Source organism: Sciurus carolinensis (assembly GCF_902686445.1).
Source record: "Sciurus carolinensis chromosome 14 unlocalized genomic scaffold, mSciCar1.2 SUPER_6_x, whole genome shotgun sequence".
In the NCBI taxonomy this organism is placed as follows: domain Eukaryota; kingdom Metazoa; phylum Chordata; class Mammalia; order Rodentia; family Sciuridae; genus Sciurus; species Sciurus carolinensis.
In genome coordinates, this window is record NW_025920104.1 from 3,514,368 (window position 1) to 3,658,546 (window position 144,179).

Sequence of the window (144,179 nt, forward strand, 5' to 3'; positions counted from 1 at the left end):
AGAATTTCCTATTCTAGAGGCCAAGGGAAAGGGTGGAAAGGGAACACTCTGAAAACATTTATCCAGATTTTTTAAAAAGCAAAGAAAACTGTTATCTCAAAATTCACACCTACTGAAAATGGGGCTGGATGATCTCAAAAAGTAGAACTTTGTTCTCTTAAATTCATTCAAATAATGTCAGACCTCCCTGCTCCAACTAACTATCCACATCTATCACAAGCCTCAGATAACCTCCCCAAAGCAAACCTTGACCACTCATGGTCAAGTTGATCCTGTGACTGTCAGAACCATCAAAAGAAAGATGATGGATGGCCTTTTGATAAAAGTAAACTGAAATGACCAAGTTGATCATATAGTTGCAGAAGACATCTCACTTAAACACAGAAATGGAATTAAGTGGTCATGAACTCCTAGTGGGTGTGAACTTTCAGAAAGTAACAATTCAAAAACTTAACTTATTTTTCTATCCACCATGCCATAGAACCTTGGAATCAGCAGTGGTTTAGATAATAAAAGATCTTAGAGGGCTTTGGTTTCTAAAATGCTATGGACTTACGCACTCTGCCTGTTAGAAATCTGGGGCCCAAGGCAAAAAGACTCACAACCTGCACCCACACGTTGTCCAGAATCAGGTTTGGAGCAGCAGAGCTGTTGGGGCTGTGACTGCTGGCACATAACTGAGCTTGCTCTTCCCTGCCTGCCTGAGCACCACTTGACCATTGTTGCTGAGGAGAGTTCAGCAGTGGCCCTCTCCCAGCCACAGGTGCTGGCACTGAGCAGTACTGGGTCCTGCTTGCTTTCAGAAGCAGAAGGCAGAGGGCCAGACCCATGTAGGTTGCAGAAGTTACTAATTGTTACCCAACTTTCTGTCCCTGCTGGTCTTTTCCATGGTGGTTGGTGGGATAGTGGAGGTGAGGTACTATTAACTTGCTCCCTGTCTTCCCTCTGACTGCAGGTTGCTGGTGGTGGGAAGTTCTCAGTGCTCAAACTGGGCACCATTAACTCATGCTCTGAGAATGTTGCTATGTTGCTGGAGCAAAGGAGTGGGGAGGAAAAGGGAGGAGAAAGGGATGAACCAAGGTCAGCATCATAGCCCTAGTTCAAACAAATACCAGTGTCACACCCTCCTACCAAGGTCCACCCCCAGAGCAGTGGTATTTAGAAAAGAAGGACTAGGTGCTGCTGTGCTCACTGTGGTACAGAGTGTCACTATTTTTTTTTCTTTTTTTTGTGGTGCTGTGGATTGAACTCAGAGTCTTGTGGATGTGAGACAAGCACTTTACCAACTGAGCTTTATCCCCAGCCCTGTCACTATTTATTGATGCTTTCTTAATAGCCATTACTAGAGCACATTTTTTTAAATGGTGATTTTAACCAACTTTCAGAAAAAGTTTCAATTATATGAAAATCCAAATATACATGGCAATTTGTTGTGGATTATTTTGTAATTGTAAAATATTGGAAACAAGATAAATACCCATTTGTAGAAAAGGGATTGAATATTTTATAATATAACCACACAATAGAATGTTACATAGCTGTAAAGATTACTGAAGGGTTTTTTGAACCAGTAAAAGTAATCTCCCTCCTATTAAAATGAGGAGGATCAAATGACTAATAATATAAACTTCCTGCAAAAAATAAAAAAAAATGTGGAAAAAGAAATATCCTGTCAATCTTTATTTTTGCCAAATAAGTGCAATAAGAATAAAAGAGAAAGCAAAGAGATTGTTTTCCTATGAGAGATATGAGAACAGAGTAGAAGCAAATGAAAATGGAAAGCAGGTAGTGGGGATTGGGGTACTGGAACTTCTCAAAATGCAAACATTTTGTATAACTGACTCTCAGAACCATGGTATTATTTCACATTCTCCAAAATAAATAAACATTAAAAGATAACCATGATATTGTGAGAACTAAAACTGGAAGTGCAAGCAGTTAAAAAAAGTGAGACTAACTGTCTCATACATGAATGACTTAACTACACTGAAGGATGTAGGAAGGAAAGAAGTAAGCTGAGGACATTTAGAAAATACTGTAGCATTTATTGTATGCTACAAGTCTAAATACTAAATGAACTATATACAAGGATTGCACTCTAATTTGTAACATTTTTCTCCCAGGTTACAAGAGTTACAAATTCAGAAATTATTTTATTTAAGTCCTAGGAATGAAAAAAATATATGGTGCATAATAAGAGGGACCATTTTGAATGTTGGAGGTAAATTATAATAAGGAGGCAGAAAAGGGGATGGATAGAAGTAAATTTGTGGATTTGCAATGGAAGCTGAGGTGTTAAATAAAATGCAAATAACTTGATTTTTAAAAATGGGCAAAAGATTTAAATAAGCATTCGTTCATACAAGACATACAAATGGCCATGACATGAAAAGAGGCTCAACATCTTTAGTCATTAAGGAAATGCAAATCAAAACCACAGTAAGATACCATTTTATTTCCTAATAGGTTTATTCTGTGCAGAAAGAGACAACAGCAAGTGTTGGTGAGGGTGTTGAGTAATTTATATCCCCACTGGTGGGGATATAAAATGGTGCAGTCACTTAAGAGAACAGTCCCACATTTCTTCATTAAGTTAAACAAGGGATTAACATATGACCTCAGAATCCATATATATACATGGAATTCCATATATATATATATATATATATATATATATGGAATGTATGTATATGTATATATATTTTCATATATATGTATATTTCCCAAGGAATTTACACATGAAACCATGTAGAATAAGTTCATAACAGCATCATTAATATCATTCAAAAGTTAGAAACAACTGAAATGTTAAATAATTAATGAATTGAAAAAGAAAATATGGCATATATTCATGTAGTGTAATATTATTTGGTAATAAAACATGAAGTACAAATATATGCTACAGCATGGATGGACCTGGAAAACATTATTCTTAGTGAAAGAAGACAGCCTCAAAGATCACAAATTATATGATTTCATACATATAAATTTCCTAGAAAAGGAAAAATTAAAAATACAAAAAGAGGCTAATTATAAATTAGAACTGATAGGGAGGGTATGGAATATTGGGGAGAAAGTAGAGCATTACATGAGGTTTCTTTTTGGGGTGATGAAAATATTTCAAAACTGTGAAATAAACTTTATATGATGGAATATACTAAAAACTGTTGAATTTTACAACTTAAATTGTTGAATTGTATGGTATGTGAATTATATCCCATAAAGATTTTTTAAAAGTCAAAGACCAAGTTTATTTTGAATTTAAAATGACATTCCTCCATGAATAGTAAGTACTCTGGATCCTCTTCCTTCATCCTCTAACATGATAAGAACATGATAAGGGGGAGTGTATTCATTACAACCAAAAGTTATGTTCCTATAATGGATAGAGTTTCTTCTCTAAATTTCAGATAGATGCAATCCAAATCACAGCCTAGAATGTGACAGACTGGAAAAAGTGGAGGTTAGCTTTGTTACAGACAGTTGTGACCTCAATGTTCTGACTCACACAACCATGTGACAGGGGAAGAGTTTTTTGGGAAAGAGTCATTCAGGGGATGACAGATGCCTGAAACCTCAGGGGATATTCCCTATTCTTTCATCAATATTTTCTCCAGGTCTCTCTCAAAACCTGTCCCCATGAATTATGTGTGTTGTGGTCATTTATAGATAAGGACACTGACTGAGGAGTAGTAAGCTTTAGAAAAATTAAAATGGGTCAATAATAGGAATATTCTCTCCTTGAATTTGAGATGTACTTAAGTAGAAGGATGTTACCTATTCTGAGAAGACACTTGCAAAGAGCTAGAGCAAAGTGCTCTGTTAGGAAAGGGTGAGCCTAACAGCTCAGTCCATCTTCTACCTGGGTCAGTCTGCCCACCTACAATTATTTAGGGAAGTTTACTACCTTCCCTTGTGGTGGCAAAACACTTCCTCAAAGATCACCACTTAACACCAGATAAACCATACTGGACAGAATCTACAAAGTAGAGAATGTGGCAAAGTTTTAATCAAAAATGAAACCTTTTGTTTCACCAGATAATTCACACTGGAGAGAAACCATACAAATATAAAGAATGTAGCAGATCTTTTAATGAAAAATCAATATTTATTCACCACCAGATAATTCATATTGGAGAGAATCCCTACAGATGCGATGATGTGCCAAAGCTTTTTAACAAAGATTATGCCTTGCTCAGCACCAGACAATTCAGACAAAAGAGAAGTCCTACAAATATAAAAAATGTGGAAAATTTTTAGTCAGAAATCAGCCCTTATTTACCACAGAAGAATTCATAGTGCAGAGAAGCCAGCCCTACAAGTGTAAAGAATGTGGGAAAACTTTTAATAAAAGTATCAAGCCTTATTTGCCACTAGAGAATTCAAACTGAAGAAAAACCGTATAAATATGAAGAATATAAGAAAGCTTAAAAATGTAAAGAATGTTAATATTTTAATGAAAAATGAATACTTACTCACCACCAGATAATTCATACTGGAGAAAATCCCTACAAATGCAAAGAATGTGACAAACATTTTATCAAAGATTATACCTTACCTAACACCAGAGAAATCATACTGCAGAGAAGCCCTACAAATATGGAGAATGTGGCAAACCTCAATAAAAAAATTGTTGTATTCACCACCAGGGAAATCATACTGAAGAGAAGCCCTACTAATGTAAAGATATGGCAAAGCTTTTAGTCAAAAATTGACCCTTATTTACCACAACAGAACTAACACTGGAGAGTATCCATACAAACAAAAAGAATGTAGCAAAACTTTACTGAAAATTCAAACCTTATTAATATATCAACCATTAATTCATAATGGAGAGAATCCCTACACATGAAAAGAGTGTGGTGACACTTTTTTCAAATTTGGTTGCTAACTCAACAGCAGATAATTCATTATGTGAAAAATGTGGCAAAGTTTTAAATTAAAAAAATGCCTTATTCATCACCAGAGAAATCATACTGGGAGAGTTCCTACAAATGTAAAGATTGTGGTAAAGCTTTTTCTTAAAGATGTCTCTTTACTCAACACAGCTTTTAGCCAAACCTTATTTACATCAGCAGACTTCACACTGGAGAGAAGCATTGAGAATGTTAAGAATGTCACAAAAATTTTTTTTTTTTGGGTGCTGGGGATCGAACTCAGGGCCTTAGTGCTTACAAGGCAAGCACTCTATGAACTGAGCTATCCCCCCACCCCCCTCACAAAACTTTTTTTATGAAAGATCACTCCTTACTCAACATCAGACAATTCAGAGTAAAGAGGAGTTTTACCGAAGTAAAAAATGTAGGAGCGCATTTAGTGGAAAATTAAACCTTTTTTACCTAGGCATAATTTGCACTGGAATGAAGTCCTACAAATGTGAAGAATGTAGACAAAGTTTTTAATCAAATTCAAACCTTAATCATCACCAGAGAATTCATACTGGAGCAAAGCCCTACAAGTGTTAGAATGTGGCAAAGCTTTTCATGAAAGATCACTTCTTACTTCAATACCAGATGTTTCAGACTAAAGAGAAGCCCTATGAATGTAAAAAATGTAGCAAAGCTTTTAGTTGACAATTAAACCTTATTTACCTCAGCAGAATTCACACTGGAGAGAAACCCTACAAATGTGAGGAATGTGATAAAGCTCATAAAGAAAAATCAAACCTCATTGACCACAGTAAAATGGGTATGTAAGTTGCAGTCATTGCTCATGATTTTTTCACTCCAGCTACCTCACTCTCCCAGTGGGGACCCCCACATGTTGTGGTCCAGGTAGTCTCCTGGTTTCAGCAGTAATCTGGTGCTGCCACTTTTGTCCTTCTTATTCTGAGCTATTGGGAATGAGGAACTACTGGTTCTTCCATCTTTCTATTGTGAAGAACATTATAGGACTATAAAAATTCCAATCATGTGAACCGAGCTAATACATTGCCTTTTATAAACATATATTGTTGGTTCTTTCCCACCAGAGTACCCTGGTGTATAAAATAAATTGGTAGATTTATAACATTGATTCTTTCTTCTTGGTAAATACACAAAACATAATGCCCTGCAGCACCTATGTGTATGACTTAAAATGATATTCTGTTTAATGAAAGTAGCATTTTGTGACAGATCATGTGCTTTTCTGTCATTATCTTCAAAGTTAAATGTGTGGGACTTGCCATGTGATTTGCTTTTGAAGGAAATTAGACTACAAAGACATTTACAAATTTTTGAAAGAGAAAACTAAATGCAGTTTCACTAGAAAACACTACTGGTTTGTGAGAAAGTATTACATTTCAGTGTTTTTGACTCAGATCTCAAAGAAATGTGTGTGCTGCCAATATAAAGCTAAACTGCATTTCCTTTCACAGAAAAAAAATTGGAAATAACTATTCCTACTCATAACAGAAGTGTCTGTGTTTGGTTCATGGGTTCTTTCCAGTATGAATTATCTTGTGGTGAATAAGGCATGATTTTCATTGAAAACTTTGCTACATTCTTTGTATTTGTAGGGCTTCTCTCTAGTATGAATTCTTTGGAGGTGAATAAGGTTCGATTTTAGATCAAAACCTTTTCCATATTCTTTACATTTGGAGGGCTTCTCTTCAGTATGGATTCTGCTGTGGTAAATAAGGCTTGAGTTTTGACTAAATGCTTTGCCACAAATGTTACATTTGCAGGGCTTCTCTTTTGACTAAATTGTATGGTGTTGATCACAGAGTGATCTTCCAGAAAAAGCTTTACCACATTTTTTACATTTGTAGGGCCTCTCTCCAGTATGAATATACTAGTGTTGTGTAAGTAGTGATTTTTGACAAAAAGCTTTGCCATATTCTTTACATTTATAGAACTTCAAACCAGTATGAATTCTTCTGTGGTTAATAAGGTTTGACCTTCTTTAATTGCTTTATTACATACTTCACATTTACTACACTTCTCCCCAGTGTGAATTCTGCTGTGGTAAATAAGGCCTGATTTTTTACTAAAAATTTTGCTACATTCTTTGCATTTGTAGTGCTTCTCTCCAGTATGAATTCTCTGGTTGTAAGTAAATTTTGATTTTTGTCTAAAAGCTTTGCCACATTCTTTACATTTCTAAGGCTTCTCTCCAGTATGATTTCTCTGGTGGTGGTTATGGCATATTTTTTATGAAAAGATTTGACAAGTTTTTCACATGTGTAGGGCTTCTCACCAGTATGAGTTCTCTGGGGTTGATAAAGTATGAACTTTGATAAAAAGTTTGTCACACTCTTTACATTTGTAGGCATTCTCTCCAGGATGAATTAACTGGTGGTGAATAAGTTGATTTTTCATTAAAAACTCTGCTACACTCTATCCATTTGTTGGACTTCTCTCCAGGATGAATTCCCTGGTATCAAATAAGGTTTGCCACATTCTTTCCATTTGTAGGGCTTTTCTCCAGTATGAATTCTGCTGTGGGTAATAAGATTTGATGTTTGATTAAAAAATTTGTCTCATTCTTCACATTTGTGGGGCTTCTTACCAGTATGAATTCTACTATGGCAAATAATCAATACCTTTATTATACTGAATACAGTTCCCAAATGGGAAATTTGCTACCAATTTTTACATTGTACAGAGTGGTATTTCTCCCTCTGAATACCTCATTAGAGACTGTAACACACGGTAGAAAATAAATCTATGACTTGGTACAGATGGATCCTCATAGCTGAAAGCACCAGAGCCCATCACCTGGACCATGTGAACACACAGAGGTGGCAGGGTAGGTGACAGCATTCTAACACAACCTCAGGCTGTTTTTCACCTCTCAACTTTTTCATTCCAAAGCGTGAACTCCATGGTATCTCACAGAGTAAACTATCAGTTAGTGTGAGGATCAGGTCTAGACCTGCTAGGGCATAGGTAGACTGACCCACAGTGACCAAGCAGGCAGTGTGCAGGGCAAGCAAACTCCTGCTATGGAGCAGGAAGACTGATCAAAAGAGAAATAGGGCAGTGTGAGGGGCCTGTGGAAGTTGTGGTTGTGGGAAGAATGCACCACATTCACAGTGAGACACTGTGAAGAGTATGGGCAAACCTGCTGAGTGCTGAGGTGCAGAGAAAACTGACTCAGATTGAGCAGGCAGGCAGTGTGTCTTGTGGAAGGCTGCATGGTGAATGGAAGACAGACACAAGTGAGGTAACAAGCAATATGATAGGCATGCAGAAACCAAATATACAGTGGTCAGAGGTAAGTACCAGTAGGTGTAATATGGTCACAGGCTTTCCTTCAGACCCTCATGTGGAATTGCAAAAAGAAGACTGGAGTCTCTTCTTCACCTTCCATTTTCAGCTGCATGAAGAGGCCTGCAGAGACATCCAATAGCAGACATCAGGGCATGCAAAACAGATTGAGTTGAATAAGAATTGCCACCCAAGCAGAAAGCCTGGCAACTGCTATATTCAAGGAAGCCACGTTCCCTGTCTCTCTGTTTGAGGTGCAAACAGTGACCCTTTCCTCAGCTGTTGACTATAAGCCAGTTACTTCCCTGAAGTTAAAAATGTGGTCTGTGCAATGCAGCAAAGTGATGTTGAAACTATTGGGGTTCAATATCAACCGATCCCTAGAAAGTCAAAGTGCACACACAGTAATGCAAGTCACACAATGAGGTCTTATTCTAAGCAAGCTCGAGCCTGGACTGCGACCAGCTCTCAGATCACTACAATGGCTGAGTGGGGAGCGGCCCCGAGGGATGAGAAAGCACTCTAAGAAATTTCCAGTCATTTACATACAAAGACCTGTACATTATTGGTTAACATTCGAACAGCTAAACATTTGTTCCCTTTTGGTTGGGTCCTGCCAATTTATTTGAATCTCATTGGGTCCTGCCAAAACTGAATGGTCCTGGAGAAAGAAGGGAGGATGGAGGGGGTGAACTATGCAGAGAAGATGAGTCGGGGCTAGCCCCCCCCATCCTTGATAGATAAGTTTTCTGGGCAGCTGCCCATTTCTCAGAATGATATCCCCTAACAACCTTGATAAACCCCAGGGGCCCATTATGTCCTGTTTGTCCTGTATTGGCTCTTAAGGGTATCACCTGCCTGTGTCCTGGTGGTTAAGATAGTTCCTCATTCCTTAGTGTTTGCGCACCCTTTCCTGGGGTGGGCGGAGGTTAAAGGTCAGTTCCCAAAATGGCTTGTTCATACAACATGGCCACACAGATGTTACCTTTTTCTCAAAAAAAAAAATAAAATAAAAAAAAAAACAAAGAAGAGGCATCACATTCAACCCAAAGGTATCTCTAGAGTTGGGATCAAAGAGATTTGTCATTATTGTATATGTGTTACATTAAATAGAGTTAATTGGTAGAAATAAGTTAGAGAAATTCAGTCATGCCAGCTTGGGAAACTCATTGTTTAATCAATGTGGAAGGTCATAGAAGACTGCACATTAGTGACAAAGACAAAATGAGTGAACTTGAAGACACAGTAAAGTGAGAAGTGTAAATAAGTAGTCAATTGGGGAAATAAAGGGGACATTGCAAAATTCCTCCTTTCTCATACCTGGGATTGAACTCAGAGGTGCTTAACCACTTGAGCAACATCATCAGTCATTTTTATTTGGAGACAGAGTCTCACTAAGTTGCTTAAGACCTTGCTATTTTGAATTTGGTGATCTTTCTGCCTCAGCCTCCCAAGCCACTGGGATTACAGTCAAGCACCACTGCACCCAGCAAAATAACTCTTATAGAAATGATGAAAGCACATTCAGGTCTTGGTTTTCCTGTGTGATACAGGGTTCCTATTGCCAAATGCATGCAAACTTCTATGCATCCAAGCAGAGGAGAAATACACCTGTGCTCCTCAGCCTCTGCCTGTGTTTCTGAGAGGGGCTTGTGAGTTAGGATTCATGACTGAGGTGACTGAGAAATAAGGATGATCATGTTCTCTGGCACCTACTCTCACTTTTTTGCCAAATAGCAATTTCCAGGAGTCAAGGTAAGTTATCACTGATTTACATGGCTTAGTTTAAGTTCTAAGGCACTCTGGAAGTAGGACTCCAACAACCTTCAGTCTTCTGTGTGCTCTTTGGTTCCTGTTGACTACTCTATCCTGGTGACAAGAGCTGCTTGGTGTTGGGCAGGCCCAAACAGGTCTGTAGTTAGACTCTCACCTGGCGATGTCCAGTAGGCTGTTATGTTCTCAGTGGATAGCCAGGGCTGGGAACTAGCTATGTTATGATTGGTCAAGTCCAGAAACACTATGATTCAGCATATAGACTCAAATTCGTGAACATTATCTTGTGAGCACATGCCCCCCATGAAACTTCTTGGCAATGTGCCTTATTCGTTTGAGTTGTTTATCAAAAGGGTCTATGAAAATGGCTTCGCCAGCTTGCTGATGTAATCATCAACTCTGAATAAATGATGGCCAATATTCTCACCGGGTTTCACATATAATTGCTGAACCCTCAAGCCAGTTTCCAGGGTCAGGGCCCCCACATAACTCTTTGCAACAGACATCCATCATAGGGAGTATCTGCTCCAGTTTCTAGGAAATTTTCTTCCTGATGTACTCAAAATCATTCAGAAATAACTTCTTAAATAAATTCATTACTAATTACTAATTTTTTATTCTAATATTTAATGGCATTCTAAAAGGATGACATTTATGTGTGTGTTTTCAGGCCTTACTCATAAAGGGATATTTTTTATAATCCACCTTTGATTTTCAACATTGCAGTTTACACATATACCATTGCTATTAAAGTTAGGCATGAGATTCAGTTTTCTAAATGCTTTAGATTACATTTATTTTCTGATACCCTAATATGTGTTTAGTACTGACTAAAATATTAAAATGACAAGAGAAGTTTATTTTTAGCAAAATTACTGCTTATGTACTTGCTAGGAATAGTGGATTGAGTTTCATTTTAGTTCTTATTACTTTTTTACAAATGTGCATTCAATACTCCCAAATCACAACACAATTGAGCCTTGGTACCATATGCCCATTAAAATTGCAAGTCTTTGGTAAAAATTTGGCTTCTTTACTGAAATGTATCTCAATCATGTTTAGAATTTTACCAGATTCAATTTTCTGACATGAAACTTACATGAAGTTTTTCATATCAGAATCCATGTTCTTTGTGGGGAAGAATATGACATTGTTTTCATTACTAAGGTCTAAGATAACCACTGTCTCTGCAGCAGAGTGACTACATTTTAAACATTAATATTCAATTATCCCTGCATATATTTAATAACCAGCACTGTTCTGAGTGGTGTAAATTGAATAGCAAGAGGTGTGAAGTTGTGGTCATGAGAACTGCATTCTAGCAGGATGAAAAATTACACCAGTCAGAAGTGAACCAGCTTGTTGCTGTGTGATAGTTGTGAGAGATGTGACAGACTCCGAGTTAGGAGTGGGGCATGACCCTACACATCTGTTGAGTGAGTGAGTGAGGGGGATAGAGACCAAGAAGGCTATGACTGATGTCCAACATCACCTCTCTGAAAACAACTTTCTTTGGGATGTGTCCAGGAGGGACCCGTTCACTCATCAATGCAGTTGCATTTGTGAAAATAAGAATTTCTAAAGGACTGTGGAAATTCTGCTTCAGACAGGACTGCATCTCCTGCTTTCTGAGCAAAATGGCCAAGCAGAGCCCTCAGCTTAGGTGTTGTGCCCTGGCCCTCAAGTGCTGACCCATCTGCCTCCCACTCAGTGCAGATCTGGCACCCATGGAGATGCTGGAAGTGATCAAGGACTTGTGTTTCAGTCAGACTTTTCACTTCTGTGACCAAAGAAATGAAAAAAAAAAACCAATTGGAACAGGAGGTTTATTTGGGGGTTATAGTTTCAAAGGTCTCGGTCCATAGGTTGTCAACTACATTGCTCTGGACCTGGGCTGAGACAAATGCCATGACAGAGTGTGTGGAGGAGGAAAGCATCTGGGTACAGAAAGACTAGAAATAACTCCACTAAACAGGTAGAAAATATAAACCTCAAAGGCATGCTTCCATTTAACTACCTCCTTTAGCCACACCCATCTTGCTTGTAGTTACCACCACATTAATCCATATTAGGGGAGTAATTGACTAATTAGGTTAAGACACTCCTAACCCAAACACTTAACCTCTAAAATTTCTTGTTTTGTGTCACACATGAGCTCTTGGGAGACCCCTCATATCTAAACCATAACAATTTGTATACCCTAAATACATCGACCTCATTAACCACAGACTCTCACATGAGGTCTGACATGCATTATCTAGAGGTTCCCAGTGCATTTGCAATCATGCCGTGATCATCACTGTGAGGTACATGTGAGAGAATGTAAGTAAACTCCACCAGTCTCAACTGAATCTGCAGCATCATGCAGGCAAGCAGTATCCATGGTCTTCCACATCCCAGTCACTACTGTTGGAAAATCCTCCTCTGTAGATGGACCTAAGTCTGATCACCTGTGAAATGGTTTAACAATCTCTTATGATCTCCAAAAGAGTCAATATGTTAATGTATACTGGGTCCCCTATCAGACTCTTCTTAAATACAAGTCAGACAAGTATATTTTCAATAAATGACAGAGAATATTCAAGCATTATCCAGGATTCTGCTGACTGAACAGCTTTGTACAGGAGTTGGCATCAGTTTAGCTGCCTCTGACCTCTGCACACAGGTGATCACTAATTACATCAAGTTAATTGTCCAGGCAGCACAAGCCAGGGCTTTAAGTCTGGTGCCACAGAGGACAGAGATTGCCTGGCCCTTCCTGCCTTCATAGGGCCCCCTTTTTCAGGTCTCTGGAAATTCCAGACACCAGTCATCACCATCTCTTCATTTCTTTATCTTTTCTCTGTATTTATGTTAAAAAACAAACAAGGAAATGATTCCTCTATATACTCCCTTTATATATTTCCTCCAGTTATTTTTTCCATTACTGAAGACTGAACCCAGGGCTTCACACATACTAGGCAGTGCTCTATTACTGAGCTATTTCTTCCACACCAGTTACCAAGTTAGAAGAGGGAAAAATTCATGATTGAGGACATGTGCAAAAGTGAAAATTCAGTACCATTTTTTAGAAATTTCAAAAGGCAAACATATATTCTATAAAAATTTAGTAAGTTTGAAATAGGGGAAGATAAATAAATGATTCCTCATAGTCTTCTCTGGCACAAGCTCTTTCCTCTGAACATACATGCCTTCCACAGTACCTGCAGTGCTGGGTCATCTGTGTTCCCTGGTGAAAGATCTTTATTTCCATTGGTACTGACCTCCTGCCTGCTCATCTCAATAGTCTGTGCTCACAGAGTCCTAAGCCCATTAGAGCCAATGACATGGTTATTGAGCAAATTCTACTCTCAAGAGGGCATGGACTGAATGAGTAAAACACGAATGCAGAAAACCACAGAGTAATGTTGGTAGCAGATATATCTCAGTGTGTCCCAAACCCAGCATGACCCATCTGGAGTCCTGGGGAGTCTTAATTGGAGCTCAAGTCCTTAATTGCTTCTGGGTGCACCCAGAACACACATGCACATTTGTGAACCCAGAAGAGATACAAAAGCGGTAGTACCAGGCAAGTCATGCTGCCAGTGTTTGCACTGTCATAGCTCAACTGCCAGCTTTCTCCCTAATGGGAGAATCTTGCAATCCAGGAACTCAGGAGACAGAGCTAGTGATGTGCAAGGAGCTCCCGGTCTTCCTGTATGAAAGTCATCCACCCCTATGAAAACCTAACCCTTGGTCTGGTGATGGCTCCTACCCAAACCCAGAAATACATGTGATATATGAAGGATCAGAACAGGAATAACTCTTCAGTCCCAGGGCAGTGTAAGACCATGACCCTTGCTGCAGAAAGAATATAAGCCCCTTCATTTTGGATAAAGAAATGTAAAAACTAGAGCTTGATATTTTTATTAGCCCAATGTGTTGACAGATTTTCAATTCCCACCTGGATTCCAAAACATGGAGGTCTCTGACTCTGGCCATGGGGGTGTGGCCCTCCACCTTTGACAAGCACAGGACTTCTCATATTTGCTCATTACTGCTTTGTGCATAAGCCATCTTCATCCTCATTCATAAGGGCTCTCTTCAGCCTCTTATGATGTCTAAATGTCCATCTTCCTATCCTCTGTGTACACTTATCCTGGGTCATTTTTGGTCCTTCACAGGGGTCTTCAGGAATGTTACTCCAAAACCTGACTTCCAGGTTTGTCCTCCATGGATACAAGCATCAACTAAGTGACTTGGAAATCATCTCATGATGTGCTTGATGAATTCAGTGAGTTATCCCAATTGAATGGATCAAGAGCTGTGATCTTGTAGATTTTCTCTGTAAACTCTTGCAACAAAAAGTAGAATATGAATCATGTTGACAGTAGTATGAAGGATGAAGGAAATGGGGAAAACAAAAGAAGACATTAATACTTTTAAAGTAATTACTTTGGTAGAAAAATGATTTAGTCACATACAACTGCTCTGAAAATGCACAATTCTGATGCACTGGAGCAAAAGCACAATCTAGTCACATTATACTTACAGACATTGGGGCAAGGTTTTACATATTACATTATGTAGTCCATAAGATTTTTTCATTTTATTTATTTATTTATTTTTGGTACTAGGGATTGAACCCAGGGACACTCTACCATTGAGATACATCCCCAGATTTTTATTTCTTATTTTGAAACAGGGTCTCCCTAATTTGCTGAGGTCAACCTCAAACCTACAGTCCTCCTGCCTTAGCATCCTATGTCACTGGCATTATAATTATGTGCTGTGGCACATGGTCACATGAAATTTAAAATGTCACTTCCTGTACACAAACATCTGTACCATTTACCATCTAGGGGTTTAGATTTGTTGTCCACTAGCAATGTATTGAAGAACAGGAAGAGGAATAGGAAGCTGAAAGATTTAATGCAAGAGCAAAAGTAACAAACTCACAAATTTCTCTGAAGAGAAGAAACCAAGGGAAGGGAAGTAGCTGCTTATTGTTCTTATAGGCTTTGGGATTTCCTCCCAAGTTTTTAAAATGTATCTTTCCATATACAAATATCTGTATCCATTCAGGAATTTTAAGTAATTTGTACTCATGATCATAATTCCTAAACACTAGCTCTTTCCTTTCAGTGACAAAAACATGGAAACTTCCCCCCCCAAAATGGAATTCCCTTGTAGTTGCTCAGGGGACACATGAAGGACCTCTTTAGTCTCACATCTATGCAGTCCTGATGGTACATATGTTTGCATGGCATATGTTGGAGGGAGTTCCTGTGAATAGGGTCTGTCCAGCTGATCACACACTCTGGCCTTTTCACTTTTGATTCATCTACTGCTGGATCATAAACTTCTTTAAGCTGCTCTATGATGCTCATTCTCTGAGCTACTCTAACTTTTTTTTCCTCAGTTCACTGAGTTGCTAGTTGAGGCTACTTAGGGGTGAATGAGTCAAAACTAGAACTTGTTCCTGATGTAACTGTGAGGGCTCCCGCTAGTGCTCCATTGACAGGTAATGCATGGGGATTTGTTCCATGGTGAGGTCCCAAGTGCTCTTCCCCAACTCCTGAGGCTGGTGTGGGTCTGTCTGCACAGATACAGAAGCCCTCTGAGAAGTTGTTCTAACTAGTACCTAGGGTTCAGATAATATAAAAGTTTTTATATAATGTGAACCTCTGCTTGCAGACTTGCATAGACTTATATAGTACTTGCAACAACCTTGCTGGTTCTGATTCCTTAACTGCTTTAATGAGGAAAATGTGGATACAGGAGAAATTAGTAACATGACAAAATTAAATGGTTCAACTTTAAAGTCCAACTATTACTCCTAGCCATACTTCCCCTTGAGGGAATGTATCTCTCCCATGTATTGCCATGAATGTACATTTCTGATAAATGTAATCAGTCTCTTCCAGTAATCACAGCCTTCTCCTCTTCTCCTGTTCATAGAATATCTTCCCTTGTCTATATTGTTTCACACAGAACAGGGTTCACTGGACACACCTTGTGTCCTTCAGTCCCCAAATTTCATCATATTTAACACCAAGATTTATCATTATTTACTCACTTCAAAAGATACCACCCTGGACCAACAATTCACACACACACACACACACACACACACACACACACACACACACTCCTAACCTTCTAGTGTGTATGCTTATCCAGGCAGCTGTACTGGGGACACCAGTCTTCCCTGGTCATTGGTCAAATATGATCAATGACATATAAATTCAGAAATTCCAATTCCACAACCTAACCTAATCTCAAAGGCTCTGCCACCCAGTACATGCAGTAAGATTAAACAGCCAATTTCAAATTAAAATTTATTGGAATTAGTGAAGTTTGTCCACCCAGAAGAAAACGCCTCCTGTTCTCACCAGAATCAAGCTTATGGAAAATCCTGGCAGCCAAGTCTCTGGAGGCCATGTCACTACACCTGGACCTCAGCACTTCATCTCCACAGGACAGCTTTCTTGTTATGTGGTGGATAAACATCCATCCCACAGCCTCATCACACATGATCTCATCAGCCATGTCATCCAAAGTCAACACTCTGTACAATTGGGATGCTGTTAAGGTAAATCTAATCAAGGCTTGCCTCTCCAACACATTTCCCTTGAAGTAAGCTGTAAGATGCAGTTGGGAAAAACTATCCATGTCCCCTCCTTCTTCATGTCTTCCCACCACTTTCAGGATTGCTCCTTGTGGGTTGTCAATCAACATTCTTTCATGCTGTGAACATCAGTGTGACCATTGAATTAGAAATAGTCATGTTGAAAAGATACAATTGAGGAAAAAATATCAGCATTATGGAATGTCCATAATTTATAAAAAGCAAAAGAGTGACCTCTCAGTGACCTTCAGGCTGGGATCAGCTGGTGTCGTTAGGAGTGTGATGCCTACAAATTTTTAAACATTGAGGATCCTCAGTTTTTCTCTAGCCTCATTATTGATTTTAATGAATTTGTCTTTAAAATGACATAGATCAAAAGTAATACAATTTTGAAATTCTTAGAACTTTTTTTAATTTGATACATTCAGTTATACAAGACAGTATATGTATTTTGACATATCATACATACTTGGAGTATACCTTCCCATTTTTGGGGTTGTACAGCATGAGGAGTTATACTGGTTGAAGTCAGACATTTTTTAGATCTCTCAAGTTTTCACATGGGATCCAAACTAAGATGCATCATTTAATTCACCCTCAATGTCTCCTTTGGTTTCATTTGAAAGAGTTTTTTTTTTTTTTTGAGTTTTCATGATCTTCACAATTTTCAGGAATACTTGTTGGATCTTTTGTGAAACAACCCTCAATTTCTTTTTTATTGATTTTTTTCTCATGAATTATAGAATTATATGTTCTGGGAGGAAGAACACAGAATCAAACTTCTCTTGTTATTATATTTTAAATATACAGTATCCACATAGTGCTTATCAAATTAGGTTCATGGGTTGCAATATATGTATTCTTCTGATGGGAGATATTGATAAAGAGGGAGGCTGTACACTTGTACGTAGAGAGAGGATAGAGTACACTTTTATTTTTATTAATATTTCTGTTAATATAAAACTGGGTCAAAATGTTAAGGAAATGGAAGGTAAAGAGAAAGGGCCAACTTTACTGGCTTCACTCAAAACTGAGTCCTTGTCCTGAGTGTGGGAAAGAACTTCCTTTTCCTCATTCCCAGGAATGAGCAATGAATAAATTAGAATTTCTTAGATCAACAGAAAGGTGAAAACTTTAAACTTATAGTCTATAGTGGACAAACACTTTTACCTGATAATTCTTTCTACAAAAGAGTGAAGCATGAATCATACAATCATATAATTTTCTTAATTCACAAAATATGTAAGCAACTGCAGCATATACTGCAGTGGAATACATGGGCTGAAAATTCTTTTATGTGCCACAGAAAGTGATCTCATTAAAAGAAAATTGAGTCAACACAATTTTACATTTCACACAGTCTTTGACACTGTCTTCACATTTAAAAACTGAACAAAATCATATTCAATAAGTCATCTTTTTTGCAGTAGGAATTGAATCAAGTGGTATGCTAACAATAAACAACATTCCCAGTCCATTTTTTTTTTTTAATTTTGAGGCAGGGTATATCTAAGTTGTTCAGGCTTGGCCTCAAACTTAGTTCCTCAATACTCAGCCTCCCAAATTAGTAGAATTCCTGGAATTAATAGGTATGTACTACCATGCTTATTAAATACTTAAAAAACACTAAAATACAGTATTGTTAGCTTCAACTGAGAAGGGCTGCCTGATTTAGAGCCCGCAGACATACAGTTTCCTGACTTACTCTCTGTTCACTTATGGCCAGTATGAACAAAATGCCTGATGGGGAACTTAAAAGAACAACAGGGTACCACCACATAAGGAAACACTTGGCAGTATTCACAGTACTCACACTTCCACAATCAATAAAGGAATACCACAACCTAACCCTGAGTCTTCTCTATGTACTGAGGAAGCACTGGTAGGTAGTCAAAGGCCTGTGGTGATCATCCTCCATCACATATAGGAGGAGAAATACATCTTCAGATTAAATCACTTAGTCACTGTGACATTCTTCATTTTCCAGGAATTCTTACAGGTTGGTAAAGCCCAGTCTCAAGAGTCCTTTACATCCAATTGCCAGTAATATTTTTCAGGGTTGAAATATTGTGTTCCCATTAAGGAAAATAGTTAGAAATATTATAATTCAAAGATGAGTCTGGATAGACATGCCCAAACATCAAGACTTCTCACCTCATCAAATATCCTGTGGTTATGATTGGTTATGGCATTTTTGAAGGAAATATATACTATGAAGAGAATATTCTAGTGAAAATAAATTTTTAAATTCCTGTGAGATGAGAAGCTCTACCTGAGTCTCATTTGAGGGGGGGAGAGAAGTAGAAGGGTAATGCTGACTGGAATATATTTCACTCAAGGGTTTCCAGAATACCTGCAGAAGAAACAAGTGTCCAACTACAATTAAAACATTTCTAATATTTGAACATTGTAAAGAAAAGAAACTTTTTGGAGGTCTGCATTTCCATTAAGTTCAAAGAAATAACTACTTGCTGTGGTTCCTATTTAGGCATACCATGGAAATTGGTATGCTGCCCCATCATCCACCAATTGTTGTATTTCTGATGCTCATGAAGTATTACTCAGTGCATTCAGTTATTGTGGTTGTCATGTACTTTAATATATTAAATTAATGCATTTACTATATTATTTACAATATAATACACATCACAAATTCAATTACAAAGGCATTTTAAGGTAAATTTGTAAATGTTTCCATCACTAATTGCACTTAATTTCAAATGGGAACATCCTGAACTAATTTATAATTCTGTCTGACTTATTGAACTGATTTTGTACCTACATCTTTCACTTATCTTTTCCTTATTTAACCATGATGTCCAGATTATTAAATGTGATAACAAATACCAGTTGACAGGTCATTATCTTTTGTGATATTAAGGCTTAATAAATGGAAATAATTTCCAGAGTATAGCATTATTGAAGGGCACTATACAGTGGTCCCATCAACAAGGTTATACTTTCCTTGGAAGCAGTTGAGCATGTCTATCAGTCCAATGATTGTCTCAGCAGAAAGTGCTGACTTCACAGACTGAAGAATGTGCAGCTGCTCTGACTTACTCCTGTAAGGAGGAAGATGACATGAATTCTCTGGTGCAAAAAATGTCATCACATTCTTTAAGGGACAAGATGAACATTCAACAGAAAATACTTCATGAAACCATATTCTGGTCATAGTGTACCTCTACAATCATGAGGTGGCCCTGTTCCATTCTTAGGACTCTTTCTTACTTTATTTGCTGTGACCAAACCATTTCTTGGCATTACCCATCTCTCTCATTTAGCTGAGAAGTCCAGTAGTGTAATTAGTCTCTTCTGTGCAGCCCTTCCCCAGTGGCTCTTTATGCTCTTCATGCAACATGCCCATCACACAACCCAGAGAATTTTTGATAATGTAACCAAACCCTCCTGTGTGTCCCTACCCAGAGGCACCTGGGATGTGTATGTCACAGGCTCATCAGGCACCCTGTGTATCCTAGCAATGTCACCAGTCCATCCTGTAAAGCCCTCACACATAGGTACCTGGGTGTTGCATTAGACTCCCTGAGAATTCAGGGTAGTGCAGACCATCCTTTCATTGCAGCCCTTACCAAGAGGCTCCTGAGAGCCTCACACCAAATCTCACCACACACCCCTGAAGATTCTGGGTAGTGTAACGCATTGTCCTGTATGGCTGAAACCCGGGAGCTTCTGGTAGCTATAGGCCACATGCTCATAATGCAAACAGAGGATTCTGGTTAGTGCACCCCATCCTTCCTGTTAGGAACTCACAAAGAAGCAACCAGGAGCTGCAGGCAACATAATCACAGGGTCCCCTGAGGATTCTGGGTAGTGCTGACTCTTCTTCCTTTACAGGCCCCACCCAGGGGCTCCTGGCTTCTGAAGTTTGAAAGCTTATCACCCACCCTGAGGTCTCAGAGCACTAGCCCATCCTTCCTGTGAGGTCCTCACCCAAAGTCTCAGGGAAATACATGACATGTGCTCTGTGGCCCTCATGCTGAGGCTCCAGGGAACTGCAGGCAACTTGCTCAAAAGGCACTGGTAAGATTCTTGTAGCAGTCCACAATTCATTTGTAGCCACACCTGAGGATTCTGGGTAGCATAACCCATACTTCCCAGCCAGTCTTCCTGGAGTCTACAGGGTAATGCAGACCACATGCTCACAATGCACACTTGTTTCTGGGTAGTGTAGCCCATACTTCTTTTATCCCCTCACCCACAGGCTCCCAGTAGCTACAGTCCACATATTCACCAGACACCCATAAGATTATGGATAGTGCATCCAATTCTTCCTTTCCATCACTCACCCAGTGGGTCATAAGACTGCAGACCACAAGCACATCCTACACCCTTGTAACCTATCACTCCTGTGGGGACCTCACTCTGATTTTCCTTGGAACTATAGATCACAGGCTAACCAGGTACCCAGTGAGTTTTGGATTGTCTATCCAATATTTCAAAGTGCAGCCTTTACACACATGTTCCTGGGAACTGTAGACCACATGCTCATAAGGCACCCTTAGGATTCTGGATACTGCAATCCATTTCTCCTTTGTAACCTCCAACTAATAACTTCTGGGAACTGCAGCCCATATGCTTACCACACATACCTGAGAATTCTAGGCAGTATAACCCATCATTCTTTTGTGGAAAACACCCAGAAGATCAGGGAGTTGCAGGCCACATGATGATTCTGGGTATTTCATTACATCCTTCCTGTGCAACTCACACAGTTCCCTGGGAGCTGCTTGGCACATGATTACCACATGTATATGAGAATTCTAGCAGTGTAGCACATCCATTGTGCAGTCATCACCCAGGAGCTCCCAGGGGCTGCATGCCACATGCCCACCAGAAACCCTTGAGAATTCTCAGTTTTGCATCTTATCCTTCCTTGGAAGCCCTCACCCAGGACCTCCTGGGAACTGCAGGGCACATGCTCACCAGGCACCCTTTGGAATCCTTTCCCACCAGTTCCTGAAACCTGCACACCACATGCTCACCACATGCCCCTGAGAATTGTGGGTAGTGTAACCATCCCTCCTTGAATCCCTCACTCAGAGATTCCAGGCAGCTACAGTTCCCATGCCCACCACACCACCCTGAGGTTTTGGATAATGTAACTGAATCTTTTTGGGGGGCCCTCATGCAGAGACTCCAGAGAGCTGCAGGCCACACACTCACCAAGCACAATGAGAATTCGGGTAATGTAGCCAATCCTTCCAGTGACCCTCTCAATCAGAGGCTCCCAGTAGCTACAGGCCATATTATCATCAGGCACCTGGGTTTTATGGGTAGTTTACTCAATTCTTTTTTTGTAGGAATAACCTAGATGCTCCTAGTAACTCTTTGCCAAATGCACACCCCACGCACCTGAGAATTCTGGATAGCGTAACATATTCCTCCTGTCCAGATCACACTCTGAGGCTACTGGGATCTGTAATCACAGAGTAATGAGGTACTCTGTGGATTTTGGACAGTGTAATCTACATTTCCTGCACAGTGCTCACACACTCACACACTCACTCCTGGGAGCTGTAGGTCATGTGTCCATAAAGTGCCAGATGATCGTGAGTATTGCAGCCCATACTTCCTGTGCAGCCCTCACCCATCAACTCCCAGGAGCTGTATGTCTCATGCTCAGGACATTACCCTAAGGAATATATCAGTGTAAACCATCCCTCCCATATGACCCTCTTGCATAGTGTCCTAGAAGCTGCATGCTGTATGCACAACACACACCCATGAGGATTCTAAGTAGAGCAAACCAATCTTCCAGTACAGTCCTCACCCATAGGCTTTGGGGAGCTATATGACACATGCCCACCACCCACCCTAAGTATTCTGAGTAGTGTAACCTATTTTTCCTTTGAGACATTTACCAGAGGTTCCTGTGGGCAGCAAACCACAAGTTCTCAAAGGCCCCCTGGGATTCTGGGCAACATAACCCATGCTACCTGTGCAGTACAAACAAACACACAGGTTCCTGGGAGCTTATGGCCACATGCTCATGTGACACCCTAAGGATTCTGGGTAGTGAAGCCCAGTCTTCTTTTGCAGCCCTCACCCATAGGCTCATGAGAGCTGTTGGCAACATGCTACCCATGCACCCTTGGAATTCTGGGTAGCTCAACCTATCTCTCTTGTGCTCTCCTAACACAGAGGCTCCTTGGAATGGCTGGTCACATGCTTATAAGGCACCTGAGGTTTCTGGGTAGTACAGCACATCTTTCCTATGTAGTCCTCACCCATATGCTATTGTGAACTGAATGCCTTATGCTCACCATATACACCTGAGGATTCTAGCTGTGTAATCAAAACTACATGTGCAGTCCTGACCCAGAGTCTCCTAGGAACTTCAGGCAACAGGTTCACAACACACACTGGATTCAGGGAAGTAATCACACTTGTTCCTGGGAGTTGCAGGCCACATGCTTTCCATATACCCCTATGGATCCTGTGTAATATAACCCATCCCTCCTGTGTGACCCTCACCCAGAGTATCTGGGATCTTCAGTCCACATGTTCACCACTCACCTCTGAGAATTCTGGGTAGTACAGCTCATCCTTCCTGTACAGACCTTACTCAGAGTTTCCATGGAACTTCAGGCCACGTGCTCACTACACACTCCTCAGGATTCTGTGTAGTACAGTCCAACCTTGTGCTCCCCTCAGACTGAGGCTCCTGACAACTACTGGCCACATGCTTACCCCTGACCTGAATATTCTGGATAGTGCAGCCCATTCTACTTTTGTGGCCACATACATAGTCTTCAGGGAGTTGCATGTCATCTGCTCATAAGGCACCTCTGAGAATTGTGCATAGTGTAACAAATCCTTCCCAGGCAGCCATCTTCCAGAGGCTCTGAGGAAGTGCCTGCTACATTTTCACCTCTTATCCATCAGGATTCTACCAGTGTAATCCATTCATCCTGTATGGCACCCAAACAGAGGATCTCAGGAGTTTCATGCCCCATGTGCTCCACAAACCCCTGAGGATTATGGGTAGTGTAATCCATCCCAACTTTACATCCTCACACAGAAGATACTGGGAGTTTAAGATCACGTACTTAACAAACATCCTGTGGATTCTGGTAGTGCAGTCTATCCTTTCTATTCAGTGGTCACAAGATGATACTTGGAGCTTCATCCACATACTCATTAAGCACAATGATGATTCTGGATACCACAGCCTGTCCTTCCTTGGTGGCCTTCACCCAGAATATCCAAGGAGCTGCATATCACATGACCATCACAAAACCCTGAGGATTCTGTGTAATGCAACCCATCCCTCCTTTGTGGTCCTCACCTAGGTGCTCCTGGATGCTGCTGGCCACAAGCTCTCATGTGCATTGTGGATTCTTGGTTGTGTAGTCAATCCTTCCTATGCACACCTAACACACATCTTCCCTGAACCCCAGAAGATGACTACTCTCCCCTCACAATGACTGCGTGTTTTAGCAGGTGAGTCTTTTCTACAACCCAGTAGGTTTCCATAGGCCCCTCACACAGCTTGCTTGCTCAACTTGGTCAATCCTGCCAGCACTCTGGAAGGAATCTGCAACCCAATCACAGTGGCAGCGTGTTCACTGTGGATCAGTCTTCCCAGCACCTAAGTATGTTTTGGCACATCCTTCACACTGCCTGGTTGCTCATGTGGATCAACCTCCCTGCATTTCAGGCTGTTGCCACTGGCCCCTAAAACTGACTCCTTGCTCACCTGGGTCAGTCTTTTCTGTATGCTAAAATGAATCCAAACAATCCTCACACTGTCTGCTTGATCCCTGTGGGTCATTCTTGCTGTATAACAGCACGTATCTCCAGACCTGTCAGAATGCCTGTGTGCTCACTGTGGGCCAGTCTTCCATGCAACCCAGAAGGTGTATGCATAGCCTTCATACTGCCTGCTTTTTCACTGTGGTTGAGTATTTTATGCACCCCAGAAGATTCCCACAGGCCTTCTGCTAGAATGCTCATTATGGGTCAGCGTTCTCAATCCCCTCACACTGATTGCTTATCCAGCTCTGTCACTCTTCCTTGAACCCCAGAAGGTTTCTGAAAGCTCCACAAATTACCTTATGGCTCAGCTGAGTAGTCTTCCCTACACCCCAGTAGGTTTTCAAAGACCACTCACACTGCCTGCTCACTATGGCTCATACTTCCCTGTACCTCAGTATTTTTCCACATACTCCTCACTCTGCCTACTTGCACAGTTCACTGAGTGTTCCGTGCACCCCAGAAGAAATGTGCATGTCTCTCACACTGCCTGGTTTCTCACTGTAATTCAATTTTCCCTGAAATGTCAGCAGCTTTCAACACACCCCTCACTGCACATTTGTACACTGTGCATGAGTCTTCATAGCAACAAAATATTTTTCCACAAGTCCCTCATATTGCCTGATTGCTCAGTTGAGTCAATCTTCCCTGAACCACAGCATACTTCCACAGAACCCATACGCTGCCTGCTTGTTCACTGTGTGTTAGTCTTCCATGCATCTTAGTAGGATTTGACACATTCCCAACACTGCCTGTTGCTCACTGTGGATCCATCTTCACTATACCTCATTAGGTGTGGGCAAGTCAGTCATACCGCCAACTTGCTTACATGGGTCAGTCTTCCCTGCACACCCCTTTCTTTCAAAGGCCCCTCACACTGCCTGCTGGCTCACTGTGGTTCAATCTTCCCTGCACACATGCAGGTTAGCACGAACTCTTCACACTGCCTCCTTGCTCACTGTGGGTTATTCTTTGCATCCCAGCTGATTTCCACAAGGCAAATCACACTTCACTTTGCTGAGCTGGCTTAGTCTTTCCTGGACCTCAGTCTTTCCTGCATTTCCCCATACCCCTAAATATTCCTGCTTGCTAACTGTGGTCCATCTTCACTGCACCCCAGCAGATGTACACAAGCCCCTCAAACTGCCTATTTATCCACTGTGGGTCAATCTTCCTGCACTCTGGCATATATCCACAAGCCACATCACAATGTGTGCTTGCACAGCTGTATCAGTCATCCCTGCATTCCAGCAGATTTTCCCATGCCCCTCACAATGCCTCCTCAATCACTGTGCAGTAGTGTTCCCTGTAGTTCAACAAGATTCCAAAGCAGCATAAACCACCTGCTTGTTCAACTGGATCAGTCTTCCCTAAACCCCAGCAGATTTCACTTGCCCCTCACACTGATTACTTGCTTAGATGGGTCACCCTAGAATGAATATACACCCTGCTCCCTCTTCTATATCCTCAATGTGGGTCATTCTTCCAAGAACCTCAATATATTTCAGCACATCCCTCACACTGCCATTGTGCTCACTCTGGGTCACTCTTCCCTGCACCCCAGCAAGATTCAACAGGCCCCTCACTGTCTACTTGCTCAGTTGGGTCATTCATCCCTTGACACCAGGAAAAGTCTGTGTACCACTCACACTGCCTGCTTTCTCACTGTGGTTCAGTCTTCCCTGCACCTGCTGCTTGCCACTAGTCCCTAAAAACTGCATGCATGGTCACCTGGGTTGGTCTTCCCTACACTCAAAAAGGTGTACACACAACTCTCCCACTACCATCCTGCTGACAGTGGTTCAGTCTTCTCTGCACCACAGTTGTCTGGAATCACCTCACATTGCATGAAAGTCCAGCTGTGTCAGTCTGGCCTGCACCCCAGTATTTTGTCTCGAGCTTCACACACAGCCTGCTGGCTCAGCTTAATCAATCTTCCCTACACCCTTGTAGTTTTCCACAGGCCTCTCACACTGCTGTGTGGATCACTGAGGATCAGTTGTCCCTGTGCGCTAGAAGGTTTCCACAGGCCCCTCAAACCGCCTGTTTCTCAGTTGTCTGTCTTCCCTGAAACTGAAAATATGTCCCCACACCACTCACACTGCCTGTATTCTCACACTGCCTGCAATCTCACTGTGGGTCATTCTTCCCTGCACCCAAGAAGTTTTCCACAGGCCCCTTTCACTGCATGCTTGCTCAGTTGAGTTAGTTTTACTGCTCTTGTGCATGTTTCCCATGCACGTCAAATTGCATATTTGCACACTGTGGGCCAGTCTTCTCTGAACTTAAGCATGTTTCCTCAGGCCATCCCATGACCTGGTTCCTCACTTGAGTCAGTATTCCATACACCCCCAACACGTTTCCACAGACCATCACACTACCTGCTTGCTCACAGAAGACTAGTATTCCCACTACTGTAGCAGGAGTCTGCACACCCACACACTTCTTGGTTGCTCACCTTTCCATTATGTCAACTTGTTTCCACAACTTTTACACTGACTGCTCACTGGGGTCAGCCTTCCTTGCATCCAACAGGTGGATTTGCATGCCCAACATATTGCATTTTTCAGCTGAGTCACTCTTCCCTGCACACAAGCAGATTGCCACAGGCCCACATGCTGCCTGCTTGCTCACTATGGGTCAGTCTTCCATGCACCCCAACAGGTGTACACAAGCCTCTCATGCTGCCTGCTTGCTCACTGTTGGTCAGTCATCCCTGCACCACAGCAGGTATATGCAGGCCTCTCAAGCTGCATGACTCTTCACACTTGGTCAGTCCTCTGGACACCCCAGCAGGTGTACATAGGCCCTCTTACTGCCTGACTACTCACTGTGGGTCAGTATTCCCTGCATCCCAGCAGGTATAAACAGGCTCCTGATGCTTCCTACTTGCTCACTCTGGGTCAGTCTTCCTTGTACCCCAGCACATATACACAGGCCCCTCACACTGCCTGAATATTCACTGTGGGTTGGTGGGCTTATGTTCATATACTTGGTTGTAGAGATAACTGACACCCAGTGAGTATTCAGACTATGTAGGGGCCTTTGTACACCTGCTGGGGTGCAGGGAAGATGAACAACAGTGAATAGTCAGGGAGCAAGTGGGAAATTTGTACACCTGCTGTGGTGCAGGTAAGACTGACCCACAGTGAGTAGTCAGGCAGCAGGAGAGGCCTATGTGCAGCTGCTATGGTGTAGGGAAGATTGACCCACAATGAGTAATCAGGCAGTCTGAGGGACATGTGTACACTTGTTGCGATGCAGGGAAGACTGACCCACAGTGAGTACTCTGGCAGTGTGAAGGGCCTATGTATCCCGGCTTACCCAGAATGAGTAGTGAGACAGTGTGAGGGGCCCATGTATATGTGTTGGGGTGCAAGGAAGACCCAGAGGTGAGTAAGGAGGAAGTATCAGGGGCCTGTGTATACCTGCTGGGGTGCAGGGAAGACTGAGGCACAATGAGTAGTCAGGCAGGAAGAGGGGCTTGTGTACCCCTGCTGCGTTTCCTGAAAGACATACCCACAGTGAGTAGTCAGACAGTGTGAGGGACCTGTGTACACCTGCTGGAGCCCAAAAAAGACTGACCAACCACCTGTGGACAGTCATTGTGTTGGGGCTGTGTATACATTTTGGGGCTTAGGGAAGACTGACCCACAGTGAGTAGACAGAAAGTGTGAGGGGCCTGTGTACCCCTGCTGGGGAGCAGGGGAGACTGACTCACAGTGAGTACTCAGGCAATGTGAGAGGACTGTGTATACTTTCTGGGATGTAAAGAAGACAGACCCACAGAAAGTAGTCAGTCAGTGTGAGGGACCTGTGTACATCTGCAGGAGGAAAGGGAAGACTGACCACAGTGTGAAGAGTCAAGCAGCATCAGAGACCTGTTTGCACCTGCTAGGGTGCAGAAAAAACTGACCCACAGTGAGTAGTGAGGCATTGTGTGGGGCCCATATACATCAGCTGGGGTTCAGGGAAGAATGACCCACAGTGAGTGTCAGGAAGTTTGAGGGGTCTGAGTACACCTTCTGGGGTCCAGGGAAGGCTGACCCACAGTGACGAGATTGGCAGTGTGAAGGGCCTTTGTACACCTTGCTGGGGTGCAGGGAAAATTGACCCACATTGAAGTCAGGCAGCAAACAGGGTCTGTGTACACATGATGGTATGCAGAAAGACAGACCCACAGTGAGTAATCAGGCAATGTGAGGGGCCTGTGTACATCTGCTGGGGTGCAAAGAAAACAACCAAAGTAAGCAAGTAGGCAGTGTGATGGTCCTGTGAACACCTACTGGGGTACAGTGAACACAGACCCACAGGGAGTACTGAAGCAGAATGAGGGTCCTGTGTTTACCTTCTCGTGTGCAGGGAAGTCTGACCCAGAGTTAGGTGTTGGGCAGTGTGAGGGCCCTGTGTATACATTTTGGGTTACAGGAAAAACTAACACACAGTAAGTCACCAGGCAGCAAGAGGGTCCTGTATACACCTGCTAGGGTGCACGGAAGACAGAACCACTGTGTGTAGTCAGGCAGCAAAAGGGGCCTGTGTACACCTGCTAGGGTATAGGGATACTGATGCAAAGCAAGTAGTCAGGCAGTATGGGCAACCTGTGTACACCTGTTGTGATGCAGGGAAGATTGACCCACTGTGAGTACTCTGGCAGTTTGAGGGGCCAGTGTACTGCTAGGGTGCAGGGAAGACTCACCCAGAGTAAGTAGGAAGCAATGTGAGGGGCCTGTGTATATGTGCTGGGGTGCAAGGAAGACTGACTCAGAGTGAGCAAGAAGGAAGTATGAGAGGCCTGTGTATACCTGTTGGGGTGCAGGGAAGACTGACCTACAGTGAGTAGTCAGGGAGTGTGAGGGGACTGTGTACACTTGCTGGGGTGCATAGAAGATTAATGCATAGTGAGTAGTCAGGCAGCAAGGGGGGTCTGTATACACTTGCTGGGGTGCAGGGAAGATTGACCCTCAGTGAGTATTCAGGCAGTGTGATGGACCTGTGTATTCATGCTAGGGTTCATGAAACACTAATGCACAGAGAGAAGTCAGCGGATGTGAGGGGCCTGGGTACACCTGCTGGGGTGTAGGGAAGACTGACCCACAGTGAGCAAGCAGGCAGTGTGAAGGGCGTGTGTACACCTGCAGGTGTATAGTGAAGACTGGTCCACAAGGAGTAGTGAGGCAGAATGAGGGTCCTCTGTATACATTCTTGTGTGCCTTGCTGGCTACTCCTCACTGTGTCAGTCTTCCTGGCACCCCAGCAGGCACACACATGCACTGATTGCTGCCTGAGTACTCACTGTGGGTCAGTCTTCCCTAAACCCCAGCCAGTATATGCAAGGCCCTCACAATGTGTGTCAACAAACTCTCTAACAGTCCTCCACATACCCTTGCAGGTGTACACAGGCACCTCACACTGCCTGAACTCACTGTGGGTCAGTATTCTCTGCATCCCAGGAAGTGTATACATGCCTGTGTCACTGCCTGACTACTCACTGTGGGTCAGACTTTCCTGCACCCAAGAAGGTATACACAGGCCCCACTTGCTCCCTCACTACTCACTGTGGGTCAGTCTTCCCTGCACCACAGGAGATGTACATCACCCCCTTATGCTGCCTGACTACTCACTGTGGGTCAGTCTTCCCTCAAGCCCTTCACAATGCCTCACTACTCACTTTGGGTGAGTCTTCTGCACAACCTGGCAGGTGTACACAGACCCCTCTTGCTTTCTGACTACTCACTGTCATCAGTCTTCTATGCACACCAGCATGTATAAACTGCCTGAAGACTCTGTGGGTGTCTTTTTCCTTTACCCCTGAAGTTGTACACAAGCCCCTCACACTGCCTGAATACTCACTGTTGGTAAGTCTTTTCTGCACCCCAGCATGTATACCCAGGCCTCTCATGCTTCCTGCTTACTCACTGTGGGTCAGCCTCTCCAGCATCCCAGGAGGTGGGCAAAGACCCTCATACTGCCTAACCACTCACTCTGGGTCAGCCTTCCCTATACTGTAGCACATATACATAGTGCTCTCACAGTTCCTCACAGTGCACTCACTTAGGACCAGTCTTCTGTGTACCCCAGCAGATGTACACAGTCCCCTCCCATTGCATGAGTCAGTCTTCCCTGCACCCCAGCATGTGTATACAGACCCCTCATTCTGAGGGGCTACACACCCTGGGTCAGTCTTCCCTGCACCCCAGCTGGTGTACACAGGCCCTTCACACTGCCTGACTACTCACTGTGAGTCAGTCTTCCGTCAGCAGAAATTATAGGCCCCAGCACTGCTTGACTAATCAATGTGGTCAATCTTTCCTGTACCCCAGCAGGTAAGCACAGGCCCAAGCTTCCCACTTGCTATCTGTGGGTCAGAGTTTCCTGAATATTAGCAAGTGTACACAAGCCCTCCACACTGCCTGACTGCTTTCTGTGGGTCAGTCTTCCATGCAAAACAGCAGGTACACAGGCCCCTTACACAGCATGACTACTCACTGCAGGTATGTCTTTCAGGAAACCCAACAGGTATACAAAAGCACATTTTGCTGACTGAATACTCACTGTGTGTCACTGAGTGCAGTGTTTCCTGTACCCCAGCATGTATACACAGGCTACTCACATTGCCTGATTACTCACTGTGAGTCAGTCTTCCCTCCATCTCAGCAGGTATACACAGGCTCCTCACACTGCTTGACTACGCAATGTGGGTCAATGTTCCAGGCAACCCAGCAGGTGTACAAAATTGCCTCTTGCTGCCTGACTATTGATTGTTGGCCAGTCTTCCCTGAACCCCAGCAGTTATACACAGGCCTCACATACTGCCTGAATATTCTCTGTGGGTTAGTCATCCCTGCACACAAGAAGGTATACATAGGCCCCGCATGCTGCCTAACTATTCACTGTGGGTCAATCTTCCCTGCACCCCAGTGGGTGTCCACAGGCCCTTAACACTGCCTGACTACTCACTTTGTGTCAGAAATCCCTGCACTCCAGGGTGCAGAGAACTGCTTCTCAGTGCTCACTCTGGGTCAGTCTTCCCTTTGCCCCAGTGGTTTCCACATACCCCTCACAGTGCCATCTTACTCAAATGGGTCAGTCTTACCTGAACCCCAGTAGAAGTTGGCCTGCCCCTCACACTGCATTCTTGTTCTACTGGGTCAGACTTCCTTGCACACAAACAGGTTGCCACAGTTTTCAAACAATGCCTGCATGCTTACTGTGGATCAGTCTTTTTTGCACATTGGCTGATTTCCACCAGCCATTCACAGTGCAAGCTTGCTCAGCTGGGTCATGTTTTCTCAGCAACACAGCATTTCCCCACAAACCTAAGCATTCCTTCATGCTCACTGTATTCCCAATTCCCAGCTCCCATCAAATGTTCTCTTGTGACTCAGACTTCTTGCTTAATCAAGATGGGTCAGTTTTTCAGCACCCAAGCATGTATCCGCAGCCCTCTTGTACAGTTAGGTCAATCTTCTCTGCACCTCAGCAGTTGTCCACATGGCAATCATGATGCCTACTTATTGGGTTGTATCTGTCTTCCTTGCACCCCAGAAATATGTTAAAACCTGCAAAAAATGCCTACAGGCTCAGCCTGCTCAATCTTTCCTACTAAGGTTTCCACAGGTCCTTCACACTGCCTGATTGCTCAATGTGGGTCAATTTTCACTGCACCCAGGTAGGTGTTCACGGATCCCACACACTGCCTACTTGCTCAACTGGGTCAGTTTTCCCTGAACCCCAGTAGGTTTCCAGTGACAAATCACAGTGCTTCCTTGGTCAAATATGTCTTCCTTTCACCCATCCAGATGTCCACACGTCCCCACATTCCCTGATTTTTCAGCTGGTTCAGTATTCTTTACTACCCAGCACATTGTCACATGTCCAACAAATTGTGTGTGTGTGCTTTCTGTGTGTTTGTCTTACCTGCACCTCAGTAGGTTTCTTTAAGTACATCACACTGCTTACTAATTTTGGTCAGTCTTTCCTGCACCACAGTAACTTACCACAGACACTAACACTGCCTGCTTACTCAATTTGGTTCAGTGTTCCAAACATCCCAGCTGATTTCCACAGGCCACTCACACCACCCAATTGCTCAGTAAGGTGAGTATTTCCTCTACCCCAGCATCTTCCCCACCCCTAAACATTCCCCCTTGCTCATTAGTCTGTCTTCACAGAATCTACACAAATATCTACATGACCTTCAAACTGCTTGCTTACTCACTGTGTGCTGATCTTCACTACACCCCTGTACATATCCAAAGGACGCTTCCAATGACTTATTTCTAAATGGGGTCATTCTTCCCCACACCCCAGCAGGAATCTGCATGCCCCTCACATTGCTGGGTTGCTCACTGTGGTCCCTTTCCCTTCCCTCTGGCAAGTTTCCACACCCTGTGCAATCTTCCTTCTTGTTCCCCTGGGTTAGTCTTTCCTACTCGCAAACAGGCTACCCCAGGATCCTCACACTGCCTGCTTGCTCATTGAGGGTCACTAATCTTGAACACCAGCTTATTTCCACTGGCCATTTGTTCAGGTGAGTCAGTCATCCTTGCACTCCAGCAGGTTTTCCCATGCCCCTAACACTGCCTCCTTGCTCACTGTGGTTCAGTTTCCACTCCACCCAGCAGGTGTCCCCACACCCCTCACACTAATTCCTAATTTGTTAGGTGTCCTTTTCGGAACACCCAAGCAGATTCACCCAGGTCTCCCTCAATGTCTGTTTGTTCACCAAAGTCAGTATATCCTGCACCCCTGCATGTTTCTCCATGCCCCTCAAACTGCATTCTTGCTCACTGTGCCAGTCATTCCAGCACTTCACCAGTTGTCTGCAAGGTCATCTCACTGCTGCTTTAACAGCTGCATCATTTTCCCCACACCTCAGGAGGTTGCCACAAACTCCAAAAACTGCCTGCTGGCTCAGGTCAATATTTTCTTCAGCCCATTATGTACCACCAGCCTATCAAAATGCCTGCTAATTCACTCTGGGTCAGTCTTGTACTCCACTCAGAAGTTTTTCAAACTCCCCACATAGCAGTTTCAGTCTTTTCTGGATGTCAGCAGGTGTTGGGATACCCCCCACACTGCCTGCTTACTCACTCTCAGGCTTTCTTCTCTTAATCCCAGCGGGTGTATGACACCTCTTGACTCTATATGCCTCATCAATTTGGTCATTCTTCCTCCACCTCTACCAGGTTTCCCCATTCCTTTCACACTTCGAGCTTGCAAGCTGTGGTTCTGTCTTCACTGCATCACAGCAGGTTGATGCTGGATTTTAATACTGCCTGCTTGCTTAGCTGGGTCCATCTTACATGTACACCAAATGTGTCCACACACCATTCACACTGCCTACTTGCTCCTTGGGGGTATTCCCTGCCTCCTGCAGGTTTCCTCAGACATCACATACTATCTGCTTGCTTGGTTTATATTGCTTTCTGCACCCCAGGAGGAATCTGTGCCCCCCCCACTGCCTGGCTGCTCACTGCAGCCTAGACTTCCCTTGAGCCAGTCAGTTTCCACATATGTTTCACATTGCCCACTTGTTTAAATGGGTCAGACTTATCTGAAACCCCACAGAAACTTGCCTGCCCCTGACACTGCATTCTCCTTCAGATAGGTCAGTATACTCTGCATGCAATCAGGTTGCCACAGGTTCCACACACTGCCTGCTTGCTTACTGTGGGTCACTCTTCCTTGCCCACCAACTGATTTCCACTAGTCATTAACACTGCCTGCTTGTGCAGTTGGGTCAGTCTTTGCTTCACTGCAGTGTTTTCCTTCAAAACTTATTTTTTCCTGCATGCTCACTGTGGTCTGTCTTCCCTATGCCCAAGAGATATTTGCATTACCATCAGACTGCCTGCTTAACAACTGTGGGGAAGTTTTCCTACACTTTAGCATGTATCCCCAGCACTTCCTGCTTGTTGAGCTGCATCAGTCTTCCCTTCACCCCAGGAGGTTGCAATAAACTCCAAAATTTGCCTGCTGGTTCAGCTGGGTCAGTCTTCCCTAAAACCCCAGGAGGTTTCTACAGGCCCCTCACACTGCCTACTTCCTCACATTGGCCAGTTTTTCCTATGCACCAGCAGGTTTCCAGTGGAAACACACACTACTTCTTTGGTCAAATGTTACTCTTCCCTGCACCACTCCAGATGTCCCCACACCTCCACAATGCCTGCTTTTACAGCAGCAGGTGTTCATGTGCCCCACAAACTGCTATCCAGTAGGTGTTCATATGCCCCCAAAACTGACTGCTTGCTCAATGTATGTCAGTCTTCTGTGCAAAGCAGTAGGGTTTCTGTGAGTCAGTTACACTGCCTGCTTACTCACTGTGGGTCAGTTTTTCCTGAACTCCAGCAGCTTCCCACATACCCTAACTCTGCCTGCTTGTTCACTTTGGGTCAGTCTTCAAATCACACCAGCAATTTTCCATAGGTCAGTCACACAGTCCGCTTGCTCAGCTGGGTCATTCTCTCTCCCAAAGTCACACATTTAAACCATGCCCATAAATTTTTCTCCTTGCTCATTGGAGTCTTTCTTCACTGATCTCCAGCAAATGGATGTGCACCCCTAACTCTGTCTGCTTGCTCACTGCTGGTCAGTCTTCCTGCACCACAGCAGGGATCGGCATGCCCCCCACTTTGCCAGCTTGCTCACTCTGGTTCAGTCTTCCCTGCACCTCAGCAGGTTGCACTGGGCCCCTAACAATGAATGCTTGTATGCTGTGGGTTAGTCTTTCCTGTACCCCAGTAGGTGTTCATGTGCCACCCAATGTTCCAGCTTGCTCACTGTGTTCAGTCTTCCAAGCACCCCAACTCAAGTTTGCATGCCCCTCCCTTTCCCTTTTTGTTCAACTAGATCAGTCTTCCCTACATGCAAAGAGGCTGCCCCAGTCTCCTCACACTACCTGCTTGACTCTCTGTGGGTCTATCTTCTCTGTAGCTCAACTGGCTTCCATTTTTTCTAACACTTGCTTGCTTGCTTACCTTGGTTAGTCTTTGCTGTATCCCAATAATGTCTGCAAACCCCACACACTACCAACTTACTTGTGTTTGGTGAGTGGCACTCACATCCCAGTGGGTTTCCATAGGCCCTTTACACTTCAAGTTTTCTCAGTTGAGTCAGTCTTGCCTGAACCCCAAACTGTGTCCCCTCACACATGCAGCTGACTCACTGGGGTTCAGATTTCCCTGCATTCTACAGGATTCCCCAAGCTACTACAGTGCCATCCTGCTCATTGTGGGTCACTCTTCCCTGCACCCAGCAGGTTTCCTCAGACCCCTCACACTGCCTGCTTGCTCACTCTGGGTATGTCTTCCTTCCCCTCAACAGGTATCTGTGTTTGCAGAATGCTCCCTACTAGCTCAGCTGGGTTATTCTTCCTTTTCACACAGCAGGTATCCATAAACTGCACATTTTTCATGCTTGCTCAAGGTGGTTCATTCTTCCCTGCATGCCAGCACATTTCCAATGACAACTCACACTGCCTCCTTGCCCAGCTGTGTCAGGCTTCCCTGCACCATTCCTGATGTCCACAGGCCCCCCGCAAGCCATGCCTAATAAGCTGGGTCAGTATTTCCTGTTACCTAGCAGGTGACTGCATGTTCCACAAATTGCCTACTTGGTCACTGTGATCAGCCTTCCCTGCACCCCAACAATTTCTGCACCCCCTGAAAACTTCTTTCATGCTCCCCTGGATCAGTCTTTCCTACACACAAGCAGATTGCCCCAGGATTCTCACAGTGCCTGCTTCATCAGTGTGCACCACTCTTCCTTGCACACCAGCTGATTTCCACTGGCCACTCACACTGCCCACTTGCTCATCTGGGTCAGCAACCTCATTGCTTCAGACTGGCCTCTAACTAGGAGTCTTCCTGCTTCAGCTTTGTGAGTTGCTAGGATTATAGCTATGTACCACCATACCCAGACAAAATGCATCTTTTTCTACTTTGAGACAATAATTTCACTCCTGGAAGATCCTATTTAAATACTTTGCATTCAATATATAATATTGAGCAAAGGACCAGGATTAGATAATGATCAATAGACAGAATAAAAGATCATCCCACAACATGGGACATCTAGCATTCTCTATACTTGCTAAATGTCAGTAGCAGCTTCCCCTTTCCAATAATTATGACAATAAAGATCCCCTATAAAATTCTAGCCTGCCCTAAGAATAAGCACCATGAGGTGGGGATTTTTTTTTTTTGAATTTAAAGAAAAAATTTATTGAAAATCTGAAAAACAATTCCTAAATGATTGACTTTTCCAGAAAACTGTAGCTACACAATGCATTGTGTCTACCATGTTAAAATGTGCATAAGACACGAATACAAAAAACATGAAAAAAGTCACCATTCTTCAACAATTTGAGCAAAGATGTAATGCCTAAGGAACAATATGGATGACTTCTGAAGGATGGGCTGTTTACTTTAAAGAAAAAAGGAGCACAAATGGACGAGTCTGTTCAGTTATATACACTGAATTGAACCTTTGGCACTAGGAATCAGAGCATTTTGTCAAATAGCATTAACACATATTATAAAAGTGTGTAGTGTCAAAGGAATAGAACCTCCAGCCTTCAAAAGTAGCTTTGTCAACTAGGCAAACACTATACAGCCAATCTCTCTGTTGTCATCATGGAATACACTGGTAGCAACTTTGAAATGAAATTAAAAAAAAAAAAGAAAGATAAAGGGAGCAGTGAACTCTTTTATTTTCTCTGTTAAATTAAAACAGAAAACAAACATCAGTTCTGTTATACACTAACATCTTCAAAGTACATCATTTGTATAAGAGAGGGACTAAGAACAAAAATATTTTTACAGATATCTAAACACAAGTGAGCAAAGAGTGCCTCCTCACACTGCTTTCTGATGATATTCAGGAGGGACCACTTCATAATTGTTGGCACTAAACAAAGTTGCAAAGCTTTTTGCCAGGTATTTGAGGAAATCATGAAGATAATTCAGTAATAAAGCAAGGTTCTTCTCATCCAGAGGAGTATAGGCCAACATTGCTCCAATTTGCACAAATAATCTCAATAGATGTGGTGCTCCATACCCCTGGGACATGGGTGCATCAGGATGATCTGCAAGGATTTCAGCATACTGTGACCTCTCAAATTTGTAGAGAAGTTGAGTGCCCAACATTATGTTGAAGTACTCTTTTATTCCTGCCACAACTTCTGTGTTTCCTCCAGATTTCTTGTAATTTGCATAATCCTCTAGAATAGAATCCACATTCTTCTTGGCAGGAAGATAAAAAAACTGTTTTTGTCTGGTAATTAAGTCCCAGTCATCAACAAGCCATGGTTTTAGTTCTTCAAAAATCTTTACTTTAACTTCAACTCTATTCATAAATGTTTCTTCATTTTCAACTGTAGGATCTACCTGGGTCCTTTTCCTCTGAGGAGGCTGAGGTGTCTCACTGGTACTGCCACCATCTCCATTTCCAGGTATGTTCTGTTTGTTCTTTTTTGTTTTCACTTCAACATTTTTTTGTTGCAGACCAGATGTCTTCTTTCGTTGAGCAGCCCCTCTCATCTTCCCCTCTGCATACTGCTCCTGATTGGCTTTTTGGAGTTCTTGCTGTTTCTGCAGATTGGTGTCCACACACTTGAGTACTCTGCTCTCTGGAAACTATTAAATTTTTATTGCAACCATTGTAATGTATAAAGTATTTCACTTGTTTGTCATTTATGGCAACTTTAACACACTTTGTTTCATAAAGGAGAGGCCCATGAAAGCACAATACTCACTCACTACTCTGAGATTAACATTAGCAGCAGTCTGTGCATAGTCGCCAGCAAGGGGGACATTGCATCTGCACTTAAGTGGCGCCTGCAAATGGAGCCCAGGACCATGATGGCCTAACCCTGAGGTGGGGCTTTATGAGACATAGGGAGGAGTATGGATTTTATTCCAAGATTCCATGGAAAGTCAGAGAAAGATTTTCTTTGGGAAATAACATAAATTATCTTGCATTTTTAAGTTTACCATGTACAATTTTTTTTTGCCATGTACAAATTGATTGTAGTAGGGTCGAGAGTGGTGGCAGGTACATTGCAAGCAGTTCTATGGATCCTAAACGCAAAGAGACTTCCAAAGAGCTAGAAAACTAAAGTCACTCACTCAATCTACCTCACACACACACACACACAGCACAGATCTCAATTGGATCATCTAATCCAAATGTTTTTTTTTTATTGTAAACAAATGGGATACATGTTGTTTCTCTGTTTGTACATGGCGTAAAGGCATACCATTTGTGTGATCATAAATTTACATAGGGTAATGCTATTTGATTCATTCTCTTATTTTTCCCCTTCCCCCCCACCCCTCCCACCCCTCTTTTCCCTCTATACAGTCCTTCCTTCCTCCATTCTTGCTCCCCTCCCTAACACTAACTCTAACCCTAACACTAACCCCTCCCACCCACCATTATGTGTCATCATTCACATATTAGCGATATCATTTGTCCATTTTTTTGACATTTGCTTATCTCACTTAGCATGATAGTCTCCAATTTCATCCATTTGCCTGCAAATGCCATAATTTTATCATTCTTTATGGCTGAGTAATATTCCATTGTATATATATATACCACAATGTCTTTATCCATTCATCAATTGAAGGACATCTAGGTTGGTTCCACAATCTGGCGTTTGTGAACTGAGCAGCTATGAACATTGATGTGGCTGTATCTCTGTAATATGCTGATTTTAAGTCCTTTGGGTATAGGCCAAGAAGTGGGATAGCTGGGTCAAATGGTGGTTCCATTCCAAGATTTCTAAGGAATCTCCACACTGCTTTCCAGAGTGGCTGCACTAATTTGCATCCCCACCAACAACGTATGAGTGTACCTTTCTCCCCACATCTTCGCCAACACCTGTTGTTGCTTGTATTCTTGATAATCACCATTCTAATTGGGGTGAGATGGAATCTTAGGGTGGTTTTGGTTTCCATTTCTCTTATTACTAGAGATGTTGAACATATTTCCATATGTTTGTTGATTGTAGATCTTCTTCTGTGAAGTGTCTATTCATTTCCTTAGCCCATTTGTAGATTGGATTGTTTGCATTCTTGGTGTAGAGTTTTTTGAGTTCTTTATAGATTCTGGAGATTAGTGCTCTATCTGAAGTATGATTGGCAAAGATTTTCTTCCACTCTGTAGGCTCTTTCTTTGCATTGCTGATAGTTTCCTTTGCTGAGAGAAAGCTTTTTAGTTTGAATCTATCCCAGTAATTGATTCTTTCTTTTATTTCTTGTGCTATGGGAGTCCTGTTGAGGAAATCTGGTCCTAAGCCGACATGTTGAAGCTCTGGACCTACTTTTTCTTCTATAAGATGCATGGTCTCTGGTCTGATTCTGAGGTCTTTAATCCATTTTGAGTTTATTTTCATGCATGGTGAGAGATATGGGTTTAGTTTCATTCTGTTGCATATGGCTTTCCAATTCTCCCAGCACCATTTGTTGAAGAGGCTATCTTTTCTACATTGCATATTTTTGGCCCCTTTGTCTAGTATGAGAAAATTGTATTTATTTGGGTTTGTGTCCATGTCCTCTATTCTGTACCATTGATCCACCTTTCTATTTTGGTACCAATACCATGCTGTTTTTGTTACTATTGCTTGTAGTAGAGTTGAAGATCTGGTATTGCGATACCCCCTGCTTCACTCTTTCTAATGAGGATTCCTTTAGCTATTCTGGGTTTTTTATTCTTCCAGATGAATTTCATAATTGCTTGCTCTATTTCTGTAAGGTACATCATTGGGATTTTAATTGGAATTGCATTGAATCTGTATAGCACTTTTGGTAGTATGGCCATTTTGACAATATTCTTCCAATCCAAGAACACGGGAGATCTTTCCATTTTCTAAGGTTTTCTTTAATTTCTTTCTTTAGTGTTCTGTAGTTCTCACTGTAGAGCTCTTTCACCTCTTTTGTGAGATTGATTCCCAAGTATTTTATTTTTTTCAATGCTATTGTGAATGGGGTAATTTTCCTAATTTCTTGTTCTGAAGATTCAACACTTATGTATAAAAATGCCTTAGATTTATGTACACTGATGTTATATCCCACTATTTTACTAAATTCACTTTAGAGATCTAAAAGTTTTCTCATGGAATTTCCTTGTTCCTCTAAGTATATAATCATATCATCAGCAAATAGAGATAGTTTGAGTTCTTCTTTTCCTATTCGTATCCCTTTAATTTCTTTGGTCTGTCTAATTGCTCTGGCTAGAGTTTCAAGGACGATATTGAAATGAAGTGGTGAAAGAGGGCCCCTGCCATGTTCCAGTTTTAAGGGGGAATGTTTTCAGTTTTTCACCATTTAGAATGATATTAGACCTGGGCTTAGCATAGATGGCCTTTACAATGTTAAGGAATGTTCCCACTATCCCTATTTTTTCTAGTGTTTTGACCATGAAGGGGTGCTGTATTTTATCAAATGCTTTTTCTGCATCTATCGAAATAATCATGTGATTCTTGACTTTAAGTCTATTGATATGGTGAATTACATTTATTGATTTCCTGATGTTGAACCAACCTCGCATCCCTGGGATGAAACCCACTTGATCATGGTGCGCTATCTTTTTAATATGTTTTTGTATACGATTTGCTAAAATTTTGTTGAGAATTTTTGCATCGATGTTCATTGAGGATATTGGTCTGAAATTTTCTTTCCTCGATGTGTCTCTGTTTAGTTTAGGTATCAGGGTGATATTAGCTTCATAGAATGAGTTTGGGAGGGTTCCCTCCTCTTCTATTTTATGGAATACTTTGAGAAGTATTGGAATGAGCTCTTCTTTAATGGTTTTGTAGAACTCCGCTGAAAACCCATCTGGTCCTGGACTTTTATTTCTAACTAGGCTTTTGATGACTTCTTCTATTTCATTACTTAAAATTGGTCTATTTAAATTGTGTATGTCCTCCTTGTTCAGTTTAGGCAATTCATATGTGTCTAGAAAACTGTTGATGTCTTCAAAATTTTCTATTTGGTTGGATTATAGATTTTCAAAATAGCTTCTAATTATGTTTTGTATTTCAGTCGTGTCTGTTGTGATATTTCCTTGTTCATTCCGAATTCTAGTGATTTGGGTTTCTCTCATCTTCTCTTTGTTAGTGTGGCTAAAGGTTTATCAATTTTGTTTATTTTTTTGAAGAACCAACTATTTATTTTGTCAATTTTTTGTATTGTTTCTTTTGTTTCAATTACATTGATTTCAGCTCTGAGTTTAACTATTTCCTGTCTTCTACTACTTTTGGCATTGGTCTGTTGTTTTTTTTCTAGGGCTTTGAGCTGTAGTGTTAGGTCGTTTATTTGTTGACCTTTATTTCTTTAATTAAATGCACTCCATGAATTAAATTTTCCTCTAAGTACTGCTTTCATAGTGTCCGAGAGATTTTGATATGATGTTTCTTTGTTCTCATTTACCTCTAAGAATTTTTTTATTTATTCCTAATATCTTCTGTTATCCATTCATCATATAATAGCATATTGTTTAATCTCCAGGTGTTGGAATAGTTTGTTTTTTTACTCTTTCATTTATTTCTAACTTCAACCCATTATGATCTGATAGAATACAAGGTAGTGTCTCTATGTTCTTGTATTTGCTAACATTAGCTTTGTGGCATAATATATGGTCTATTTTAGAGAAGGATCCATGTGCTGCTGAGAAGAAAGTGTATTCGCTCTTGGTTGGATGGTATATTCTATAAATGTCTGTTAAGTCTAAATTATTGATTGTGTTATTGAGATCTATGGTTTGTTTGTTCAAATTTGTTTGGAAGATATGTCCAGTGGTGAGAGAGGCATGTTAAAATCACCTAGTATTATTGTGTTATGGTCTATTTGGTTTCTAAAATTGAGAAGGATTTGTTTGACATACATGGATGAGCCACTGTTTGGGGCATAGATGTTTATGATTGTTATAACTTGCTGATTTATGCTTCCCTTAAGCAGTATGAAATGTCCTTCTTTATCCCTTCTGACTAACTTTGGCTTGAAGTCCACATTATGTGAAATGAGGATGGATACTCCAGCTTTTTTGCTGAGTTCATGTGCATGGTATGTTTTTCACCATCCTTTCACCTTTAGACTATGGGTATCTCTTTCTATGAGGTGAGTCTCTTGCAGGCAACAGAGTGTTGGATCTTTCTTTTTATTCCAATTTGCCAGTCTAAGTCTTTTGATTGATGAATTCAGGTCATTAACATTCAGGGTTATTATTGAGATATGATTTGTATTCCCAGTCATTTGGTTCATGTTTTAAATTTTATTTATTTTTGACATACCTTGGTTTTCCTTTGTTTGACAGTACTTTTAGGATAATTCCTCCCTTTGCTGGTTTGCTTCTTTGTTTTTTATCTCTTCCTCATGGAATATTTTTCTGAGAATGTTCTGTAATGCTGGCTTTCTTTTTGTAAATTCTTTTAGCTTTTGTTTATCATGGGATGATTTTATTTCATCATCAAATTTGAAAGTAAGTTTTGCTGGGTATAGGATTCTTTGTTGGCATCCATTTTCTTTCAGAGCTTGAAAAATGTTGTTCGAGGCCCTTCTAGGTTTTAGGGTCTGGATTGAAAAATCTGCTGATATCTGTATTGGTTTCCTCCTGAATGTAATTTGGTTCTTTTCTCTCACAGCCTTTAAAATTCTGTCTTTATTTTGTGTGTTAGGTATTTTCATTATAATGTGCCTTGGTGTGGGTCTGTTGTAATTTTGTGTATTTGGAGTCCTATAAGCCTCTTGAACTTGATTTTCCATTTCATTCTTCAGATTTGAGAAATTTTCTGATATTTTTTCATTGAATAGATTGTTCATTCCTTTGGTTTGTTTCTCCAAGCCTTCCTCAATCCCAATAATTCTCAAATTTGACCTTTTCATGATATCCCATAGTTCTTGGTGATTTTGTTCATGATTTCTTACCATCTTCTCTCTTTGTTCAACTTTGTATTCAAGGTTAAATATTTTGTCTTCAATATCTGAGGTTCTGTCTTCCAGGTGTTCTATCCTATTGATTGTGCTTTCTATGGAGTTCTTAATTTGGTTTATTGTTTCCTTCATTTCAAGGATTTCTGTGTTTTTTTTTTCAATATCTATCTTTATTGAAATGATCTTTTGCTTCCTGTATTTGCTCTTTTAACTGTTGATTCATGCTATCATTAAATTCCTGCATTTGCTCTTTCATCTCATCATTCAATGCCTGCATTTACTCTTTCATCTCATTGTTTGCTTCCCTGATCATTTTACTTATGTACATTCTGATATCCCTTTCTGTCATTTCTTCTGCCATGCTGTCATTGGATTTTATTGATGTAACAACTAGATTTGTTTGGGGCATTTTCTTCCCTTGTTTTCTCATATTGTTCAGGAATCAGTGGGTCATTATGATATTGCAGATTTCCTCTACTTACTTATAATGTCCCTGAAGATTGCTGGTATATCCCCTCTTATCCTTCAGTAGCCTGCAGTCTTGGAGGAAGTTGATAATGCGGTGCTCCACAAGGAAGCTGCCTCTCTAGGCTTGGTGACCCTCAGGTGGGGTATATTCCCTGATAGTTGGCAGAGGTGCCTCCAATTGTTGACCAATGGTCATTCAAAGGGGAACTAGGCTGCAGCCTAAGGCATGGCCTGTTTGTTCCTGCGTCTCTGGTTTTACCAACCTTGTGGAAAAACCTCACCCAGCGGGGAAGACTCATCCAGTGGGGAGATCTCGCTGGTCAGTTCCCCTCCTAGAGGTTCCCCTCAATCTACAACTACCACCTGGGCTGGGCTGTCTTCCTCGGCAATGTTCGCAGGGGCCCAGGCCTACCTCCTGGGCCTGGGAGCCTCACCCTTCCCAGACGAGTCTCCTTAGGCTGCCTCTCCTCAGAGAATCTGCCTGCAGTCCTGGAACTTCGTTCCACCCCTAGGCGTGTCTCTGTGTGGTTCTTCCACCAAGAAGCCGGTCCTGGGACCCTACTCTGCACCTAATCGCCTGGTTATGCGGCCCCTCCTCTGAGCTGCCACCTGGAGCCCCGTACAATAGTTTCGAGACCCAGAGACCCACCACACACTCCTCCTCTGGACAGCCGCCCGGTTTCTGATGCAGTCACTAGGAGTCCAAGCAACTCACTTCGAGTCTCCTCCTCCCGCCAACTGCCCATAGCCCTAGGCAGTCACTCCAAGTCCAAGTGACCCACCCTGTTCCTCCTCCTCCTTGGGGTAGCCCCCCGGATGTTCAGGAGTGGTCGCTCGGAGACCAAGGGACCCACTGCGCTCCTCCTCCAGGCAGGCCATCGGTGTTCAGGAGTGGTCACTTTGAGTCCAAACAACTCACCACTGGCCTCCTCCTCTGGCAACCGCCTGTGGCTCTGATGCAGTCACTTCTAGACCAAGCGACCCATTGTGCTTCTCCTCTTCCTCCGGGCAACACCCTGGTGTTCAGAAGCGGTCGTTCTGAGTCCAAACAGCTCGCCACGCAGCTCCTCCTCTGGCAACCACCTGTGGCTCTGATGCAGTCACTCCTAGACCAAGCAACCCGCCATGTTCCTCCTCTTCCTCCGGGCAGCCCCCTAGGTGTTCAGAAGCAGTTGTTCTGAGTCCAAACAACTCACCACTCACCTCCTCCTCTGGCAACTGCCTGTGGCTCTGATGCAGTCACTCCTAGACCAAGCGACCCTCCACGCTTCTCCTCTTCCTCCGGGCACCCCCCCCCCGGTGTTCAGAAGCGGTCATTCTGAGTCTAAACAGCTCGCCATGCTGCTCCTCCTCAGGCAGTCGCCCAAAGCCCCAGTGGTTGCTCTGAGTCCAAGCGCTGTGCTGAGCCGCCTCCTCTATGATGATCCCAGTTGTCCGTGTTTACCACTTCAGTGGAGGGAGGGGCATCTCACCGAGCAACTCTACTTCACAAAGTTCCCTGTGTTCTGGGGCTACCGCCCCATCCGGGATGCCTCCCTAATGGGAGAGACTCACCCAGTGGCTTTGAGTTGATCCCAAGTCTCTCACTATCTCCTCTTTTGAATCCTGATTCCTGGTGCAACACGAAATGCATTCGCCCTCTAGTCAGCCATCTTGAAACTCCAATCCAAATGTTTATTGCTAGTTATGTACATCTTTGCATTTTGTACAGTGCTTATTATTCCATTGACATTATTATAGATAAAACATATATATATGTATATATACATAATACATGATGAAACACTGGTTCACAAAGCATTATAGCAATATCTTGTGAAACATGAAGGAACATCAGTTGAGTCTGCAGACATCTGTTTGGAGTAGTGCTGAAGTGGGAAGAATCTATAAATATTCTGTGACACACCAACAATTATTCCTGAAAACATCAGAAATATTTTAATGTAGGTGATCAGTCTAAATTAGAAGAGTTTTTTTGTGGAGTTATGGAAAGAATACTTATAAAAACAGCAAACAAAAATACCAAAAATATAATTATATTTTTAAATTAAATATATTATGTTATACAGATATAATAATCTTGCAATGCAAATGTAGTAATTAATATTTGGATTAAGGGCAGACTACATAAGGAAGTTTTTGGGCTCATGTTCTTAATAAAAATGACAGATCATTTCATTAATCTATTTTTATTGGCCAACTACAGCATAGGCACTTAGATTTTTGTTTAGAAATCATTTTCATGTTTTCTAAGGTAGTTTGATAGACTTCATTTTTTAAATTAAAAAAAACAGGCTTCTTGAAGGATATTTTTATACTCTATATCTTCTAATATTTTTAAATTTGAAGGGGTTTACAGCAAATTTTCAAATATAAATATATTTGTAAGGACTTAAAGTTTCAGGAGAACTTTCCAGAATTTGCCCAGGAAGGAAGGATTTGAACACAGATCCCTTATACTCAAAGCTGTTTCTCTTTCCCTAAATTGAGTGTCTCAAGTGATAGAAGCTGACATCAAGAATAAATGTGGAACCCTTCCCCCTTTCTAAAGCTAGATCCATGTCACAACTCATCAGTATTAGAGTCTTGCTAATGCAAACATACAATGTTTTACTGTCATATGAGGATAGTCTTCAAAGAAATATCTTAGTGGTGTTACATTTATTACCTTATGCTTAAGTAGAATCACACACATTACAAATATTAAATTGGCTTATCTTCTTTCCTTCCTCTGAGAAGGACCTCTGCTAATTTAAGTTTCTAAATATATTTAGGCAAGTGAGGGAGTGGGGTAGGAAAATTGCTAGGGAAGTGAGTTAATTGATTTTATTTGATATCAATCAGTTCTTTAAACACAGTGACTATGGAGGGTGGAATGTTCTGTGTATTTAGGCAGAGACCCAAGGCAAAGTGGCTCCAGTCCACCCAATTGCCAAGCATGCACTTCCAGAAGTAGCATAGACTTCTACATCCTGACCAGTTTAGATAAAAGGACACCTCACAAATAAACCCTTGCCTACAAAGGAATAAACAGGAATGTTGGAAGAGGAATGACACCAAAAGGAAAGGATGTGGGATGGTGAAGGATATCCCAGCTGCAAATTCCCAGTGAGTTGACAGGATTACCTGCATGTCCTTCAGCAGATGATATGGAAAGTGGGTACAGAGCTGAAGAGCAGCTTGAATCCTAGGAGTTGTGGGTGTGAGACCAGGTGTGGTATTCAAGGTAGAATAACCCAGGACCAAAACAGGAATGAAGAAATGACTTTAGGGTTTTCTTTGTCTTTATTTTTGTGTGTGTGAAGCCAGAGGTGGAACTCGGGGCCTGGCACACGCCAGGAAATTGCCACACCACTGAGGTCCACCCTGAAACAAGAAATGATTTTAATATTAGAAACAACAAAGACAAGAGATGTTCTAACAAACTGCTGGTCTATAAGTTAGGGGTGCTGTAGGAGGTAGTGTAAATGAAAATCAGTATTTATTAGCACCCTGAAAGTATACTTACTTAACAAAGCACTGCCTGTTCCCTCCCTCCCTTCACAATAACACTTTTCACTACTGTTGCAATTTAGAAAATTCTATTAGAGGTGTTGAGGGGGCTGTATTCCAAATCCTCTACCATGTCCCACAGATACGGAGAACCCAGCGCCTCCATGTACTGAGTGCTCACTAGGCCTCTAGGTCATTGTCACAACTGCAGCCAAACCAATATTGAGCACACACCATGTGGCTCAGGACCAGGTATTCACTGTACCTCACACCAGTCCAGGTGCACAATGACCTATGAGAGGGTGACTATTATTTTTCAATTTTACAGATGAGGCTGAAGCACAGGCATTAATTCATTTACCTGAGATGGTGCAGCTAGAAAGGGGTAGTTCTGGCACTAAAAAGCTAGTGTGTATAATTGAAGTGCCTTCTCTGAATCATCACATCTGCAACATAATTATAAATCTGTGGGCTGGGGTGGAAGCCAGGTGTAGGCACATATTCTTCAGTCTCTATCTGACCCAAGACCAAGGGAAAGATGAAATGTCCTCATCATGGCTAGCTCTAGAATGACAAGAAGATCCAATGTAACATTCATTTTTTATCTTTTTGATTCCCTTTCTTTTCCATTTTTGAAACTTAGTCTATGGCAATGAAAAGAGTGATGGCACTTTATCTTTTGGATCAAGTTTTTTTTTTTTTTTCTTTTTGTACTGGCCATTGAACTCAGTGGTACTCCACTGCTGAGCCACATCCCCAATCCTTTTTGGTATTTTATTTAGAGACAGGGCCTAACTGAGTTGCTTAGCTCCTCACCTCTGCTGAGGATGGCTTTGAACTTGAGATCCTCCTGCCTCAGCTTCCTGAGCCACTTGGAATCATAGGCATGCACCACCACAACCAGCAAGGTTTTTTCTTTTGCTTTTCCTTTCTTTTTTTTCCTTTCCCCCTCTATTTTTATCTCTCCATTTCTTTCTTTTTTTTTTTCTTTCTTTCTTTCTTTCTTTCTTTCTTTCTTTCTTTCTTTCTTTCTGATTTTTTTTTTACTGATTTTCAGCTTTTCACAAAGTATTCCTTAAAAACATTACTCCCAAACTTTTAAATGTAACAGGCCCCTGTCTTTTAATTATCATACAACACTTAGGCAGAATGGATTATGGCCCTTTATATTCTGTTGCTGACTCTGAGCTTTCAGATCTCCAAAGATATTCTTCAGTTCCAGGGCTTGGAAACTGTAGGCCACAGGTTGCCTTTTGGCAACTGCAGCCTTCAAAGCGACTCAAGCATTACAAAACTGTACATGATACACATTTATCAGACTCAATAAAAATAATCTTTATAGAAAATTGCCTACAGTTCATACAATCCCAGTTGTCCCAGAAGAAAAAGAGGTGGAAATGCAACAAAGGAGCTCATTGCCCTTGTGGTTGGCAGCCCCTCTTCTGTGCTGGGTGACAGGGTGTGGTCATGTGACCCCCAATGTGGTACATTTGCAAGGCACTTGGCAAATTACTTGTTTACTAAGTCCTGCTAGTAGAAGAAAATGCAGGAAATAAATAAAACAATATTTTAGGAAATATCTATGTTTCTAAGGGACTGTACTGGTATTATACCACCCAAGAAACACCAAATATTCCAAGTCCATGGTACCTGGAACTGGCTATGCTTTTCAGAAATTTATGGTTCTCTCAATAACTGCTAGAAACCGAGTGAGCTTTGGAGGATCAGGGGTCTGTCCTTGCACCCCGGAGCTATTGAGCCAAAGAACTCTTGTCTGCTCTCATCATCTGTCTCTCCTGCTATTTTCCTGGAAGCTCTTACTGTCTCCCATTCATCCTTCTTGCTCAGTGAACTGGGCATTGAACTCAGTGGTACTCCACTGCTGAGCCACATCCCAGGGCCTCACATGAGTGTTTTACCACTGAGCTACATTCTTTGCCCCAGCCTGAACAGCATGGAATACTTTTTATTTCTTTTTTTAATCATAGATGGACACAATAACTTTAATTATTTATTTGTTTTTGTGTGGTGCTTAGAATTGAGCCCTGTGCCTTACACATGCCAGGCAAGTGCTCCACCACTGAGCCCCAGCCCCAGCCCCACCCTGTAAATTCTTCATCAGGATGCTTCATCCAACTCATTTTCTTTCCCTGTACCTGTTTCCTTTCTCTTGATTTTCTTCATTTAACAGTATTACAGCCTCACTTAATTGAAAGAGAAATTCTTCATAAATTCTTCCAAATCCTGGGGTATTGAAAATTTTTAAAAGACACAGATGATAGAAGATCAATGAAGGAATTTCCCATTGCTCTCTGTCCAAACCCAGGGTGAATTGATGGCTGTTAATGACTCTTCCTGGTTTTCTTTCCCATTCATCTTCCTTTTCAGACCCAAGTTCTTCTGGATTCTTGGGTGGTTTAATTTTTGTCTCTTCACTACTGTGCTGCTATCTCTCCCTTACCTCAATTCTTCCAAAATCTTCACAGTCTCTTCTCTATTAACCTTAATGGCTTCAGGGTCCATCAGACTAAAATATATCATCCATTCATTCTGCACCTAGTGCCTGGCGCCATCTAGTGGTGCAGAGATGAACATCAACACTTTACCCTCCCAGCTCTCTTCTTGATTCCTTGAGTTTTCTCTCCTTCAGTGACTTTCACAACTCTGCTACATATCTGCACCCCTTGTGAAGGTTCGGCATACAGTCAATTATCTTCAAGGTTCTTGCATTCCCAGATGTCTCTGAGGGAAAATTGCAGTGAACGGCTGTGGCTGCTCACAGTGAATGTGCCCTTTGCTCTCATCCCTTCTTCCTTGGAGACCCTACTTTGACTCTTAGCCTGGACAATGGGTAACCATTGCAATGATCGGCATTTGTCTGACAGTTTCCCTAGGAATAACTTGTCCATCCTCAACCTTAGGGACTTGACCACATTTTCCTCTTGTCTGATCTCCAGTTCCAACCTATGTAACTCTGGGGATTGAATCCACTTCAAGGCCCATCACCCAATCTCAGCTGCATTCACAGATACTGGGCTGTGCTTTGACTTGTTACCAGTGGGCTACAAGGTTTTTCAAAACTCCTGATTCTAATGCAACTTTCCTTCTTCACACATTTCTGCAAGTCACCATGGAGTATCCTCCATCTTCTTCTCACCAATAAACTTCTACATCAAATCACTCTACTTCCATTTCTTCCAGTCCAGAGTTTCAAACCCTTGCCATTTGTCTTAGGAAAATCCCTCAAAAATTTTAGAGATCCTTAAAATATTCCCAGTTACTAAGTAGAAACCTTTTCTACATTCTCATTCTTCTCTGTCCTGTGCTAGTCATGCTGCTGATAAAATCTTCCATTTGAAACTATTCCCTTGGCTTCTGCTTTGACTCTTCCTTACTCTGTCAGATCCTTCCTGCTTCTTCTGTGATGACTTCACAACAGATTCTCTCCTGGGCCCTGGCTGGTTTAGTCTCAACCATCTAGGAGCTAAAATCATAGGGAAAAATTAAAAAATTCCATTCCTTAGTGTAAAAAACCTAATATCCCCAATGACCTGGCTCCTTCCCCACTGCCCTATGCTCCTCCTACACTCATTACTCAACTGGACCCAGGTCTCCTGGTTGGATCTTTGCATTTTCTGCCTGGTAGACATTTCTCCCACAAGTCCTTGGCCTGCATGATACCCAGTGAGCTCTGTGACCAGTTGCTCTTCTTGACTGGGTTGTGCACCCTCATTATCATGGCACTGTGACAACATTCTCTTGCCTGTTTTCCATCAGAATTCAGGCTGCCTGACTGCAGGATGGAGGAATTATTCCATTTTGTCTCCTTTTACCATGGAGGCTCACAGGATCAGTATTTAATGAAGGGAGCAATCACCATCTCTGTGCTAATGAGATCATAGGAACTTGTACCCTGCATTTCCCCCAACACAGTAACCTTGTGCCAGGTCATCATAATAGCTCAGTTCAAGGATAAATAAATTTATATATTGGATAGACAGGCAACATTTAGTGTTTCCTTTTTGTTAATCTGAAACTTTAACAATTTTGTAGGGAACAAGAATTGTTTTAGCTAAAAGAAAATGATCTATTTAAAAGAACCTATTTTGAAAAAAAGTCAAACGTTTCCATACTTTATTACTTAAAACTCATTTGCTTACAGATATCAAAAACCTAAATCAAACTACATTAAGCAACAGGAAATTATCAACAAAGATTCTGGTGTGTATGCATAGTGAAAACAGACATGTGGGAATGCTTTTTAAATCCTAGACCTGGGGACCTGGTTGCCCTAAGACTCCTGTCTCTTCTTTCTTCTGTCCAGGCATAAAAAGAGGTGGCAGAAGACACTTCCCACATTTTATTATATTTTCAGTCATGCAGAGACAAAATTTTCACTTTCATTTTCAATCCCAATTTCCAAAAGAGTCAGTTCCTGCTTTGATCACCCAAAGAGGGGAAATCACATTTCATGGTATGATAAATTTCAGATTGGAGACCTGTTTTTAGAAATTGGAGTGCAGCTACTAAGATGTAACAGACAATAGCAAACAAAATACTGTCTGAGCAAAAGCAAACACTTTTACTCAGATCCAACTCCTGCCCAGAAATTTCTCCCATTATCAAAATGCTTCTCATCCTTCAAAGCTCAGCCATAATGACTCTTTTTCTGTAAAACTTTACTGATCTCCACTCACCCAAGTAAGGACTATTTCTTCTTTTATTTTTATTCTGTCTTATTTTGTGATTTTCTATGGCTGCACATTAAGAAAAGTAGGATATAAAATTAACCCTGGCTTTAAAAGTCAAATCCTACTGATATTCTAATTCCCACACAATAAGTTTGGACAAGTTATTCACCTTCTGAGTTGGTTTTATTAAAAAAAAATAGGCATGGTTACAGTTTGAACCATAACTGTCCCCCTGAAGTTCTATTGTGATGAAAATTGTGGTCCCAGGTTGTGCTTTCATGGATGTGGGATCTTAGAGGTGGGACCTCTGACTGTATGTCACTGGTGGTGGTGTGCACTGGAAGGGGACAGTGGGACATCTATCACTTCCCTTTCTTCTTTGCTGCCTGGCCATATATTGAGTGGTTTTCCTGCACCACACATATATGTTCTTGCATTATGCATGCCCTTCCTCTCATTGGGGGCCCCAAAGCAGAGGGTCTGCCTGATCCTAGACTGCAACCTCCAAAACTGTGAGCCAAAAGGCACATTTCCTCTTTATAAGCTGATCATCTCAATATTTGTTTCAGTAATACAAAGTTGATTAATAGGAGTGGAGGTCAGAGTATTATCTCATGTGTTCCTGTGAGCATGAGAGACATTGCTGGGCAACACTTTGCTCCTGCCTGCAGCCCAGCAGGCACTCAGGAATACCTTGTTTACTTCCTTTCATAAGCTCCTGGGGGGCAAGATTTCCCACTGTGTTCATCAAATACTTTAAAGTGGCCTTCATCAAATGCCTGTTGAAACAAGCTCCTTTGTGTTCTTTCCAGCCAGATATTTTTATTTTTAAATATTTCTTTAGATCTTGATAGGCCTTTTTTTGTTCATTTATGTGGTGCTGAGAATTGAACCCAGTGCCTCACACATGCTAGGAAAGTGCTCTAACATGGAGCCACAATCCAAGCCACCCCAGCCAGATTTAATGAGCTGTACACTCATTTGCTGAGGAATTCAAATTGCTTTGCATTGATGAATGCAGTCTCCATAACATAGGCTTTTTGCCTCCTTTTCACACCTGAGGAAAGAAGTTAAGAAAGATTGAGAAACTTGTTGGAGGTCAAATTCTATGAAAGAACAGATTGAGGCTGTAGTTGTAGGGTCCTCAAATTATTATTATTATTTCTTTTGGTGTCAGGGGATTGAACCCAGTGGTGCTCTGTCACTGAGTTACATCCCCAACCCTTTTAACTTAATTTTATTTTCTGACAGGATCTCTCTAAGTTGCCCAAGCTGTCCTTGAACTTTTGATCCTCCTGCCTCAGTCTCCCAAGATTACAGGTGTGTAACCACTATGCCTGCCTGGCAGTTATATTTCTAACATACTTTTATACATATTTTTATCTGAATGATCCTCACCTCAATTTTGTGATAAGGACATGACTACATTATCTCTGCTTAACGAGTAAGAAAAAACTCCACAGATGTGGCTAGGCAAAGATGGGCATGAGCTTGTTGAAACCCAGGTCTTCAAGCCAGAGCTTCCTCCCACTGTACTGTTAGGATTTGGGAGGCAACAGTAAGTACAAACTTTTGTTTTGTCACAGTGTGGGATGTTGCATTTTCAGGGATGGGGAGGGTGTATTTTTTTCTTTAAGCTGGATTTAAAATGGAAAGAGAAAGAACCTTACAATTTTAGATCTGTTACACCTCAAGGAAAGAAAGAAAATTTGAAGAAGAAAGAGTGGCATCTACCTGGCCAAGAAAGAATGTAAGAGTCTCAAATCTGTGTCCCTCATGGACAAAATAATTCCCTTTTTCCTCTGGGATGGGGTTGGAATCACCTCAAACACACGAGAACTACAAAAGTGGTACTTTCCTCTTCTTGCTCTGAGTTCTCAGCACCTTTTCCCACCCTACCCTCCATAACATCCTCATCACCCTTAGCTTCATCTGAGGTTGGAAATGGTTCCTTCTATTGATCAAATGGCACCAACCAATAACTGTACCTTCTGGATTTCTGCACATTGAGATGTGTACCTTTAGATTCTGCTAGTTTTCTCTCAATTTTTTGTGTTCTACCTATCTTGTCTTTTCTGACTTCAAGGATCTTTGCTCTTTACATGATTCCTCTTTATTAGAAATTTAGTTGATTTGTTTTAATTGGCAGAGAATATCTGAGGAAAGAAAAACCTTTCAAAAGAATAGCAAATCTTACCCTAAAATCTAATATATAATGAATGGAATTCACCAATTTTTACTCAAACTAAGCAATAATGGCAAGTATATTTAAATTTCTATAAGAGAAGGCCCGCTAGTTTTGGAATAAATGTACTCAATGTACAAAAGCATAAGTGAATAAAAATATAACAAAAGAAAATAAAACCATAGTACAAAAAAATTTAAAAAGTTTGAAATGGATTTAAACAGGGATGTTCTTTAAAATCCTCCAAATATTTAACAGTTACTACATTTGACAATTAGTTTGAAAATGAAAGCCTATTTCTGTAGTGTGAACTCCATAAAACTGCCTGTTAAATTCAAACACTTGACATAACTGGTATTGTAATACATAGGCTGTCAGTTTCAGAATGTCAGGAATTGCTCATTTCCTCTCAGAGTTATATGAATTAACCAGCTGCATTATGTTTTTTGGGGAGATGATGGAATTATAAAGAAAAAAAAAACATAAAATCTCTAAAAAATTTGAAACAGCCAAACTCAGACATCAGTTTTTTTAAGGCAACAAACTGAATTTTACAGTATATTCTACATTTGCCATTGTCATTTTCCCTTTCCTCCCTACCTCAAATACTCCTGAATTCACTAGTATAATCAACTCTTCACTATCAAATATTCTGTACAAATATACTTAGCAAACAGCATATACCTAACATCATTCTGACAGTAGTATGGTCAGCATACAATTTTAGAAAGATTACTATGTATATCATAAAGATTTATCTTTACATAAAAACAAACAAAAACCATAACTAAACAAATAGTTTTAAAATTATGAAAACCCATGAAAGAAGATTCGACATGGGCTCTAACCCTGATAAAAACACACTTCAGAAAGACCAACCATTAACGATGAATTTCTGCCAAATGATGACCCTAAAGTGCCAAACACAAAACAAACTCTTAGGACCCCTCTTTTCTGAGAGATAATCTATCCCTGGCTTGGCCATCTCATCTTTATACACAGAATCCTGCTAAAAGTCTGTATTTTAGTTATTTTACAAGAGAATGTTACAATGTAAACTGGACAGATTCTTGATATCAACAGCATGTCATCGAGGGTTTTTGAATTTTTGAGTCCAACAGTTGGTCACAGAGGTCAAGCATTATCAAGGCTCCTTTGTCAGCTCTCCATCAGGTCTGAATCATCCATTCTTCAAGGATATGCAAGGTTCAGTGGTTTTCAGAGGTAGAAGCCTTGGGCCACTTACGACACTGATGAAATAGGATTATGAGGTGAACCCATCTGGGTGAGAACTTGATCCAGCCACCATAGGGGACCAAGCAAATGTATCTCAATCCAGCAGGGTGTGCTAGTGACATCCTAGTGCTGGTATTGTGCTCCCAAGCCCTGAAAAAAATGCAGCAGGGTCATTTAGCTTCATTAACTCAGTGTTCAACTTATGAACTAAAAGGAGTTCACCTAATCAGGGACTGACTGAAGTAACAGACTGTTCCCACAAGAATAATGCATATGCACACACACCATCTGGCAGGTTAACTGCAGAAGATGGTGCTGGTCAACCGAATTCCATCTATGAACTCCAGATTAAGAATTACTAGTCTTGGGGCTGGAGATGTAACTCAGTTGTTAGAGTGCTTGCCTACCTTGCACAAGGCACTGAGTTCAATTACCAGCCCCCACACACACAAAAAAATACTAAAAAAAAAAAAAAAAGAATCACTACTCTTGGGGAATGAAAGTTTTAAAAGACATTATAAAAGCCTAGAAAAAGAACATACCACCACCAAAAGTAGAAGACAGAAAATAATTAAAAGACATTATAAAATTGTCTTAATAAAGATACTTTTTAACTTTCATTTTTATTTCCCATTCCATTCTGATAGTAAGGTAATAGCTTTTTTGGTGGGTGGGGGGTACTGGGGATTGAACTCAGGGCACCCAACCATGAAGCCACATCCCCAGGCTTATTATGTATTTTAATTAGAGAAAGTGTCTCACTGAGTTGCTTAGCACCTCACTTTTGCTGAGGCTGGCTTTGAACTCTCAATCTTCCTGCCTCAACTTCCTGAGTTGCTAGGGTTATAGGCGTTCAACACTGCACCCAGTGATAAAAGCTATTATTAAATTCTCATTTTATTATCAATAAAATAAGGAAAAGTTTTTCTCAGACACTGACATCATTTCTTCCCTGTTCAGCCACTTAAGGTCCACCTATTGACACAGACTTCTTGATCTTTCAATCTCTAAGCAAACAGGCAGGAATGCATGTAAGTATCCCCAAAGTTTTGACTGATACCTAGCCACTAAACAAAATTATTCATTTGTATAAGAAGGCAGATTTCCAGACAGCTTCAAAATCACTGAATCAGGCCCTAAAGTCCATAGAAGATAAATAGAAAAGCAATACTGTCACTTTAGAGCTCAAAAACATGTTGGCATTTGTGGACAATAGGGCTTGAAGTTCTGATAGACCCCTGTTTCCTTAGGTGTACCAGAGAAGACTGGGTTCACCTCTGCTACCTGCCTACTTCTGTAGTTTCATGAAGTACAGATGAGTCTGAGGACTTTTGGGAGCAGTGATAAAATGTGAACTCTATCTGCTATGTGTACATAGACACATGAACTTGAACCTACATCAAGATACACTAAATGTATTGTGTTGCTTTGTCTCCATCAGATGGTAGGTTCTGAGAGGGCAGAGACAGTATCCAGCACAGTCATTGGCAAAGCAGAAGCTTTATAAAAACACACTCAACTGAATGGATCTGGATTTTTCAGATATGAGTTTAAGGTGAAAACAATTTACAAAATATATGCTTTATATTACCATCCTAAAATGGTCAACTTAAAAATGGTGCAAGATTGGCTATTAATGTTGGTTATATTAATGTCCAGAGCATTTCTCCAAGATGCTAAGTGAAAGAAGGTGAAGTATCCAGTCACTGTGATAATAAAGAACAACCACAAAAAAATAATGCTGTGAAAACAATCTGCAGTATTTTTGTTGCTAATATGTAAGGATCCCTTGCAATGTCAGCAAGAGCTTTCAGTAAGATTTGTTTATCCTCAACTCTCTAAATCCAGCTTTCCAGCTATGTCCATCTCATGATGTAAGCCCTTTGGTGCTAGTGCACAGTGCATGTTGTTTTAATAAAATGTGTGAGACCACAGGCATCCTAAAGCTAGAGACTATAGGTTGCCTTCATCTGTGTATTCCTTCTCTGGAACAGTGCTAGAATTTTGGCTGAAAGAATAAGATCTGACAAATTTAGAATGTATATCTGTGCATTATCAATATCTTCTACTAGTGTAAAAGGTTTTTTCTTGTGTAAAAGTACATTATTAAAATGTTAAAAGTGAAATAATTAAAACTGATTGAGTGATTAAGATAAAATGAATCAGAAGAGGAAGATAATTGGAGTATTAGAGTTGTAAATTCTTCCAGAGTGGTCATTCAATAATAATAGACTCATGAGCGATCTGTAGAATAATTACCACAGTCCTGGCTCCATCCACCTTCATTTCACATATAAGGAAAATGAGACCCAGAGAAGAGTCCCTGCAACTTCCCCACATAATTAAAATGGCAGCTAGAGGCCAGGTGGATGGCATATAACTGTAATCCCATGACTTGGGAGGCTGAGGCAGGAGGATCACAGGTTTAGGGCCAGCCTTGACAACTTAGTGAAATCCTTTCTCAAAATTTTTAAAAAAAGCAAAGCAGTAAGAGGGAGAACCTATACCTCTTCACTTGAGTGCTATTCTTTGCTACAAAGTAATAAAAAGAAACAAACAAAAAACACTTTAGGCAAGTCACTGTCATTATTCTAAAAATCACCTGTGGCAAAAATGCCAAGTCAAAAATTAAACACTGAGTGTGAAAAATGAATGAAAAAGGTCTTTGTAGTCTCATATGTACATGGCATATAGGTCATTCTCTGAAAGGGGTAAAACAAAACAAAGCAAAACTCTCTTTATTGTTAAAGAGGTCGGGTTCAGTTGCAAAGAACCACTGAATTGTATTTTGAGCAAAGAAAGAGTAAGAAAGCATATTGAAAATCTGCTAAGATGACTTGAAATAGGAAAATATGGTATTTGGGGACAAACATGTTTGATCTAAAGGATGATGAACAAAGTAAGTTTTCAAAATCATCCACAGTGATAAATACATTACAAAACTGGTTTAACAACTATCTAGGCAAGCTTCTGAAGAGAGGACTCAGAGGGTGACTGCCTCACCCCAGTCTGCATTAGTTGTTTCTAAGAGGCACATGGAATGGAAATTTATCTTTGAGAATTCAGAGGTAAGTCAGTTTCTAGAATAAGTCATGGACTCATGAAACTCAATCAGAAATTAATTTCTTTTTATATTTCTATGGCATTGTAAAAACTTTCATTTCTCAGAGGCAGGAGATGAGGCAGCAGAGCAACCAGTTACTACAAGCATGTCTTTAACCTTCTCCTCAAACTTACAATACGTACTTACAGTTAAGGTACCTATCTATGAGCAAGGGCCTTAATAAATTTTGAACTGTATGAAAATAATGAGATATACTAGAACCACTAAAACAACAAAAACCTGACTAATCAAAAATAATTTCCACTGTGATGAACCCTTATTTTTACAAAAAAGATCATGCACTTATCATTGAACCAAAAGTAATGAGTGTTACAAGTATAAAAGTACTAGAATAATCATAAAAGTAATAAAAAAGAGGATATATTTACTCAATTGCTCTTATAGGACAAACATTTAAATTATATGATTAAATACATATTGTATTATAATAGTATTACAGTAGTAGCTAAAATAGTGCTATCTGCCTAAGGAAGAGGCTATTGAAGGTTACTGCTGTTGACTTTTAACACAAGTACTCCTTTGTCCAAATATTTTCTTAGAAATTCACATTCTGGTTAAGGTTTAAAAGTCCCTAGATCAGTAAGTCTGCTATTACTGACATGTATAAAGAGGGAGGACACAGACATCATGATGTACTCTAACAAGGCACACCAAATGCACTAAACCCAACCTAGGCAATCAGAGCTCACTGACCTTCACAAAGTTCATGCATATAAGACATGCTTTTGTAAACTCATAGACGGTCTTGAAACAATGGTTCACATACTGTGCCAACAACTGAGCAAATTCTTGGTTGTTAAAATTTTTCAAGCTGCACCCACTAGGGATCTTGCAGACAGTCATGGGGTAAAATCTGTGATGGTAGTTGCAGTTCCAACTTTGCACGAAGATACTACTGTCACTGAGGCATTCAGCATACACTTCACCTCCAACATAGTAAAGATGCACTCCTATAGGAAGACAGACCATTAAGTTACTGCCATCTTTTTATAGCTAAAAGGCACCTGTGCAACCTGAACATAAAAGTATACATTTATATGTATTTCAACTTTGGCAGCATAGGCAAATATTCTCTAAGTCCTGCACACCTGACAAAATCTTAGTTAATATAATATCCACAAGTAAATAAGAACATCAAAGAGGTTTCTATAAAGTAAAAGAACAAGTATAAAAATATAACAAAGTATAAAATTTCCATTTGGGGTTTTTTTGGGGTACTGGGGGTTGAACCCAAGTATGCCTTATCACTGATCCATATCCTCCACCCACCAACTTTTCAAATTTTGAGACAGGGTCTTGGTAAGTGGCATAGGGCCTTGCTAAGTTGCTGAAGCTGGCTTTAAATGTTCAGCCTTCATGCTTTAGGCTCCCAAGTTACTGGGGTAACAGGCTGGTGCCACTGTACACAGTTCATTTTGATAAATCATTAATGACCTACTTAGCCATGGCTGAACATGTATGCTCACTCTAAAAATATTGTACAATAACACTTGGGCTTTGTGGTGGTAACTTCTATGTATTCAACATATGCCTCTTGCATTTATTTTGCAGGAAAATATAGAGAAGGGAGACAAAAAAGTAGAACTAGAAAACTAAAGGTAGAAGAAACACTGCTAAGAACTGAGATAGAAAGTATAGTAAATTTTTTTTAACTAAAAAGTGTCATGCTGTGTAAAATGATAGCTTACCAAACTACCACCTACTACAAACTTCTTCCTGTGAGACCCAGAGCACTAGAAGTGTAGAAAATTGACACAATGCAGTCTTTAAAAGAAGAAAGAGGGTGAAAAGACCCCCCCCAACAAAGTCCCATGCCATTAAGGAAGATTACACATGCCACCCAGCAGTCACAGCTTGTGTGGCTTTAAACGAGCCATCTTTCAGGTTGCTGCATGGCTTAGACACTGTACTGTGACTGTCCCATTTGAAATACTAAGTATTGTTTTTACATGTACACTCAAGGCAGAAGACGTATATAACAAAGAGTTGCTGAGGTAGAAACCCATTTTTCACCTGATGCAGTGGAAACTTAAGAGAAATACATTCATTCACAATAAGAAAAATGATAAATTTCATCTTATAAAATTTAGAAAGTAATAAAAATATAAATAAGCAGAAAATGTTACTCCATTAGTGACATGGAGAAATGATTTTTAATAATCTAAAACACCATATTCAGTTCTGGGTATCGTTAAGCTTTCTTTGCAAACATTTATGCATGAATATGATCTAACCATTTAATTTACAGTTCTCCCATGAGCAGACCATTGTTTTTATGCTTATTTTCTGCTGCTATAACAATGCTATGATAAATGTCTCTGGACAATTTGTAATAACATCCTTACTAGAGATTCCTGGATGTTAACACTACTAGATCAAAGGCTTTGACTCACTTTGCCAAATGAATTTCCAGAATGCTTGGATCAGTTTGCACCCTCACCCACAGTGTGTAAGTCCCTTCCTCCTTTGATCCAGGCTGAACTGAACCTGAGCTTCAACAAAAACCAATTTTTTCTAATGGATTGCTGAAACATGGTGTAACTGTTTTAACCTGTGAAAGGCTACATATGTGGCCCTCTATGCTTCTCCCTTAAACTCAATGTCCATGTTCTTACCTATATATCCTACCATGGTTCTAGCTTTCTTATTATTTTTTAAAGAGCTGTGCAAATAGAGGTAGAAAATTAATAATTTATATCTTATTTCTCTATTAATTTTTTGTATTTATTTTGGTTCATAATATATTTTTTACCCTAAGGAAGTTTGAAATACTTTTCAAATCTACTACGTTGCTTTTTATGCTTAGAAAAAATTTTTACCTCTTTGATCAAATACATTTTATTCTCATCTTTTAATTGTTTGCCTTTAAAAAATACTCAGTAATCCATTTGCAAATACGGTACAGGGTCAGCATCCTCCAATTCCCAACATCTCACTGTGTTACCTAGAACTGTCAGAAGACTCTCTTCATTTCATATGCTTCTCAACAACCTTAAATTATGCAGTCTGAGTTTATTCTCCTGTTTTGTTTATGATTTACTTGTTGTTTTGTAACATTTTACTAACCCTGGTGTCAATAATTTCTTTATTTTCCATTAAATCTTTTAGCTACCTACTCTCATTTTTTATTCTTCCAGGTAATACTCAAAACATATCATTCAAATCTCAGAAAGCATCACATTATAGTTTAATTTGCTTTAAACTACAAGTTAAGGTAGGAAAAGCAAATAACCTAAAATGCTTTCACAATATTAAGCCTTCCCATTAAGAAGCACAGACTGCCTGCTTGTTTGAATTTTCTTTCTCTCTTGGTAAAGCTTTACTATCTTTATATAATACTCAGTATAGTTTACATTATTCTCAAGAAATTTATTTTTTCTGTTGCTAGTAGAACTGGGACTTTACCCTTGCTTATATTTTTAACTAGATATTGCCAGATTAAGGGAATCTAACAATTAAAAAAAATAGGTTCTCCATGGGCTTCTAGATAAACATTTTCCTGTGAACTGACACAGTGCCTCATTCATGATATGGGTGCAGGTGAGGGAGAAGGCTAGTGTGCTTTTGGCAGGACTGTGAATTAATATAGACTTTCTGTAATTCATTTGACAAAATATATCAAGAACGTTTTGCCTACCAATTTCACTTCAAGAATGTTTCTCATGAATGTTATCTAAATCAATCATACCATCTGCAAGTCATGATAATCTTGGCAGACTTCCAGCATCTGAAATTCTGAGCACACTGCTCAGGGCTTCTGGAACAACTTTAAGTAATAACATTCCCAGAATTCTTATTTTCTTCCTAATTTTCTAAGAGGAAATTTTACTATGACTTTTTACTACTTTGGGGGAATAGTCACCTTAGAATTTAATGAAAGGTAAGTCCTTCCATACCAAATGCAGAATGATTAAAAATAATCACAAGATTTACACACCATACAAAGTTAACTATGCATGTTATAAACCTAACTTCTAGAATTTCATAATTAAAAGTGTTTAGGAATTTTTCCCCCATTTTAATCATCTTATGGAAATATGGATCAGTTCCTATTTAAGGATTGCTTAGTTCCCCTGCCTCTAGAATGTTAAAGCTCTGCTTCAAATGCCTTTTAAATATCCATTAAATAATCTTAATAATCTTTCTATCTCATCCATTGCTTTAAATTTCACAGATCATTCTTTTTAAAACTTTAGCTCTGAAAACAATTTCAAATTTATAGAAAAGTCTGAAATTTTTTTCTGAAAGAAAAAAATAAAGCAACTGTATAAACATCACCCAGACTAATCCATTGTGACACTCTGCTCCCTTTCCTTTATCATCGGCACCTCCCTCCCCACACACACTGATTCAGGATTGCTTCACCTACAAGCAGATGGAGAGACAACAGGCATCCTCATATGTGCATACTGTCTTTCTGAAATATTGCACCATGGTCCTTTACCCTTAAGTACTTAAATACATACTTAAAATTAGCTTCACATAATTTTTAGCAATGCCAGTGAATTTGACAATGATATGATACTTTCACCTACCCTTTATATTTCAGTTTTGTCTGCTGTTCTCAATACTGTCATTTATAATAATTTCCCACTGTTCAGTACAGGATCATGTCTACTAACAGGTATAATATACAGCTCTCATGTTTTTTAAGTACTTTTAATTTGGAATATTTCTACAATTTTCTTGTTTTTTTCCACAAATATTTTGGGAGAATAAGACTTTATTCTCCTTACTCTTTTAAATATGGAGTGCTCATAACTGTGGGTTTCCCTGATGTTCCTGCAGAAGGGCCCAGGTTTGTTTTGCTTAATGCTATAGCCTTGTCAGGGAATCACATCTAGAGGTATGTGGTATTTCTTGTCATTACTGCTGATGACAATTTTAATCCCCTGGCCAAGACAGAGGATTTATTATGTAATTATAAATACAAATTACTGTTTTTCCACTGTGTAATCACTGCCTTCTAGTGTCTTTGAGACTAGTAGGAAGTTTGTCAGGAGACTTTTGGATGACCATGCAAATATCCTAATTCTCATAAAAATTTCCCTTTATATTTAGCCTTCATTGAGGATTCTTGCTTAGCTCACAATAGGGTGCTTGCCAACTGCTGTTTCTCCACTCTAGCTCTCACTCTACACCAACCAGCCTTCTAAGTCACTAGCTCATCTATTTATCATTGGCAAGAGCACATGTCAGTATTGTTTTTGAGTGGTTTAAAATTCATTAGTGCATCTCATTATATTTGCCCTAGGTATCTGTTGATTCTGAATTCACAGATAGAATTTTTTTTAAAAAAACTGCCTATTCTGAACACTCAGTCATTCACTTAATCTTATCATATGTGTAAAAGTTACAGAACTGTCTCATATCACCACTAGATAATTGAGTCTATTAAAAAGACATTTTAATCTATAGTAAAACAAGATAGCATAGTGCCCTGAAATAGCAAGTCATGATTTCGACTAATTCACATCAACAGGATGGCAGTCAGAAGACCACGTAATCTTTAAATGGAAGATCATCTGGATCATACAAATTTTAGGATTATTTTCAAATTGCAGCAACTGAATATGATCTGGTATTTGATACCTGAACAAATGACCAAGTCTCCTCTGGGAGAACTGTGATAGGAAAGGTACACATATGAAGGGATCAAGCAAAGATTCACCTTTTCCAATGTGCTCCCTTATCTTTTCAATAGTGGAATTCTGCTTAACACTGGAGATCTGTCCAAGGCAGAAACAGTTCTCACTGTGGGAAGGATCAGTGAAACCACCCATCAACACACTTGTGGAGGAGGCATAGAACACTTCACCCACATGATTGCTGAGCTCATAGTAGACAATGGAACACCAGTATTTTGGTTCCTCATAAGCAAGTGACTGAACATTGGTAAAACAGATATGTTCCATCAACCAAAGTTTGTGCCTTGGGCTCTCAAATACTGAAACTGAATAAAAAAACTGTCAGGATTATGGAATAGCGACTGTGCTCATATGTAAGCAGGTTTTCTCTGAGGTCTAAAGCAGGTACTTTTTACTAAATGAGACATTCTCCTTTAAAAGGAAAACAAATTTCCTCCAGAAAGAGACTAGCAACAGCATTTGCTGAATAGTAACAATAAGCTACTTGCTTTTTAACATGCAGTAAAAATATTATTTACAAACAGGGACAGATTCAATTGGATGTGGGCAAAAGTCTGCTGACTTCTGCTCTAGGAAACCCATCAAAGAGGTCAAAAAGAAAAGGCAAACATCCCTTCCTTGTGAAACTATTAGCTGATTGTAGACTTACTCCATAGAGGAAAAATTTTAAAGTTTAAAATTTTTAAAGAAACATTCTTAATTCTGTGTCAACTTCCTGAAATTAGCCACAATTGGCATAGGGGCCACAGGATCCTATTAGTGTGTACTACTACGTCCATTCTTTCCTTCCATCCTATTCTCCATATTCCAAAACCATGTGAGGTTTGTGATTAACAAATCAGAGTTTTTATTTGTTGACATATGTTTGATAAAATGTCCTAGAGAGGATCAAGTGTCATAAAACACAGAATCAGTATAAAAAAGATCCAAAAAATTTACTGCTTAAAAGTTGTACATCCCAATTTATTACATTGCACATTGAAGGTTCACAGAAAAATTCAGTACAAGGTCCAGAGATTTTCTGTAAGTCCCTGACCCTATGAATTGCTTCCCATGCTATCCATGGCCCCCACTGAGGGGTAAATTTGTTATAATGTATGAATCTACATTGCCACACAATTATCACCCAAACCCCAGAGTTAATATTTATATGAGGTGTTTGTGGTACTGGAGATGGAACACAGAGCCTTGAGAAATCTTGACAAGCACTCTACCATTTAGCTACACTCCTAGCTCTTAGAGTTCACTCTTGGTATTGTTCCTTGTATGGGTCTGGACAAATGTAAAGCAACACACAGTTGTCATCATAGTATTACACAGATATCATCAAACTTTAAGTACTTAAAAAATCCATGCAACTCTGACAAAGTCTGAGGCATGTCCTTTTTATTTAAAAATTGCTAATGAAATAAGCAATTGTTGCATTTTGACTTCAATTAAAATCTAGGAATCAAGTTGCACTTTAACTTCAATTTGCATAAATGTTATACAGATTGACCAACCTGTGCATGTGGGAGTGTGTGGGTGTGCCAATAAAGCCCCCCAGGAGAGGCCTTTGGGGAAGGGTTCTTTCTATCCAGCAGTGTGGCTGTGACTTCTGACAGACACTCAGGGTCCTCCCACACTTATTTACCTGAGCTCTGCTCTCTTAAGCCTACTCAACTTGCCACTGTCAACCTGAAAGAAGGATGGCTCCATCCCCTCAGAAACTGCCATGAATAACAAAGAGCTGGAAGTAGAGACCCACACTTCACCAAGGAAGGAAAGAAATGTCCAGTTTCACTTAAGTTTTTCAGGGTGAGAAGAGGAAAAATGTGTGCCTCAATTTCTTTTGGTAATCAAGTTAACAATAAATTCAGCAAGAAAGAAACAAATGCTATTAGTTTTGGTTTCAGTGAGTCATAAATAAGGTCTAGAAAACAGATGGGGTTTATGAATCTAGATTCTAACCGTGAAAGAAATCTTTTGGAAGGCCAATTAGGTGAACTCTCCATTTTGAACACCAACTGTGGAAATCCACTTTGCTGGTGCTGTGCCCATTGTGGCTCAGCTCCCCTCTGCCCATGTAAAAGCATCCTATCACCACCAGTTCTAAACAATGAAGCACTAGAGAGCTGAAGAGATGAGTGAACAGTCACACTCAGGCTTTCATTAATTAAACAGTCAGTGTCTGCCCATTAAATAAGAGGCACATATATTATCCACAGAATGTTTTCCATCAGGTTTCTCTCCCTGTGCTCTACCTTTCTCTAGCAGTTATCTTTTTAAAGATTAATAAAATTTGTGAGAGAAAGCAATGTTTGGACATATCAACTTTAGATCCTACAAAGGCAGTAAGCAGCAACTCAGTTTACCTCCTCTGTTGATTTCTGAACACAATGAAGGTGCTATCATATTTGTGTCCATTGTTTGAGAGCCATGCTGGGTCATGGGGTCATCACAAGGCAAGTCAGCAGGTGGGGGAGTATCAACTACAAAGTTTCAAAGAAATTACATGCTTAAAACCCACATTTTCTTCTGTGCCAAGACAAAGACTTCAAGTTGCCAATTAACCTTCACATCAAAAGACTAGATACTACAGACACCATTCTTGATGTACAATTTTGGAAGATTATTAGCATCTGAGAAACTCCTCCACTTTTAATGACAGTTCAGTAGGAGGAGAAGCAACCACTACATGAATATAACAGGAGTTGTCAGCCCATCCAGGACCATGTCAGTCATTGATTCATTCATTCATACATTCCTTCATTTCTTCCTTAATTTGTCATTTGCAATTCAACATTATATGCAGTTTCTTGTTAACATTTGGAAGTTTCACCCAAGTTTTTAGCACTAATTATAAAGAAGTCTTTTTAAAATATTTTTTAGCTGTAGGTGAACACGGTACCTTTTTATGTGGTGTCAAGGATCAAACCCAGTACCTCTCACATGCTAGGCAATATCCTGCCACTGAGCCACAACCCCAGCCCCCAGAAGTCTTAATAATTAAAAGTCTTATGGAACATGCTTTCCATCACTAATATCTCCTGCAGCCATTTCTGGGAACCATAGTGACTTCAGTGTCCTAAGACTCACAACATGGCATTAGTACTGGCAGTTTTTTCTAAACTTCTGCAGAAACACATTCAGGTAAGTGGAGTCACCAGGTGGCTTGGATCATGCCATTTTAAAAAACAATCATAACAGCACTTTAGCTCAAACCCATACTATCTGTCTGAAGAGGACCTGTGCATTTCAGTTTCAACTACTGAATGAAAAACATCTGAAAGCTAAGAGAATGATTAAAAAGGGGGAGGGTGAGAATCTCTCGCATTAAATCTATGGGCTTTTAGGAATTTGCCAGCCAAGTTTCATTAAAGTCTAAGGATTTAAAACTGTTAATTTTCCATTACTTTCAGTGACCTGTTAGGATTACCTTCTCCCTACTATTTAAATAAGCACTGGTTTTAAAATCCCTAATAAAATAATTAGAAATAAATCAGTTTATCACAGTTTTAATTCTAAAATCTTCTGTTTCAGAATCTACATATGTACTCTCCTGAAGAGCTCATCACTAGCTGGAAAACCAGGGCAAGCAAAGTGATTTCTGAAATGACAATACTATTCCAAGTCTGGTGTTTCCTTACTGTAAAATAAAGGACACTGTGGCTTCCCACCAACAACCCTTTGTGGTCACTGGCTCTGGGAGCCCACCACCTAGCATCATGACAGAGTCTTGGGAATAAACTTTGACCTTAGGGAAGTGCACAAGCTGGGAGAAATCCTTGGGCAACTGTCTAACATGAATAACCATCACTGCTCCTTCATGGTTTCTCAGGGATGCTAACTGATGCTCCAGCTCAATCAGCCCAATGCTTCCAACATCCAGTGGCTGAAAAGCAGTGACTCAGTGTCCCAAGACAGGATTACAGGGGTTGCATCTGGATGCCTTTCCCCATTTCTCCTTCTGCTTTACATTTAGCTTCTTTCCTGCAGCTCTATGGCTTACTGATTTACCTCAAGCTAGGAGTCAAGCCAGCCTCCTCTGAGCCTGAATCCCATGGATTTCCACTGTCAAGTTGGGGACAATTTTATTGGCCACCTACAGCATTAGCATGGCTAAGAGGGAGAAGCTCATTACAATTGGTGGTCTAGGATTCCTCCTTTCTTTTTCCTGCATTTCCTCTACTTGGCCTGTGTTTTATCCCTGACAGTCAAGGACAAAGTATAAACTCAGGCAATAATCTTCAGGTTTTTCTTTCAGGATTACCCCGGTTGCCACTGCTCTAAAATTCTCTGAAATGTATCTCCTTACCACCAACCTGCCCACAAAATCCAACAGGTTTACAAGGGAGTGATGTGGACAGAGAATCACCAGATGGTAGGACTTTGATATTTAAGCTAATATACCACCTTCATCCCAAAAATTTGGGATTGAAAAACCACAATGTAAAATAAACAGGCTTACAAAATAGGGTAGTAACAAGGGCTGGGGTTGTGGCTCAGTGGTAGGTAGAACTACCTTGCACACATGAAGTCCCGGTTCCATCCTCAGCACCACATAAAAATAAAATGAAGGTATTGTGTCCACCTGCAACTAATATATATATATATATATATATATATACATATATATATATATAACTTTACACATTTATATAAATTATATATAATTTATATATAAATAACAAATCTATATTATACATATTTTTATATATATTAAAAATAGGGGAGTAACAACTACATAAAATGAAAACAATATAAAGTATGAAACCCTTTCCTTTTTCTTCAGTACTGGGGATTAAAAGTAGGAGCACTTTATCATGAAGCTACATCCCCAGATCTTTTAATTTTGCTAAGTTGTAGAGGCTGTTTTTGAAATTGTGATTTTGCTCTCTCAGACTCCCAAGTAGCTGGAATTCTGAGTGTGTGCCACCCACATGTTTGCTTTTCAATTTTTAAAGGTCCAGGACTGATGTTGAATTTAAATTTATTTAAAAACATTCTAAGTGGTCCAAAAAACTTTTACCCATTTTCCCTTTTCAAAATGTTAATGAACTTCAAGTCCATCTTTGATTCTCCTTGAGGTCTACTGGCAAGAAATTTGGTACTATTCATTTTCTCAGATTCTTGTATATTAATTTATAATTTGAAAAATACAATGTCCTAATTTATCATTTATTTTGATAACCATTACACCATCAGTTATTGTCTAAAAGGAAAATAATTGTTTTTTGCCTGTGCTAAGTTAAACAAGCAGATGGTTCCTGCACGTCCACTGTAGTCATGCTTTATTTTGTTTTGGGGGAAAATAAACTCTTAATACTTAGATTATCACATATTTATGAGCTGAAAAATATTAACTATTAAATTTCTCATGCTGTATCTTACATTCCTATATAATCCTGTAGCAGATTTGTTCATTTCCCTATTATCTGGCCCTTCAGAAATAAAACTTTTTAGCATATTGGTTTTTTTTTCCCAGCAGTATGATGGAATCTGCCCAAACCAAGCCATTAAAACACTGCCTCTCTTCTCCTTTTACCTTTCAATATCACCTGAAGTTCAAACTACTTTATCTTGTCAAAAAAAATTACTGATAAAGGCTTCTGAAATAACAATAGAAACCTTACAAGCTGTGAAAAAGTCCAATGACTTTAAATTAAATTATCATCTAGCTACAGTTTGTTACAATTTTCACTCCAAATCACTCTAACCCCCTAAATCACCTTCCACAAATGCAAAAACAGGTGGTAACCTTAGCCAATCTCCATCTCCTCTACCTTTCAGAAGACACCCCCTACCAGCCTGTTTTAGCAGCTCTTATTTTGCTCAGGAGTCTTTGAGAACTTCCTTTTCCTACTGCCTGCAGGCAGGGCAGCCAGGGGGAAGAATTAACCTTTGCCACAGCAAAGGAGAATGTTATTTCTGCTCCTGCAGTAACCTGATGTGCAGTGATCTGCTCAGCCACAGATGAGCTCAATCAACTTTTGAAGATGACCTGGAAAGTGAGTCATCAAGGACAGCAAAGCAGCATGCTGTAGATAAAATTGACAAGGAAAGTAACTTTTCCCCTCACCTGTTTTCTTTCGGTATGGTGCTGGCATTTGGACCCAGGGCCTTGCACATGATAAGCACATGCTCAGCCACTGAACACCACTCCCAGGTCCTCACCTGAATGTTGGATGATTGTGTCATTGTTGGTGGAGGCACCTTTTAATAAACTGAATACTGAATTACTAGATATCATAGTGAGATGCACAGATCTTCACATAAACAGAACACACAACCCTCCCTGGCTTCTTTGCTAAAGTTGTGTTCCATTTTCTCACATGTAGTATTGCAATTCATTTGATGATACAATATTCTCTTCTGCCAATTAATTGTTTCCATTTTGGAGTAATTATAATGAAGCTACTAGGACCATTTCTTTATTTAACTTATTTTGAAATAATTTGAAATTTACAGAAAAATTACAAGAATGGTGTAAAGAACCCTTACAGATCCTTTAGATACTCAACAATTTCTAACATCAGTTACTCTACCCTCCTCCCCTCTCCCCATTCACATGCACATGCACATCCACTCTCCTCCTGAGTCATCTCAGAACAGGTAGCCCAGATCCCCTCCATTTCTTTAAAAAAAAAGGTGAAGTTCCACATGTAGCATTAACAAAATAGCTGTTTTCAGTTTGATTCTGCTGACATTTGAGTTGTTTTATAGACTGTCTCTCCATTTGGGTCTCTATTGTATTTCCTGATGATTAAACTCACATTTTTTGACTGAAGGGTGGTGACATTCCTCTCTCCTGTGGGTCAACCTCCAGAAGTCCACCACCTCTGCGTGTGACCAATGCTGTTCGTCTCTCCACTTGGTTAACATGTTGGCCAACTCATCCACTTTCTAGAGTTACAATTCCTTCTTTTTTAATTAATAAAAAATTAGTGGGAAATACCTTAAGACTATGTGAATACCATTTATGATCAACCTTTACCCCATGTGAAGCATCCATTTTTGCTTGAATCAATTTTTGCTACAATGACGGCAAAACAGCGATATTTAATTCTGTTACCACTTGTCAGAATTCTAACATAAGCACTTTCCCTTCTCCTCCATTTATCTGCCAATTTATGACAGTCAGTCATCCATATGGAGTCATGGATTCTTAGTCAATGGGCTATACTATCACTGTTCTTAACTACTTTGATGTTCATGCGGTCTGAGAGTTGGCCATCAAGAGCCCACTCAAGCTATGTACTTTTAACATGCCATAACTTTTTGAGTATTTATTTCATTTCTGGAACAAGATATTCCATGTTTAACTCTTGCCATCTCTCTAGTTCTGGAATTCCCAGTCCCTTTCAGTTAGGAATGAGATTTAGAAACCAAAATCTGGGCTCTGTGCTTTGTAGGTCTACTGAAGTCACACAGATTCTAGGGCTGTGTGTCTTATGAATCCCAAGTTTATCCTGTTAGCTCCAAGTCCAGTTCAACCACTTGGGGATTTTGTTTGTCCTTCCTTAGTTTATATCAGCAGTCATACTTCATTTTAAAGACCCAGGACCACCAATGTCATTGAGGAACATCTTCCTCAATTCTAAAATATACTTGAAAAGTTTTCAGAACCATTATAATTATATTATCTCTTTTTTTTATTTTTGGCAGTGCTGGGGATTGAACCCAGGGCCTTATGTTTGTGAGGCGCACACTCTACCAACTGAGCTACATCCCCATTCCTGCCCTCATTATATTTATACTATCTTATAAATAACCCAAAGATGAACTTAAGGCTTATTTTCTTAATTGTTTTAATACATACAATTCATTCACAGTGTACTCCCCCACTCCCAGTTTTATTTTATTAAATTGAAAAATTCTTTCTCTTCTTTTGATAAGTTTATTTATTTGAATATGTTGGTTGCTGTTTTAGGAGTTTCGCGCTACAATGTAGATTTAATTTTACTTTTTTAAATACATACAATGGTAACATGATTCTGAAAGTCAAAATAATATATTTGCTACCCTGTGTCTTTTACTCAGTCCTCCATTCTAACCTCCTCATAGGATAGTCAACTTTTTTTCAGGTTTTTCTTTCCTGTGTTTCTTCTTTGAGGTAGAGAGAAGCAGATAAATGTTTGATTTTTTTAAATTTCCTCTTTAACAGTAACAAAGAAAGGTAGCCTACTCTGTTTTTCTGCATTTTGCTTTTTCTACACCCTAGTAATTACTTCATGTTATAGAGCTCTTAATCATTTGTTTCTGAAGTCAGCAACATAAGTTGACTGAACCTGTCCATGTCCTGGTGTTGAAGTAGTTCATGTTATCTTGCCATTACCTATATGGCTACACTGACTGTGCATATGTACGTGCTGCTGAATTCCCAAGATGGGGGTGCTGGGTGAAGGGTAAATGCACATGTGATGTGATTGCTGAGCACCCTTACAGGGGCTCTCACATCCCACTGCCACCAGTAATGCATGAGCACCCTTCCCCACCATTCTCCAGAGACTTTGTCAAGCTGTGGATGTTTTTGACAATTTAGTGAGTGAAAAATGTTTTCTAGGAGCATTTTTAATTTACTTTTCCTATTGTAAATAATTATCATCTTCTCATGTATTTCAGTGTGTTAATATCTTCTGTCAAGTGTCTGCTTATGCTTTTTTGCCTGTTTTGATTTTTTCACCCTTCATTTAAAAACATGTATCCATGCACTATAGATTGCCATATTAGCTAGTATCATATGTTCCAGGAATTTCACATGCCTGTCACAGGTCTCTTGACTTTTCTTATATGCCAACATTAATTTTTGCTAACCACATATGGACACTGCATTGCTTGTAGACGCCTGCATCATATATAGTCATGTATACCCATACCATAGGGAGGAATCCATCTATGCATTTTTCAATACACATAAAACCTCAGGCATTTATCTATCTTCTGGTGTGTATGAAGTTTGGTTTTACTTATGAAGAATCTAATTTTACCTTTTTATAAATCATTAGTCAACACCATTTATCCAGGGTTCATCTTTGTCCTACTAATTGCAGATGCCACTTTTCTCATAATCTCCACATGTTTGGGTCCATCTCAAGATACTTCCTTCTGCTTCATTCTTTTTTTTTGTCTGCATCCAGTACCATTGTCTCAATTCAGCAGTTCTGGTCTCTGACAGGGCTAGCCCTCTCATGGTTCCAGTCAGTGTTTTATTTTTATGCTTATTTTTCCACATCACTTTCTTTATCACCTTGTATACTTCCTGAAAAGGAGGTCATTGTGTACTTTTACTGGGATCATATCATGTTCATAATTTGACAGTAAACATCAACATCTTGAGGATAGTAAAGGCCTATTCAAGACCTAGGGAGGTCTGCTGGAGTCTACTGCTGTGCCTTTTGTTTTCTATAGGTACCATCTGTATTAGTTTGCTAAGGCTGCTGTCACAAAAACACCACAGTCTGGAGTCTTCAACAAAAAACTTATTTTCTCACTGTTCTGGAGACTGAAAGCCTAAGATGAAGGTGTTGGCAGGCTGGTCTCACCTGAGAACTCTCTTCTTGTCTTGCTGATGGCCATCTTCTCAGGGTTTACACAAAAGCCCTTTTTCCTGGTATTTCTCTGTGTGTCCTAACCCTCCTTTATAAGGAGACTAGACAGATTGCATTACAACTTTCTCCTCATGTCCTTGATTTCCCTTAATCTTTCTTAAAGATCTATCTCTAAAACCAGTCACCTTACACGGCACTTGGGGTACGGTCTTCAGCTTGGGTTCTGGAGTACTAAACAATTCAGTCTGTCATGTCACACACAAGATATGTTCACTCCTTTTTAAATTCACTAAGCATTTTATATTTTCTGCTCTTTTTGAAAATGTTTCTCCATTATATGTTCTAACTAGTAATTACACATACAAAGGTTACTGACATTTTTATGATACCTTTATAGCCAACTTGGCCTGACTCAGGTCAGACCAAGGAAGGAAGAGAAGGTGTGGGACACCTTCCTCATACTAATCCTTTCTGCTTTGAGGGTACTCTTCTCTTATGGGAAACAGGCATATTAGGGTGATGACTTATCTGGAACCATCTCCAACTTCTTTGAGCACTATTATCTCAGTGCCATGAGGTCACTCCTACCTGGTAAATTCGAAGAATGAGGCTTCCCTTTTAGGTAAAGCTGAGCCACTGGTTAATTTGAATTTTAAGAATCCCCTTTGAAAAAGGAATGGAGTGTTGAAACACCCTACTTCTAAAGGGAAATAAATATCTCCTTGGACTATCCTCATATGTCCTGAATTTCTTCAAGAACTTTATTCCACATTCACAGCTGCCAATCATCCCTCTACTACACATAAGGTCTCCCACTGATTTACATCAGCAGGGTCCTTGGATTCCTGTTCCAGTTACTACTAGTGATCTACTCTGTCCTTAATTATTCTGCTGATAGAACTATCTCAGATTTGGCCAGGGACCTCTCCTTCATGCTGGCCTCAAGGACTGCCCCATCATCTGCCTCTTAAAATCTCACTTTAAAATTAGCTGTTCTTTTTCCTAGTTCATAGCTACAGGGTTTACATTCCAAAAGCATTTATCCCCAGCCATTTTCTAATTTGATTATCTTAAATGAAAAATCTATCCACTACACCATCATCCACTGAGGAAAGTTCCAGGTGCTCACAGAAAAAAAAACATCACTCACTGCTACAACTGGCTGTCTACATATATGACTTGTTTCACTCCCTTGGTGTTTCAAGAAGGCATTAGTATAAATGCCCCCCCACACATATCAATGATGAGATTGAAACAGGACATATATATGGATGTATGTCTGCATATATATGTTTGTGCATACACAGGCACACATCGCATATATAAATATATATATATACGCATATATATACATACGTATATATACACACACACATGCACATATATATATATATATATATATATACATGATATAAATATGGAGTGAGGACATATATCCCTTATGATGATAGAGAAATATAAAGAAAAAACTATACAAGGCCAGTTTCATTGTTATGTATATGTGTGTGTATACCACTATACCACCATCCACACACACACATACATGTACATATGTTTTATACGCATACATCCATGTACATTTATTTTTAATTTACAAGAAGCTGCACAAACACCCCTCATAAAGATGTAGTCTTCTTTTGCCTTATTCCAAGTGCATCTCTAGAGAAGTGGGCAGACAGTAAGCAGCGAAGTTATTGTTGACTATAGGCACCAGGATGCAACCTCCTAAGATATGGGTGGCTTCCTGTGAGAATGAACTAAGAACTGCAGCATCTCCTGCAAAGCTGCCCTAGCCTGAGGCAGTGCTGCTGCAGAAAATAAATGTGAGCTTCCATTCAGAACATTTGCTCAGATTCCAGAGCATAAATGTATAATTTAAAGAAATGGGGGAAAAACTGCCAATCCTTCTTTGACCTAAATCTTTTTATTTAGGCCAGGGAATACATTTCCAGACTCTCTTTTATGGAGCAAGTTTCAGTTACTTCTGGCCCATAGCAGTTTGATGACCTCAGAACTGCACTGGAGCTTCGCAGTCTGGCTTCAGGCTGAGGGTCACAGAATGGAAATCAAGATTATGAGGGAGGAATGGGCAAGCAGCAAGGTTTCTGAGTCTACTCTCCAAATACAGGGATGAGCTGCCAAGCCATGGATTCAGGATCACACTAAGTGAGGGGAGGCAAGCCTGTGGCTTTTCAAACTAGTCAACAACAGGATCTAACAACTGAACTAATCCCCAGCTCCTCCGGCAAACCACCAAACTGGGGATTCTTCAAATCCACTTAGATGTTTAACACAGTGCTCATGGGATCTGTTTATAGCTGCTCAAGTTTCTCAGCTGTGTTTTTTAAAATGAATATCCTCATTTTACTTCCCCATCTCATTCCCAAAAAAAACTCTTTTTTTTTTTTTTTAACTTCCCCATCTCTTCCCCAAACAAATCTCATTTTCCCCCAAATCTGGGCACAGTTCTGCTCATCTGGCTAATTCATGATTACTAGTCATGATTCTGACTTTTTGAAAAGAATATTTTCATTCTGAAGTGAAAAATGTCAAGGGGGTAGAGCATACATTTTGGGGAAAAAGAAATATCCAGTCTTCTCTCTGAGCCTTTCGAAATCCAGTTCCAAGGAGGCTGAAAGTAAAACCAAGACAAGCGGCCTGAGATCATTACATAAGACAATACCTCATCTATGTCTTTCCCTTTGGTAAGGGTCCATCAAGGTCACAGGGCATTCCACACATGAGGCAAGTCACCTGTGACTTCTCTACTACCCTCAGCCACACATAAAATCTCCCCAAACCTGCAAATAAATTAAATTGAATAAATCACTATTGAAATTCAAACGTGGTTAATAAGCCAAAATGCATAACTCACAAAGTCCCAAATACTATTTCTCCCAAATCCAGTCATGAATAAATTAGTTAGGTGATCATGATGATGATGGTGGTGGTGATGATGATCAGTATTGGGGCTGAACCCAGGGGTGCCCCACCACTGAGGTACACTCCAGCCTTTGTTTTCAGACAGCATCTTGTTAAGCTGCCTAGGCTGGTATTGACCTTGTGATGCTCTGGCTTTAGCCTCCTGAGTACCTGGGATTACAGGAGTGTGTCACATCTCCCAGCCAGGTTACTTATTAAAATTAAAAAAAAAAAACTATTTTCATACAATTGCAATCAATATACACACAACTTCTTTCATGTATTATAAAAAATATTTTTCTGTGATTTTCAAAATTTCTCTTTTTCTTCAGCCATATTTTTAATCTTTAGTAGTTGCTAGCTGGCTGGTGGATTTGGCTCTATGAACATCTATGAACAAAATATGGGAGACAATTAACTTACAAAACTAAGGGTTTTTTTTTTTTTTTTTGGCCCATGAATTTCCTCTGGAGTTACAGTCCCTGCTCAGTAGGCCCATCAGGCCTTTGTTGAGGTGGAAGTGCAGAGAAGAACAGAGCACATCTGAGGAGCCAGGGGTCAGAGTGAGTGAGGAGAGAGCCATCCCAGGATCTCCTTCAAGAGCATTGAAGGGGAATGACCTGAGAGACCTGAAGTCATCCCACTAGGCCCACCTCTTAAAGGCTCTAGCACTTCCCAAGAAGAGTGACATGGGGACCTAGTCTTTAACACATGGGCCTTTAGTGTCAGTGTCCCAACCACAGCATACAGTCAGGGAAGGTGCAGCTATTGTTTGCAAAATTTTTCAATCAGCAGTCAATGCAGATGGTCAACTGCACATAGGAATCTACCAATAGCATGTTAACTGTAAGAAGCCCAAATCTTCCTACTTTCCTTAGTCAACCTTTTTATTTCCATTTGTTTTCCATGGTCTACTTTAATAATAACACTTTCCTACCTTCTATCTCCACCTATAAATGGATTTAAATTCTTGGTACAGCAAAATATATACACACGAACACCACCATATAGACTGGAACACAAGTCCAGCTGTGTAAAAATGGAGAGTGTTGTTGGTGCCCTCAGGCTTATAAGTGAGGTGAACCTTTGTTATTCAACTAAGCACACTGCTGGAGACACACACCAGGCTTCCTTAAGCAGGAACTGTTACTGAGGAGTCATCTATGTGGTATGAATGTCTGAATAAAGAGAAATTGTGATATATGTAAACACATACCTTATTTTAATTTTTATAATTAATGCTAATTAATCCCAATATTTCAAAATACTTCTAATGAACACAGGTTGCAATCTCATTTTCAATATCAATGATCAGACCCTGAGCTGCCAGCACTCAAGCTTTAAGGAAAAATTAACATTTTCTATCTACCCTTCAAATGCACACAGATCCCATCAACCCTTGGGTGTGGAAATGCATTTAATATCCAAACTTAACCTAACATACTAGCTCAGCAACACAGACCCTGCAGAGTGTTAGAGTGTGTCCCCCATGACCTTGTGGCTGACTGGAAGCTGAGGCTCTATGCTCTGCCCAGCATGAGGAGTATATCCTACTGCACATCACCAGCAAAGAAAAATATCAAAACCAAAAATTAGAAGTAGTTTTGCTGAATGTGCTCTGCCATTGCACCAACAAAAAGTTACAACCTGTCATAAGGAAAAGCCCAGGCAGCTGAGCAGTGAGTTAAACTAGCTGCCGTTTCATGTAACATCATCTTTTTAAATTGAGTAACCAGACTCATGGGCCACAGCGAGAAGGGAGAAAACCAGTTCACCTTTACACTACAAACTGAATAATGCCACTGAAACAAAGAAGGCCTCCCTCAACCCATCCCTTTCAGCCACACCCACTTCCTTCTCCTACCCGACCAACAACCAATCTGTTCTCCATTTTTATAATTTCTAGACTTTGTCTTAAAGATAAAATCTGCCAAGTCATGAATTATAGGGTGACTGAAGTATCAAAATCAAAACCTGCATTCAGTCAACAGGTGAGGAGGCTGTCAGGTGTAGTAATTTTAAGTAGCTGGAAGCTATCATGTTAAAAAGAAAGGCACCTGCAAGCCAACACTAGGGTGTACTGTAAAGATGGAAACTGAAATTACAGAATGTTAGGCTCAGGCTTAGTACAGTGTTTTGAGCAGATTAAGTTCAAAGTACAAATGACAATGGTCAAGAACCATGTGGAAAACATTAAAAAAGGCCAGTGCTTGGAAGTCTCCAGTAAGGCACTTTAGTAGCAGTAGATAGCAACAGAACAGTTTTCTCAATACAACAGTCAGATTACTGACTTAGCAACCACTGGCATTCACTTTGTCAAAGAAAAAGAAAACCCCTATTTAATTCAACTACTACTAAGTAGCTTTGGTCCCCAAAGCTAGTTAATGCCTAGAGAACAGCCACCTGCCACATGACAGTAGGGTCGGTGTCTTCAGATGCTCCCGGAACGTTCTGTGTCCTCCATGTGTCCACACACACACTAAACAAAATGCCTAACATTTTCTACTTTCCCAAACATTTATTTGTCAGTGATGGACAAAGAGGAACCTTTCCACCACACCACTCCTCATGCTCCACCATTGTTACTAATTGCCATGAATCTAAGCCTCTGCAAAGTGTTTCCATAACTCAGTTTTCCCACATGATTATTTTACACTATTTTATTTGTAACAAAATAAATGGCATAAGTTGAGGAAAAACTAAAATTGCTTAAATCAATATAAAAATTTTTGATTGAAGAAACTGAGGGCAAAATATACCCAAAAGAACAATGACAAAACTTGCATTTGAGACAAATTAAAAAACATATTTTTCTTTCTCCCCCACTTTCGTACCCACATGAAGATACCTTATAACATCAGCACACTAATCTTAATGAATACTGGCAGAAGGAAAAATCTGGAAAGAATAAATCAATTTTATATTTGTCTCCAAACACACAAAATTCAAAATACTGCATGACCAACCCTATAGTATCTCTTTTCAGTACTAGACAACCTCACCCAGGCAGCTGGATCTGACACCTTGCCTGTACACTCAGGCAGGGGACATCAGAGTCACAGCAAGGCATGACTGTACTGCATGATCCACCTGTGCAATTTCAGAAAGTTGAAGGTAAGAGAAAGCAGTGGAGGGTATCAGAGGCTGAAGAGGGGACAGGTGAAGAAGACAGGAAGAACACAGCATAGCAACCACAGTTAATAACATACATTTCAAAATCAATAATAAAGTGGATTTTAAATCTCACTACAAAAAATGACAATGATGGGCAGTGATGGACATGTTAATTAGGGCTTATTTTTTCCACAATGTACACATGTAGAAACATCAAATTGTATAAAAAATATATAATTATTATTTATTGATTTAAAAATTTACATTTTTAACACATTCTGAGATGATGCCACTGCCATCAAATTGTGGTAAGCAGACCACAATTTGAAAATTACTACTCTAAACTTTCTAGATATTCAAGATTTCTGTTGGTTTTTTCTGAAGGACTTCTGGGAACTCTCCAGAAAACAAGTTTGAGAGACTAATAAGCTAAGTACCTTATGCTTAAATTGCTATACTCCTGTTCAAAGTAGGATTTCAAGTAATTGCATTGTAGAGTAGTGCATTTGCAGCTTAGAATGCCACACCCCCTTTTTTCTGTTTTACAAAAACAATACCTAGAGGTGCTCCAGGAGAGGAAGAGATGGATCTAACCTGGCTTCTAACCACCAGGTACAGGGACTATTTCAGAGCAGTCTCTGGGAAAAAAGCCATCTGTTCCAAATTTTATGCCAGGGACTAATATGACAAAGTAAAATCTTGATATGTTCAAATTAAACAGATCTAAGCCTCAGTCTCAAAAACTTTTCTAGAACAGTTTTATGCATGGATCCCAAAACTTTTAGGTAAAGAGAAGCTGAAATTACTTTTGCGGAGTTACAAAATGTTTATTTTAGTAAGTTTCCCACCTCCTCCTTATCAAACCTTTTATTATATCTTGTAAATTACTAAGAGTAATGAAATCATCTCAGTATAAGTTTTACTTTTAATCTTCATCAGCACTGAAATGACTACAGAAGGGCAGTGGATGGTAAGACAATATATATGAACAGTAAATTCATCTCTAAAATGATGGGCAAATGACCATAAACACAAGTCTGAACCAGCATTTTCATTTTACAGAACATATCTATTGAATAATGCAAGTCAATGAAAATGGAGATGTTCTCATGGCCTCCATCCTCATTAGGCTTTAATCACTGTCTTATGGAGAAGCCCATGGGTGATCCCAGAAGTGCAGAGCACTAGGAAATCCATGCTGCTGTGACACAGGCATGACCTATCTGAGTTGCAGAGAAGGTATGAAGAGGCTGCCCAAGAAACTGACATCCATTAAGGTCAGATGCCAGGACAGAGTGAGCTGAACAGACAGGGAGGAGGAGGTGTGAAGGCAGAGGAAAAGAGCACCAGGTGTCCCCACAGAGCACACAGTGCACAGACATGAAAGGCAAGAAAGGAAGCTGGGAGAGAAGGTAGGACACACTGTGCAGAGCTCCAGCAAGACTGGGAAGCAGGAGGGTAACCGGATCCTACCTGTATCCTACAGCACGGGAACCTAAGGGTGACCAGCAGGAGGGAGGCAACCAACTCCTATAGTGCTCACTGGAAGCTGGAGGCTGGGACCAGGTAGTGCATAAGGCACACACCCAGTGCTTTCCAGGAGTGGATCCTGGCTTCAGAACATTTTTCAGGTCAAAACAGCTCTCCTTTCCACATGTCTGACACACAGGTCACTTAATCTATGAGAGTCTCAGTTTCATCACATGTTCATGTCTAAAATCTTCCCTCTGTAGCCTGGAAAGTCACCGTAGAAATCAAAACACCGCTGCCCTAAATATTTGCACATCTTACTTAGACCCTGCTTTTCATTCTCTCAAACTCTTAGCTCTATTTTAACTCCTAACTAAAGAGGACCATGTGATTCTATGTTAATCTTTGTAATTTTTTAAAAAAAAATTCCAGCATATCTGGCATAACGAGCAGTAAAGAACATCTACATTTGAACTAATAGGGAGAATTTGGCAAGGTTGTTTGGAAAAAAGCACCTGCTTTCTTAGTATGGAACAACTGTAACAATGCAACTTCCAAAGATATGATAAAAATGGCCACCTAGAAATACATCTATGAGAAGATGTGAAAAAAAATTAAAGAATATTAAATAATAATATGCTCCATAGCATAATTATGTCAATCCTCCCCAGATGGTACCAATGAAATTTCAATAAATACTCAGAGGGTTCTTCATAGAATTAGACAAGGTAATCCTAAAATGGATCATCTAGAATCACAAAAACATAATGTTGAATGAATATAATAATTTGTTGCAAAAGGAAATGCTAATATTATATAGCATTCTAAAGCTTACAACATAATAGTATATGTTGTCATGGATTTATATATACATCATAACAGTACAAAATATGCACAAGAATGATAAATATCAAATTCAGAGTAGTGGTCAGAGAACAAGGACAAGGGTTTCAGTTGTGTGTAGTCTGTCATCAAACAGGGTGGTGAATACAAAGGAGTTTCTATGTTATTCCCTAGTCTTTAAATACTCTATATACCTTTTATAAAAACTATATTTTGGAATACTTTTTTTATTTGAAAACCATGTTATTACATGATTTGGCTCAGTAGTTTCCAAACACCAATCCAATGTCTATGCCAGCAATACCTGAAATACTTGTTAAAACAAATTACCAGCTCTCCCAGGGTCAGGAATTCTAGAAGGGGAACCCTGTGATTCTACTACACATTCACCTTTAGGAAACCTTCCTGACCATTAGATATTAACAGTCATTCCATAAACAAAACTGACCCCAATCTGACAATGAGATACTTAAATGCTTCAATATCAAATCTCTTTCAATTGACCCAATTGTTCAAAACAAGGATTCTAACTTGAGGGGAAAACTATAATTTAAAAAGATAGTCAGAACTTCTTCAGGACCCTGGCCCACCTACATCACATGTAGATTCTACACCCATTTACCAATGCATTCAGAAGCTGGTACAGCCACCTTGGATTATCCCCAAAGCATAAGCTTCCATCTTTAGGTGGGGAAGCTCCCATCCTGAGACACCTGCTGGAAACTACAATCTCACTGTCAGGTGAGTTATTGAAAACTGCAGGGTCATTATAAGCCTATAGTGGGGAAACTGTAATACCTAAGATCAGAACTGCTAGAGGGGAAGGTACATGAACAACATGAAGAAAGTGTGATGATAAGAAAGCAAATGCAGGCTCCAATAAACAGTTAAAAAAACAAATGCAGGAAGCAAAAATCATTTCAACAAAGAAATAGATATTCTGAAAAAAACTTAAAATGAAGGAAACAATAAACCAAATTAAAAACTCAATAGAAAGCAACACCAACAGACTAGATCACTTGGAAGAAAGAACCTCAGACAATGAAGATAAAATATTTAATCTTGAAAATAAAGTTGACCAGAGACAATGGAAAGAAATCATGAACGGAACCTTCAAGAAGTATGGAATATCATGAAAACTTCAAATTTAACAATTTTTGGAATTGAGGAAGGCACAAAATACAAACCAAAGGAATTAACAACCTATTCAATGAAATAATATCAGAACATTTAACTAACCTGAAGAATGAAAGGAAAAATCATATACAAGAGACTTACAGAACACCAAATATACAAAATTACGACAGATCCCCACCAAGGCACATTATAATGAAAATGCCTAACATCCAAAATAAAGATAGAAATTTAAAGACTGCAAGAGAAATGCACCAGTTTACATAGAGGAGAAAACCAATACAGATATCAGCAGATTGTTCAGCCAGGACCCTAAAAGCTAGAAGAGCCCAGAAACAATGTATTACAAGGTCTGAAAGAACATGGATGCCAACCAAGTATCTTTTACCCAGCAAAACTAAACTTCAGATTTGATGACAAAATGAAATCCTTCCATGATAAATAAAAGTTAGAAGAATTTACAATTACAAAGCCTGCATTCGGAACATTCTCAGCAAAATATTCCAAGAAGAGGAAATGAAGAACAACAATGTCAGTCAGCAAAGGGAGGAACTACCCTAAATGAAAAACTAATCAAAGGAGAAAGAGAGTTGAGTTGAAAACCAAAAATAAGCCAAAATGACCAGGAATAAAAATCATATCTCAATAATAACCCTGAATATTAATGGTCTAAACTCAATAATTAAAAGACATAGACTGGCAGGTTGGATTAAAGAAAAAAAAAAAAAAAGACTCCATAATATGCCACTTTCAAGAAACTCACCTGAGAGGAAAACACATCTGCAGACAAAAGGTGAAAAAGGATGGGGAAAAGCATACCATGCACATGGAATCAGTAAAAAAGTGAAGGTGTCTATCCTTGTATCAGATAAGGTAGACTTCAAGCCAAAGTTAGTCAGAGGGATAAAGAAGGACATTTCTTACTGCTTAAGGGAACCATGAACCTGCAAGACATAACAATTGTAAATATTTATGCCCCAAGCAATGGAGTATCAGTGTATGTTAAACAAATCCTTCTCAATTCCAGGAACTAAAAAGATCACAGCACAATAAAACTAGATGACTTTAACACATTGGTCTCACCACTGGATACATCTTCCAAACAAAGACTGGACAAAGAAACCATAGAACTCAATAACACAATCAATAATTTAGACTTAGCAGACATATAGAATATTCCATCCATCAATGAGCAAAAACACTTTCTTCTCAGCAGCACATGGATCCTTCTCTAAAACAGACAGTATATTATGCTACAAAGCAGCCCGTAGTAAATGCAAAATAACAGAGATACTACCTAATATTGTATCAAATCATAATGGAAAGAAATTAGAAATCAATGATATAATGAAATAACTGGAGACTAAATAATGCAATACTGAATGAAGTCTGCATAACAGAAGACATCAGGGAGGAGATAAAAAAATTCTTAGAGGTAAACAAGAACAATACAACATATCAAAAACTCTGGGACACTGTGAAACCAGTACTAAGCAGAAAATTCACTGCATGGAGCACATTCAATAAAAGAATAAAAGTCAACAAATAAATGACCTAACATTACATCTCAAAGCCCTAGGGGAAAAAAAAAAAAAAAAAAAAAAAAAAAAAAAAAAACACCAAAAGTAGTACAAGACAGGAAATAATTAAAATCAGAGTTGAAATCAATGAAACTGAAACAAAGAAACAATTCAAAAAATTGACAAAACCAAAGGTAGGTTCTTTGAAAAACCAAACAAAATTGATATAAATCCTTCGCCAAACTAATGAGGAAAGAAAACTCAAATTACTAAAATTCAAGATGGAAAAGGAAATAAGACAAACACCACTGAAATGCATGGAAGAATTAGAAGCTATTTTGAAAATCTGTACTCCAACAAAATAGAAAATCTCAAAGACATCAACAAATTTCTAGAGACACATGATCCTCCCAAACTCAAACAAGAGGAGCTACACAATTTAAATCAATCAATTTCAAGCAATGCAATAGAAGCAGCCACCAAAAGCCTAGGAACCAAGAAAAGCCTGGGACCAGCAGGAATCTCAGCCAATTTTTACAAGAACTTCAAAGAAGAAATAATATCAATATTCCTCAAAGTATTCCATGGAATAGAAAAGAAAGAAACCCTTTCAAATTCATTCTACGAAGCTAGTATCTCCCTGATAACAAAACCAGACAAAGACCCATCAAGGAAAGAAAACTTCAGAACAATATTACTGATGAACATAGATGCAAAAACCCTTAAAAAAATTCTGGCAAATCTCATATGAAAACATACTAAGAAATAATGAATGCACCACAACCAAGTACAGTTCATCCAGGGATGCAAGTTTGAATCAACAACCTGAAATAAATAAATGGAATTAATTACATCAGTAGACTTAAATTTAAGAATTATATGATTATTTCAATAGGTGCAGAAAAAGTGTTTAGCAAAATACAGCACTCATTCATGAACAAAATACTAGAAAAAATTTGGATAGTAGGAACATACCTCAACATTGTGAAGGTGATGTATGCTAAGACCATGGCCAACATCATTCTAAATGGAGAAAAACTGAAACTATTCCCTCTAAAAACTGGAACACAACAGTCCTGTTTCACCATTTCTATTCAACATTGTCCTTGAAACACTAGCCAGAGCAATGAAGCAGACCAAAGAAATTAAAAGGAATGAATAGGAAAAGAAGAACTCAAGTTATCACTATTTGCTGATGATGTGATTCTATATTTAGAGGATCCAAAACACCCCACGAGGAAACTTCTAGAACTAATAAATTCAGCAAAGTAGCAGGATATAAAATCAACATGCATAAATCTAATGCATTTTTATTCAAAAGTGATGAATCCTCTGAAAGAGAAATTAGGAAAACTATTCCATTCACAATAGCCTTAAATAAAATGAAATAATTTGGAATCTATCTAACAAAAGAGGTGAGAGAATGTTATTATAAAAATTACAGAACACTAAAGAAAGAAATTAAAGAAAATCTTAAAAGATGGAAAGATCTCCCATGTTATTGAATAGGCAGAACTAATGTTGTCAAATGGCCAAACTACCAAAGGTGCTATGCAGATTCATTGCAATTCCAATTAAAATCCCAATGATGTACCTCATAGAAATAGAAAAAGCAATCATGAAATTCATCTGGAAAAATAAGAGACCTGGAAAAACCGAAGCAATCCTCAGCAGGAAGAGTGATGCAGGAGGTATCACAGTACCTGAGCTTAAACGGTCCCATAGACCAATAGTAACAAAAACAGCATGGTATTGGCATCAAAACAGATGAACAGATCAGTGATACAGAACAGAAGACACAGAGATAAACCAACATAAGTACAATTATCTCATACTAGATAAAGGTGCCAAAAACTACAATGAATAAAATATAAACTCTTCAACAAATGGTGCAGAAATTCCTATGCAGTAAAATAAAAATTAAAACCCTATCTCTCACCCTGCACAAGATTAAACTCAAAATGGATCAAAGACCTGGGTATTAGATTGGAGATCCTTCACCAAATAGAAGAAAAAGTAGGCCCAAATCATCTTCATGTTTGCTTAGGAACAGACTTCCTTAACAAGACCCCCATAGCACAAGAAATGAAAGCAAGAATCAATAAATGGGATGGATTCAAATGAAAAAGCTTTTTCTAAGCAAAGGAAACAATTAATAATGTGAATAGAGGAAATATTTTTCCACGTACACTTCAGACAGGGCGTTAATCTCCAAAATTTATAAAGAACTTAGAAAGTGTTATTCCAAAAATACAAAGAACCCAATCAGTAAATGGACTAAAGACCTGGGCAGACACTTGACAGAAAAAGATATACAAGTGAGCAAAAAATATATGAAAAATTGTCCAATGTCTCTAGTAATTAGATAAATGCAAATCAAAAATACCCTACTAGTTTATCTCAGTTCAATTAGAATAAAATGGTGTAGGATTTGCATATAACTTACATAGATACTCCTCCACACTCTAAATCATCTCTGATTACTTACAAAACCTAATACAATGCAAGTGCTACATAGACAGTTGTTATACTCTATTGTTTAGAGAATAATGGAAATAAAATCATCTATACATGTTCGGGAGAGATGTATTTTTTTCTGAACCTTTTTAATCCTCAGCTGGTTCTACATAAGAATGCAGAATCCACAGGTATGGAAGGTCAGCTGGATATTCTTTACCTCCAAAAAGGGACATATGTATAAAAACTAGGACTATCTTATAATAGTAACAAATGATGTCACAGCCTAATTCCTTCATATCCACCACTAGAGATGATAAGTGCTGTTCTCATAGACAAAGTGGTAAGTCCCAACTGCCACCATGATGTACTTCCCTCATGTACATCGATGCCAAGCAACAGCATGTTACTTCCTAATTTTCTCCTCATGTGATATATTTAAGCTGGATTTTTTCTACAGAAATGTATAGAACCAAAGTGAAACAAAAAATAAATCCAGAAGTGCAACATTTACCAAAAATTAGTGGTACTGGTACTGTAGTGACAATTTTCACAGCCTGTTTCCAACAGAGCTGATTAAAGAGTTCTAAGCTGTTAAAATGTATGGAACAGTCATGGGTTGCTATGATTTGGATTGGGAATGTACCCCAAGGCCACATGTTAAAGGCTGTTCCCCAGAGTGGCATTATTGGTTGGTGGTGAGACCTTTAAAAGGTGGGCCTACTGAATGTCTTCCAGTCCTTGAGGGCATGGCCTTGAGGGGCAGAATGGAACCCCGGCTTCCATACTGGAGAGGGGCTTTGATCTGCCATGCATGCCACACTGTTATGCGCTGCTTTGCCACAGGCCCAAAAGCAAGGAATCCAAATGATCATGAACTGAAACCCCTCAAATTGTGGCCCAACAGGCCTTCTCTCCTTACAGAGAGTTGATTATCTCAGGTGTTTGTTACAGTGAGAGAGCCAGCAGACTAACACATGAGCTCATTTTGTCTTTCTCTCACACAAACACGCACACAAGTTGGTCTGACACTTTGGAATTACAATCAAAGACAGAAATTCTGTTGTTTCAAAAACTATGAATCTGCTGCTTGGCACATAAAGTGATCAACACAGAAAGACACACTCACCATGGCTTTATATGTGCTTATAGTGGTAGGGATTGATGCAGACTTCCTTAGGCTTGAAGCCAAAAGGAAACTTGCAGCACTCCAGGGGCTTCAGCTCATGGTGACTCTGAAGACCTGGCCAGTGCCACATGAGGCAGTAAATGATGTGAGGCAGTGCCTTACAGTTGGAGACCTGCAGCCTGCCACCCAGTGGGCGGGGGATGGTGACACAGTGACTGGGCTTCCCGGGGCAGCTCAGGGCCATCTCCAGCTCCTCCATGGCTCTCTTCTTCAGTTTTTTCACCAATGCAGCAACATCCTTTTCTGACCATTTTTCTTCTTCATCACACTGTTTCCACCTGGGAAGTCTCTTCACAGCTGGACTTGTGAAGGAAAACAAACTCATCACACTCATAATGACAGTGCTGGATATACACTCCTGGATGCAATGAAATACAGGGGTCTCCCCATGTAAAGGGGCAGCAAAGGAGACCACAGTTTATTTACATAGGATTCTCTGTAGCTTCTTATTTAGCTGTCCTGATGGGTAGAAATCACTATTCCTGTTGTTCCAAAACGTAATCCAAAGTCAGTACCTAGAAAAGAAAAAAATAGGGGGAGATGTTTAGAATCATGCAACCATAATTAATTTAATTACTATGTGACAGGTGACTATTTTAAGTACTTTTATGTACAGAAGGTTCCTGGCTTACAGTAATTCAATTTCACCACTTTTCTATTACACAATGGTTTCACTGGGATGAAGCCCTGTCCTAAGTCATGGAGCATCTGTCCCAGTTTGCCAAGGACTAAATGGCATTCCCCTGAAATTTACATACTAAAGCCCCAGCCCCTGGTGGAATTCTGGATGTGGGCCTCTAAGGAAGTATTTAGGGGCAAATAAAGTCATAAAGCTGGCACTGTACTCCAACAGGATTGATGGTCTTATAAGAGGAAGAAGGAGATCCCCAACACCTGTGCCCAAAAACTGCAGAAGGGCTTTGTTAGCAAAAAGCAAGAAGGCAGCCATCTGCAAGCCAGGTAGACAGCCCTCACCAGAAGACTGTCCAGCCCCTCCATCCTGGAATTTCCAGCCTCCAGAAATGAGAGAAAATAAATTTATTTTTAAACCACCCAGTTTAAAGTATAGAGACGAACACAGAACTATATGCAATATTTAACCCTTTTAACAATCCTTTGACATAGGTGATGGAACCACTGCCATTTTACAAATGAGTAAACTAAGGCAATTTAAAAGTACAATGTCATTATTTTATGGAAGCATTGGGATAGAAGCAAATAACACCTTAGTGTAAATAAATATGAATTCTCAACTGATACTGTGATGCCTCTATTGAGATTCATTTGTAACTCCTAAAAATATATACCTCAATCAGTAAAAATTGAACTCAGTAAAAATACATCAACGTTAACACCTCTGATTTATTTCTTAAGCTATATAAACTTAGCCTGTTAGGCTGTTTTCAGTAAACAAGTCTCTGTCTACAGGCAATAGGGCAAGTGACGTAGGAAATTAATCCTTGCTTTCACATTGACATGAAATGGCACTGCCATGAAAAAGAATGAAGTACATGTTGACATGCTACACCAAAATCTTCAGTCATATTGTCTCACTGAACTTTCCATCTAAGTTGCTCCAGATGAAGACAGAAGAGTTGGGGTAGGTTAAGAGACTCACTTTGGCTAAGATAGGGTAGCAGCTAGTACCAGACTCACCACTTCCCAAAACATCACCAAATCAGAAAACATAATGTCCAGCTTTTTAAAGGCACCACAGAGAAACTAAGAAAAATTTTAAAAGAGTTAAGAAATTTTTTTAATTGTAAACAAATGGGATACATGTTCTTTCTCTGTTTGTACATGGAGTAAAGGCATACCATTTGTGTAATCATAAATGTACATAGGGTAATGTTGTTTGATTCATTCTGTTATTTTTTCCCTTCCCCCCACCCCTCCCACCCCTCTTTTCCCTCTATACAGTCCTTCCTTCCTCCATTCTTGCCCCCTCCCTAACCCTAACATTAACTCCTCCCACCCCCCATTATGTGTCATCATCCACTTATCAGTGAGATCATTTGTCCTTTGGTTATTTTGAGATTGGCTTATCTCACTTAGCATGATATTCTCCAGGTTCATCCATTTGCCTGCAAATGCCATAATTTTATCATTCTTTATGGTGGAGTAATATTCCATTATATATGTATGTATGTATGTATGTATGTGTGTATATATATATATATATATATATATATATATATATATATATATATCACAGTTTCTTTATCCATTCATCAACTAAAGGGCATCTAGGTTGGTTCCACAATCTGGCTATTGTGAATTGAGCAGCTATGAACATTGATGTGGCTGTATCTCTGTAGTATGCTGATTTTAAGTCCTTTGGGTATAGACTGAGGAGTGGGATAGCTGGGTCAAATGGTGGTTCCATTCCAAGTTTTCTAAGAATTTTTAAAAAAAATGTAAACAGCTAAGATCATAGAGAGAAAGAATAAGCAAAGAAGTGAGCTGAATATCTTCTCTTCTTTTCCTCTCCAGGCATTTGCCAAAGCCTGTTAGAGAGCTAGCAGGGAAGCAGAAAGCAGCTATAAAGAAGCTAAGAAACTAAGCAGGGCCCCCAACAGTCCAGTAATGCTGAGATTAAAAGAAAACTGCGGGTGAGTGTCCACCAAGAAAGAGGAGTCCTTGTGAATACTCTGGCTTCCAATGGAGTCTCCTGCAGGTAAATGCTCAGTGCAAAGCCAAAACAGAACAGGAGCAGTTTGCACAGCATCAGAAGCTGAGAATGATCCTAATTCCTTACTGGGTCAAGGTGATGAATGTCATCCTCTAGCAATTAGACAAAGAAATGCAATATACCCTCCTGAAGGAGAAGACATCTTCTTCAGTCTCTACAAGGTTTTATTCACAATGTACAGCATCAACAAATAGATACCCAGGCATCCAGGAGGCAGGAACAAAAGATCAAAACAAAACAGAAAAGAAACTGACCTGAAAGGTCAACAAATTTCACAGTGAAAATGCAAAATAAAGACTTGAAAATGTCAAAAATTATTGACTGATAAGCCAAGGGAAAAGAAGAGTGAGAATTTTAATAGAAAATTCCAATTCATTAAAAACAAATCATTTAAAAATTGTAGAACTGAAATATAACCAGTGAAGACTTTAAACAGGAAGTCTTAAGGTTAGTTACCAAAAAAAAAAAAAAAAAAAAAAGAGTAATCTGAGATCAGTAAAAAAGTCTTGAGTTTAAGAGGGAAAATAAGAAAATAAAGAGACACAATGGATGCATTGAAAAGGTCTAGCACTCCAAGAGTTTTCCATAATTGATAGTAGACTCTAGTCATTGATGCATGAAACAAAAATAAAAGTCTATATGTTTCAATGTGTCACCTCACAGTAAAATACCTAAAAATCTAAGATAAAACTCTTTATAAAGACATTATATTTCAAATAAGGTTGACATCATTTCAACAGAAACAATGTAAACAAGACAATGAAATGGCATCTTTAGCATGGCAATTGTAAAAAAATAGTAGGTGACTTAAACTGGTTTCCAGCAGACTACATCTAAAAGAAACACAGAAGTTCTTTGGGCAGAAAGGAAAAGAATTCAGAAAGAAGTAGGGAACTACTGAAAATAATGAGGATCTCCAGAAGGGTACATAAAGGTGAAGTCTAAAAGGAATACTGATATCCCACAACAATAATATAAATATTTTGTTATTTAAATATATGTAGAATTAAGTTGCAAAAAAGCAAAACAAACAAGAAAGCAAAAAGTGTTAAGTGAAGTCAGTGCTATAAGTTTTTTGTATTATCTAGACCATGGTAAAGCATTATTTATTATTGCCACTGAAAGTTATAAATTCATGTCATAATACAACAACTAAAAGAATAAACTAAAACACAAGGTAACAGTAGAAAAAAAACCTAGAATTTTTAAAAATACTGTGATCACTGGATATGCTGGTGCAAACCTGTAATTCCAGCAACTCATGAGGCTGAGGGAGAATCACAGATTAGAGGCCAGACTCAGCAACTTAACATGACCCTAAGCAACTTACACCGTACCTCAAAATAAAAAATAAGAACAGCCAGGATGCTACAGTGATGCAGCCATATTCATATTTATAGCAGCTCAATTCACAACAGGTAAGCTATGGAGACAACCAAGGTGCCCTACAATAGATGGATGAATAAAGAAAATGTGATATACATCTGTTGTACACACACACACACACACACACATACACACAATGGAGTATTACTCAATCATTAAGAAGAATGACTTTATGATGTTTGTCAGATAATGGATCTGGAAGCTATTGTGGGCCCCTTCTGGAAGGAGTCCTATGTGGCATTCTGTCAGGAGACAGACATGCCAAACAGGCCACTTGGCGACTAGGGCTCTGTCCTGCCCCCTGGAAGGAGGTCAACATGGCATGCACCTTTCAGGCCTCTCAGGGACTTGGGTTCCATCACCCTTTTCCTGTGTTCTGAACAAAATGTTCTTCTGTGGGCTGTAAGACAGTTCTTCTGTGGTCTGAGAAACCGTCACCTTCTGCGTTCACATGGCTGTGTTTTACCTTCTGTTACCAATATATAATTTGCCAAAAAATAGACTAGTAACTGCTTACACAAGGCTTAGTCTTTAAGAAATGTGGCTCGCTTAACTGCAAACATATAAAACACAGAGTTATATGCAGTAAAGACAGAAGCAGCTTCCTATGTGACAAGTGTTCCACCTCTCCCGAATAAAGTTCTCCTCAGTTCTTGGCATGTCAATCATTGACTGAGTCCCCCATAGTTGTTAGCATCAGCTGTGGGTCCCCTCCTTAGTTGCAGACCCTGTGCAACAGACTGTCATGCTAAGTCAAATAAGCCAGTCCCAAAAAGGAAAAGGCCTGATATTTTTGCTGATTTGCAGAAGCTAATTTCAAACAAGGAGGGGAGAGAACAGAACAGTTTAAATAGAGGAGAATGAAGGAATGGGAGTGAGGATAGTGAAGGAAAGACAGTGGACTCCATCTGATCTAACTTTACTATATACATATATGAATACACCACAGTGGATCTCACCACTGTGTATATTCAAAAGAATGGTGTCCTAATTAGAATAAGATATATTTCATGCTTGTATAATTATGTCAAAATGGATTCTACTGTCATGTGTAACTAAAAAAAACAATTAAAGAATGGAGGGCTGGAGTTGTGTCTCAGTGGTAGAGCACTTGCCTAATGTGGAAGGCACTAGGTTCAATTCTCAGTGCTGCATATAAATAAATGAATAAAATAAAAGTCCATCAACTAAGAAAAAATTCTTTAAAATAAAAATATATAAAAATGAGGGAGCTAGGGATACAGATTGGTGGCAAATTGTCTCCAAGTTCAATACCCAGTACCAAAACAAAATAATAATAATAATAATAATAATAATAATAATAATAATAATAATCCAAGTGTGTAAGAGAAAAAGGGAACAAATAATAGATGACAAATAGAAAATAATATGATTTAGATCCAATTCCCAAAGTATCAATAATTACTTAATTACAAAACAGACTAAACTACACCAACTAAAAGGTGGAGCTGGGTGGGGAACACCATTTCACGGTGCTGTGCTTACAAGAGACACAGATTAAACATAAGGACAGAGGAAGATTAAAAGCCAAAAGATGGGAAAAGCTACACAATGAATATTCTAACCAAAAAGCTGGCACAGCCAGTTATCTATTCAGAGAAAATAAAACTTTAAGGCATCTCACCCAAGATTGAAAGGGGGAGGGTAGGGCATTTCATATGTTAAGGGTTGATCCACCACTTAGTCATCACAACCTCCAGTTTATATGCAAGTGATAATTGCGTCCATAAACATAAAGCAAAACCTGAAAGATTCAAAATGATGAACAAGCCCACAATACAGGAGGGAGATTAAAATATTAACTGATAAAACAGGCAAACAAAAATTGATACATATAGAAGAGAGACATGATTGAAAACTTGATCAACTTCATGTACAGAGATCACTGTTAGGATTTAGATATCAGATGTTCCCCACAAAAGCTGATGTGTGAGACAATGCAAGAATGTTTAGAGGTGAAATGACTGGGTAATGAGAGCTTTGACCCAATTAGTGCATTAATCTGCTGATGGAGATTAATTTGGTGGTTAACTGTTGGCAGGCAGGTTGTGGCTGGAGGAAGGTGGGTCACTGGGGGTGTGCCTCTGAGGTATATTCTGTTCTTGTTGTGCAAGGTTTGTTCCTCTCTGCCTCCTGGCTGTCACGTTCTGAGCTGCTTTCCTTCTCTACACCTTTCCACCATGATGCTCTGTATCACCTTGGGCCCGAAGCAATAGAATTAGCCATCTATGAACTGAGGTCTCTAAAACCCTGAGCCCCAAATAAGCTTTTCCTCTTCTAATATGGTTTTTGTCAGGTCTTTTGGTCACAATGATAAGAAAGTTGACTAAAACAATCATTTTACCCCACAACTGTAGAATACAAAATATTTTCAAATACACATGGAATACTTACCCAAGTTGACCACATATCAAGCAAATCTCAACATGCATCAAAGAAGTAAAATCATTTAATTACTAAGATTCATTAATTTTTTTCTTTTTCTTTTGGTATCAGGAATTGAACCCAGGGACACTTAACCACAGAGGCACATCCCATCCTTTTTTATATTTTATTTGGAGACAGAGTCTAAGATGCTTAGGGGCTCCCTATGTTGCTGAGGCTTGTTTTGAACTCACAATCCTCCTACCTCAGGCTCCCAAATTACTGGGATTACAGGTGTGCACCACTGCATTAGGCTCCTTTAATCTTAATTTAAGAAATCAACAAGAATATTATCATTGAAAACAACCACACTTTTTAACCTATGAGTCAAGGAAGAAATTACAGTGGAGACAAAATTCTTTTAACTGAATGAGTATAAAAATGACACATCAAAAATTGTAGGATGTGAATTGACCTGTTATTAGAGGGAAATTACAGCTTAAATGCATACATTAGGGGAAAAATATTTTCAGTATTCTATGTATCTTCCACAAGGGGGGAAAAGGGAATACTAAATCAACCCTAAAGAAAGTATAAGTAAATTAGAACAGACTATTCTTCTAAAGTACACTACAAAAAAACCCTGTTAAAATCAAAGTTTGTCCTTTGAAAACACTAATAAAATTGGATAAATCTTTAGCAAGACTAATCAATAAAAGAGAAGACACAGATTGCCAAAAACAGGAATAAAATGGCAGAAAACATTACTGAGTCCCAAATTTAACAAGATGATTATGAACAACTGTAAATTACATAATTGTGTAGGCTTGCAACCCTGTGTCTGTTACAGAGTGACAATCTACACATCCCTTCCTCACTGGAAAAGGTGACTAAGGGACTCTTACAATTCCCCTTTCATTGAAGTTTGGAAGTATACATCAATAAATGTCTGATGAACTATTTTAGCTCTCTAAAGAACTAAGAAAGCAAAATGTGAAGGCTCAACTTTATTCAATAGGTTACAGGAGGCAAGTTTTCTATCTTAAAGAAAAGAGTTTTACCAAATTTATGAATTATTCTGAGACTGGTATTGTTGCTTTTAACAGGAAAAGGGAAAAATTCAGGCTACTATCAAAAGTCACACTTGGTCAGAGTGTACCTACTGGTATGGTAATTTACTTTTTACTATAGATTGGTTTTGCACAAGAACCAGAAAGACAAATTCTCTTTGGACACCAGTAACAATTCATAAAGGAACTATATTTCTTCCTGTACTGTACCTCATCTTTTACTCCCCAAACAATTTTTTTTATTATTGTAAACAAATGGGATACATGTTGTTTCTCTGTTTGTACATGGAATAAAGGCATACCATTTGTGTAATCATAAATTTACATAGGGTAATGTTGTTTGATTCACTCTGTTATTTTTTCCCTTCCCCCCTACCCCTCCCACCCCTCTTTTCCCTCTATACAGTCCTTCCTTCCTCCATTCTTGCCCCCCTCCCTAAACCTAACTCTAACCCTAACACTAACCCCTACCACCCCCCATTATGTGTCATCATCCACTTATTAGCGATATCATTCTTCCTTTGGATTTTGAGATTGACTTATCTCACTTAGCATGATATTCTCCAGTTTCATCCATTTGCCTGCAAATGCCATAATTTTATCATTCTTTATGGCTGATATATATATATATATATATATATATATATATATATATATATATATTCCATTGTATATATATATACCACATTTTCTTTATCCATTCATCAATTGAAGGACATCTAGGTTGGTTCCACAATCTGGCTATTGTGAACTGAGCAGCTATGAACATTGATGTGGCTGTATCTCTGTAATATGCTGATTTTAAGTCCTTTGGGTATAGGCCAAGAAGTGGGATAGCTGGGTCAAATGGTGGTTCCATTCCAAGTTTTCTAAGGAGTCTCCACACTGCTTTCCAGAGTGGCTGTACTAATTTGCAGCCCCACCAGCAGTGTATGAGTGTACCTTTCTCCCTGCATCCTCGCCAACACCTGTTGTTGCTTGTATTCTTGATAATCACCATTCTAATTGGGGTGAGATGGAATCTTAGGGTGGTTTTGATTTGCATTTCTCTTATTACTAGAGATGTTGAACATTTTTCCATATGTTTGTTGATTGCTTGTACTTCTTCTTCTGTGAAGTGTCTATTCATTTCCTTAACCCATTTGTCGATTGGATTATTTGAATTCTTGGTGTAGAGTTTTTTGAGTTCTTTATAGATTGTGGAGATTAGTGCTCTATCTGAAGAATGATTGGCAAAGATTTTCTCCCACTCTGTAGGCTCTTTCTTCGCATTGCTGATAGTTTTCTTTGCTGAGAGAAAGCTTTTTAGTTTGAATCTATCCCAGTTATTGATTCTTGCTTTTAATTCTTGTGCTATGGGAGTCCTGTTGAGGAAGTCTGGTCCTAAGCTGACATGTTGAAGCTCTGGACCTACTTTTTCTTCTATAAGATGCAAGGTCTCTGGTCTGACTCTGAGATCCTTAATCCATTTTGAGTTTAGTTTCGTGCACGGTGAGAGATATGGGTTTAGTTTCATTCTGTTGCATATGGATTTCCAATTCTCCCAGCACCATTTGTTGAAGAGGCTATCTTTTCTCCATTGCATATTTTTGGCCCCTTTATCTAGCATGAGAAAATTGTATTTATTTGGGTTTGTGTCCATGTCCTCTATTCTGTACCATTGATCTACATGTCTATTTTGGTACTAATACCATGCCATTTTTGTTACTATTGCTTTGTAGTAGAGTTGAAGATCTGGTATTGCGATACCCCCTGCCTCACTCTTTCTGCGAAGGATTTCTTTAGCTATTCTGGGTTTTTTATTCTTCCAGATGAACTTCTTAATTTCTTGCTCTATTTCTGTAGGTACATCCTTGGGATTTTAATTGGAATTGCATTGAATCTGAGAGCACTTTTGGTACTATGGCCATTTTGACAATATTAATTCTTCCTATCCAAGAACATGGGAGATCTTTCCATTTTCTAAGGTTTTCTTTAATTTCTTTCTTTAGTGTTCTGTAGTTCTCATTGTAGAGGTCTTTCACCTCTTTTGTGAGATTGATTCCCATGTATTTTATTTTTTTCAAAGCTATTGTGAATGGGGTAGTTTTCCTAATTTCTCTTTCTGAAGATTCATCACTTATGTATAAAAATGCCTTAGATTTATGTGCATTGATCTTAGATCCTGCTACTTTACTGAATTCACTTATGAGATCTAAAAGTTTTCTGGTGGAATTTCCTGGTTCCTCTAAGTATACAATCATATCATCAGCAAATAGGGATAGTTTGAGTTCTTCTTTTCCTATTTGTATCCCTTTAATTTCTTTGGTCTTTCTAATTGCTCTGGCTAGATTTTCAAGGATGATATTGAATAGAAGTGATGAAAGAGGGCATCCCTGCCTTGTTCCAGTTTTTAGAGGGAATGCTTTCAGTTTTTCACCATTTAGAATGATATTAGCTATGGGCTTAGCGTAGATGTCCCTTACAATCCCAAACAACTTTTTAACCAATGATTTTCAAGTAGAGGAGGTGAATTATTAAAATCACTTAGGGCAATGTCCATTTCTGTTGGGAGTTTCTTATTATATGTGGGGAATCTATTGGGGGTGATGTAATAAGAACCAAGATTTCAGTCCCTTGTTTTAAGTATTCTAATTGAGAATCGTAAACCTGTGTTAAGTGCTTGCCAGACACAGAAACAAAGATATCCAATATCCTAAAGTAGCTAACTAATGATTCAGTGGAAGAGCCAGTGTGTGAACAGTTGACTCCCACAAAGGAAACTGCTAACTTACCTGCTAACTCCAAAGCACTGTACTGAAATGTTTTATCAGTATCTAGAACATTGGTCAGAAGACCTTGTTGGTACCAAGGTCAACTGCAGGCACAAAAACAACAAAAAAAGGTCCATATACTATGCATTTGTACACTGCTCACTATGATACAGTGTGATAAACACTGTAAAAAAGTACAAACAATGATGAGGTCTGAGTGTTTTTGCCCCCATCCCCATGATGTCTATGCTGAAATTCTAACTCCTGAGGTGATAGTCTTGGAGGTGGGGCCTCTGGGAGGGATTAGGTTATGAAAGAAGAGTCCTCTTAGATGGGATGACTGACCTTACAAAAGACCCAAGAGATGTCTCTGCTCTTCCACTTGGTGAGGTTGCAATGGGAAGAGGCCATCTGCCTCAACGGAAGGAAGGGTGCCTCACCAGACACTCACTGTGTCAGAGTCTTGATCTTGGACTTCCACTTCAAGAACTGAAAGAAGTAATGTTCTGTTGTTTGTGAGCCACCCAGTCTATGGCATTTTGTTACAGCAGCCCACCTAGACTAAGGAAAATCTAATACAGTGCAGAAAAGAAAAAAACAATTAATTCTAGGAAGTTTTTCCAAAGAGGAAATATAAGGTAGGCCTTAAGGGATGAGCACAATTTTGCAAAAAGTACATAACTCACAGTGTGAGCACGCATTCCACTATGGACAGTTTCATACCTCACGTCTATTGACTACTTTGGCCTCAACAATAAACTCTGAAATAAAGGCTGCTGTTGTCCCTATTTTATAGGTAAATAAAGTGAAATGTTAAAAAGTTAAACATCTGGTTCAAAGTTACCTACAGAGTTGTAAGTGGCAGAGCCAATATCTGAATTATTTTGCCTGACTCTAGAACCTGGGGTTTTAAACAACCTTTCTAACCCACTACCTTCCAGCAAACAGGTGATAACAATGACAGGCTTAATCTCGGTGAAGATGATACAAATAATATGAAGGAAAGGGACATGATCAGAAAGAGTCTGTGATGCAACTCTCCTGTGGACAAATTGAGGTCTTAAATCAGTGTACCAGTGTGATTCAATCTATGTTTCAGGAAGACATGCAAGGTAATTCTTCAATAGGTGGAGACTTCTCCATACAAGGAGGAAAATAAAAAAAAATTAAAATCTTCACCTCACAAAACTGGAGGTGCCAGCTGGACAGTAAATAGCTGAATGCCATCTGCAAAATTTAAGGTGAAAAGATCATAAACTTGCATAAAAACCTGTATATAAATGTGCATAGATAAAACAAAATATAAACTGATGACTTACTTTTACCTACTTGATTTAAGCATGTTCTATAAACAAATCAAACATGTAACCTACCTTGCATAAGGGACTCAAATGAGTCCATGATACTATGGCCTTGGCAGGATAGCCAATATTTTCTGTCCCTTTTTATACATTCTGCCTTAGTTTATGTCAATAGTGAAGTGGCCATATCAGTCCAAAGTGTCAAATAAATACATGAGTCAGCAGAGATTTTCTTACCTCTTGTTCAAATACAAACACTTCACATGGATGGAAAAGAAAGCACCCGTCCAGAAAAGAAGCACCAGCTCCCCACCCCCACAGCCCTGAAAAATATAAGAAACTTTGTTCCAGAATAAATTTACTCTAAAAAACTATTATACAGTGAAAAGGGAAGAATGTTTCACACAATGATTTTCATGAGAGAATTATTTACAACAGAAGAAAAGAGAAATTCTAACAATCAGAAAATAGCTGTCAACTATGTGAATCCACTCAATGGGATACTATGGAGCCCTTAAAATTATGTTCACAAGAACTACATAATAATTTTGAAAAGGGTTTGGTGTGTAGCTCAGTGGTAAAGTGCTTGCCTGGCATGTATGAGACCCTGGCCTCCATCCCTAGCACCATACACAAACAAACAACAAAAAGTCCTTTGTAGCCAAGCTTGGGAGTGCACACTTGTAATCTCCACAACACAGGAGGCTGAGGTAGAAGAATCACAAATTTGAAGTCAGTCTCACAATCAAGTGAGACCTTCTCCTCCATCTCAAAATAAACAAAAATAAAAGGACTAGGTGTATAGCTCAGTGGTAAAGAACCTATGGAGTTCAATCCCCAATACCAAAAAATTAAAATAAATAACTTGGAAAAAACCACAAACAAAATATAAATGGAATATATGACATGAACAATTATGTAAATATACTAAAATAACAGTTGCTGAGTCTGGAAGATCAATTCTCTCTATTTTTCTAAACTTTTCCAAGTATTTAGTGAAAAATTATAATTCCCATTTTAAGTCCTTCTATGCCAACATTCACTAATTATAAAACACACACAAAGCAATTCATGAGCTAAAGCCACATATACAATCTACTCAGTGTGATGGGCTGACAGATCTGGCTCCATGAGAATGTTATAGGCCAGACTGTAATGGAAATGACTAAACAAACTCCATTTTGCTCTGAGACTCCACGTTATGTAGGAAATAAGTTTCTCCCATGAGAACACCCTGCCTCTGTGCCCATCATCAGTTACTTAGTGTGACATATTTAATAATATACAATGGTAACTCCTATGTAGTGAAGAATTGCTCTTTTGATTCCTAAAGTTCCTAAACAATGTACCATGTGAACAGTGATTGTGTGGATGTTAGTAACCATTCTTAATTTGTACCTAGGTAAGGGTCATTTTGACCCACTTCCCCCTCTGTCGATCATCTCATGATGTTAATGTGTAATTTTGAATCATAGCAATGGACACTTATGATTAATATGATTTTTGGTATAAGAACCCCTACAACCCTGTGGTCAGGGCTGTTCTCCCAATAGCCATTTTTTTGGGCATTGTGTGAGACAGTCAGCTGGCCAGCTTAAAAAAGTCTCAAATTTGGACTTCTCAGTGGTGATCAATCTGATCTTAAGTTGCACCCTATAACATTTGGAGGCCCCAGTGAGATCCTCACTGCCTGGTGGGTAACCATCGCTCACCACTGACCTGGAACTCCTGCAGAGGGGATAGGCCACAACATTGCTTCTAGGGGAAGGCCTCTGAGAGATGTTCCTCAACCCCAGGCTGCATGGTCTGTGTAGCCCCGCCCCAGGACTGAACAAAATTCTCTGAGAGTTACCTGTTTCTGCACCCCTGGGGGACTGGTAAGTCTGTTTCTGGTGGATTTGCATCTGGGGACTCTGTGGAAGGCTGGACATAGCATTACTTCCTGAGTCCGGGACTGACAAGACATTGCTCAGTTCCTCTTGTCTGGAATCTGGGGTGGTCACTTGTCTGTGTCTTTGGTGTTTCATCTGTTCTGTGCTTGTTTGTCCTTTTCTGTTTTTTTGTTGCCTTTAAGTGTAAGCATGGGTCAGTCTCCCTCATGTCAGTCATGTACTCCCCTCCAGAGCGTGTTAACTAATTTCCAGGAATTCCAGAAGAGAACCAATGACTATGGAACCCGCTGTGATGTCTTTTCTCTCTCTAAATTCTGTGAGAGAGAATGACCAACTTTTGAGGTCAGATGGCCCCCTCAAGACCACCAAGTTGTCTTCGGGCAGCCTGAACATCCTGATCAAATGTTTTATTCAAATTTGGGTAAAATATAATGGTTAAAAAAGTTTTTAACCCATGTTCGCTGTAATGAACTTTACATTTTAATGTAAACTTCATTAAAGTTTACATTCATGTAAAGTTCCAATAGGAACTTCCAACTTTTGCAGTTGATCCACCAAAATGCCAGGCTAAAATTTTGATTGCTGCTACCCAAGAGACCAGAAAAACAGGTTTAGAACAAGACCCCAACCTGAGGGGGCTCTCCCAAGGGGGCCAATGGAAGCAGCTCCCTTGTTGCCTCTTTGGGAATCTCCTTAGGAAGGGATAGTGCATAACCTTGTCTATATTCTCTTAATTCTTTTTCATCTCAGGATGGAGGCCAAAAAAAAAAAAAAAAACTTTTAAAATTCTATTGTTTTTGAATTCATAATTTTGATCTAGTGCACCTAAGTTAATTTTTAATCAGACCTATTTTATTCAAATATAAAGTTTTGTTAATGCTCTGTTTCATTCAGAGGCCAGTTTACAAAGGTTAACTCTCAATCTAATGGGTTTTAAAAAATAAGCTATAAGGTCTTTGTCCTTCTCTTTATTTTATGTATAAGTATACCAGTGTATTGTCATGTCTACATATATTTGGTACCAAAATTGACAGGTGAGCTCAAATTAAAATTTTAAAAAATATTAAAATTTAAAAAATCAAAAATCAAAAATATTTTTGATTCACATGATTTTAAAGGTTTTTAAATTGGGTAAACAAAAGTATGGCTTTCAAGATACTAACATAGTTTTGTTTCCAGTTGGTCAAAAAATGAATAAATTGTTAATTTTATAAAATGTCTAGTATCCATTGTTTCTAGGTTCTTCTTCAACAGGAAAGAAATGACTGATATGGCTCAATACAATTTTCTGGTATCTTGGTTTTTAAGAAGATAACTAAATTAGATTTAACATATAGTGGATTCATCATGGATGTGTTTGTTAGAGATATCTGATTGTTTTAAAAAGTTAAAATGCTAACTGTACTCTTAACTTGCTAAATTCCACAAGGTGACATACTTAAAACATGTTTGGTGTTTTTCATAAATTGGTAAACAAAAAAAGGGTTTACGTTTACTTTATGTTATCACCAAAAACATGATTACTAAAAGTCTGAACAGGTATTATTCTATATAATGGGTCCAAAAGTTTCAACTATATTTAAATAGAGTTCTATAAGTAACAAAGTATTTCATCTGATTAAAATGGAGTAATTTATCTAAATGTATAAGGGTTGTTTCAGGATGTAAATTTTAAAAAAGGGGGTCAACAGATTAAAACATTAGGTTTTAGATATAAAAATATATTTAATAAAAATGTTTCTAGATAAAATGTCTACATAATAAAATAAGGCTGTAATACATCTAAGTAAACAACAAGAGTGTCTAAGTGATTAAAAATGTTAATTAAGAGTAAATTTTAAAAGGTTTATGTGTATATGTAAGTAACACAACAGTTAAAACTCTTCAAGGTTTTTCCTAAGGTCAAATATTAATGTACTGATATAAACCAAATTTCAGTCTATATGCTAAAATGGCCAATAATTCTAAAAACATTAATTTACTCTTAAAATTATATCTGTTATGTTTTATTCTCTAGAGCAACTAGTCTTAAAAATTGGGGTTTTTTACAACTCTGGTTAAACAGCAACTGTTAGAGTGTTGTACTACATTACAAAGTCTAAATTTTCTTTAAAAGTTAAACATGGTTAATATAAAAAGATCAATGTAATTATGATTCTATTATTCTTATTCATATATTAATTGTGTTCATGTCTTCCAGGTATACAAGTCTTTAAAAGGTTTAAAATAACATTTTATCAAGCTGGTGTTCTCCATCTAAAGTTGTAATGGTAATTTTAAACTTATCAGAATAAGTAATTTTATTGGGGATTTATTTATATCATTTAGTGTTCTGTAACTGGACCTGAACCTTATGTTACCTTCTGCACTGCAATAAAAATGTAAATGTATTTCTAAAAGATAATAAGAGTCTGATCTGTTTTAAAGTTAATATCATGAAACAGGAAAACATTTGCCACTTTATTACACAAAAGAAAAGCTAAAAGCTCTCTCAGGTTTCTTTGAGTTCCATTTGGTATTTTCCTTGTAAACTCTGTAAATTTTGACTGATTAATGTTTTACAGAGGTACTGCTTCAAGAACAAGCTAAATTAATTTGTGATAATAAGCCATCACCTATAGGATAGATAATATAGACCCCAGTTTAATAAAAGTTAGTAAATAACTATAAAGTCATAGACATTAAAGTTAAAACCCAGTACTCTTACTGTATGACTGGTGAAACTGACTTGCTTAGGTTTAAGATCAAAACCTAAAGATTAATATTAAAATAAAGGGGTCAAGAAAATCAATATTTGGCTCTTGCCCTCAGAGTCAGCCTAAACCCAGGGAACAAGAGAACTTCTCTAAGGAGCTTTACAATTCTAGGCCAAACAACCTTCTGATCAGGTAGACTAATGTGACCACTAGAGGATGAGAAGCCAATCAGTGTACCTGCTGCAAAGGAGGGTCCTTGGGAAAGGGAGACATCCCTAATGCTTCCAAAGGAAGCCACCTCATCAAGGAGACCCTATCTAATGAATGACACTAAAGGAGCTAAGAAGCTGCTCTCAGGATCCCCAAGAGTGACCCCTGTGGGAACTCAGCTGACTCTTAACAGCAGATAGGAACAAGGTCAATTTGACAAGCTTGGTCTTAAACACCTAGCAAAACAGTTAAAACCAAAACAGAGTCATTCCTGGACATTTTAAAAACAAAACAATAGTTGTTTTTATGTAACTTAAGATGTACACTTGTGTTAGCCCCCAAAATAAATAAAATTGGAGGTAACAAAAAGATTCTTAGACAAAAATGCCTGATAACTATCAAGAGAAACTGCCAGACTTATAAGTTTTTAGTCAGTTTAATGCCTGCAGATCATCTTAATCTCTGATATAGGTAGACTTAATCATGTTTGCTACTATGATTCTCTAACCCTAAGTAACAAAAATAAAGGGGTCTCTACTAAACAAAGAGATCATGCCAATAGAAGGATATTTTACAAAAATCAGATGACAGTAAGTAACTTAACTAAATGTTGTTTACATTCCTGATAACTCCAACAGTGTTAAGATTTATAATGAAGGCCTTATCCTCGCCAGTCTTGTTAGACTTTGTTAGGCCTTTTTATGTAAACAATGTCTCAGCTCTTCCACCTCCTGGTAAGAGATTATTAATTTCTATCAGCTTCATGATATTCATTGACATGTTCCAGATGCTATTTATTTTGTACTCATGGTTTTTTTGTTTCTTTCATAGAACAAGACTTTTACCCCCAGAAAGATCCAGTTTCTAAAAAGGAACTTTTTACTGCTTGCCCCACCCCACATAGTCCCCTCTCAGCTCGATCGGTCATCACACTTTTTCCTTACAGCAGTAAAAAGTTTCTAAAATTAGAGGAATAATAAATAAAAATTTTAAAAGAGAGTCAATATAGATACATAAATTGGGTTATATCACAAAAATAAGGGCCAGTTTGAGTCCAGAAAGTTGGAAGCAAATGAACTCTGAGAGACTAAAATGTTAATGCTTTCAGAGCCCTTCTTCCACCCTTATCAAGAACCTGCTCCTCTTCTAACCTGTTGTTAAGTCTCTCTAACAGGTTCAACTTATGAGAGAACCAGCCCCAAGAGACCACTGATTTCCAAAACCCATTTCAGTCAGTAGATTATGTCTACATCAAATTGTTCCAGAAAGGACTAACACCTGACTAAAATGGAAGGAAACTTACTCACAACATGGACTCATCACATCTGAAAAATGGACAGCCCTCAGAGATCCCAACCACTGTCTAAAAATAAGACTGAAAAAATATTAATCATGTTTTTTCTCTTACACTACTAATGAATCAATGATTTGATTATATACAAAAAACCAGTGGGGAATGTGATGGGCTGACAGATCTGACTCCATGAGAATGTTATAGGCCATACTCTAAGGGAAATGACTAAACAGACTCCATATTGTTCTGAGACTCCACGTTATGTAGGAAATAAGTTTCTCCCATGGGAACACCCTGCCTCTGTGCCCATCATCAGTTACTTAGTGTGACATGTTTAATAATATACAATGGCAACTCCTATGTAGTGAAGAATTGCTCTCTTTTGATTCCTATAGTTCCTAAACAATGTACCATGTGAACAGTGATTGTGTGGATGTTAGTAACCATTCTTAATTTGTACCTAGGTAAGGGTCATTTTGACCCACTTCCCCCTCTGTCGATCATCTCATGATGTTAATGTGTAATTTTGAATCATAGCAGCAGACACTTATGAATAACGTGATTTTGGTATAAGAACCCCTACAACCCTGTGGTCAGGGCTGCTCTCACAATAGCCATTTTTTGGGGCATTCTGTGAGACAGTCAGCTGGCCAACTTAAAAAAGACTCTCAAATTTGGACTTCTCTGTGGTGATCGGTCTGTTCTTAAGTTGCACCCCATAACACTCAGAAATCAGGTTGACTTCCCCTGTGCTCCAATTCTGGAAGTAATAATGATGTAGTTTAAGGCTGGGTTCTAATTCAGAAGCCTTTCCCATGGAGTCTCACCCAAGAGTAGGATTTCTATTAGATCTGCTAGAAGATGTCCTTATAATACCTAGAAGATGTCCTTATATTGCTCCTTCTTAGATATGATATTCCTTATTGTTAAAAAGAAAAAAAAATCAAGGAATTTTTAAATACTTCTAAGAGCTGTGAAACCAGCTTCATATTTAAAGAGCACATAATTAGCCATGGCATTCTCTCCACCATGACTTCATCAAATAAAGAAGCATATAATTATCCAACTCTGTGTGTCCACACAGTCACTCCACACCTTACAGATCCCAGCTTCCCACAGGAAGTTCTAAAGGACAATTATTCTATCTTGTGTCTGAAGGTACAGTTAGTCCTCAATGCCCATGGGATCTGTACTTGTGGATTCAACCAGCAGTAGATAGAAAAGAAAGAAAATTCTGTACATGTGTTCAACATATATATGCTTCCTAAACAATACAATTATTTGCACAGCACTTACATTGAATGAGGTATTACAGAGATGATTTAAAGCATAGGGAATGAGGAACATGGGATACATGAAAATTCTAGGCCATTTTATGTAGGACTCAGGCATGCATATTTTGGTATCCTTGGGGATCCTGAATCCAACCACTCACAGATGCCAGGGGATGACTGAAGCTTTAAGATAAAGATGAGGGGAGAGGAAGGCAAAAAATGGCCAACACTCTATCAGCTTCAGCGAGAGGCTTTTTTCCGATTCTTGCACTGGTATGGAAACCAGGCAACTACACAGTATGAATGCGTCCATTAAACACTGAGGACACGATTATTCAATAAGATAAAACATGGATCCAAAATATGACTAGGGAACAAAAACCAGACTCCTACCTTTCTAAAAAAGGCAACTGACCATAGATAAGTGGCCTACAGTCACTGAAGCAAGGGGCTCACCTTTCCCCTCTCTTGTTCTTTGGTTCACTACTCTGACTTAAGTAATGGTATATATCATGACATAAAGATAAAAAAAATTAAGAAACAAAAACACATGTTATCGATTAATTTGCTTTGAAACTGTTTAACACCTGGATAAGTTATTCAAGAAAAAAAGATAACTTCATACTAACTCAATAAACCAATTGAACACATATGCCCAGGCTTATGCCAGGGAGCTACCTTCTTAAACAGATATAATTATCTTACAACTACCTATAAAAAGCAAGACCTCAGCTCCTATAGCAGATGAACAAGGTGGCTTCACAGTGCTAATGAGCCAACTATTGAATTTAGTAGTTCAGTGTTTTTACAACATAAAACCATTCTATCGTATGCTTGCTAGATGCCATAGAGATGTAAAATACCTCAGAGGTAGGAGGTAAGTCACATAAAGTGATCAGTGGTGATATTAATTAGCACTGTGTAAAGGTATATATAATCTAGCCTAGCATCCAATTTTAGACAGGGTTCTAGAATTGATGAAGTTAATTCCTGCCTCCTAAGATACTTAAAACATCAAAAAGGTTCAAAAGGGAACATAACAAGGGACCTGTAATGTAACGTCCATTACTGCTTGATTTCACTTAGGTATTGAAGTCAGCTGTGTAATTCAAACAAAAGCAGAATCATCAAAAGAGATTATGATTCCCAAGGTTTCTTCCAGAGACATCCTAAAATTCCTGACACTCACAGAAACTACACACTAACAGAAGAATATGCTAGAATGGGGATACTCACAGGACTGCATCCTGTACTCAACAGTGGAACACGTGACCCAATTCTGGGTGCATGGGATAATGGATGGTAGTGTATTCTTTCATTAAGCAGTTCAGCTACATGATCAAAAACTTCATTTAACAAAAGAGAAAAAAGAAAGTTTCCCCCATTTAGGTCCCCTTTCTGTTAAAATTCAAATGTCCATTGAAATTCTTAACGCATAAATTTCTAAGAAAAAACATTCTGTTTTATTCAAATATTTCCAAGAGTAATTTGATCATGATTCTTTTCTAGTAGACAAATCAGCACTTGGAAAAATAAAATTTTTAGAAATCAACATTTATATAATCACTGGGGGGAGGAGACATTAAGATCAGCCAGACATCACCCTATATGACAATCAGTTACACCCGGTTTCCAACCTGACAAAAATTGGAGTGAACTAAAAATTGTTCACTTGACCACCTCCAAAGCAGCCCTCTTCCTGAGTAGTAAGAGCTCCCTCAAGCTAAGAGCTAAAAGAAGTAAGTTCTCCCCTGCTTTTAGAGAACTAACCCTTCAGATATAGATAAGCACTGTCCACAGAAACAGGTGGACCTGTACCATAAATCTAGGCCTTTGGTGCCTTCAATGTCAAGTTCAGTCCACTCCTATCCCATAACTTCCCTACATGGGCAGACTTACCAATCAGAACTGAAACAGCAATGCACTGCTCTGCAAAGGCCTGAGAATCCAAGTTCTCCTCTTGTATGGCTTCGACATCCAGGACAGCAACTATAACTGAAAATATTATCTAAATATTTACTACCAACATAAAGATGTATAGAATGAAGAGTAGAATGATACAGTTCCCACCACCACCATGCTCACCAAAATAATGTGTGCATGAGATGCATGGGGAAGCATCTAATAGGGTGCCCTGTGGTAAGATCACAGCAGTATGACTGGGCTGCTCATCTATGGAGGAACACATGTTCAGGCATGATTGCCAACAGCCTGGGCCATTTATTTTGTTACCATTGCATCCCATGCATCTCCAGTTTCATGTTGCTCAACTTGCAATGGAAATCTAAATGAGTTCAATTACCTATCAACCAGTCACACTATGGGATATGAAAAATGGAACCGATATTCCCAAGAAGCCTCAGCAAAAATCAATTGCTGCTTGGAATGCATGATTTAACCAAGAAATCTTTTATCTACTTCTATTTGTCTTAGAATGATAATAAAGCTATTATGTAGACAGAATATGATGATAGTAAATTTGACAGAACTGCCTGTTAGAGATTCAAAACTTGTGTTAAATATGTAAGTGGATGAAAGCTAACCCTCAGAGTTTTCTCACATTATGAAAGCTTTAACATGTGATTCACTCTATCATCCTCTTGGAATTTACAGTATCAGCAAGAAACACCTTTTTAGAGAGTATCTGAAAAATTCTGGCTTGAGAAGACACTTCTGTCACTCTTGCCACTAATTTTGAAAGGAAAGAGTGTTTTGCCAATCAATTTATGGGAAACATCACCAGGGCAAGTGCTGGTCCCCATCAATCTTGAACACAGCTCAAGTCTTCAAAAAGAATGAAAATTCCCACATCTTCCCCAACATCACCACCATGCAGGCACTTGACCTGTGCCACCTCTCTCCATCCTGATGAGGTTCCTGTGAGAACTACTTTAGAGATGACAAAAGTCACAGTCAGATATGCTAAGGATTGAGCCTAGGCCCTCTCACCACCGCTCCTTCCTAACAACCACCTCCTTTTCTGATGATAAAGCTGAAGGACCCACAAGCAAAGATTTACTTCTAGTTTTGTTTTCATCCCTCTATTCCTTTGTGTCCCAAATCATTTTTGTCTTTTTGTTTTTGTTTTGTCATTTTCCTCCATGATACCTTCCCACTTTCCTAGAACATGCAAAAATCAAGAATGTTACCAGGGAAGAAATGACAAAATTAAGTTCATTTTCATCTAAAGAGCTTAGAATAAACAAGTTATAATTCAACTAGAGGAAATTGGACCTCGGCTTCACATCAACAGCTCATGCCTGTGTTGAACTCTTAATATCCTTTCCTTATGATGAATCTGTGGAATGTTGAAATTAAACTCTTTTTAAGGAATTAAATTTCTTTACATTATCACGGATTATGTATAAGGTCCTCTATGGAAAACAAACAAAATAATACAAAAAAATTAGTGACTCATTTTTTCCTTCAGGTAATACTTATCAAATATCCCATTTCAATAAATTAAAACACTGCAGTATCAACTGTGATGCCTTGTGTAGTGCTGTAAGTTGCAGTGTTCCTGGAACTCGGGAGGACTGGGGTTGAGGGGTAAGGAGCGCAGGGAGAGATAATGAACATGTAACCTACAGCAACCACACAGTCACCTATGGACCTGCCTCCCGACCCCTTCTCCATCCTCCACCCCAGCTCTGTTGGTTTCAGAATCATGAGGAGACCAGTTAGCCTCACAGGCCCCTTCCTACCAGATGCCAACAGTGAGGCCCCTCCTCCTACCCACTCTCCCCCAGTATGACAGTCAGAACCTTTCCTTGGATCTGCTGGACAAGCACAACTCTATTCCACACTCTCCATCTCCTCTCTCTGTAACCTCAGCAGTTTTGTGTAACTGCACTTCTATACTCAGAATCAAAGAAGTGCTGGCTCCTTCCAGGGAAAAGGGGAACATGTCAAAGACACAGAGCTTTTCTCTCTTCTCAAAGGAAAGAGGGAGCAAAAGTCAGCCTGGCTCTTAAACAGCATGCCTGAGCACCTAGGACAGACTCCTCTGTATCTCAAGTGCTCCTGTGAGAAGAAGACCTGAATGGCTCATACCCATAGCACTCACAGGCACCACAGCATATTTCTGGGCATGTTTTCAAAAACATCAAAATGGAAACATGCAAGCCGTGAGCAACTACTGTAGTTTAGTCCCAGGGGGACTTTTTAAAAGCTTCCCAATATAACCCTGGCAGAGGGTCCCCTTGGGGTGGGGGACTGTTCATGAGGCTCTGACATGCAGATGTGGGCAGCACTGTGCTTCACATGGTACCAACACCGGGATCAGAAGACTCTGCCCATACCCTCAGGGGACTCGGTCCAGATTTAGTGCAATAGCTAGAATCGAGGTATTCCAACAGAAGTCAGACTAGACAAGCAGGTTTGTAGTGTTCCTCAGAGTTACAAAATCCTACATTTACCCTCTATATCTCCACTTTATCAAGCTGTACACATAATATGCTATGAATACAAGTATAAACATACAGACACTCAAAAACTTGCTGAGAATGAACTAAGTAAGAAAAGTAGGCAGGAAGAGAAAGTTCTACCAATTGCATCAAACTTCTTTCTCAATCCCTTGATTGGGAGCCCTATCCCACCTAGAAGTGAAATACCTTCAATCTAAAACCAAGTAACATCACAAAAAAGGCTTGTCATTTAACTTTTTGATATTGCTGTCATCTCTTCTTACCAGTTAAATTGCTTCTTTAAAGTAGATTAGGATTGTGCTGTCTTCTCCTCTACAACCATGGCCCCATGATGGATGCATGGTACTATCATGTGAAGTATTTGCTGAATTGTTTATTGCTAGCTTCAAAAGCAAAACTCCACACTCAAGATGTGCTCTTTTTAAATATTTCCTAGAACACAGCAATATCTGGGCCACACCATTTGACTAATTTCCACTATTTAAATGCAAATAAATGCTATACCATTTTTGTGCCAATCATTTAAATGATAATTGATTCTGTTCAGTTAACAGAAAAATAAAATAAAATCAATCAAATGTTACTTCATGCTTCAACTAACTAATGTCCTGAGTACATAAACTTGAATACAGGGGAAATAAAGAGGTTGTTAATAATTATGCCAGACTGCAAAGCCAGTAATGGGCAAAAAGCAAAACAGTAAGTTATAACCGAGGACATGGTGAGCTATATACCATCAAATGTCCTGAGTTTTAAAAGGATTAAATGTACAATTCCTACAGCAATATTCACTGCACTGTTACTCCCTTTCACACATAGCTACTGTCTATAATAAAACTAAGAGCCTAGCATGTACCCTCCCTCTCCATCTTAGCATAGAGAGTTTGAATGACAGGTTGGACCAGTGCACACCAGTTCAGGGCCTGCACTCCCAGTCACTTATCATTCAGAACACACTTATGGTTGGGTGGCCAGCCAATGATGAACCTGTAGGTGAAATTTTTGAAGCTCCCCATCCACCACCCCCCACAACATTGAAATATTTGCAGGTAATTAAAAGAAAGGTGATGTGGTGAGGCTGAAGATAAATAAAAATTCTGATTCTGTCTAGTAGTGAGCTAAGAGCCCACTTAATGCTGAAGACAATATGACTCAGTAAATAAGGACCCTACTAGTCACCAGCAGACATCTTCCTTATGGGCATCACATGAAAAGACTTTTATACCCATGACCACTGTTACCCATAAGGAAAAAATCTGGAAAATCAAATGCTGATTCCTAACTTACTTTATAAGAGATTTTACTACATAGGGGAATTTTTCTCTTTAATACCTCATAAACCAGTCCATCTCAATAATAAAAACCATATTCTAAGACATCACTGCCTCACATGAATCAGTAAATGCCACTATAAAATCTCATACTGCAATATAGGTAGATGGGAAATAGGCCTGTTTCAAAATGCTCTTGTGAGGACTGGTGTCTTTAAGGCTCATTATTCTTGAGAGTTGATTGATAAATATGCATATAACTGACAGTCCAGAAAGGGTTAGAAATACCTCACATTCTAATAAGGATGGTCCAAGCCCAAAATCATGTCATGAGGGAAGCAGGGTAATATCACAGGAACGGGATGGAAAAGGCCTGCTTTACAGAAGTTATGTAAGTCCAATATGCAAACATACACACAACTACATACACAATGGGTGTGTGTGTGTGTGTGTGTGTGTGTGTGTGTGTATACATACATATGGATACAGACACATGGTTAGATATGTATAGATATAGATACATCCTGTCCCTCCTTGTAATTCCAGAGTCTCTTAGGATTCCTCTTTTCTTCAGTGAGTTAAGTCTAGTGTTCCCAGATTGACACTTTCTGGTCCATACAGAAAAACAAAATAAAAGAGAAGATATCATTCCCATGCCAGTGAGTAGTCTTATGCAGAACACAGCAGAACATTTTATGTTTATTAGTTTGTATTTTATTTATTCTTGAATTACTTGTTCATATCACTTTACTATATTTTTCTATTACAGTAGTATTTACTATTATTTTTTAAAGTTTCTTACAAAGAAAAATAACTAGTTTCAATCTGATATATTTCAGGCCATGTTTGTGTGATTGGTCATATCAAAGCTGTCAAATCTATAAAAATTTTCCTTTACGGTTTCTGCCCTTGGAGCACAGGGAGAAGTGTCGGGGTTTCCAGGACCCCCAGCCTTGGGCACGGTCAAGATGGCGCCTGACGCTGAGCCAAAAGCGGCCAGCTATACAGTAAACAACCAGCAAATTCCAATGATTGGCTAGTTAACGATGTGATTAGAGCATGCCCCCCCTTGTGTACCTATTCTATGCCTGCAGCTGTCCGCCGTTTACCTTGTTTACTCTCCCCTGATTGGTTGAAGTGTATATAAGATTGGTGGGTGGGGGAGTAAGGGGCAGAAGCTGAAGCTGGGAGGGCGGAAGAAGCTGAGAGCGGAAGAAGCTGAGAGTGGAAGAAGCTGAAGGCGGAAGAAGCTGAGGGCGGAAGAAGCTGAGGGCGGAAGAAGCTGAAGGCGGAAGAAGCTGAGAGCGGAAGAAGCTGAGGGCGGAAGAAGCTGAGGGCGGAAGAAGCTGAAGGCGGAAGAAGCTGAGGGTGGAAGAAGCTGAGGGCGGAAGAAGCTGGGGGCGGAAGAAGCTGGGGGCAGAAGAAGCTGGGGGCGGAAGAAGATGGGGCGGAAGAAGCTGAGGGCGGAAGAAGCTGGGAGTGCGCAGAAGCTGAGAGAAGAAGCTGAGAGAAGAAGCTGAGAGAAGAAGCTGAGAGAAGCTGAGAGAAGAGAAGCTGGGAGTGCGCGGACGCTGGGAGTAAGAGAAGTGTAGGAGAGGGACTGTGCATAATAAACTTCCAAAGCTTCAGATGTTTGTCGTGTCTCTCTCTGCGGCCAGAGGGAACGCGATAACTGGTGCCTAGACCCGGGAAGATGAAAACCTTATAAAGAAAACAAGGTAAGATATCTAAAAAAAATTTTTTTTTATATAAGTTAAACCGGTTATAAAAAAGTTGAAGGGTATCGGGATACGCCATCAGCGGTCCTGACACGTGGAACGCGGGTTAAAAGGTATCGGGATATGCCATCAGTGGTCCTGACGCGTGGAACGTGGGTTAAAGGGTATCGGGATACGCCATCAGCGGTCCTGACGCGTGGAACGCGGGTTAAAAGGTATCGGGATACGCCATCAGCGGTCCTGACGCATGGAACGTGATCCAATTAAAGTGAAAGTAGAAACACGCTTGAAGCGGTCCAATTAGGGTTCTAAGGCACACTTGATAGATAGTTTTCCTTTCAGTAATCTCGTTGCTCCTGGCAGCTAGGCCACTGTTTGTTATTGTAACTGCCATAACTAAAGCTATTCAAATTAGTAACAATGGGGTCTGAAACGTCTAAATTCAGAACGCAGCAACCCCTCAGGGAGCTATTAAAAAACCATGAGACGCCATTATTCAGAATGCAGCAACCCCTCAGGGAGCTATTAAAAAACCATGGGATGCCATTAAAAGGAAAAAACAGCTAAAGTAAGAAAAGCTGCTCAGTGTGCCACAAGGGGGATCTTCATGAACAGGATCTAATAGTAACAGAAAAGAACGCTTAAAGAGAATAAAGAGGAAAAATTGAGTGGTGGTGACCTAGAAAATAATTGCTCAAAAAATCTAAGAACAAGGGAAAAAAGGGAACTAAGTCTAACACAAAGAACCCCCAAAAGGAATAACCAAATGGTAGTGAAAACTTAAGAACAAGGGGAAAAGGTAGGAGAAACCTAAGCCTAATAGAAAGAGCTTCAAAATTTGTAGAACCTGCCCATATTTGAGGAGCAAATGGAGATACCATCAACCATTAGAAAAACTTTAAAGAGGCAGTTAAGACTATTGGAGACAGCTATGAAGACAATGTCTAATTGGAGAGCTCAGTAGCAAGAAATAGCTGTTGAAACTGCTTGCAGAAACATAGTGGCAAGGTTTCCCGATAGAAATGTTGAGATGTTAATAGGAGAAGGCCAATACGCTTCAATAGATGCACAAAATCAGCAGCAAGGAGATAATGCCCCAACAAAAGATAAGAGATAACTATAGTAAAATCTGTTACACCTTATGCCCCAGGACTTTGCCCAAGGCGCAGAAGGGAAACACGTTGGGCTAACGAGTGCAAATTGGTTACTGTTGAGGGAAAGCAGCATGCAAGTGATGCTGCTCCTCCTCGCAATGGCGAGTCTGAGCCTTCCTCCAATAACAAAAACTCAGACGGAAAGGCAAACCCGGAACCTATGGGCCATTGTTAGCCGAGCCATATTTTTTACTTCTAACTAACACATTTTTTATCCTTTCTTTTCTTGTTTTTCACCAATTCCTCAACAAGCCTGTCAATTCTACTGATGATTTTTCAGGTCGTGCTGTTTTTGGTGACAAGGATATCTTTAGCCTTTCTTTGCTTTAACAGGAGGAATTTCTGCACTTTGCCGTTGGAATCATACTACAAATCAGACCCAGAGTAGAGCAACTCGTTCTGCTGACCCTAGCTGTAATATTGCTTTTCCTCCCACGTCAGCTTGTGTATTTCCTCCCTTTTATGTTTCTACCAACTAACATTTCTAATAACACCTCTTAACTGTTCACTATCTCTCACAATGCTGGAATGGTTCTTTTGCCACCCGTGCAATTTGATGCATATTTCTATCTTCCTACCAGTCCTAGTTTCTGTTGCAGATATAGAATTGCCAGTGCTATTATCAAGAAACAGGAGAGGCTTTGACATTGCAACAGCCGTGATCACTGCCATCACAGTCCTTGCAGTAGCAGCATTGACACAACCATAACAACGATCATTTGGCCGAAAGTGCAGCTGCAGCCTTGCAGACCATAGAGACTCTATCAGAGAGTGGACTTGCTATGGGAACAGGTGGATACCTTGCAAGAACTTTTGGGACTGGGATGCGTTTATTCCCTGAGAGCTGTTTTGTGTTGCCCGTATTGTAACACTACTGGGATGTATATTGTTTCTGTATTTAATATGGCTATATGATTTTCCTTCTGTTTATAGATTTGTCAAACAGCGGGCAGGCTTAGGAGCTATGGTGGTACTCCTCTGCCTTGGCCTCCTTCTCTTCATTCGTTTTGGCATGCATCTACGAGCTAGCCAATAGAGAGATCAAATTATCTTTCATCAGGCCATGACCACCCTAAAGGCCGACAGCCCCCCATTAGTATGGCTCTTGATGCTGGACCGGTAGTCAAAGACGGGTAATGAAGGAGGTGGCTGTGTACCAACCTAAGACAGGAGCTGCAGCATGCTCTGCAGGCTCTGATGACGGGTAAGGACATATGCTGACCACTCAACCTAAGACAGACACGGTCCCGAGCCTTAGTTTAATAATAAAGAAGGGGGATCTGTTGGGGTTTCCAGGACCCCCAGCCTTGGGCACGGTCAAGATGGCACCTGACGCTGAGCCAAAAGCGGCCAGCTATACAGTAAACAACCAGCGAATTCCAATGATTGGCTAGTTAATGATGTGATTAGAGCATGCCCCCCCTCGTGTACCTATTCTATGCCTGCAGCTGTCCGCCGTTTACCTCGTGTACTCTCCCCTGATTGGTTGAAGTGTATATAAGCTTGGTGGGTGGGGGAGTAAGGGGCAGAAGCTGAAGCTGGGAGGGCGGAAGAAGCTGAGAGTGGAAGAAGCTGAGAGCGGAAGAAGCTGAGGGCGGAAGCTGAGGGTGGAAGAAGCTGAAGGCGGAAGAAGCTGAGGGCGGAAGAAGCTGGGGGCGGAAGAAGCTGGGGGCGGAAGAAGCTGAGGGTGGAAGAAGCTGGGAGTGCACAGAAGCTGAGAGAAGAAGCTGAGAGAAGAAGCTGAGAGAAGAGAAGCTGGGAGTGCGTGGACGCTGGGAGTAAGAGAAGTGTAGGAGAGGGACTTTGCATAATAAACTTCCAAAGCTTCAGACGTTTGTCGTGTCTCTCTCTGCGGCCAGAGGGAATGCGATAGAGAAGTACTCTGTAGTTGGCTACTAATAATGCCCCCAAAATAATGGAAATCAGTTTCTCCCTTTCCATCTCCCACTAGGGTAAGAATTCATGCCAGAATTTTTCTTCACTAAGCATGTATTGCTGTAATGAAGAAAAAATTAACACTAATGGATGCAGTAAGAAAATCAATAAAAATTTAAAATAGTTATTTTGATTATTTAAAAAAAACATTATTTTTTTTTCTTTAAGGAGCAAATTTATTTTGTTTTTTTGGAAAATATCAGAAACTATGAAAAACAAGCTGAATATCCGGCTGCACCAAAAGCAAAATACAAGCAAAAGTGACATCTGAAAATCATGTTTAAGTTTCAAGAAACATTTTAAAATGCCAATTTTAATTCTTTTTTCAATAGAGCAAAACAAGTTCACTAAACCACAACAACTGAAGTGTTTTTCACTCTATAATTTAATAAAAAAAAAAAAGCATTCTATTCCAACCCTCGATCTCATCATTTATAAACCAAATGCTCAAATGTATAAACAGATGATAAAAGAAAATCTGTCCATGGATGAATTTAGCCCCCAACAGGCATGGTATGCACAGGGGGAACAGCAGTTTGTGTCATGCTCAGGTCTTACCAAATAAAAATAGACATAAAAAGTGACTAAACCCAAACCATCAAAGCAAAATTCTGTAGAGTAGCAGCTTCACAAAGTGAAAGGAACCCATTCGGTGCCACAGTCTTCTGTTCTGTAGCTGTATGGCCAGCTTATTCCCAGAGTCCCTTTATCTTGTACTATCAAAAGAATCTTTGTCCTGGAGCAAGTCCACTGAAGAAGGCACCAAGATCCCATTCTCCCTGTCCCCCAAATGACACTGACAACACTCATCCTTTCAGGAAGACGTCTGAGTTAACATCCTGAACATCTGAAGATGCCCACGTTCCACCTCACCTACATTAGCAAGGTCGTGCCCACCCCCAGGTCCTTCTAGTCTGCTTACCATGCAGAGCTCTCAGGGTACACACGCATTCCCATGTCGACTGGCCATTACATAAGCAGTCACTTATGTAGGGAGTCTTTGTCACTTATACTACTATCAAACTTTAAAATAAACACCCAAATTACTTTATAGCCCCTTAATATTCCCAACCTATTTTACACTGCTTCTTGGTGTCTCTCTTCCAGCCTTTTTCAATCGCTTCTCCTGTTTTCACTCTGAAGGAAGAAAAAGAACTTCACTCTGGTCTGACAGTTCAGGACTTCCTTGAAATCAGAGCATTCTACTTTGTGCTCATGCTCATGCCACAAGGGATCCCTGCAGGGGTTACCTGAATTTGAAAACCATTATTTTTAAATAACTTCTTTAAATCATTAAAGGGATTCTTCCCCTGGCTCAATTACTATACTTTTTTAAGTCCTTTATGTAGAACTATCAGGAAAATGCTCTATCTACAAATTCCCAAACTTGATATCTCACAATTTCATTACCAGGACACCCACTTCATAACTCCTTGCAATTTATTTAATCCATTAGGCTACCTTATCTAGATGGCCTCAATATTGCCCTCATTAACATTTTAATTCTGGACTCTAAAAAACAGTGGTTTTTATAAATAGTTAACATATATGAATGTTTATTATGTGCCAAGACCTATGCTAAATCTTTCACATATTCTGCATTTCACTGACTGTTAGATGCACCTCTAATATTTTAACATCACTGAAGCCATGAAAATTAACAATTTGTGGTACTGACAGTTTTTATTCTCAGTTTTTGTGTTTACTGACAGTTTTTCCTCTCAGTGGTACAGGAAATAATGTCTCACAATTAGCACCACCTCAAATTAGATGAAATATGGAAGAATAATTTTATCTCTGTAGCAATTCTGAGACTGATATTATTATCTCTGTTCTTTCTGATAAGGAAGAAGCAAAAGCTAATTGTAGCTTTGCAAATGCAAGTGCTGGGCCTGGATTTAAGCCCAGGCAACCTAATTTTAGGGTCCCACCTCTGAGTCTGTTTGCTATCCCCAGGTCCACCATGCCAGAGTGACACTAAAAGGCAGTGATTACCTCTGCTCACCCCAGGCTTTTCATCCACTATTTAGAACTTGAATCCTCTCTCAACTCTCTTAAATACTATCTACAACAGTTCTTCCAAAACTTCTCCAGATTCTTAAACTCCACTGCTGTTTGTTGATTCTCTCACCTTTCTACCCTGACACAGGAACTTACTTGCCTCCTGGGACAGTGGTAGCTGGCATGAGCCCTAGAGTGTGCATTCCTCTAACCTGGGCCTCCATTCTGCTGCTTTTGCAGACTTGTCAATGCATTCATTTGGTCATGTGACCTTCACTCCTTCACTCTGAATCTCAAACTTCCCTCTCTAGACCTACTATGGTGTTTCTTCCCACAGTTTCCTGGTTTCACAACTCTTTGGACTCCCTATTTTTCTTCCAGTTCCTTCTGTCTATTCCACCCATGCCTCTTCCTTCTCCTAATGCCTGTGGTTTCCAATGCAGTCAAAGTACTGGATGTTTCTTTATTCATGGGTCCCTCAGAACAAGAAGCAGGCAGCTGCTGAGGTTACCTACGCAAATTTCAGAACTCTTCCCTAAACTTCAGGTATGCTCCTGCAATGTATCTGAAGAACACTCTGTCACCCCACCTTAAATTCAACATGTCTAGTCAACCCAAACTTATCATTCATACAAGCCTTTGTCCTTCCACAATCATTTCACCCCTGTTAAGGTTGGAAATTAAGATCCACCTCTGACTTCTCTTGTTACTATACAGCCAATCACCAGTCTCTGCCATTTTGCCTGCAAAACTCCTCATTTTTCCACTTCTACTTTCATCAGAAACTTAACACCACACAGATAATTCAATAGCTTTCTTATAAATCTCCTGGTATCAAAGTTCTACCTACTCCAATCCCAACTGCAAGCCCAACACTTTCAGTGACTTCCCAGTGCATCCTATTCTAACACATCGAGGACTTCAAACTGTCATCCCAACCCATCCATTCTGAAAATCTCCTCTGCCTCACCCTGCTGGGTTCCACTGAGAACACCAGAGAGGTCAGGTGTAGATGTTCACCAGTCACCATACCTGGGCTGCTCCATGACAGCCAAAATGACTACTGAAACAGAAATTAGGACAAAAAAATGCAGCTCCCAGTTGTCCTGGCCACTTTCTAAGTGCTTGGTAACCTCCTGTAGCCATAGATATTTCATTAGCACAGACACAGGACATCTGCTTCTACCAGAGAGTGCTGCTCCAGCCTATTCAGCATCCATGTTGATCTCCCAAGCACTCTGTGCCCAGCAGTGTCTCCATCCTACCTGTGCAAAACCATGTGTCCCTCCATACCACAGTGATCTTCTCATGAACTGCAGCACAGTTCACTGCTACATTACCTTGTTATAATTCTTAGAATGTTGTTTCATTTAAGTTTTAATTATTGTGTCTTAAATTATTGTGCCTCTTAGAACAAATATTCATCGAATAAATTAAGAACATGTACTTATTACAATACCACACCAAAATTACCAAATATGGTTGTATCTAATATTCCTCCTTCATTAAAAATGATGTTTTCCTTTGCTCTAAACAAATGATCTTGCATTTAGCTAAATGAATAATTTAATGCTCAATTTTAATATTTCAAAGACAAGTTTTTTTTTTTTGTGGTGTTTCAAATTGAAAGGAAAAAGCTATACAGGGTCTGAAATACTTCGACTTTACATAAGTGTACCACAGAAACCACAAAAGATAGACCAGGACAGGAAAATGAATGAATAGGATGAGTAACTATATCTGAGATTGTAGGAAAAAAGTATCAATAGTAGACTAGCCCTAAAATTAGGAGAAACTATAAATACAGCTTTAAAAATTTTGTCTAAAATATATTTTCAAAATATATAATATATTTATATTTATAATTATGTAAATATATATAAATATACATAAATAAAATATATTTTCAAATCAATAGGCAGACTCTTATATCCCACCTCTCAAATATGACTGAATATTTACATCTTGAGCTCAAAAACACACATATGCATAATTTATACTTGTATGTATATGTACTCTTTCTTTAAATTCAGGTCTCTTGTCAAAAAAAAAAAAAGTTAAGAAACCAATCCACTATACCACAGACCTGGGTTCTTGTAAGAGGATAAAACTCCTTTTCCAAACACTAAAATCAAGCAGAAGAGATTTGGGAGAATCAGACCAGGTAGACTCTTCAGACCTTAAGAGGGTAGGAAGTTTTATTTTCAAGAGAGTCTTCTCTGAAGTTTTTATTTGATGACAAAACTGGTGGAGATGCTCAATTATTCCAATACTGCACTTCCAGTAACTTCTGAGGTACTATTTACAAAAGCTTTTGCTCTTTTCCATCCAAAAAATCTGAGTGTCTTATGCAATCGAATATTCTAGAGCCTGCTTATTTCTGCAATCAGTGAGCAACAGAAGTAAATGTTACTTTTTTGCCTATAAAACTAACTGCTATAAAACTGACATTACCTTAATGCATATATCAATGAAGAATTTAACTTAGATGGTAAGTAGTACATGCTATTTAGTACTATCTTTCTTTTCTTTTTAAAGGATGCTGTAGGTTTTAAGTGTTAGGTATTTTTCCCTCAAATCAAATAAGAGATTACCTCATAAGACTGAGTATTTGTCTACCAGATAACAGCAGAAAAGGCAGATACAGAGTCAAGAGCTTTCAGTTTGAGGCCCAGAGGCAATGCCCCTATTTCCAAAGCACACCCTGCCATCATGAAACCAACAATTAAAGCCACAGAGAAGTACCAGAGCACTTCTACCTCACAGTTGCTTTATGACTTCATACCAATTTCTCTACCATTTTAAAATTAAATTATCCTTTTTCTTCTCACACATTTCCAACTCTCTCCCTAGTGCCCCCTAGCCCTTCTCTAAAGACCCCAAACTTCAGCTTTTGGTGGAGAATGTGATCTGCTTTGGGGAATCTGCAGGAGTTTCATGTATCCCTATGTCAGAACTGTCTGGTATAATCTGAAGTTTGTACAACCTTGGAACTCCCATTTTCTAATAAGGTCCCATTGATTAAATTAGACATAGGATTTTTCTTTTACATTTCTAGAATGAAAGAAAAATATCAATTTCAACATGGAGAAACAAATATCTCTCTGTCACACTTGATTTCTATTTAGCTCAAACAGTAGGTATAAACTGTCAGTATCATGCCAAATAAAATCTCATTTCCCCTCCCTTCACCCAAGCTCTACTGCACATGCTCAGTCCAAAGCCTCAGAAATGTAGGGAGTGTGGAAGGAAAAAACAAACAAGAGGAACACCCTGTCCTCATATATAAACACAACACCAAGATAACCACACAATGCCTGTCTGGGTGCATTGGATGAAAACCGAAGTCATGCACAATTGCAATCATGGAATCCTAATTGGAATGAATTATTCTATGTATATATAATATTTCAAAATATACTCTACTATAATGTAAATAGTAATAATTATAATAATAATAAAGAATGTTCAACAACACTAGGAGGATCTGGGGTTGGCTTTCCTGCTTGCAAACACTACATGGGTAACTTTAGACAAGCAGGTCATCTTCTCTCAGCCTCATACTGCTCATCTTGACATGAGCCATCTGGATTAGAAAGCCTTTAAAGCAACTTTAAACCTCAGTTCTAAATAGGCAGTCACAAGTCATTGTTTATGAGAGTGCCTGGCAAGACAGTCCCATGGATGTACTTCACCTGAAGGATCATGCACTGGGGCTGCATAAGTATATATACAAACTTATCAGGACATGGACATTTTTGGATGGGAGGATGGAAGAGAAGATTCAGGACTCTTAGTTTTGTCAGTTTCTTAAATGGTCCACCACTTCATTCAAAAAGCTGAGAACAAGTGAAAGGTAAGACATTAAACAAAAGAATACTCAAACATTTACCCAAAAATCCCCAAGGAATTTGCAATGAACTAGTCTTACCTCAAGATGCATGTTTAACCACAGGAAAAACAGGGTAATGTCAATGAAATAAACTTAACTACTAGAACTTTCTTCATAAGCACAAATTACCTGGTGATTATACAATAAAACTCAAGAAAATCATCAGGAATTATACAGAAAAGTTGAAAAGAAAAACCTGGGCTTTGAAATGCATTACTTCTATGTCAGATTTTCTTCAAATTATGTGTTGCTTAGATAAATATTAAAATTACTGTTCTCTTTTAAACACTTAGAAGGGGAAAATAGAAGACAGCTCCAAAAAAGAACAAGAGGGAAAATATGTCTAGAAGCCTAAAAAGTAAAAAAAAGTCATGTCTACGCTGGCATAGTAAAGCACTGTCACACAATGCCTAACTGGGTGCTCTAGATGCAAACCAAAAGCACAGCTAAGGCTGTGGGTCTGGAGTCAGACTGCCTTGTAAGATGATACATCATAATCACTCACTAGTTATGAGCCTGAGGGAAGACAACCAACTGCTCTGGCTTCAGTTTATCTGTAAAATGTGACAATAGTTCTTAGGGGAAATTTTGAGGCTTAAAACTATTAAAAATAATGCCTGACATGGTACATGGTAAAAATTGTGTGAAAAAAGTGCAATTATTTCTCTTACACCATGCTATAAATCAAATTAGAATCCATGACATTAATGACAAATACAATCTACAGAAGTCATTTTATCCACTAGCTTCAAATGGCACTTCCAAACTGTGTTTTAACTAGAGCACTTAAATTAACCACTATATGTCTGTCTCCTTCAAACTCCCAAATTCAACAGTAGAGGAGACAAGTAAGAAGAGAGGGAAGAAGGTCCTCGGGAAGCACTATCTAGACCTTTCTATGATGATGGAACTATCCTACATACACACTGCTCAATATGGAAGCCACATGTCATGTGTGGCTATTGAGCACTTAAAATATTGGCAGTGCTGAGAAATAATTTAAATTTAATTTTAATTTAAACAAATAACCATATGTAACTATGGGGCAATTTAGTACATGGCCACAGATGATCCATAAACTAAAAAAGAAACCTAAGAAATTTGAGCAAAAGCAAGGATCTTCCTTTCCATTATGAACAAAATAAAAGTAGCACCCATGTCTGAAGTATAATGCCAGACTCCTGCTTAGCTGCCCCTGTAATATAGTTTAATTATGATGACTGAACTAATAGGCTAACATCATACAGCTTCACAGGCTGACCCCATGTCGTCCTAATGTATCACTTTGTACCACTTTAGTGCTGTAAATCAGTTAAGATCTCAAGCAAATTGAAAAGGCTCGTAATGATGCTTTCTTTGCCATCTCTGTAGACTCTACATTATACACAACTTACATTATTTATAAAGTTTCAGGAATGCCTCCATTAGCCTTGTAAGACTACAAAAATGAGTTCTTTTATACACACACAACTTGACCTTAATTATGTAGGTTACTGCAGTTTAAATATGCTCCTCTAATTACACTCATTTATTCTTTTTCCAATCTACCAAATTATTAAATTTTATCTTGAACTCAGAATTGCTAAAAATAAAAAATTACAAACTGAATTTTTTTAACTAAAAATGTAGTAAATGTTGCTTGACAAATGGGACTTACTTGCTCTAATTCTTTAAAGAACATAGCTGAAAAAATTAAGTCTCAAGAGGTCTAAGAGGTTAACATTGTTAATTGCCTAAAAACTGTCATTTCTCTAAAACACAAAAATCATCAGCTCTGCAAGGAAAGGAAAATGCAAAAGGAAAAATGTATTTGGTTACATACCTATGGTAATAGGGGTCAAAATTAAATCGAGGACAAATCCCTACCCTCAGAAGAAATCTGATCCTGTCTAGGCCCTCCAGATACTTTGGCATCACCATCTCCAGAAAAATCACCTTTCAAGATCCTGGTTAGAGTTTCCTAAGAATTGCACTATTATACTGAATGGTACACCACCTGCACAGAAATACCAAATAACTGCAAATGGTAATGAGGGAGGGAGAGTGGAGGACAAACTCTTTGATCAGTACAGCATATTTAGACCTGGCACCTACATCAGAGCAACACTGATGCAAAAACATTTATACCCATTGAAAATGCTGGGCAGTAAACACAGGATCTGCCTTGATTCTTTTTAAAAAACACTCGTTCCAATACAGTTCACCTGCCACCAATACAATGTTAGGTTGCAGTTATAAACAACAGGTAAAATCAATTTGGGCCAGAAAGTTTTCTCCTGTTGTTCCTGAGGAGTAGATACGTTATCCAACACAGGCAACTTGAGCAATAGATGTTCTTTCAGAAAAAAAGGGCATTCTGTGATTCAGCCACTGAGAGCTTCAGCAACAGGAAGACAGAACAGGAATCATGCATCTTTTCTATCATTCCATACTTTGGGGGGAACCAAGGAAAGAGAAAGAGAAAGGCTGTTAGTACTCATGAAAAGAATGCTCTCTCCAGAGATGGCATCTCACTGGTTATCTTAAGGGAATATTTTAAAAAATCACATGTGCCTCAAAATAACAGCCTCTACTACAGTAGTTTGGAGATATGGCCGGCATCTGTTCCTGCTGCCTCCCTGAAGAACATCAAGGAAACATGCTCCTTTTAAGCCTGCACGGGCATTTAGCAACCAGAAAAGCAGGTCCCCATTGTTCTCTCACACCCACCGCCCCACCTTCCTCCAGAGAGAACCCGAGAAACACTAATTAAGACGGGCGCAGAGTAAAGGAACTTGTGTGTACACAGGTGCAGTGAGGCCAAGGAATCCCGGTAATGGGAAGGGATGAGAGGATTAGGAAACGCTGTGGGTTGTCAGCAGAAGAGGGGGGAATTACAAGCCGCCACCAACCCTTTGGATAAATCAAGAGAGAATTTTGGTGCGAGCTTTCCCAGACATGGACCCCAAAGAGGCCGGTGGGCCCGGAAGGGAAACCGCGCAGGAAGCCCAGGACCAGGGCACCAGACGTCCCCATCCTGGGTGCACCGCTTGGCGGAAGTGGAAAGGACAGTGCCTGCGGAGGTCCTTCCACCCCGCGAGGGTCGACGGATCAGCGCGGGACACCATGGGCTGCAGACAGCGCAAGGGCCTCAGTGGGGCTGCGGAAAGGGAAAGAGAGACATGGACCACGAGGGCTGCAATCCGACAAAGTGGCAAGGGGAGCTAGCGGCGGGGAACAAGGGGAGGCGAGCTGGCAGGTCTGTACTTGGAGCAGCCTGGAGGAGTCTTCATAGGGAAGCGCCCCTCCCGTGCAGCCTGCGTCCGCCAGAGGGGAGGGAGACCGGGGCGCTGGGAGGCCCGGGCTGCGGAGCAGAGGGCGGGGACTCACGCAGGGGAAAGCAGGTTTGGGGTCCTTTTGCTTTTACCAGCGTGGCGGCGCACCAGGCGCGGACACACGAGTGGTCAGGCGAGCGGGGTCCCTCCCCTCACCTGGGCCTGGGATCAACTGCTGAGTCTTCCAACTGCTGGTCCAAAGCTTGCATTGATCTGGTAGCGCTGGCATCTGGGGGTCGGAGCCTCCCACTGATCCTTCAGGTGCGCACTCGCGCATGCGTGCAGGTCATGCGACTAGGGATCCTCTCCAAATTCCGGGCCCAGCGGACAGCGTAGTGGAGCGGCGGGAGCCACCGCCCCCAATCCCCAGGCCCACACTCACAGCCATCTCCTTCCAAGGGGTACAAAAAGTATACTGGCTTTCTGGCTTTCTGGGCCCCGACTCTAGCACGTTTGGTGCAGTATGTACAAGTCAAGTTCCCTGTGCTGTGTGTTTATTTCTGACATGGCCCTTAACACATTACATCCACCTTGAACACTGATCTTCTTTAGACTGTGGATCACATTTTCTCGCTCTCTTTTTATGTCTAGTTTTCATTTGCCCTCATTCACTCCACAAAGTTTTGCAGCCCCAAAAGTTGCTTGTGTCCAGAATTGGATAGACTATTAACTATTGCAAACCCAGAGTCCATATATGCATTTCCAACTCAGGATTCAATGGTTGAATAGGGCTCTGTTGCTTCAAATAATAACAGAAGACACAAGGAGGTAGCTCTTCATACTCTAGTTGTTTGGTCCATTTTTTATGACCTTTTAGATGTCACAAACGCCTTCAGAACACAAGTAAACTTCTGTCTACCTGATTTGCAAAGACATTGAAAAGATGTTTGTCCAAGAATCAACTTTTTTCATGGCCAGTTTTTGAAAACTGGAATGGAATCTTTAATAATTACCATAATGTTGAGTTGTGTTTAGAGAAGGATTATTCTGAGGAGTAAATTTCATATCAACCAAAGAATCATTTCCAGCAACATTAACATCAAAAACCATGGTAAATGAATGTTTTTGCAATTATTCCTATCCCTGTGTGCATCAAGCATCCCATCTAAAATTATTGCTTATTAATCAATTATTATATATTTCATATTTAATTATTCAAAGGAACAACAAATCATATATAACCCATAAAATGTCATTTATGAGTTATATATCAGAATATGTCTGCTAAGTAAATTTTGAATCCCTTATTTGTTAAACTATTTGAGGACTTAAAGGTCAATTCTTGGATCTCATCTTATTTTTCTAAAAGCAGCATTTATCAGAGTTGCTCATTTTCTGCTTCTTAGAGCAAGAGCTGGAGTTAAGCTTGTAGAATGCCACTGAGATCAGGTCACTCTCCTGTTCAAAACCCTCCTTCAGTAAATAAAATGAGATATATCTAGTCAAGGGAACATTATTTTGTCAGAAAAAGGAGCAGAGGACTGACATTTGTTACTTGGATGACCCTTTAAATTATTTCAAGTGAAAGAAAGTAGACATAAAAGACCACATTTTGTATGCTTCATTTATTTGAAATATCTAGAGGAGACAAATATAAAGAAATAGAAAGTAATTGGGAATTGAGCAACCTGGGGGTGATAGTCAAAGTTTGTAGCATGACAAAATTATTCTAAAATCAGTTTCCAGTAGTGGTTGCACAACTTTGCATGTATAGCTATTGAATTTTATGCCATAAATTAGTGGATTAAATGGCATGTGAATTTTATCTCAACAAAGCCATTAAAGGGAAAAAGGAAGATATAACTAAATGCAGTATATGATTCTTGATTGGATCCTGATGAGAGAAAAGGTATACATTTGCATTATAAAGCTGTTAAATTTTCTAAATCTATACATGGTCTTTCTTAGTGCAGTCCTAGTAGCCTCAAATGGCAATTATTATGTAACACACTATGAAACTTGTTTTAACCCCTTGTGGAAGCTATTGACTTAAATGACAATAAAAATTTGGATATTCTTTTAAAAATGACATTATTGAGACAGTTATAAGAGCATGGATGTGGACTATATGTTAAAGTAATAAAAGATTCTTCTTTGGTTCCCCATTTTATTCAAAATAAAATTCTCCCAATGTGTAGAGATCCTACATGATCTTCCTTCCCTATCCTCCTTTACCACTCCAACCTAGTCTCCTATTTTCCCTCTTGCTCCCTGTCTCAAGTCATCCTGGCCTCCTTATTCTTGTGGAGCAATATGGGTACACTCCTACCTCAGTTCTTATTTGCTAACTGTTCCCTCCCTGGAAGGAGGTTCACATGACTAACTCCATTCCTCCCCCATGTCTTTAATATGCATCTCAACAAGACCACCATCTAAGGTTTCTCCTACACATAAACATTATATCCTCTCTCACTATTTTATAATATGTTTCTTGTACCAGTACTTGTACTGATTAACTCTCCATTACAGTAACAAATACCTGAGACAATCACCTTATAAAGAAAAAAGTTTCATTTTGGTTCATGGATTCAGAGGTTTCTGTCCATGGTCAATTGGACCTATCATTTTTGAACCTGTTGGTGAGGCAGCACATCATGGCAGGAAGTCTCTGGTGGAGCAAGCTGCTCACTCCATGAGAGTTGAAAGTGAGGAAGGTAGGGTAGGGGAGAAGAAAAAGAGAGAGTGAGAGAGAGACTAAAAACCCACAATCCCCTTGAAAGCATGCCACCAATAACCTAAAACCTCCCACTACAACCCACCTCTTAAAGTTTCCTACACTTCCCAATAGGGTTAAGTTGAGAACCAAGTCACTGAAGTCTTTGGGGGATATTCCAAATTCAAACTCTAGCATGACCTAACTACCTCCCAAAGAAAGCTCAGTTCTTGGCCTGTTGTGTTCATTGCTGTAGCCTCAGTGCCTGAACCTGCTTGGCATCTAACAGAACCTCTTTAAACCCCTGCTGGATGAATGAAGGAATGGAAAGAATGAATGAACCAATTAAACCTTATTAGTTTCAGGGGATATGATGGCAAAGAAAACCGATGAAAAGCAATACCCTTTTCAAGGAAGACATAATAAATACAAGAACATCCTTGGTTCAATTCCTCATACAAAAAAGAAAAAAAAAAAACAAAGGACATCTCACTCTCAAGGGAATGTCTTTATGGTTTCCTGAAGGAATCTTCCACTCTACATCAATGTATCCCCTAAGTTAGCTCATCTTTCAGAAGCAAAGTTAATGTTGCACTTGTCCATTTGAGACTAAGTGATCAGGTTTGCTCACCCAGTTAACAAAGGGATGCTCCACTTTGCCTAATAAAACTCCCCTTAAGTTTACATATTGTGAATGCCTGGCAGAAACCAAGTTTTATCCATTTCAAATTTGCTGCAGTAATGTTGACACCATACCCTACAAACCATGGTTATTAAACGGATGCACTTCTTGTAAAACCATAGGACTGAGAACATGGAACACTAGCTAGAGAAGGTATTGACAAGTGAAAGAGTATTAACTTAGCCAGTATTTATTGAGCACCTACAGTGTGCTGGGCACATTCTTGGTACTAAGATGACTAGCAAAGAGGACCTTTCATTTTAGGTTGACAATTATATTTTCATTGGTGAGACAACACAGGGGCACAAGATAAGATGGGATCCTTGAAGCCGTGAAGACAGAGTAAGGTGACAGGGATGGTAGGAACTGGGCAGGGTTCTATTTTAGACCAGATGGCTACAGAAAGCATTTCTGAGGAGACCTTTGAGATGAGGACAATAGGAAAGAGGCTGAGGAGTTAAATTCCATTTGTTACTCTCACCAGCACTTCACATTTTCTGACTGCAGGAGAAAATCATACAATGGATCGAAGTGGGGCAAAGTTCAGATGTGGGTTGCCTTTCCCTGGCTTCTCATTAGAAAAGTGGGAGCTAGAGGAGGATCCAGTGAGAAAGCAGGTGAACCAGGGAGAAGGTGACTGCAGTGGTCACAACAGAAGATGGTGACTTGGACAGGGCTGGTAGTGAGAGAATGAACCAAAGAGGAAAGGCTGCTTCTTTGACAGTGAGCTTCAAAAGGACAGGCCAAGGGAAGTGTGGTCCCCTTCCTATAGTACCGCAGTCTCATGAATTTCAGAAAATATGTATTTTAAAACATGCTTTTCTCATATTTATATTTCTCAATGCTGCTCTCAACAATTGCAGGAATCTTCAAAAACAAAGAATTGCAGAATTTCCCGACCAGCAGTAACTTTTGGTTTCCTGTGGTGCTAACTAGAGTTGGTTTTGTCAACCAAATAATGAATATGCTCCAATATATTCAATTCTCAAAATACAAACACATGAATATTCATAAACATATAGAGACACAAAAATAGAGCCACACCTGGCCCTAAATATTTCCCTAGTTACACCCATTTTCTCAGTGTCTTTATCATCCACATTTCCCCAAAAAGTAGTTTACACCCCTGTATACCTCATTTGCATAAATATCATTGACAACATTACCCACACAACTCCATACCTAGCTTTCCAAGGTACATTGGGAGGATTCCAGGTCTGCTCACTTGACTGACTTTTACATATCCAGTGTGTGGCTGGAGACAACACAATGCAAGACAGAGATCAAATAAATTTTGCACATGCAAAATCAACAGAAATTTTTAACTTCTGGCCTGGATGGGTTCCAGGAGCCCCATAGATATCAAAACTCAGGGATGCTTAAGTCATTCATAGCAACCAGTACAGCATTTTCATATAATGCATGTACACCCTCATGCATGTTCTAAAACATGAGAACATTCCACAGAATGTCCAGTAGAACATAAACACTACGTAAAAAGTTAGGCAGTAATAACAAGAAAAATGTACCTATTAATATAGTACACATGAAATTGTTTCTGTTTTGCAGCTAAGATTGTTTGAATATGAGTATGTGGAATTGGCATATATGGAGGACCAGCTGCAACCTAAACCCCTGAGAAACATAAATATCTAAACATTTAAACTCAGCAAAAGCTGGAGGGTGACCTATAATAAAGAAAGTGGTGCTGACTTCCCTCACATACCAGTGCTAGAGCTGAGTCCCATGGCTGAAGCCCTTGAGACATCTGCACAATCTGGTTGCAGCTGGGGTGTGTGATGAGATCAGGTGGAACCAGCCCATCCCTTCCTAGAGGCTGGTCTTCTGCATACCTAGAAAGTTATTGCAACTGGTCAAGACTGGCAGGTTTTTTGGGGGTAGGTAACATTCAGCTAGAAACATCTGGGTTCTGTAACTGTGTGCTGCCTGATCCTGTGTCCCTAATTTTGTGCTCCTGTGTTCCTGGATTGTGAATCATCCTTTTTTTTTAACTTGTACAATAAATTGTTTGTTTGGCTTGTGGAAGGCTCTTCATTTATGAATGACTTTGGGATCTAAACTAAAATTTCATTTATTTAAATATAATTACTGGTCACTGATATATTATTGATATTTATAACCTATTTGCATGCTTAAGAAATTATTAATGTTTAAAATAAAACTTGTTTATCTGAGTGTTTGTGAAACATGCTATAATTTTGAAGATTTTGCCTTTTAAAAATGAGCAATATTTTATTTGAACAAAAAAATAAAAAATCTAACATCATCCAAATCTTATGAAAATAATCCAAATCTTACAAAGATTAAAAATTTCACTAATCATTTTTACAAATTCTGAGGGGAAAATAAATTTGAAACAGGAAATTACATAAAATAATGTTGAAACTAGTCTTTGCCTTTTAGGACCATGTTACTGACTTCGGCAACTTTTATGCCAAATGTCATGCTAGTAGCATTTGCATTGCATGACTCACCATTTTACATGTTTTTTTGATGTGGATTGGACCCAGGTCTGCCTGCATGCTAGATGATCTAACACTGAGCTATACCTCAGTTACTAATGCTAACTTTTAAAACAGATTCTATGCATTTCACCTAAAATCATTTTACAAATCCTAGGTACTTTCCAGATTTCTATGGCTTAAGAATTTAAGTTATAGCACTTAAGCACCAACAGAGCAATAGAAATAACTTATAAGTTCATGAAACAAAAAAGGAAGGATTGGAGATTACAAAGGCAGTCTTGAAACAGAATCCATTATTAAATCAGCATTTGTATTATTTGCATATAATAAGATTACCTGCTTGATGCTCTAATGATTAAATGTTGGACAAATCGTGTTTGGTAGACATCTAGATTAACAATGTACACAAAACCATCTTTGCTTTTTCCCTCATCCTATTTCTTTTTTTTTTTTTGCAAATAATACTTACTTTATTTTTTTTTATTATTATTGTATACAAATGGGATACATGTTGTTTCTCTATTTGTAAATGGAGTCAAGGCATACCATTTGTGTAATCATACATTTACATAGGGCAATGATGTTTGATTCATTATTTTTTTCCCTTCCCCTCCACCCCTCCCACCCCTCTTTTCCCTCTATACAGTCCTTCTTTCCTTCATTCTTACCACATTCCTTATCCCTAACCCTAAACATAACCCTAACTCTAATGCTAACCCCTCCCACCCCCATTATATGTCCTCATCCGCTTATCAGCGAGATCATTCATCCTTTAGCTTTTTGAGATTGGCTTATCTCACTTAGCATGATATTCTCCGATTTCATCCATTTGCCTGCAAATGTCATAAGTTTATCATTCTTCATTGCGGAGTAATATTCCATTGTATATATATGCCACAGTTTCTTTATCCATTCATGAACTGAAGGGCATCTAGGTTGGTTCCACAATCTGGCTATGGTAAATTGAGCAACAATGAACATTGATGTGGCTGTATCTCTGTAGTATGCTGATTTTAAGTCCTTTGGGTATAGGCCAAGGAGTGGGATAGCTGGGTCAAATGGTGGTTCCACTCCAAGCTTTATGAGGAATCTCCATACTGCTTTCCAGAGTGGCTGCATATCGCGTTCCCTCTGCCCGCAGAGAGAGACACGACAAACGTCTGAAGCTTTGGAAGTTTATTGTGCACAGTCTTCCTTTCTTTTCCTCTTTTCTATCCCCTTCTCTCTTTCTCTTTCTCTCTCCTGCACTTCACTCTTCTCCCGCTCAGCTCTCGCCTGCTCCGACCGCTTCGTTTCTCCCGCTCGGCTCACGCCCGCTTGCACGCCTATACTCCCAGCTTCTACTCCTACTCTCAGTTTCTTCTCTCTTTTCTTTCTCTTGCTCTCTTTCCCTCTGCTTAACTCTCGCCTGCTCCGGTCATTCCGCTTCTCCGCTTCTACCCCTACTCTCAGCCTCTTCTCTCAGCTTCTGCTCTCAGCTTCTGCTCTCAGCTTCTTCTCTCAGCTTCTGCCCTCAGCTTCTGCTCCTACTCCCAGCTTCTTCTGCTACTCCCCCGCCCATCAAGCTTATATACACCTCAACCAATCAGGGGAGAGCACACGAGGTAAACGCGCGGACAGCTGCAGGTATAGGTAAATGAGGGGGGCATGCTCTAATCACATCGTTAACTAGCCAATCATTGGAATTCGCTGGTTGTTTACTGTATAGCTGGCCGCTTTTGGCTCAGTGCCAGGTGCCATCTTGACCGTGCTCAAGGCTGGGGGTCCCGGAAACCCCGACAGCTGCACTAATTTGCAACCCCACCAGCAATGTATGAGTGTTCCTTTATCGCCACATCCTCGCCAACACCTATTGTTGCTTGTGTTCTTGATAATCGTCATTCTAATTGGGATGAGATGAAATCTTAGGGTAGTTTTGATTTGCATTTCCCTTATTACTAGAGATGTTGAACATTTTTATATATCTGTTGATTACTTGTACATCTTCTTCTGGAAAGTGTCTGTTCATTTCCTTAGCCCATTTTTTGATTGGATTATTTGTATTCTTGGTGTAGAGTTTTTTGAGTTCTTTATAGATTCTGGAAATTAGCGCTCTATCTGAAGAATGAGGGGCAAAGATATTCTCCCACTCTGTAGGCTCTCTCTTCACATTGCTGATAGTTTCCTTTGCTGAGAGAAAGCTTTTTAGTTTGGATCTATCCCAGTTGTTGATTCTTGCTTTTATTTCTTGTGCTATGGGAGTCCTGCTAAGGAAGTCTGATCCTAAGCCAACAAGTTGAAGATTTGGACCTACTTTTTCTTCTATAAGATGAAGGGTCTCTGGTCTGATTCCAAGGTCCTTGATCCACTTTGAGTTGAGTTTTGTGTAGAGTGAGAGATAGGGGTTTAATTTCATTCTGTTGCATATGGTTTTCCCATTTTCCCAGCACCATTTGTTGAAGAGTCTATCTTTTCTCCATTGCATATTTTTGGCCCCTTTGTCGAGTATGAGAAAATTGTATTCATTTGGGTTTGTGTTCATGTCCTCTATTCTGTACCATTGATCTACCTGTTTATTTTGGTACCAATACCATGCCGTTTTTGTTACTATTGCTTTGTAGTAGAGTTGAAGATCTGGTATTGCAATACCCCCTGCTTCGCTCTTGCTACTGAGGATTGCTTTAGCTATTCTAGTTTTTATTCTTCCAGATGAATTTCATAATTGCTTGCTCTATTTCTGCAAGGAAACTGGGGTAGTGGAAGGTCAGTGTTAAGTGACTGGAAAACTCCCGTGTTCAGAACAGTCTTAACAGAAGTACTAGTTTGCTAACACAAGAGTTTAGCAGATTTCCCCTGACCTGGGCAGACCTGCTAAGCAGTGGGCAGTGGGCAGCATGCACACCTGCTCTCAGGTGGCTGTCAACAGGCATTAACCAGTCCCAAAGTCCTGACCTTGGGAAGAAGCTTCAATGTCCAGACATGCAGCATGGCAATTCTTCCAGCCAGATTGGACATTTTGTCAGGATAGCCATGACACCAATCCCCCTCTGCAGCAGAAGGACTTTGAAGTAAGGTCAGGATCCTATCCTCCAGGGAGCCAGGCTCCCAGCAGGAGCTCTGATCAGATGGATTTGCCTCCCATCTGACCTGCATATCACCTCAGTCTGCTCAGTCTCTTAGAGGGTTAGGCTCCTGCTTTAACAGTTAAATACTGATGAATTCTGCTCTTGCAGAAGCTCATTAGGATTCAATGAGGGTCCACATTAACTGCACCTTGAAGGTACCAGATGGACTAGTTTTCCCCTCCTCCCATGTCTGTCATCACTGAGTTCAGTGCCACCAAGCACTTTTTAAGGAATCCAATAGGAAATAACCCAGGACTCCCAGCATTTTATGGCCTCTGGTGACTTCAAGAGGCTTCAAACACATTGCTGCCCATGCCTCTATCAAGGGTGTAATGCACATTCTTTCATTTATTCCTCAAAATAGTATTCTGTTCCACTTTTGTGATCAGGAAACTAAGGCCCAAGGAGAGCAAGTGAGCTACCTAAGGATGATTGCCAGTGTACAGTGTGGCCATACAGATCTGAGTTGGCCAGTCATAGCACATGCTGTGGATACCGCAGAAAAACAAAGAAAATAAGTGTTAAGCATATATCACAGACTGAGGGTGTAGCTCAGTGTAAGACCTGAGCTGGGTATGCACAGGCTGGGCTCAGTCTGATTTAAGGAAATCCCTTAGAAATTAGCAAGAAAGGGAGAGAAAGATGACCATGGCTTGTGCTCTGGCTAAGTGTTTCCACAGTCTGCTGTGCGATGACTCTCTGCAGCCAGACCAAGGTGATGAGGTTTCCTGCTCCTAAGTCCTTCATCCACCACATGAGGGCTGCTGGTGGAAATTGGGGGAATTGGGCTCTCAGAGACTTCCTGATTTGCACTCACCTGGCCCAAGCAGCTCCATTGACCTGAGGTCAGGCTGTACACAGTGAGCTACCTACCCACACAAGCATGGGCTGCACACCCACATGGAAAGTGCAGGAGGGATGGGCATAAACAGCAGGGTGGAGCCCTGCATTGCAAGTTTCACCTGCCCAAGCCTCTGACCAACTAACGCATCAGTTATGGTCAAAGCGAGGGTGTGCTCTTTAGCATTCAGGTACACCAGCTCCTGCCTCAGGCCTTTGCCTCACCCTTGGAGACTTTTCCCTGGGACTGCTGTAGGGCAGAGTTCTTCTCATTCTTCTGATTCAGGCTTACATATGATTGCTTTAGGAAACCGTCTTTGACCCTGGTCGAATTGCCTGCCATCCTTTTTCCTGTCTCATTAGTATGTTTTCTTCTCAGTATTTATCACCATCCCACATTACCAGTTTATTACTTGTCTGTGTCTCCAGAGCAGAGATCCCTCTGTAGAAATGTTGCTATCTTACTCAATATAGTGTCCCCACCATGATGTTCTTGGCATATTCTGGGTGCCTGTGAATGCCATGTAAATGAACAACTTGGAATCTTACTGTGGAATCAGGGTTTTGTTCCCCCTCCTGTATTTCATCCACTGTCTTCCTTGTAGAAATGAACTGGCAGCAGGGGACTGGGGACAGTTTAGAAAGGGCCCAAGTAAAATCTCTGAGGACAACTTAACACATACTTTGAAAATGGGCAAATATTTGATAAGTACTTCACACAAAGGGATCTTCAAACTGTCAGCTTAGGTGGGAAAAGATGCACAACTTCCTTAGTCCCTGGGGCATTGGTACCCTCCAATAGCTTGCCCGCCAGAAAAGCTGAAGTGAAAACTGCCAACCCTTAGCAGGGACATGGAAAAAACACAATTCACACACACCGGTGCTTCTCAAATTTCATATGTTGGGGGGCCAGTTTTCTCCTTTTCTTTTTAAATATCCAATTCACTGCTCAGTTTCCCTGAGTTTGCCCAGAATGATGCATGTTCCATGTGCATCTTCCTACACAAGTGTCACAGCATCGAGGCAGCCTGAACACATGCAATATCTGGACCTGCCTTGTTGCATATGAACAAACAGCTCATAGTCCACACTTGGGGCAACACCACTGCACCAGGTGTTGTGTGCACTTTGCAGGACCACTTTGTCAGTATGTACTCAAGTCCAACACACACATACACAAACACCCCTCAACCCAGATAATCACTGCAGCACACACACCCAAAAAGAAATTGTACATGCTGCACCAGAAGAATCACTCAATCTCACTTACAGCAGGACTGAAGGAGCCCTGAACTGAAAATAACCCATTACTAGAAAATAAAATCATACACAATATTTTTCATGAACATAGACATAAGATTCCTGTTTCAAAAAGATGTAAAACAAATGCAACAATATACACAATACACTAAAGGAAATGCAAGGTTGCTTCAACATCTGAAAATCAGTGTCACTAAAATTAAAGCACTTGGCAAAATGCAAAGTTAACTAATGACAACTTCCTGTGCACTAAGATAGAATCATTTCTACTTTATTCATTTCCTTGATTTGATACAGGATTTGTGGATTTGATGCAAGTCAGTAGGGACTCCTAACTAACTGCATGCTACATGATGGAAAACAGAATGCTGAACCTGTACCCTGGAGAGCAGTGAGGTCACCATTCTCATCACTACCTCTCACATACTCCAATGAGGGAGAAAGAAAGAAAATGCACATGTGTGACCTGGAAGGAAAGAGGCAAAGCCACTGCTATTAGGGCTGACAGGTTATTTATGCAGAAATCCTGATGGATCTGCAAAACTTCTTCAAGAACTAATGAGTGGATTTGGAAAGTCCAAATACAAAGTCAGTACATGAAAAGGTGATGGTGTTTCTGTTTCAGCAGCAAACAAATACAAAATGAAAGTAAAATATACCTTTACAATAACCTGTAAAACAGAAAAGACTCTGAAATAAATTTTACCAAAGACACAAGACCTCTACCCTGAAAACAGAGATACTAGAACAGATCAAGCTGAATGCAGAGGTGACACACTTGTGGCTCAGAGGACTCCATATTGTTATTGATTTTGTGGAATGTGTTTTTCTGTCTAACCTCTAAATTTTACTTTATTTTATGTGGAATATTAAAATCTGGTCACTTAGAAGTTGAGAGCAGAAGGGTGGTCAGAGAGGCAGGGTCTGTAGGAGGGCTCGGCAAGTTTGATGGCAAGCAACAAGTCAAGCTATGTCCTATGTTTGAAAAAGCTTGAAGAAAGACTTTTGCACATTTTCACCACAAAGAAATGACAACTATTTGAGGAGATCGATGGGTTTACCCTGATTTAAACACTACATGATATATACATATACTGAACTCATCACATAGATCCTCATTGATATGTGTAGTTTATTTTTATGTACCAGATAAAAATAATTTAATTTTTTTTTAAAAAAAGAGAAATAAGTCCTCTGTAGTGGGAGTGCATTTGCACTGTTCTGTTTTTCAAGACCCAGTTTGGTCATGATTCCAATTTTCTTTAGGAATTTATTTTGTTCATTATCTTTCAAATAACAGAGCAAATGACTATTGGAAATTATTCATCAGGTCTAAACTATGGTGGGAAAAACAGACTATTTGTTTAAATTCTATCTTAATTAAAAAGCTCCTTCACAACAAAGGAAACAATTAAGAACATGAAGAGAGTGCCTATAGAATAGGAAAAGATCTTCACCCCCTTCTCCTCAGATAGGACTTTAATATACAGATTATATGAAGAATACAAAAAAATTGACACCAAAACCAAGTAACTCAATTAATTAAAGGGCAAAGGAACTAAACAGATGCTATTCAAAAGAAGAGATATAATTGGCCAACCAATATATGAAAAACCATTCAACATCTCTAGTAATCACAGAAATTCATGTCAAAACTACTCTGAGATTTCAACTCACTCCAGTCAGAATGGTAATTATCAAGAATACAAATAATATTAATTGTTGGCCAGGAGGTCAAGGAAAGGTACACTCACACCTTTTTGGTGAGACTGCAAATTAGTGCAACCACTCTAGAATGCAGTATGGAGATTTCTCACACCATATGATCCAGAAATTCCACTCCTCAAAATGTGTCCAAAGGATCTAAAATCAGCATACTATAGTAATACAGCCACATTGATGTTTATAGCAGCACAATTCACAATTGAAAAACTATGAATCCAACCTACATGCATTTAAACAGAAGAATGGATAAAGAAAATGTAGTCTGTATACACAATGGAGTATTTCTTAGTCATAAAAAGAATGAAATGATGACATTTGCTGGTAAATGGATCGAAATGGTGACTCTCATGCTGAGTGTAGTCAGACCCAGAAAGCCAAATGTCAGATGTTTTCTCATATATGTGGAAGCTAGTCCAAAATAAAGAAGAAAAAATAGAAAGGGAAAAGGGAGAGGAAGGATTCCTTCAAAATATAAAGAAGATTTGTCCACTAGAGGTAAGGGAAGAGGGGGAGGGAGAATGGATGGGATAAGAGAAGAACAGAGGAATGAATCAAACCTCAATTACCTAGGTACATATATGAGCATAACACAATGAATCTCAACATCATCTATATTCACAAGATCCTAACAAAAAATCTAAAAGTAAATAGCAGAAAGATCAGTAAAGTAGAGGAAAGGGAATGGAAAATACTAGGAAGTGAATTTGAGCAAATTGTATTCCAAGCTTTTTTAATTATATCAAAATGTAACCTAATGCTATGAATTACTAAAAAGGAACAATAAAAAAGAATTAGCACTTCTCAGGCTGAGATGGTTTTTCTGTTTTCCTTTTGTTGAAGAATTCATTTTTTCAACTTTATATGATCCTCCTGGTTAATTCAATAAGTGGGCTGAACTAGCCAGGTGTGGTGGCTCATGCCTCTTATCTCAGTGATGTGGGAGTCTGAGGCAGGAAGAGAGAAAGTCTGAGGGCAGCCTAGGGAAATTACTGAGACCTTGCCTCAAAATAGGATTAAAATGGATGGGGGTATAGCTCCATGGTAAAGCAACCAGGGTTCAAGCCCCGGTAACCCCACAAAGTGGACTAAACTAAAAAAAGTATATGTCTTCATAATAATAACTAATACTTGTGAGACACTACTTGCTGACAGTGTTCTTATTACCATAAGTACCCTTTCTTGACCTTAAAAATAAAGCACCCAGTACCGCAAAAAAAATAAAAAAAAAATAATAATAAAGCAACGGATTCCTAAAGATGAGGTTTTCAATAATAAGAGGAAAGAAGGAATTTCTAGTACTTGGAGAAAAGGGTAGGGTGATCGATCTTTACAGTTATGGAAACTATTCCATTTCTCCCTTCTCATCTATTTCTAAAAAAATGGCATTATTCAAGAAGAAATGTCAAGATCCAAGTTGTCACTTTACATTTGATTTCACATGGATTATATTCAAACTGACCTGAAGTGTTGAATTTTGGTGTTTATTATAATATACTATCTAGTGTTTTGAAAGGACATTTTATTATTGATTAAACAAATTTAATCTTTTAAGTGAAAACATGTTAATATATACACTTATTGTATTTAAACATCACTGTGGAATAAACTAATGCAAAATAGAAAAAAAATTGATCACATATAATTTGAGTCTCCTTCAGTTGTTTAAAAGACACATTACTTGATTAATTAAAACCTCAAACCATGCTTAATAACTTTCCATGATAAAGTAGATGAGCAAATGGCTATATTAAAATATATACATGGACTGGAAATGGTGGTGAATGCCTGTAATCCTGGCAGCTCGGGAGGCTGAAGCACAAATATTACAAGTTCAAAGTGAGCCTAGCAATTTAATGAGGACCTCAACAACTTAGTGAGACCCTGTTTCAAAATAAAAATAAATATAAAGAACAAGGATGTGAATCAGTGGTCAAGAACCTCTGGGTTCAGTCCCTAGCACAAAAAAAAGTATATAGAAAATATTCATATAATCTTAAGCATAATTGACCTAAAAAATATAAAAGAAAGGTATCTAATAAATGGACATTACCTCAAATGTGATATTTTAGACATCACTTCAAGATATAAAAAATAGTCTGATTTCTAAAAATGTAATCAGCTATTAATAAACTTAAAAAAATTCAAGGTCTGGAAATAAAATGAAATGATAATGTGATAACCTAGTATGCACAAAGACCTGGGTTTAATACCCAGAATGGCAAAAGAAAAAAGAAAAAAAGTCTAAGTGCTAATTTTGGGGGACATTCAGTAATTAAGCCAAATGTATATGTAAGAAATTAAAATTTATACTTAGGTCAATTATTTCCAAAATCATTAAAGATAAAACAAAATTACAACTTTGTTAATGTTTCACAGAAGCTTTTATTTTATTATTTTTATTTTCTTGTGGTACTGGGAATCGAACCCAGGGCCTTGTGCTTGCAAATCTACCAACTGACCTATCTCCCTTACCCTCGGAGAAGTTTATAAATCAAGACCAGAAAAGAAACCTTTTATTTGGTGTCTCTTCATTTTCAGCCCTCTGTTGGCAAAAAAGAAAAGTGAAAAGTAAAGAAGTTTCAGATGCAACATACTCCAAAAGCACATTTTTGAACAACATGTATTTAGTGTCATAAAATTTTTTTCTTAGACCACATTAACTTGCATTACATCATAACACCATTCATATTAGATAAAATATTCATACATGAAGCACACTGGTTGTGAGTTAGTATTGGATTTTTAAAAATGGGAGTTGGAAATATTTTGCTATTCAGAAAAATGACCAACTTAAAATAAGGATACAGCATCTAAAAATGTCATAATGAGAGATATTTTATGTCATTTTTATTTTTACATCCTTAGTGACTAAATAAACATGGACCAAATGTGAGTCCCATTAGTAGTATTCATAATTGATTGAATGACCATCTAGAAGAATCTGACTTCTAGATAACTGTGAGTCAAAACAGATGTTAGTAAGGATGGTCTATAAGGTTCAAGTTTGAGTCCGTCCTCCCTGAACGACATAAATGCTTAAAATGCTTAAAATGAAAATAAATCACAATCCATAAATATCCTATGAGATATGGATCAAGTTCTACCACAATAAAATAAAGCAATTACTACACAGGTTCAAAATTTGTACAAGAATGAGATTCAGTTTTGAAAGAGACTTTGATGTTTAAGTCATTGACAAACTCAAAATAAATCTATAGTGCAATGCAAGTTCAAAAATAGTTTAACAAGTCACTGTCTTGAAAGAGCGATCCAAGATGGCAGCCTAGACTCTGACTGCATCTCCAGTCGCTCCAGGACACAAATTCAAGAAGGGGAGGTGTTGTGAGACTTGGACTAAAATAGAGCCACGGGTGAGTTTCCCCCACTGGGTGAGGCTTGGCCTGGGCGGCAGGCCCAGATAGAGGTGGCTTATTGGAGTTGGGCAGGGCAGCTAGAGTCTTCCCCAAGCAGCCTTGTGCACTCCAGTGGTGGGCTCCTCCCACAAGGCCAGCTTCTCGGAGCAGGCCCCCCAGTGAGAGCCTTTCCACACAGAGCCAGCTCCAAGTCCTGGAACCAGTAGCAGGCTAGGGGCAGATTTCTTCAGAAGCACTGCAATATCAAGTTACTCCAAGACTTCAGACTACTGAAGGCTGGGAGGTGATACACTGGAAATCTACAGGGACACTATAAGCCAATAGAAGAAATCTGCAATATCTCAGAGTCCCACTGACATCTGACCAATATGAGAAAACAAGGGAAGAAAATGTCCCAAACAAACCTAGATACTATATCAATAAAACCCAATGACAGCACAGCAGAAGAAATGTCAGAAAGGGAGTTCAGAACATACATAATTAAAACAATCAGAGAAGCAAACGAGGAGATGAAAGAGCAAATGCAGGCATAGAAAGAGGAGATGAAAGAGCAAATGCAGGCATAGAAAGAGGAGATGAAAGAGCAAATGCAGGCATTAAATGATCACACCAAACAAAAGTTAAAAGAGCAAATACAGGAAGCAAGAGATCATTTCAATAAAGAGTTAAAGATACTGAAGAAAAACAAACAGAAATCCTTGAAATGAAGGAAACAATAAACCAAGTTAAAAACTCCATAGAAAGCATAACCAATAGGATAGAACACCTGGAAGACAGAACCTCAGACATTGAAGACAAAATATTTAATCTTGAAAAAAAAGGTGACCAAACAGAAAACATGGTAAGAAACCATGAACAGAATCTACAAGAATTATGCAAAATCATGAAAAGGCCAAATTTAAGAATTATTGGGATTGAGGAGGGCTTAGAGAAACAAACCAAAGGAATGAACAATCTATTCAATGAAATAATATCAGAAAATTTCCCAAATCTGAAGAATGAAATGTAAAACCAAGTACAAGAGGCTTATAGGACTCCAGATATACAAAATTACAACACTAACACACCAAGGTACATT

General features: G+C 39.5%; 1 protein-coding gene, 1 non-coding gene and 1 pseudogene across 2 annotated transcripts; all 3 read right to left on the reverse strand.

Moving 5' to 3' along the window:
* Positions 1-37,143: 37,143 nt before the first annotated feature.
* Positions 37,144-37,924, reverse strand: LOC124973118 (mortality factor 4-like protein 1; annotated as a pseudogene).
* Positions 37,925-55,484: 17,560 nt separating this feature from the next.
* LOC124973157 (mothers against decapentaplegic homolog 1-like) lies at positions 55,485-118,727 on the reverse strand. Its single transcript, XM_047537271.1, has 6 exons — positions 118,693-118,727; positions 88,415-88,614; positions 66,488-66,604; positions 64,157-64,378; positions 59,179-59,435; positions 55,485-55,511 (listed from the first exon to the last, which is right to left on the reverse strand). Exons 1-6 carry the CDS (start codon positions 118,725-118,727, stop codon positions 55,485-55,487), a joined length of 858 nt encoding a protein of 285 aa, XP_047393227.1.
* On the reverse strand, positions 67,161-67,289 carry LOC124973181 (small nucleolar RNA SNORA33). Its single transcript, XR_007106632.1, has one exon. It is a non-coding gene; the product is annotated as a small nucleolar RNA SNORA33 (small nucleolar RNA).
* Positions 118,728-144,179: the final 25,452 nt, after the last annotated feature.

Coding starts and splice junctions, on each gene's coding strand:
- LOC124973157 (XM_047537271.1), bottom strand. CDS start 118,727: ATGGGAATGCGTGTGTACCCTGAGAGCTCTGCATG. Junction 64,379..66,487: donor TTCAGAAATCAACAGAGGAG/GTAAACTGAGTT, acceptor TCTGTTTTACCA/ATGTTCAGTCACTTGCTTAT. Junction 55,512..59,178: donor TATGCATGAACTTTGTGAAG/GTCAGTGAGCTC, acceptor CATTTTTTTCAG/GGCTTGGGAGCACAATACCA.